This window comes from Pygocentrus nattereri, chromosome 12 (genome assembly GCF_015220715.1).
Source record: "Pygocentrus nattereri isolate fPygNat1 chromosome 12, fPygNat1.pri, whole genome shotgun sequence".
Lineage (NCBI taxonomy): Eukaryota > Metazoa > Chordata > Actinopteri > Characiformes > Serrasalmidae > Pygocentrus > Pygocentrus nattereri.
Window position 1 is genome coordinate 13,351,637 of NC_051222.1, and position 144,179 is coordinate 13,495,815.

Genomic DNA, 144,179 nt, shown 5'->3' on the forward strand with positions numbered 1-144,179 from the left:
CCAAACAGGTGTTTTTTGAGCATTCCTCAACTTTTCCAGTCTTTTGTTGCCCCTGTCCCAACTACTTTGGAACATGTTGCAGGCGTCAAATTTAAAATGAGTGAATATTTGCAAAAAAACAATAAAGTTTATTGTTAATAATTATTTATAATAATATAGGTTGAAAGGGATTTGCAAATCATTGTATTCTGTTTTTATTTATGTTTTACACAACATCCCTACTTCATTGGAATTGGGGTTGTAATTCATGACTTAATATTTTGCTCTTAACTGAGCAGAAAGTTAATAGGAAAAAATATAGAAAAAAGCATCTAAAATGGGGTTTTAGATATTCTTCACTTTTTAAAATAACAAAAAAAATCTAATAATCCTTCCCAAACTCCATAGATAAGCACGCCGAGATTTTGGGATCATTGAGCATATACAGCTGGCCCTAATAATTAACCCACTGCTAGTTCTCTTTATTCATTTAAACACTACAGACATCTTATATATAGGCAACAAATACTACAAAATATATAGCCAGCATGATAGCCAGGTAACTCTTTTCATTGTTACTACATTCTCCCCACTTTTTCCATCCCTTTTCTGCACTGTACATAGTGTATGTTTGTATTTCTTAACTAGGTCTTGGCCATATCTAAAAATAATAGCATCAGGATTATTGCTCATATTCCAACCCGCAAAGGCCTGGAAAATACATATACACACCTGGCCCGTTGCAACTAGACCTATGTATTTTTAGCATATGTGCTTTTCTAACATCATGAGATTGAATGAAAATTCAAATCACAATCTAAAAATCATGTTAAATTATATAACACTGAGAATTTCAGCTCTTGTGCAGTTGTTACTGCAAGCTTTCGTTTATCTCCTTAAATGATGCACACAAAAGTGGCTTGTGGCTAATACATTTCAGACTGCTACATGTGCTGAATTAATGAGCGAGCTCCAAAATCACGTCCACTTGCTTTGCATATTAAAAAAAGATAAGCTGGATTCTCGAAAAACCCTCAGCAGAGACAGTGAGGAATTTACTCTACTGTAGCCTAACAACTTATTAATGCCCAGTAATAATCCTTTCTTTTTACAGTACTAGACAATTAAAAATGAATGCGTATATTATTAATCAAGCTGTTCAAAACTAAACTACTTGTCTGTAGTTTCCTACAGTCAGTAAGACTCTATCCTATGTTACACCTACATGTTTTTGCAGTCTGTCAGTTTTTTGCCAAATGAGTTTTGTAAATATAGCCATCAGCCATAATGTTAAAACCACCTCTCTATTTTTACACTCCTGTCCATTTTATCAGCTCCACTTACCATATAGGTGCACTTTGTAGTTCTACAGTTACAGACTGTGGTCTGTCTGTTTCTCTGTATACTTTGTTAGCCCCATTTTAACTTTTTTTTAACAGTGCATTAACAATGATGTGGTGGTGATGTGGTGGTGGTGTGTTGCACTGGTGCGAGTGGATAAGACAAAGCAGTGCTGCTATAGTTTTAAAACACCTCAGTGTCTATGCTAGACTCAGAATAGTCCACCAACCAAAAATATCCAACCAACAGCATCCTGTGACCACTGATGAAGGACTAGAGGATGACAAAAAATATGAATAAATAAAAATAAGTTATCATCTCTGACTTCACCTCTGTAAGGTGGACCAACAAGATATGAGTTTCCACAACAATAGATGGACCACAATCTATAATCACTAATCAGAACTACATATTGCATAATACATAATGTTATATTGCATTACATAATGTTCCCTCCAGCAAATAATTGCAGAGATGTGGTGACATATAGCGAACAATGAGACTTACTCAATTTGCACTGAATGCAGGCATCTTTACAGAACTATCAAGACACAATTACATGCTGTTGAATTCCTTTTCTTGCACTTGGATATTTTGTACTGTTTTTCATTCTACATCAGGGTAGGGAACGCTGATCCTTGAGAGTGATTTTCCTGCACAATTTGGTGTTCCTCCTGCTCAAACATGCTTGATTTAACTCAGCATTTAATTACCACTTTTAATTGTTGTCTCAGTGCAGAAGAATCAGCAAACTGTACTAGGCTCTGGCCCTTAGCTCCTCATTATAGTTGCTTTGTGTGTGTGTGAGTGCATTATCGCAAAAGAGAGATATGCAAAGATACGCTGGTAGCAAAGCTTTTGAAATCTTATTCCTGTATTAAAGCACATCATAAAATACCTGCACATCTGTTTCAAATTCAAAGAAATACACAGAAAAGCTACGCCATAAACTATGCAGAAAAATGCCAAATAGAAATAAACCTAGACATAAGTTAAAGTACAAGAGAAATAAAATAAAGTACATCTACATATTCACATGGCAAATGAGACAGACTCACTGTATTTACAGACAGCAGGCACTGAGTGGTATGAGGTAGTCTAACAGCACATATTAAAAGAGATGACTATCTTTGAGTTGCATCAGCATTGTAGTGTAAAGTGCATAGTGAAAAGTGTCATTACAGTAATAGTTCTGATATATTGCACAGTGTGTATTAATCGAAGAGGGGATACAATGATGTGGTTCAGCACAGTTCAGACAGCAGATCAATACCTTTTCTGCAGTAAGGAGAATTGTTGTACAGCCTTATAGCAGTAGGTAAGAAAGATCTCACATGGCGCTCTTTAACGCAGCGCAGCGGCCAACAGACGACAGATTCAGTGGAATGTGCTTCTCCGTTCTAGGTCAATTTCTGTTCCTCATTAGTGATATGTCACATTTGACTTCACTTACATAAAAGGATCTTACAGGCTACTTTTACGCATGATACGGCTCAATTCTGATACATTACACATTAGTGAATGTACAGGACGAGACCCTTTATCAGAAACACCTGGCATGTAGGTGTGTCGTTGGAGATCCATCTGTTTCCATGCACAATTTGTATCAGTTTTCATGCAATCCTTCATCAAGTCAAGAGGCTTTTGTCATTCCATCTATGTACAAGTACACAGTGGAGTGAAATTACGTTCCTCCAGGAACAACACGTTGCAACAAGGAACACAAAGTACAAAGTATGAACATGCAGATATAGTGTGCAAACAAAAATTAAACTAGAAACAATAAATACAATAAATTAAACAGACATTAGCCTGACATTAGACATTAGTGTTACACAGTAAACAGACAGGACAGTGCAGCACTGACACAGCACTCATTCTGGACATGAGTCCTTGTGAGTTTAAAAACCTGATTGCTTGAGGAATAAAGCTGTTGCAGAGTCTGGCAGTGGTGGCATGGATGCTCCGGTACCTTCTGCCAGATGGCATCAGTGAAAAAAGTCTGTGTGAGGGATGGATGGGGTCGTCCACAATGCTAGTGGCTTTCCAGATACAACGTGTGGTGGTGACAGGGAGAGAGAATGGGAGGGGGGAAATGAGCCGCCTTCTGTCTCTGCAGGAAGTAGAGGTGCTGCTGGGCTCTCTTGGCTATGGAGTTGGTGTTGAGGGACCAGGTGAGGTTATCTGTGATGTGAGAACCAAGGAACTTGGTGCTCCTGACGATTTCCACAGCAGAGCCAGTGATGTTCAGTGGGGGGTGGTCACCTCGCACTCTTCGGAAGTCAACAACCATCTCCTTAGTTTTGTCTACATTCAGAGACAGGTTGTTGGCGCCGCACCAGCTCATTAGCCGCTGCACCTCCTCTCTTTATGCTGACTCATCATTCTTGCTGATCAGTCCCACCACAGTTGTGTCATCAGCTTGATGTGATTTAAGCTGTACTTTGCAGTACAGTTGTGAGTCAGTAGAGTGAACAGCAGTAGACTGAGCACACAGCCCTGAGGGGCACCAGTGCCGTGTGGTGGTGCTGAAGATGTTATTTCCTAGCCTGACTAACTGAGGTCTCTCAGATAGGAAATCCAGAATCCAGTTATAGAGGGAAGTGTTCAGGCCCAGCAGGCTCAGTTTTCGAATAACCTGCTGAGGAATGATGGTGTTGAACGCTGAACTGAAGTCTATGAACAGCATTCTGATGTAGGTGTCTTTATTGTCTAGGTGGGAAAGAGCAAGGTGGAGTGTGCTTAAGATGGCGTCGTCTGTTGAGCAGTTGGGGTGATATGCAAATTGCAGTGGGTCCAGTGAAGGAGGAAGCTGGTCTTCAACGTGCCTCATGACAAGCCTCTCAAAGCACTTCATGATGATGGGAGTGAGTGCAATGGGATGGTAGTCATTGAGGCAGTACACTGGAGACTTCTTCGGCACAGGGATGATGATGGTGGACTTGAAGCACGTTGGAATGACTGCAGTGCTCAGAGAGATGTTGAATATGTCCGTGAGAACATCAGCCAGTTGTTCGGTGCATTCTCTGAGCACTGTGCCTGGTACGCTGTCGGATCCTGGTGCTTTTTGTGGGTTGACTCTGTGTAGAGTTCTCTGCACATCAGCAGTGGACAGACACAGTACCTGTTCACTTGGAGGAGGTGTGGTTTTCCTCACCGTCGTGCCGTTCTGTGCCTCAAACCGAGCATAGAAGTTGTTAAGCATGTATGGAAGGGAGGCATCACTGTCACAAGCAGGTGTAGGTGACTTGTACTTGGTGATGGCCTGGATGCCCTGCCACATTCACCATGTTTCAGCAGTGTTTTGAAAATGATCATGGATTTTCTTTGAGTAGGCACGCTTAGCCTCTTTGATAGCCCGGGAGAGCTTGGCTCTTGCCACCCTGAGGCTTGCTTTGTCCCTTGACTTGAAAGCCTTGTTGCGGGTTCTCAGCAGCATGCGCACCTCTGCAGTCATCCATGGTTTCTGGTTGGGGTGAGTTGTGACGGGTTTGGAGACAGTTACATCATCAATGCACTTGCTGATGTAGCCAGTCACTGATTCCGTGTTCTCCTCCAGGTTGATGGAGTCACTGGTAGTTGCAGCTACTCTGAACATTTCCCAGTCAGTGTGCTCAAAACAGTGCTGAAGAGCAGAGATAGCTCCTGGCGGCCAGGCTCTCACTTGCTTCTGGTCTGGTTTGGCACGTCTGATGAGCGGTCTGTATGCTGGAATGAGCATCACAGAGATGTGGCCCGAGTAGCCGTAGTGGGGGCGGGGCTCAGCCCTGTATGCGCCGGGGATGTTTGTGTAAACAAGATCCAGCACGTTAGCTCCACGGGTTGCAAAGTGCACATCAGTGGTCAGTTCTTTGCAGGATATCCTGGGTGGATAAGGTTCAACTACCAGTTGCAATAATGTGTTAAAACGGGGGGGGGGTTGGAAAAATTATTTGGACCCATCGCAATTCTCCTTTGGCTACCTGTAGATTAACTCTTGTGTTTTGGTTGAGACATGAGAAGATGGGAGAGAATTTTTTTTTTAGTTTTGTTTACTGAAAAAATGACACATGATAAATCTAAAGTGCTTTAAAAGAAACCAAAAATGTTACAAAAAATGTTTTAAAAATTTTTATTTTACTATGGGGGAAATAAGTATTCCACATGTCAAAATATTTGGTTATTAAATATATTTTTGATGCAGTTATTTTCATGAAAGTAAACCTGACTTTGGGCCACATTCACCAATATCTTTCTAATTTTTTCTTAAATTTGTTCTTGAGACAGGTCCAAAGAAAGGATCTACGTCAGATTCATGTGTTCTTAAAGTGCAGAAGCGTTTGCTCTTTTGTGCTCTTAAGTGTGTGTGCATTCTGGTCTAACCTTACCAAATTCCAAACAAGAAAACACTGGAGAATGTCAGAAACACCAGGAAAACTATGTAAGTGGGTTGTAAGAAGAAATTAAGAAAAACATTTGATGAATGAGACCCAATGGTATTAACATAATAAACTATCTATGAAAATCTAATGCAACTGTTCATGGCCTATCGTAAAAGCAATCCATAATATAAAGTGCACTGATACAGTAAAAAAAAAATAAAAAATTTACACGGTAAAAGAAATCACTAAACCAGCTGATGAGCTACCAGTTGTTCATATTGTTAGGTTAGTACTTGAAAAAAATGTTTCCCACCTCTGAAAACAAATAAACAAATCATTTGTCATCAAACTATCACAAAAGATGCATCTCATGATGCGCTGAGTTATACAACCCTCTGTGGCATTTGGACTGACTATGGATTTTGGTCCACAACAAAATGTGTATTTGTTTTTACCAGTGCTTTAAACTGGGCTATTTAATATTTTCACATTTCATGTAAATAGTTGCCCTTGTAAAATGACTTATAAAGGACTTGTATCGTTTGGCTAAACAGAGAGATAGAGCTGGAAAGGATGTACAGCAGGTTAGGCTGATAAAGGATAGAGAGGGAAATGTACTAGTGAGTGAACAGAGAGTGTTGAGTAGATGGAAGGAGTACTTTGAAGAACTAATGAATGAGGAAAATGAGAGAGAGAGGAGGGCAAAGGGGGGAGAGATAGTGGATCAGGAAGTGCAGAGAATTGGTAAGGTGGAAGTGAGGGCAGCTTTAAAAAGGATGAAGAATGGAAAGCCAGTTGGTCCAGATGACATAGCTGTGGAGGTATGGAGATGTTTAGGAGAGAAGGCAGTGGACTTTTTAAAAAGGTTGTTTAACAAAATCCTGGAGAGTGAGAGGATGAGTGGAGAAGCAGTGTACTGGTCCCCATTTTTAAGAACAAGGGTGATATGCAGAGCTGCAGTAACAACAGAGGTATAAAGTTGATGAGCCACACCATGAAGGTATGGGAAAGAGTTGTTGAAGCAAGGCTAAGGCGAGAGGTTCAGATCAGTGAGCAGCAGTTTGGTTTCATGCCCAGAAAGAGCACCACAGATGCAATTTTAGTATTGAGAGTGTTGGTAGAGAAGTACAGAGAAGGTCAGAAGGAGCTACATTGTGTCTTTGTGGATCTAGAGAAGGCATATGATAGGGTGACAAGAGAGGAACTGTGGTACTGTATGAGGAAGTCAGGTGTAGCTGAAAAGTATGTTAGGGTGGTGCAGGACATGTATGAGGATAGTGAGACAGTGGTGAGGTGTGCAGTTGGAGTGACAAATGGTTTCAAGGTGAAGGTACGGTTACATCAGGGATCAGCTTTGAGCCACTTCTTGTTTGCAATGGTGATGGAAAGGTTGACAGATGAGGTCAGGCAGGAGGCACCTTGTAATCTGTGGTGAGAGTAGAGAGCAGGTGGAAGAGAATCTGGAGAGGTGGAGGTTTGCACTGGAGAGGAGAGGAATGCAGGTCAGTAGAGACAAGACGGAATACATGTGTGTGAATGAGAGGGAGGCAGGTGGAAAGGTGAAGATACAAGGAGTAGAGGTCGTAAAGGTTGATGACTTCAAATATCTTGGGTCAACCATCCAGAGCAATGGACAGTGTAGAAAAGAGGTGGAGAAGAGGGTGCAGGCAGGATGGAGTGGGTGGAGACGGGTGTCAGGGTTGAAATGGTTTGGACACGTCTTGAGGAGGAATAGTGGATATATTGGTCAAAGAATGTTGGAGATGGAGCTGCCGGGTAGAAGGAGAAGAGGTAGACCTCGGAGAAGGTTTATGGATGTAGTGAAGGTGCACATGGAGATGGTTGTGTAAAAGTAGAGGAGGCAGTGGATAGGGCAAGATGGAGGCAGATGATCCGCTGTGGCGACCCCTAAAGGGAGCAGCCGAAAGAAGTATAAGATGTAAATAGTAGCCCTAAACTAAAAGATCTCAATATTGGCAAACACGAGATTAAAGATTTGCAGTCCATCTGCAAATCTGATAATAGTAACGACAGACATGAGACCTGATAGATAGAAATTGCTCATTTACTACCAAAAGGTCATGCGTTTTTATTAAAATATATTGAGAGTTGCTCTTCATGTTTTGCGACCAAAAATAATGTTAATTGCATAATAATCACGTAGAAAGTAACTTGTAAGTTTATGCCACTTGTAATAGATTTAATGAGTATAACTTTTACTGTTTAATCTTTAATCTGGCTTCAAAACAAAAACAGTGGTCAGCGGCAACACTGCTGTAACTAGCAAAGTTAGCAAAGTTTAGTGGTTAGTGTTTGTCTATAATTCTGGCTTTAATCCTAGTTAGCTAGGAGTCCTTGAGTATGCTGCTCTTAGGGCATTGTACTAACATCAGTTAATCTGGCCAAAATGAAAATGTGCACAACAATCGGTCCTTACTGATATTACTGAACTTAAACGCAGCTTATTAATAGAACACTACATACTGTGAAAGCTTCATTTTTAAAATAATGGGGTTGGACAAATATCACTGCATGGTCAGAATGACCCACAAATGTGACATTTATAATTGAACTGTGGCACCAATAAATGGAAAAGATTTATTACATGAGAATAAAGGTAGCCACTTGATCAATATTCTGTTTTCCAAATGGTCAAAGGTCAGCTTAGAAACATGTCAGTACGGGAATAAGTAATGAGAAATAGCCTATTTAGTATATCAAATTGTGCTGGGAGAGACATAAACTCCATTTCTTACTATATGTACACACACACACACATAGATTTTATATATATTATTGGATGTGGCTGTGGTCAACATTAGAAGGGTTCTGTAATATATTATCTATTAAAATGATCTAGCATCTATCTATCTAGTGCTCGTTCCACTAGTACCAGCACAACACACACTAACACACCACCACCACGTTACTGTTACTGCAGTGCTGATCCACCACCCAAATGGTACCTGCTCTGTGAGGGTCCAAGGGGGTCGTGACCACTGAAGAACAGGGTAAAAGGGGGCTAACTAAGAATGCAGAGAAACAGATAGACTACACTCTGTAATCACAGAACTACAAAGTGCACCTAAGAGAATGTAGAAACAAGGGGGGTTGTCATAATGTTACGCCTGATCGGTGTATAACAAACACTAATTACTCATCTAAAATATATCAGATTTTAATTCTGTAAATATCACTACCCTGATGGGATCAAACATTGAGAAAGTCACAGAGTATAAATACCTTAGCATATGTCTGGATGATAAACTCACTTTTAAACCCCATATTAATAAATTGGTTAGCAAATGTAGGCAGAAGATAGTATGGTTGCCTCAACAATTCAATCTGACATGGACTACGGTGATGTAATTTACAAACACGCATCTGGCAGCTCCCTCAAACCACTGGATTCAGTCCAGTACTCTGCACTGAGGTTCATCACTGCAGACTGTATGGGAAAGTGGGTTGGCCCTCACTAGCAACACGACGGGAATCACACTGTTTTATTTACATTTATAAAACGGCCATTTCCCAGAATATATTACCTCCATGATATCTGTAAATAATGGAATTTATCAGACTCGATCCAGTGGATGGATCACATGCCAGGTACCAAGGGTTTTTACTGAACTGGGAAAATCTGCATTTGGTTACAGTGCACCAGCGAACTGGAACATAATACAGCAAAGTTTAGCTCACTGGTGTCACTTGGTCATTTTAAACTTCTACGCTCTAACCGCCTCCACTCTGCCTGTTTTACCTGACATTTTTAACCATTTGTTATTTTCATTATTTTATTAATATTTGTCATTTTAATACATTTTAGTATTTTTTTTATCTTATCTTCCTTGTTTTATTTTGACTTGATTTTATTAGCCTTTACATCTTATGTATGTTTTAATTTCTATTTTATTATTTTGTATTATAATATTACTATTGTTATTATTATTGTTATTAATGTTTCACTTTTTATACATACCTGATCTAAGCCTTCATTTATTAAATTTACTTTTATCGTTTGATATGTTCTTACACATTATCAATCCCTTACTCTGTATTAACTTGGCAACATTGTAAATGAGGGGCACTCTCAATGTTCTCCGAGACTAAATAAAGGTTCATTGATTGATAAAATCATTTCTTGTAAAATAACATGACAATATAAACAGGGTTCATACACATTTTTACCAATAAATTTCCATAACTTTTCCATGCCTTTGAGGCAAATTTTCATGACCATATATTTTCTGAAATGTGTATGCATGAAGAATAAAAACACGTCAAAATTTATCACAGTATATCTTAATTAATATTAATGACATGCTATGTGATACAAAAGTAAACATTAATTTAATGTATTTCTAACTATTTAGCCTGTAAATAGTGGTTCAGGCATTCATCAAATAACATGACATACCATCTTTGCTTTGATAATTTCGACAAGGTCAACTTCTTAAAATACGGAGCCAGACTAAAGATGAAATATATGAGCACTTGCATTCACCACACGCAAATCTGGCAGCTATCTGGCTGTCAGGGAACATGGCCTGAAAAGGCTGGCTTGTCTCTTCACATGACTTGTAGGAATAGTTAGAATTAGCTACCTTTAGCGCCCACAGTACCTCTGCAATTAGGGCTTCATTTCTGGATGCAGCACTCGAAATGGTGCCTTGTCTGATTGGGAACAAGAGGGAAGAACTACAGGTGGCAGAGGGTGTCACATTGGTCTCTGTGGTGAAAAAGCTGGTGATGGGGTTGAGAGTTGATTCGCGCACAGAAGCAGCAGTCTGGTGCTTAGCTCCTTTAGCATGGCTAGCTAGCACTGCTTCTCCCATGTTCGAAATGTTGAACGTTTTACTACACAGTGCACATTTTGCATGTCTTTCTCAAGCCGTGCCTTTTATTCGTCGAATGAAGCCAAACATTATTAAATCGGCATTTCCCCAGCATTGCATGGATTTACACCTCGTCAAAGCACAAGCTACAACTCAGGTTGGAGTCGAGTGACGTGACTGATCTATTCCAAAATTAAAGTATTGCTTAACCAATATATATTTTTCCAGTCAAGTAACAACTACACAGGTACTTGTGAAGCAAATTTCCATGACTTTTCCAAAACCTACTGGGTTTATTTATTTTTCCAAAACTTAACCAGGCCTGGAAATTGCTATTTTCAAATTACATGACTTTTCCAGGTTTTTCAAGACTATACGATCCCTGTATAAATTGTGTTTTATTTTTGTTTGCCAACAGAGCCTGACAGTGATGTGATGCCCTGCTCACAGCATGTCTTCTGCTATTCTGGAGAATCACCCGGTATGGAAATGACAATGGGATATTTTAAATGCTGAATGTTAAACTGCAAACATACTGTAATCAATAAATCTGTGAATAATAAATTCTAAGTATAAAATATTGCAATGCATAACATGCTACTATGCAGGTTACTGACATTGAATTTTATTTCAAATTTTATATAGAGCTATTATTTTGGATATTAAGTCTGTGGTCAGGTCTAGTTAGCAGGACAGAAATCATGCTACTTTTGTTTTCAGTCTTGTGTGTAATTGTGCTGGTCTATAAAGAGAATAAGATCAAAACAGAGGTTTCTGTATAGGGAAAAAAAAGCAGTGTGCTGCCTTTGTGTATCTGTAGATAACTTTTCCCATCTCATGTATGACTTATGGATATTGCCCGAACCCATTCTTCCCAAACATTCAGATGGCTATTTCCAACTCATTTTATTTTAATATTTTTTTATACATTGCATGTTCCATTACTCTACCCTCTCCTTGGATCACCACCTTACCGTGGTGGAGAGGTTTGCATGCCTACATGATCCTAGGAGCCATGTTGTCAGGGGCGAAAGCTCCTGGTAGGGTCTCCCAAGGCAAACAGGTCCTAGGTGATGGGCCAGGCAAAGGGTGATCCAAAAACCCCATATGAAGAACAATACCAGGACCCAGTTTCCATCGCCTGGATTAGGGTTACCGGGACCTCACCTCGGCGAGCGCCTGGTGGCCGGACCTTTACCCATGGGTCCTGGCCGGGCTCAGCCCGAAAGAGAAGGGGGTACTGGAAAGTGCCCCCTGTGGGGACTCCATTGTCTTGCTGGGTGACTTCAACGCTCACGTGGGCAATGACAGTGAGACCTGGAAGGGCGTGATTGGGAGGAACGGCCTCCCCGATCTGAACTTGAGTGGTGTTTTGTTATTGGTGTTCTGTGCTTGCCACAGTCTGTCCATAACAAACACCATGTTCCAACACAAAGGTGTGCATAAGTGCATATAGCATCAGGACACTTTAAGCCGCAGTTCGTTGATCGACTTTGTAGTTGTGTCATTGGATTTGCGACCATGTCTTTTGGACACCCGGGTGAAGAGAGGAGTGGAGCTGTCAACCGATCACCACCTAGTGGCGAGTTGGATCAGATGACGGGTGAAAATACCGGACAGACCTGGCAGACCCAAACGAGTTGTGAGGGTTTGTTGGGAACGTCTGGCAGAGGAACCTACCAGAAAGATCTTCAACTCCCACATCCAACAAAACTTCGACCACATACCGAGGGAGGCCAGTGACATTGAGTCAGAGTGGGCCCTGTCCCATGCCTCCGTTGTCGATGCAGCGGATCTGAGCTGTGGCTGCAAGGTTGTAGAGCGACGAGGGAGGGAGTCCCGAACCACACGAGTCGTCGCATGACGAGAACCACACGCAACAGAAAAGCACCAGGTCTGGCTTTGCTTCTTTCTTTCAAACAGTTTGAGGAGGTGCACCGTTCCCGGAGGTACTGCAATACCAGGTCGATGCGTGGAGCGGACGGAGCAAGCTCCTCTTCCGTCTCCCTGTTCTAAAAATCAATTTAATATGTAGTCCTCATATAGAGGACGTATCAGATATTAAACTGATAAGAACAGATTTTTTTTTATAAAATGTTTTATTGACACTTGAGGCATGTGTAATACCATTTACATTTTTTTCGTTTCACATGAACCTAAAATATTTTTCTGCGAATACAGTAACAGGGAAAACAATAGTGCATACTTGTTTTTAAAAGTCCATGTCCATGTAAAAGGTTTCTTAAAAGCTTCTGCCAAAAACACACCTCATTTGTTTAAAACAATAAATACACTTAAAATGTGACAACACAACAGTAACGGTCTCAATGGTCTCCGTTGTTCAGGGCCGAGATTGAGTTTCTATCTAAAAAAATCGCTCCACCCTGCTCCCCAGAAGTCACCAGGCTGCTGTGGTCTTCCCCAGCGGAGGTCCTCGCTCCTTGCCCGCTGCTCCGCCTTCGGTACTGTCACCATCTCTTTGGGGGGGCATCCACGGGAGCCAGAGGCCGTGGTGGTCTGGACCCCCCTACGTGTAGCCTCGGCCCCCTCCTCTGAATGGCGGCGCTTGGTGCCCCCTGCAGCGAAGATGTTACCAGCTGATATACCGCATGCAGTGGCACCATCACGCGCTTCCCCACCAGCAGGTTGCGGGCAGTCCACAAAGCGGCTTTTACGCTGTTTAGGGTGAGCCAGAGTGTGGCAAATTCTCCCGCTGGTAACTTTTCAATACCCTGGCCCACCCCATTTACCGCTAAGCGGTACGTCAGCGTGTGGGCCGCCCCTGCTGGCAGGCTCGGGCACTTCAGGGGGCCGATCATGCTCCACAGGTCCCTCGCCACACTGCACCCCCAGAGAACATGCCGCACGGTCTCGGGTTCACCACACCCGGGCCGCGGGCAGATCGGACTGGTTCCCATTCCCCGAGAGTGCATCACGGCCCTGACCGGGAGGATCTCTTGGGCAGCCAACCAAGACAGGTCTTTATGCTTGTTCTGGAGCGCAGGGTGGGCTGCGTTCCTCCAAACTTGTTTGGCCGCACCTATTGTGAGGCCAGGAACAGGACTCACTTCTTCCCGGTCCTGTACAAGGGAGACCATCGATTTTGCATTAGTTAAAACAGAAACGTCTTCATCCTCTAAAACATATTTTTTTAAGAACTTCTTAATAAAACCATATTCCCCAGGCTGGGTAAAAGCAACCGGTGTCCTTAAGTCCGGGGTTAAAATCCTCAGTCTTTGCAGATAAGACCCCAACCAGAACTTTGCCATGGCTGCCGTCTTATTGTCTCTGGATGGGGTCGTGGCGTACTGCACGTGCAGGGCGGTAAACTTGCTACCTAGAAACAAGTGGGGATCCGGGAGCCCCTTCCCTCCATTTTCTGGCCTCTTCTTCATGACCTCCCGCCGTAGTCGCTCCCACTTGGACCCCCACAGAAAGTAAAACATCGCCCTCTCCAGACCTACAAGGAAATTTCGGGGGGGACTAAAAACAGAGCAAGTTAATAAAAGCAAGGGTAAAATAACAGCTTTTATTATTAAAATCTTGCCTTCTAAAGTCAACTGTCTTAGTCCCCAAAAGCCCAATCTCTGCCTAACTTTCCCTAACAGGTCAGTCCAGTTACCCTGTCCACCACCCTCTTTGTCAAATTTAAGACCTAAAATTTTTAAATCAGTTTCTTTAAAAACCACGTCCAGGTGTGTCGAGTCATTACCCCATGACCCAAAGAGCTGGGCCTCGGACTTGCCCTTATTGAGCTTAGCGCCCGAGGCCTTTCCATACCAGTCCGTCAAGTCAAGTGCTCTTTGGGCCGTTAAAATGTCCGAACATAAAAGAGTGACGTCGTCCATATACAAAGTGCAGGTCGCCGTCAGTCCACCTGGCAAGTCCAGTCCTTTGATCCATTTATCCTTTCTCAAGATCTGTGCCAGTGGCTCAATACATGCAACAAACAGGAGGGGAGATAAGGGACACCCCTGACGAACACCAGAGCGAACAGTAATCGCTTTTGAAAGGTATCCATTTACTAGAATTCTGCTGTTGATATCTTTATACAGCAATCCCACCCATCCTAAAAACCTCCCTGGGAACCCCATCTTTTGCAGAACCTTGAACAGGAACTGGTGCGAGACCCGATCAAAAGCTTTCTCAAAATCTAAATTTAAGACTAATAATCGAATATTTCTGTCTCTCGCAAAACAGATGGCGTCTCGGATCAGCACTAGGCTGTCAGTGATCTTCCTTCCAGGAACAGCACAGACTTGATCCGGGTGGATCACATCTTCTAAAACCATTGACATGCGTCTGGATAAAACCTTACTAAAAAGTTTACAATCAAAGTTTAAAAGAGTTATTGGTCTCCAGTTCTTGAGGTCCTTCCGGTCCCCCTTTTTGTAGAGCAAAGAAACTATTCCTGTCCTAAAACTGTCTGGAAGGCGGTCCATGTCCTCAAATTCCTTAAAAACAGTCAACAAGTCCTGTCCCAAGATGTCGAAAAAGGTCTCATAAAACTCCCCGGGGAGCCCATCCTCTCCCGGAGCTTTCCCTTTTTTAAACCCCTTTAGACATTTTTGTAGTTCTAAAAGCGTAAACTCATTTGTTAAAACCTGCTGACTGTCTATCTTCCTATCTATAAAATCAACAACTTCCTGCATAAATGGTACTTCTTGGTTGCCTAAAAATAATTCCCCATAAAATTCCTCTACCATATTTAAAATTCCTCCCATGGTATTTTCCTCCCTTCCCTCCTTTTTTAATTCCGTGATTACCCTCCCACCTGAAATTATTTTTTTAAAAAAGTACCTTGTACATTTCTCTCCCTCCTCCAATTCCTTTTCTTTTGCTCTTAACATAATTCCTTTGCTTTTTATTTGTGTTAAAACCAACATTTCTTTTTTGACTCCCTCTATCTCTTCTTTAAAATCAAAACCTTGGTTAAAAAGTTTAAAATATCTTTGTAGTCTTTTTTGCAGCCCCACCATCTGTCTTTTTTCCCTCTCTTTTTTCTCTCTCCCTTTTCGTTTAAAAAAAACCTTCGTCCGTTGTTTCACCATTTCCCACCACCGTGCACGTGTACTATAACAGTCCTGGAGGGTCTGCCAGAGACTGTACTGCTCCCTGTAGCACCCAACTATCTCCTCATCTTGCAACAGGGAGCAGTTCAGCTTCCACAGCCCTCTCCCTACCGTCACACCGGTGGGAAAAGATAGGGTGCAGGACAGCATTGCGTGGTCTGAAAAAAAGACGGGGGTCAATGTAGCATCGGTGGGTGGGATATCCCTAGTAAACACATAGTCGATGCGGGAGGCCCGGGCACCATCACCACTGGACCAGGTGTAGCCCTCCTCCCCTGGATGCACTTTCTTAAAACAGTCTACTAAGTTAAAATCCTGTATTATACCCTTTAAAACCCCCGATGATTTGTCTAATTTAAAATCTTCCCCTACATTCTTCCTGTCCTGGTTACATAAAACACAATTAAAATCTCCCCCTACTACTAGAGGGGCCCTCCCTAAAAGGTGGGGTTGCAAGTCCTCTAAAAGCTCGCACCTGTCTTGTTTGTCGTTAAAACCGTACACATTTATAAGGTTAAAATCCCGTCCTAAAAAGGTCAAATTTACTACAAGAGCTCGCCCTTCCCTCACCACTGTGCTACCCTTCACCACAAGGTTTGGATTATTTATTAAAAGGGCCACTCCGTCCGCTCTGTTGTAGTGTGATCCGCTCCACAGCGAGGGACCCACAGCCCATCGCTGTTCCCACTCTCTGTACGCCTTGAGGAACGGCAAAGCACACTCCTGAAGTAAAATTAGATCTGACCTAATACTGCTTAAAAAGGACAGGATACTGTGTGCTCTAGTTGGTGCTCTCACACTTCTAACATTAATCGTCGAGATTGTGAGAGACATGAGCAGTATGGCTAAAAACCAGGCGCTTATATAACTGAGAAGCCTTACATTAAAACTACAAAGATTACATAAAACCAGACTATGTTAGCTCTTGTGACACTTGCTCCTCCTTTATCTCCATTGGTTTGAAGACAAGGGGGGTACCGGTGTCCATAGCCTTAGGCCCCACAGAGACATTCTCTTGTGGGGCTCTTGGCGTAGATGCTTTCAGCTCAATCGTTAGAAAGGATACCTCGCTAGGAGAACCCGCAGGCCACAGGCGGTTCAAGTCTTCCGATGAGGAACTTCTTGAACCCCGTTTCGCCCGCTGTTTCTTCTCTGCCTTCAAGGGCAGAGGGGACTCTGCGGGTCTTTTTGGTAGTTGAGCATTTGGGAGTGAGTCACTTTCCTCACTCTCCTTCGACGCCATCTCTAGCTCTGGGACCGTTTCCAGGGAGGAGAGAGTGGAGGCTTCCCCTTCCTCTTGAACCTTTTCCTGTGGGGGTGTGGCCTCCACTCTATCCATTTCCTGTTCCTCCCTTTCCACTGCCTCCTCCTCCACCACCTGGCCAATCCCTGAAGCTGGCGGGAAATTTGAATTTCCCTCCAAAACTTCAGGGGCCGCCCTTTTTTCTTCTTCCTGTCCTTTTTCTTGACACTGTGGTGTCAGTTTGGGCATTTTTAGCTTATTGGCAAATGAATTGGGGCAATCCCTGTACAGGTGGTTGGATGCCCCACAGAGATTGCACCGTCTGCCATTGGGACACTCTTCAAAAGTGTGCCCAACTTCTCTACACTTCCCGCAAAAAATTTCTTGGCATACCTCCGCCAGGTGTCCAAGCTTGCCGCATTTGCGACAAAGCTTCGGCATTCCCTGATAGAAAATGTGCCCTCGGTTTTGTCCTAACACTATCATAGAAGGTAGGTGTCTCAGGCCCAGGTAACTGCTCGGGTCTTCCCATTGTTGGATGGGAACTCGCCACGAACAGTTCCAAATGCCATCCTCATCCACCACCTTGACAGGTTGTCCCTTAACCGTGCAGAATCTTTTAAGCCAGGTGCAAATATCCTCTCCAGTTACTGTCTCATTGAACATTCTGACAATCACCACCCGGTGCGAATTGTCAGAAAGCTTTTCAACAGTAAACATAGAGAACTGGCTCTTCACATCTTCCAACTTTTGCCAGAAACTTCTTAACAGAACCGCAGTACAGAAACTAACATCAAAACCCTTCCTCCCAGGCAAACTCAAAATGCAATTGATTTCTTCCGGCTTGAAGTGCAAGGTATGTTGGATAAGCTTCCTGGAGAAGTCCAATCTGGACATCTCCAGGAGCTTCCCATCAACCTCCTTGAAAAGAAATCTAACGCTGTGGTGCCTCCCCACGCCGGCACGACCAGCCGACATGGCGGAGACACCAACAGCACACTAAACTAAAACTGAATAGAAGAAAAAAGTTAAAGGTTACTTACCTTTTAGAAGCGATGTCTGGTCAGCCAAGTATCCTCTTCTTTTAAATTACCGAAAAAAAAAACCGCAGTTGCAATCTCTCTCTGATAGGTGACGACAGAAGCCACTGAACAGGCTACTGTCTCCCCACAGAGAGTCGATCCCTGTCTCGTCCTCTTGATCTTAGCCAAAAGGCCGAGAAGCGATAACCAGAAAGCCAGTAAACCAGAGGCCGCCCCCTGGCACGCTCGAAACTACTGCACGGTAAGCTCAAAGGGTCATGTCCCAGGCCCACCCCAGGCCAGGCATACACCACAGACCGCCGGCGCTCGTCCCGTCAGCTCCGGACAACCGGTCCAGCCGCGCCTCCGCCTGTCTTTAGCCACACGGCCGACGCCAAACCCGTGCGCCGCTTCTGCACCGTTGACCGTGAAGGTACCCTTGCGAGAACATCTCCACCTGATTTTAAACACGTCAAACAGATTTAGCTCTGTCGTGGTGGCAATCCCTGAACCCATTGGTGGACACCTTGGGTAAAGGAAGAAAACTGGAGGAGTCCTATCTTGGGTGTGGGAGGAGTTTGGTGAGGCCATTGAGAAAGACTATCGACAGGCAATGAGAAGGTTCTGGCAAACCGTCAGGCACCTCAGGAGAGGAAAGTGGTTCCCGACCAACACTGTATACAATGTGGCTGGGGGGGCTGCTGACTTCGACTGGGGACGTCATTGGACGGTGGAAGGAATACTTCAAGGATCTTCTCAATCCTACCAACGATCCTTCCCTAGAGGAGGCAGAGCTTGGAGATCCGAGCGTGGGTCCGTCTATCACTCGGGCTGAGGGAGCCAAGGTGGTTAGAAAACTCTGGTGGCAGAGCACCGGGGGTGAATGAGATTCACCTGGAATTCCTGAGGGCTCTGGATGTTGTAGGGCTGTCTTGGCTGACATGCCTCTGCAACATCACGTGGACATCTGGGGCAGTCCCCCTGAAAATGGCAGACCGGGGTGGTGGTCCTGCTTTTTAAGACAGGGGACCAGAAGTTGTGTTCCAATTATCGGGGAATCACACTTCTCAGCCTACCCGGTAAGGTCTATGCAGGGGTACTGGAGAAGACAGTCCGACCAATAGTTGAATCTCAGCTACAAGAGGAACAATGCGGGTTTCACCCAGGTCGTGGAACACTGGACCAGCTTTTTATCCTCACCAGGGTCCTGGAGGGTGCGTGGGAGTTTGCCCAACCAGTCTACATGTGTTTTGTGGATTTGGAGAAGCCATTCAACAGTGTCCCACGGGGGATCCTGTGGGGAATGCTCCGGGAGTACAGGGTGAGGGGCTCGTTGTTACAGGCCATTCAAGTCCCTGTACAAACGGAGCAGGAGCTTGGTTCATATAGCCGGCATTAAGTCAGATTAGTTTCCAGTCAGGGTTGGACTCCGCCAGGGCTGTCCATTGTCACCAATTCTGTTCATAACTTTTATGGACAGAATTTCTCAGAACAGCCAAGTGGCGGAGGGTGTCGTGTGATCTGCTTTTTGCGGATGATGTGGTGCTGTTGGCTTCATCAGGCCGGGACTTCCAGCTCTCTCTGGACCAGTTTGCAGCCGAGTGTGAAGCAGCTGGGATGAAAATCAGCACCTCTAAATCTGAGACCATGGTCCTCAGTCAGAAAAGGGTGAAATGCTCTGTCTAGGTCGGGAGTGAATTCTAGCCCCAAGTGGAGGAGTTTAAATATCTTGAGATTTTGTTCATGAGTGAAGGAAGGATGGAGCGAGAGGTTGACAGGCGGATTGGTGCGGCGTCTGCAGTAATGTGGACCCTATACCAGTCCATCATGGTGAAGAGAGAGCTGAGCCAGAAGGCGAAGCTGTCAATTTACCGGTCAATCTACGTTCCGACTCTCACCTATAGTCACAAGCTTTGGGTAGTGACCAAAAGAACGAGATCGCGGATACAAGCGGCCGAAATGAGCTTTGTCTGCAGGGTCGCCGGGCTCTCCCTTAGAGATAGGGTGAGAAGCTCGGCAATTCAGGAGAGGCTTGGAGTAGACCCGCTGCTCCTCCACATTGACAGAAGCCAGTTCCTAGGCAGCTGTTCCACACATGTCAGACGGGGAGGAGACCACGTGGAAGACCCAGGACACGTTGGAGGGATTATATTGCTCAACTGTCTTGGGAACGCCTCGGGATCCCTCTGGAAGAGCTGGAGGAGGTGGCGGGAGAGAGGGAGGCCTGGGCCTCTTTGCTTAGACTGCTGCCCCCGCGACCAGGACTCGGATAAGCGGTTGAGGATGGATGGATGGATGGATGGATGTTCTACCAAGAGTGTCTGGGTGTGTGCTTGTGTTTTACTGCCATATATAACAGTCTGTGTTGTGTGCTTCCTGACTTTATGCGTGTTAGATTTACGAGTCTGCTAGGCTATCCCCATACAATTGAATTCCAAATTCTCAAATCAATAACATACATGTTTATAAATGCTGTTAATTACACAAATAGGAATTTATTTTACACAGAGCAAAGTGACATTAGCAGACAAGCACTTTCACATATTGTGTTTGATACTTCATCACAGGCTCAAAACGATTATTTAAATATGTTAAAAAGATATTTTGATGTCTTTGGTTTCTAGAATGATGCCTGATAATCTTATTATATTTACATTAATCAGACTGCTAAAATTCTCTTCAGATTATCAAGAGAGCAGGCGAGACTCTGCTGTTTTCTAAAAGAAGTGCACTGCCCTCTAGAGGGACCTTTTATATATTGCTAACAGAGCTACTTCCCATTGGTACACCATTACAACAGTGAGCTTACCTCTCTTAAAAATCTCTTCCTTACAAAGTATAAACATTTTTTGATAATACAATAGTAAAATACTATGTCTTCTTTCTGACTTCATCTATAATGAACGCAATTAAAACATCTCCATCTTGGTACATTCCAAAACTGTATTTTAATAGGTAAATCACCCAAATGACAAGCTACAGCACATGTTTATTATTGAAAGAAGCAATAATGAACATTTTGTGCTACATAAATGGTGTCTTAAACAGGATGTTGGCACTCTTGTGGCTGAAACGCATGTATCTGCAAAATATCTTGATGTCCAGTGATTAAGGGACTTCTATACAATGTCTTTACTGCATGGTATTCTGTCCACTCCTCCCACCATTATGTTGGGGCTGAATGGGAAAAATATTGATTGTGACTTTTCTGGTCAAGGTAATTGCGACTTAAATGCAACTTTTCTGTAAATTAAGCTCCAGGCTTTTTTCATCAAGAAGACTAACACACAAATCTAACATAAATAAAGGAAAAAGCAAACCTTTTTTATACTGCACTGGAGGGGGTACACACTCCTATTTCATATTCTTCGATATTAATACATATCGCGATAAATGTCTAATTATCATTTCCTGCCAGTTTGAAGGCTGATTTTTACTCCTGAGTGGTCAGTTGTTGTTTTAAACTACCCTTTATGGTCAGAACATGACAAACACTTGCCAAACAGTGGAACATTTCACAAACCGGTCATGGGATAGTGGGAGAAAGTTTCTGGTGAGCTGTTTTTACCAGCTGGAAAAGCACAGGCACAATTTTTTAACATTCATAATTCAAAAAAGAAAACTGATTATTTTAGCGATCTGGTGACGAGCGCTAGGCTATCTGGTCACAAGTTTTAAACTGTTTAGCTTCAACAACGTCAGCTTAGTACAAACAGCAAATAGCTGGTTTGGTGCGACGATGATGGATCACACCAGATGCATCTGACGCTCGCTGTGTAAAAGCATTAACTGCAGTGTGATTCTCTCATACCAGAAACACAAAATGATTCTTTTAGGTATGTTTAAACTGAAATCAGTGCTTTTTTGTCTTACCATGCTGTGCGAGGGACAGAGTGCTGCTTCAAATTAGCCAGCTGTTAAAAACAGCTAGCCTCAGAAGCTAGCTTTCTCTCACTCCTTCACACACAGCATCCTCAGTTTACTTTTGTTTAAATCAAGGCTGTATCTTGCATGAACCCACTTCTTTTTTTCACTTTTGTTGCTTGGCAATGCATTAATACTACAATATGACTGACTGACTACTTCTCCGATTTCTATAAACATACTATAAATTTTAAAACTTTTTTAAAAACATGTTTTGGTTTTCAAGATTTTAACTGACAGAAATTAGGCTCAGTGTGTTAACATCAAGTCAAGCTCAAAATGTGTTGTCTTTTATCTCTTTTAATCAACATCAAGTTAACATGATCTCAAACAATTAAAAAGTTCTACATGAACAGGTGGTGTTTAAGACAGTAATATTTTGGTAAACAACCTATGTTAAAACACATTCCAAAAACATTGCAAAAATGCTTATGGTAAAACTGTTCAGAACAGCAAATTCAACTCAAACACAGTGTTTGTGGGTGGACAGAGGTGCTCTAAATCCATTCCGTAGTATTGTACATTGGGCACTTCCTTTCAAACATTTCAAATGACACACTTTTGTAATGAGTGGCAGATTGAAGTTAATCAAAATGCTGTGTTCAATAAAATATTCAGATATAATATTTTTTGATTCTCTAAATCATTATGGACAATTCAAGACAGATTATTTTGACAATTAATTATTTATAATAAATAGTCATTTTTGTGAAAGCCAACAGAAATAAAACATAAATTTTACATTAATTTCTTTGGATATTCACGTGATTTAGTTTGACCACCATAACCATTACAAGTGTATATACATATATATATATACACACACACACACATATATACACATGTTTGCGATCAACTTTTGTGGTCCTAAACTTGGCATTACACTGCTTTTGACAATATATTGTTGGGTATTTTAACAAATTTATTTAAATTAAAAAACAAATGTACAAATAGTATTGATAACTCTAACACCAAATTGAAAAACAATACATATACTATAAATTTAAAACAAACACAAAATTAAAAAAAAAAAAATCCACACATGGGCATAAAATAAATACATATATTTTTTAATTTTTTATATATATTCTTTTTTTTTTTTTTTTAAGGCAGCCTTGAGTGGGCTATTGGATGGACTTGGAGTTAACTGAACATCCAAATAACCATAAAGCAAAATTCATAAAAAACGTAAAACTATAGCACAATCAAAAATAATGGTTACACAAGTGGCTTGTTTAAGAACTGATACATGGTGGAAATTTGTTTGTGACTTATTAGCAAAACTTGCATTTCATTGCAGAGGTTGAGTATCAAACCTGGACAAACCGCAGGGCCAAGAACTGTCTCTTGAAGACAGGAACAAAACAACAAAAAACCTTTAGGTGACCTCTTCTGTGGAGTTCTAACGTGCTACGGTCAGAGGTTTAAACACTGACACACTAAAACTAATGTCTTTCTGACATAAGATAACTTGTTTTACGATTAAATACACAAAAGGTAGATTTTGTAGCACATTAATATTCAAATAGAACATGTGAATACTATCTAGAAAAGATAGTAATTTAAAAATATAAACCTGAAAATAGCTACTATCAAAATCAGCTAGGCTAAGTAATTCCCAAAAAATCTAAGAAAAAAACAAAAACAGCATAACCAAACCTGCTTTGCTTCAAAAATATGGCTTCAGAAGAAGGATGACTGGCTTGGAATGTAGAGCCTCTGGCCACCGGCACCAGGAATGGGTAGGGGAGGTGAGATGGGCGCCATGGAGTATCCTGGATACGGCAGAGATCGACATGGAAATGACAGCAAACCAGGTGATGCAGGGGGAGTAAAATTCCCAGCCAAACCAGGACCCTGGAATGATGAATCTGTAGATTACAGAGCCACACACACACACACAGACAGACACACACATATTAATGCTTTTGAATAAATGAACTTTGTCATTGCACATTTTACCACAATCATGGCAAAACTCAACGTAATAATCAACAATTTGGAACATTCTAATCTATAAACTACAACTGACTACTGACAATTCAAAACAACCCATACTGACATAAAAGATCACATTATATTACAGTATTATGTCGTTAAAGCTGCAGAGTTTAAGTCTGTATGATTATAACTGCCAAAGTTGAATTTCACTGCATTTAAGAATATAGTACTGCTATACACCTATACAATTACTGTAATATATGTGAATTTCTCACATGCAGTAACTCAAAATTGCTTGTAAGTTTTTACAATGCCATATAATAACTGCAAATAGTGTCAAAAAAAATATGGCAGACTTTTTTCTGAATCTGAAGAGACAAACAGACAAACAGACTAACCAAGGTTCCAAAGTGTGTTCTGAGCAGCAAGTTCCTTGGCATCCTCCAAAATGGAACAAACTTTATCAGGCATATAGCTGCTTCTGGTGCTGCTGATTACAACTTTATAAATGAGCAGTGTTTTTCCTTCGTGCCCTGCTGCGGAGTAAAGGTAATACTCTGGCAGTGACCATCCATTCTTGTGGCAGTAATATTCCAGCAATGACACAGCAGAGCTCAGCTGGCTGGGTTTGAGAGTCTGCAGACTAACTGGTACCAGAGTGGATCCTGGCAGGAACGGATACACACAGCGTTCCAAGTCCACAGCATACGGATTGCTCCAGCGAGGTGGTAAGCTAAGGGGACGTGAACATAACCCTTCACTCATAATCCCCGTACCCAAGCTGATACCAGAGTCATCTTTGCTCTGTAAAAGAAAGTTGGAGTCACCATACAGCCCCCCTGCCATTCCATTATGGCTGGCCCGTGTTCCAAATCTTCGACTCCCATCTTTGCTGATTGGCTTAGCCAGAGTAACTTCAATGGGCGAGCCATCAATAAGTTTGCCGTTCATGGACTGTTGTGCAGCAAGTGCGTCTTCACGGTTGTGGAAGTGGATAAAGGCATAGTCTGTCAACTTCTTAACACGCTCCACAGAGCCAGGCTTTAAACGAGAGAATTCAGACCGAAGCGTCTCCTCTGTGGTGTGCAACATAAGATTGCGTACATACAGCACCCGTACACGCTGCATTGTCTCTTCATCTACATCCTTCTCTGGTTCAGCCCAGTCAACCTGAATAGTATGCCCCCACAACTGGAACGTTCCTGATAAAATAAACAAATACAAAATCTATATTGTTGCCAACCTAAAAAAGTCACAGATACTCAGTTCAGTCTTTTCAGTACAGGGTGAGTCAAAAGTCACAGGACAGGTTTTACTTTATTTTTTATTTTATTATTCATCTCTGAGGTCATCTCAAACAAATTGTGTATGCTGAGAAAATCCACAACAAACACCACCTTCAGCACTGCATTGTGGAGGCTTGTGACAGCAAAAAAAAATGAAATAAAATAAAATAGTGTCCTGTGCCTTTTGACTTACCCTGTATATAGTTTGTTACAAAAGTGCTTTCACCAATTAACAGGCTAACCTAACAAGCAAAATCAGATCTTTCCTGATTAATATCTGCAATGTAAGACCAAGCTGACTACACAACATAACTTTTTTTATTTATCTGACTTAAAAATACCTGGTATGAGTTTTCTGCGGGCCATGGCAGCAGCTTTGTGCGATTCATACTCCACAAAGGCAAAACCACGGTTCTTACTTTTGTCTGTGGCACTGGGGTACACAATGACATCCACCACCCCATCAGTCACCTAATTTTGACATTGAAGAAAAAGTTAGGAATTAAAATGGCACAAAAGCTGGGGAAAAAATTGGACTATAAAAGGAACAGTTGTCAAAGAGAAATCCCAGTAGCTTATACCAACAGTTTCAGTTTGATGAATAACATTTAGCAGTCGACTACACATACAAATGTGAAGTCTGTGAAAACACACAAATCATTCAATATCAGCTTAAGTTTTAATTGCAATACACTTGTGTGCAAATTCTTTAAACCCAGCATTTCCTAACAGGATACACAGATGACAGTATTCTTTTCAAAGTCACTTCAATTTAAAAATATACATATTGTATGGTGTAAAAACTATTTTCCTGTTTTTTTACTCAAAAACTTTTGTTTGACAGTAGTCATTTTCTGAACCCATTATATCAGTTTTAAGAATTTTTTCTTGCATCCAAGCCAGCCCGTTAGTGTTCTACTTAGTATTTTTATGTCAAGTTCAATGCTTAATACATTTTAAGACCTCAACAAAGGAAAGGTAATACCACAAAAAAACAGACAAACACATATATGACACATATTGATATCTATTTTAATCAGTCAGACTAGCTGAAAAGCAACTATGACACTCAATTTCTTCAAGATGGTATCTGCACATATTCAATGAATGTAGTTAATGCTTTCTCTTTATTAAAAGACTTACTTTTATCATCTCCTCTTGTATCTCCTCTTTCTTCCTGTCTTTTGGGATGGAGCCGATAAAGAGCCGACAGTTGTCTAGACTCACGCATACTCCTATAAACTTCCCTGGACGGATCTCATAGTTGTCAAGAAGATGGATGGCCCGCTGTGCAGATTCTCGAGTGGTATACATGACAAAAGCATAGCCACGATTTTCCCCACTAAACTCCATCATCAAACGGAACTCATAGATGCGGCCTGCACGTTCAAACACAGGCACCAGCTCATCCTCATACATATCCCGGGGAATTTTCCCCACAAACACCTCACAGCCTCTTGGTGGAGGGGGACCTTCCCAGCCTAGAACAAAGATTTATAGTTTAGTCATATTTACCATTTCTCATTTCTATAACATAATAAAATCATTTGCAATGAATGGAACGTTACATACACTACATTTCCAAAAGTTTTAGCTCCTCTGCCTTCATACGCACATAACCTTGAGTGACATCCCATTCTTAATCCATATGGTTTAATATGATGGCGGCCCACCCTTTGCAGCTATAGCAGCTTCAACTCTTCTGGGAAGGCTTTCCACAAGGTTTAGGAGTGTGTTGATGGGGATTTTTGACCATTCTTACAGAAACGTATTTGTGAGGTCAGACACTGATGTTGGACGAGAAGGATAGGCTCACAGTCTCCACTGTAATTCATCCCAAAGGCGTTGTATTGGGTTGAGTTCAGGACTCTGTGCAGGCAAGTTCTTCCACACCAAACACACTCATCCACGTCTTTATGGACCTTGCTTTGCGCACTGGTGCACAGTCATGTTGGAACAGGATGGGGTCATCCCCATACCGTTCCCACAAAGTTGGGAGCATGAAATTGTCCAAAATCTCTTGGTCTGCTAAAGCATTAAAAATTCTTTTCACTGCAACTAAGGGGCTGAGATGAATTCCTGAAAAACAACCCCACACCATAACCCCCACCCCCCCGCCAAACTTTACATTTGGCACAATGTAGTCAGATAAGTACTGTTCTTTTGGCGACCACCAAACCCACACTCATCCATTGGATTTGCCAGATGTAAAAAAAACGGGTTTCGTCACTCCAGAGAGCACATCTACACTGCTCTACAGTCCAGTGGCAGCACTTTACACCACTGAATGATGCGGCTGCTCGGCCATGGAAACCCATTCCATGAAGCTCTCTACGCTGTTCCTGAGCTAATCTGAAGGCCACATGAAGTTTGGAGGTCTGTAGTGATTGACTCTGCAGAAAGTTGGTGACCTCTGTGCACTATGCGCCTCCGCATCCGCTGATCCCACTCTGTCATTTTATGTGGCCTACTATTTCGTTGTTGTCGTTCTCAATTGCTTCCACTTTGTTATAATAACACTAACAGTCGACTGTGTAATATTTAGTAGCAAGGACCTTTCATGACTGGACTGCACAGGTGGCGTCCTGTCACGGTACCACACTGGATTTGAGCTCCTGAGAGCACCCATTCTTTCACAAATGTTTGCAGAAGCAGTCTGCATTAAATTATTTGGACGGGTGACTGAATACTTCTGGAAATTTGTACTTTTTAAAAAGTTTATATTACGTTGCTAACTCATTAAAAACCTGATATTAAAATATTTTTACTTTTGTATGATAATATGCTGTTACTCATTATAACAAAACTTTATATATTTTATATACTTTATAATCTATTTTCACCTATAGTAACCACATCGGCAAGCCCAACAATCACTGAATGTTCTTTAATGCAGCAAGTTTTTTTTTTTTTTTTAGGTTTTTGGGCTACTACATTCTATAGGACTTTTCTCTTACCTGGTGGTGGGCCACCAAATTTTCTTTGTCCATTTTCCTGAACCATACTGTATCCTGTCTTCTCCATTAGGGCCAAGAGCGCAGCTTCATTTGGGCTTTCCATCTTACTGTCCTGGCAAGACCAACTGTGTTCTTCCATTACCACCTTAGAAAACACAAAATACTTCTAATACTTCTCACATTCTCAAACACATGAAACTGTTGAAGAGTAATGTTGTGACAGCAAATCTGACTTTCCACTTTAAGACCATACAGCTTATTTCCTGTAGTGCTAGTCTCAACAGTGGACAAATCTTTTATCACTGTTTATTCATTATGTTTCATAAAGCTGTGGTTTTGAATTCCAACCATGCTGGCCCCCTGACCTGAAAAGTTTCAACTGTTTGCTGCCCCAACAGGACCCAGCTCATCAAGCTCTTCATAAGCTGGATCAGGTTTGTTGAGGGCAGAGAATATCTGATACTGTGCAGAGCAGTGGGTCACCAGGACTGGAGTTGAAATACAAGAAAATGTTATTTCTACAAAAAGATTTTTTTTTTCTTTCAATTATTTTACCTTGACTGGAGTTTAATATTTCTCTCACTGTTTCCTGACAACTTGTTAAAAAACAATGTGTTTTAAGGACCAATAAAAAACACAATCCTAGAAAAAAACACTTCTATAAACCAACCAGCAGCTTTGAACTACATTTACCGAACAACCACTTATTAAAACCACCTCCTTGTTTCCACACTTATTTGTTATCAGCACTACTTACCATATAGGTGCACTTTGTAGTTCTACAACTACAGACTCTGTTTCTCTGTATATTTTGTTAGCCACCTTTCAGCCTGTTCCTGAATGGTCAGGACCCACACAGCAAGTATTATTTGGGTGGTGGATCGTTCTCAGCACTGCAGTGACACTGACGTGGTGGTGGTTAGTGTGCATTGTGCTGGTACGAGTGGATCAGACACAGCAGTGCTGCTGGAGTTCTTAAACACGGTGTCCACTCACTGTCCACTCTATTAGACATTCCCACCTTGTTGGTCCACCTTGTAGATGTAAAGTCAGCGATGAAGGCCCATCTGTTTTTGTGCAGTTTGCGTTGATCATCCTGTAATCCTTCATCTGTGGTTACAGGACACTATTGGTTGGATATTTTTGGTGGATGGAATACACTCAGTCTAGCAGTGACACTGAGGTTCTGAGTGACACTGATCCACTTGTACCAGTGCAACACACAAACATGACACCAATTCAAAATTACAGCAGTCCCCAGAATTCTTCCACCACCTAAATAATGATCTGTGGTGGGGGTCCTATCACCGAAGAACAAGGTGAAAGGGGGCTAACAAAGTATACAGATGAACAGAGGGAGCAGACTGTAGAACCACAAAGAGCACCTTTATGGTCAGTGGAGCTGATTAAATGGACCATGTGTGTGTATAAACAAGAAAGTGGTTTTGCTGAAGTGGCCGGTAGGTTTTGTGAAGCAAAACGTTTCCTGTTTTAAAAAGCTGATTATGCCTGCATTGCTGATTTCCACTATACAAACTCTGCATTATAACAAGAATGCATTTCTTATTACATCCATTACATTCATCTAACACCAGCCCTGTGAACAGAAGCCGGTGTTTACATAAGTTAACAACTATGAGGTGACTCTCAAGAAGCACTCAATACTTATTGAACTAAAGTTAGCTTCCAAGTAAAACAATGACACCACTGCATCTCACAACCTGTCATTTAAAAAATATGACTACTTAAATACAACTGTTAATTGTTATGCATGCAGAAAAGTTCAGGCAGTAAGGTAGCCTCATCTACAGATCATTATTCCCGAAATAATACATATATATATATATATATATATATATATATATATATGAACTTGTCATTAATTATGTTTATGGCAAACATTTTAATTTTATTAGCTACATTATAGTCCCACTACCTTAAGTGAAATCTACAAGCAGAGGAAACTTGCTAAATATGTTAGCTAGATAGCTAGCTAACTACTGCTTCACATCATGAGCATGTAACGTTACAGCTAACTAGCAAAATAACAGCAGACCAGCGGGAACGTAGGCTAGCTGACTAGCGCTAGCTTTAAACATCAGTTGGAAACTTTGTGATAAGACAGTAACCAGTTAATAAGGTTACTAGTACATAAACACATCGAGCTAACCTTGTATGATGTTTGGCTTTCAATTCCTTACGGCGTCAGCGTATCTTAGTTGGGCTGTGCAATGTCGTTATTAGCAGCTAAGCACCGCTGCATGCTAAACTGAGGTGATTTGCGTTAGGGAGTAGTTCGCTAATAACTAGCTAGCCTGCCCAACTAACTTAAGTCTCTAGCTAACTAGAAATGAATATACATTAAAATAACTCCATTGCAGGTTCGCTGGCTCGAGGAAATAGTCAATTGGGTTTCTGCAGCCAAGGACTGCCGCTTGCGAAACTAAGGCAATATTCGTTAGCAAGAGCAGCTAACTAGCTAAACTTGCAAGCTCCGCTCGCTAACTAGCTATAAGCAATGTAACTAGTGGGTTAAGCTACCTCCAGCGTGGGCCCGTTGACTCGTCAAGGAACCAAAATTTAAAAACGATTAAAACTATACTTAAATTGCTAATAAAGTGTCAAACATGTGACGCCTTATTACAAATTGAACCAAGAATCAGCCTTCACCTCGTGAAGTCTTGATTAACGCGACTCGTTTGGCTAAGTTAACTACGTTTAATGTTTTGTAAATGTTGCGCTGGTCAGTTTCCCAGGGATTTTTACTACATACTTTCGATAAAGTAGGGAAGCACCAGTTTTCCCGTCTGCGGAGTGGAGGTTAAAACCGCCTACTGAGTCCCAGTAGAGGCCGCCGTAGCTACTTTTGGGGCTTTTGCGCTGGATATCGATCGACCAGCGAAGTACATATGAACCAGTGGCGTGTGTGATGATTTACTCAGCAACAGCCACTATACGGTAAGCTACCACTTTGTGTGAACAGGGCCAACTGTGCAGATAACCTTATTTCAGTCAAAGACACAGTTAAGTAACTTGGCATTTTCATAAATAAATAAATAAGAAAGTAAATAAATAAAAATTACAGCCAGACATTTGAACTTACTTAGCAGCCTGAAAAACCCCTGAGCATGTTTCAGCAACTTTAGGTTGCTTTAGAGAGATTTATCCTTAGCTATGTGAGGTATTTTATGCAATGCTGAAGGACTGTCTCGTTTTATATATCCTTCTGTCTATATATCCTTCTACCTAGTCACATGCTCATGAAATCAATACAATATTTCTGGACTATATAAACTGATTGGAATAGAAGAGCAGAAGGTGGTCTGGGAGTACTGGACTGCATTAATATTATCAAAACACTTAGTATTACTTGGCTCAGAAGGTGTCTCACAAACCCAGATTTCATTATATAGCTTTCATGTTTTGTGCTGTCTGATGATATTTTCCACTGATGTTGATTTTATATTTGTAGGACTCACTTTGCACTTTTGCACTCACTCTTTTTTTCTCTTTTACAGTATATTACCTCAAGAGAGGAGAGTCTATTAGTGAGGAAAGAAGACTGAAGCATCTGGAAAAATTTTGCATGGAGGAATCAGCTTAAATGCTTTTCTGTATGCTCTCCAGTCGCTCATCTAGTATTATAAGAGAAGATGCAGAGCTGTTATCTTCACAGAACGGTTAGATTTCTTATATATATTTTAGCGTATACTATTTTTTTCCATTGAATTTTTCTTATCTCTTCAGATGGTGTCAATAATTCTGGCACTATATTAAAAATTAAGAAACTCCACTTCATTTCACCATGCACTATCATGAATTTTGAGAGGTACTTAGAAATCACCGTTCTATAGAGATGGATTTTTATTAGTTCAAACGTTGGCCTTTTTATTATTTATTCACAGACTGGTATAGGTCTCTCAGCATAATCCAAATTTGAAATATAAGTGGTTCATAAACAGTGTAGAGAAAAAGATTGTACATTTGTGTTCGGTGAGAGGAGACAAGAGTCATCAAAACAAACCCTAACCAAAAAAAATGTATTTAGCATTGACCACTTGATGTTTAATTATTGTACAATATTAAAATAAATGACTTCACATAATGCATGAATAGTCACATAATGGTAAAAAGGTTCAATCAAGAACTTTCCATCATCCTTAACAAACATAAAATTTTATCCCCTTCGCAATTAGATTAGACCAGCAATAGTGCCGTTATAATAGTTATGAACCATAGTGTGTACCTCATTGATTGAGACCACATAATATGCAGTTAATAATGTTATGCAATAAATTACTTTAATATCACTAAATCTTGCCCTCTCTTGACCTGTGGGGGATCATGATGCCATCCATATGGTGAAGGGGATGACCGCTGTAAGTAAGATGCCATAAACAGACACACAGCCCAGATAAACTATAGTGAACAGGCACAGCAGAAGGGTCAGGAACGAGCTTGTCTTGCTGAACACAATCTTCCGGACGATTTTGCAGAACTATAAAAAAAAATATGAAAGAAAAAATGTTGAAGTTCAGGTGAGTGTTTTTACACAGATTAAACACCAGGTGGTGATCATGTGCTTTCATGATGGTAGACTCTTTTGAACAGACAGTTATCTTGTGCAAACTGCAGTGATTTGTATCGTGTAATTTACTGATTGATAGTGGTTGGAGGGAAAACTGGAGATTAATGTTTCATTAAAGGTGTAAATCAACGTTTTGCAGCTTAGCAAAGGAATTAAACTAAGATCAAAGTGTGAAATTCCAGCACTGCATGGAGTAAATGTAATGTGTGTTCATGTATTCATTTCTAGAAAGCTGGTTATGTATTTTGCTTTTAGATTTTTACTATATTTCTGACAACATATGAACAACTAAGTGTTATTAGGCTACATTCTATAACGGAAGACTCTAACTTATGTAGATTTGACAGCACTCACAAAGGGGCTTTGTCCAGTCTTTAGTGAGCTTACCTCAGTTCTACAAGGCAAATATGGCCCAGTTATATTTTTCTGCTAATTCTTAAACTCGAATTCTTTAAATGTTATACAGTAATGCTATACTTACTCTATTTCCTTTAATTACTACCAAGTTAAACACCACTTTTATTCCATGGTCCTTGCCCAAGTATTTGTATTCTTTGTGCAAGATTTTTTGCAATAACCAAAGTTGCATGAGTGTTTTAATGCTGTGATTTACATTTTGTGGGTGATTGATTTTGGGCATTAGCATTTTTGGCTTGATATTGATCTGAAACAGTTTTCTGATCCAGGTCTTGGAGTACCCATGCACATGAACATGTTAATGTTTTCTTTGTTCTAACACACCCACTTCAACTCAGGAAGGGTGTGCTAATGAGCTGATGAGTTCAGTAACACTAAAATGTACAGAGCAGGAGGACACTAGGATTAGGGAGGGACCCACAGTAAAAGAAGATATGGTATGTCTAAGATCACTTTGAATGAGGAGGAGTTTTGAGCTGTTAATATAGCTTAGTCTTCTGTGCTGGGAAAGTCTCCCATGTTTCTACAACTAAACTGTAGTAGGTGTGCTCCCCAGCAAGATGAGACAGGAGTCAACAAAGAAGTTTCATTAGTTTCTCCTACATTCACCTCTTTTTTTTTTTTTTAGGACACTATACCTTACATTTCTTAAATGGTGTAAATTATTATTTTTGGTGGCATTTCAGAGCCATTATGCATGATTTAACTATTGAATAGCAGACTTAGATTATAGAAAAACTTCCAAAAAAGAGTGTCTGTGGTGTCAAAATACGAGTCTATAGAGATTGCAGCAGATTCCAAGTGGCATCTTACCTGATAGGTTTGAAAGCTCATGCTAGTGCCATATCTGCAGTACATGACATAATGTTCACAGTTGTACCACAGCAGACTGTACTCCACTGAGCCCAGCAACTTCTCTGCTCTCCTGGCCACCTCTTCACCATCCAGCGGCAGCCGACTACACACCTTGTCCATGTGGTTCACTAGAATCTCTGCTCCATACGCAAAGTCATCCACACAGTCCACACGGACACTGGCCTGCTTTGTTATGACTCCGAGAAGAAGCCGGTTGTTGGTCACCATCTTGGCGATGGCACTCTTGTCAGCCGAGATAACTGGCAAGATGTCAGGAATGAGGTGCGCTACGCGGTTGTTCCCCAGATAGATCCCAAAATGGGTGAAGAGGGTTCGAGGAACCTCCAGGAGATCACCCCTTTTAAACACAGAGATGTCATGCTTGCCCTGTTTTGGTTTCTTTTTTTCTTCATTTTTGTCTGTGGTCAGGGCAATGAAAAAGCAACTGAGGAACTGCAGAGGAAACATCCTCCAAGGGTGGACGTAGTAGTTTTCTAGAAGGCTTGGCACTTAACAGTTTTATCCCTCAAGACAGGCTGGGGAGGGGCAAGAGGATTATGATGCTGTAGCTATTTTTTACACACTAATCAATAAGAATGTCACATGCTCAGTGCAACAATACATAGTTGATTACTCAATGCCAGTGTGGCCCCACTCCTCTATTGTGCAGGGGTGAAGAAATCATCTAGTAGCAGTAATCAGCTACTAATCCTGGACCACTTTACCCCTTAGGAAAGGTCATTCATAAACAGATGAAGTGAATTATATAAAGCAGAAATAGGTGATGCAACTGTGAGAACATAATTCTCTCAAATTCTTTCTTCTTTGTGCAATTCACTTTTTACCCAACAAAACAAAAAAAACTAACCAAAAAAATGTTCTGTAAGGGCAATGAAGAAATTCATTAATTACAGAAAACTGCAATTTTCTATGTACCATGTGTATTAATTTCTTTCCTGTGCAAGCCAGTAATTTTTGTTAATACACTGGATGATACAGTAATTTAAACATGGATACTGAATGAAAGGATAAGAAGCAGCAAGGGCATTTTAAAGATCTAGTCTTTTTTCTCCTGGCTTGTTTGTAGAGCACAGTAGCAGGTCATGAGAAAAGCAGTTATATGGAGAAACAATTTTTGTACTGCTTGTTTCAACATTTATTAATTTGACTGAATATGGTACAAAAAATAAGCAGTTAGCTTTAACATAATACTGTTAAACTGGGCTAAACATATCCAACTATCAAACTGACACAATGATATTTCAATGTCTTAGTGAAAGCAGACAGTTGAATCGGTAAACGGTACTCAGATCCAGTTTAGCTGGGTATGAGCACGGCAAGAACAGTCTCTTATCCAACCATCCACAAGATGAAGAGGATGAGGAGTGTTGGAAGTACTGTGGAGGGTGATAATCCCAGGAAAAGCATGCAACACACTCCAAGTACTGTTGCCACAAGCACACTCCTCTGATCCCGGATGATGGATTTCATGCACTCGCAGAACTGTTGAGGGGAAACAGGGGAACAAAGTTAGTCGTGTTGCACTTATTTCCTGAATCCACGAGACTTGGCGGCAGTAATGTGCTGGAACTAAACCTGCTCCTCTACACTCAAAGAAGCTGTTGTTCAGCCCTGCACTCCAAAATGACCCAGATTTCCTGAGGAACATATTGCCATTGACTTGAAAATAGGACTTTTCTTTGGAAATGGCTTCTAATGTGAGAAATACACACACAAAGTCCTTTGACTGAAATGAATACACTGGTTCCACATTGTTAAACAGATCACAATTATTATTGCGATTATATCAGTTGTACTTATTGCTAGAAGTAGCCCAAGCCAACTGAAACATGTTGATGTACACATTTCAAGCAACTCATCAAATAAATTCAAGGCCCAATTTCCATTTTAAGTTGATGTACCCTTTTGAATCAAATAAATGCAGAGCACATTTCCTCCCAAAGTACATTAAGGTGATATGTAATGATGTTTAGTCTTGTTTCAGTAGCCTAATCTTTCTTGAAACAATTGACCTTCAGGAGCCTCATTACTAACCCATCAGGCTAGCCTGCTGGGATGGAAATGGCTATTGTGATTTCTTGTCATGGTTACACTCTTGGCAAAGTGTTCTATATAGTACCAAAAGTTCTTTTGACAACAGAGGAACCATTTTGTTGCTAGATAGATCCCTTTTTAAAAGATGAATAATCCTATACAGCAGGTTTTCCGCCATGGAAAAGAATCAATTAACTATGCCAAGAACTGTTTGTGCATTTAGATGGTTCTTTGAGTGTTCACGGTTCTAGACACATTGTCTTTACCATGAATCCCTAATGAAGGATGCATAAGTCCCTTTGGTGAGTACCAAGGAGACTTAACTAGATCATGCTAAGAGCGGAAGCATCCAGTAAGGGTTAGAGTGCACTACATGGCTCAACACTCATTTCGCTGTAAAACATAACAGTTGCACTAACTTAATTTCTTTTGGTTTAATCATCTGTTACTAATGTAAATATAGTAACACTTATTAATTCTTATATTATCCATATTTATTTAGGTAAATCTAGATAGTATCAATTAATTTGGATAAGTCCTATGGACCAAAGAGTCTTTCACCCAAAAAGTTTCCCAGCACTCTAAGCGGCGTTGTTGGTTTCTGGTAACTTTTTTTTCCAGTAGCACTCTCTGTATAATGTCTTTTTTGTGTAGTAGCTTATTCTCATGGTAAAAGGTCTGGGTGCATGCCTTTATTACTCTCACTATTCTGGTGTTTCAGGTTTACCAGATCAGCCTGTGAGCTGTTTCAGATGGTGAATACCAGTATTCAAGCACTTTCTGAACGGAATGGTGAAGATGCTTGAAGCCATTTTAGTCCTCAGAAATCGATCACTCTTGCTTTATCCATTGCTTCATTACTATATGAAGCAATGGATAAGACCGCTTGTATCTGTTCAACACGCAGGCATTTGTTAATTACTGTATGACCTAGTGCATTTAAAATTATGAAAGTTGATACCAATGCATTACATACAGATGAGTATTTGCAACGAGAGGATCGCCTAACTGTAAACAACTAGAAAATGTGGAGTACTGCCTGCTCAACTTAAACTCTTTAGAATGACTGAGCTACTTGAGTGAATCTTACACGCTGAAAAAGTGTGGATCACTGATAGTAAGAAGTACTTATAACCAAAACAGATATTCAAGCTTGAACCTTTCACTTTCCTTAACTGTTTCGAGGCAGTGAGTCTGCATGATTCTTTCCATTCATTTAAGTTTACATTGTGGACAAAATGCAGACTTAGCTACCTTGTCTGTCTGCAGGCTGACAGCGGTGCCGTAGCGGCAGTAGGTGACGAAGTGCTCGCAGTTGTTCCACAGTAGGCTGTACGGGATCCTGCCTATGAGCTTCTCGGCCCGGAGCGCCACCTCCTCGTTGGCCAGCGGCCGCGTCCTGAGCGCGTCGTCCATGGTGTTGAGGAGCACCGGCGAGCCGTACGCGAAGTCCTCCAGCGTGTCCACGCGGATGGTGGCGCACTTGTAGAGCACGCCGAGCAGCAGCCGCTTGTTGCTCACCACCCTCCCGATGCGGCGCTCATCGCTCGTCAGCGCCGGCAGGATGTCGGGAATCAGGTGGGCCACCTTGCCGTCACCCAGATAGATGCCGAAGTGGATAAAGAGGGTGCGAGGCACCTCCAGGAGGTCGCCGCGCCGGAGCCGCTGCTGCTGAAGGTGCCTTTCCCTCTCTACCTCCGCCGCATTCTCCACCTTCCTGTCCTTCTCACCGGAGAGTAGCACACTGAAAATGTCGAAATGGGCGAGGAGGAAGGCTTTCTCCAGCAACAGCGCCAGCGAGTCCAGCATCGTACCGAGGGGGCCGATGTGCCGGTGGGTCGGCGAGTTTTCTCGATAGCTAGCCAGAGCCCGCACTCCTTCTCGCCGCGTGACGTCAGAACACACACAAACTCATACTCGGTGAAACGAGACAAGACCGCAGGCCATGACCACTGATGATGTTTTGGAAAGTCTTGGTAAGTAGAAAGAAGAGATATGGTCTACCTCATGAAAGTACCCTGAGAAAAGTAGCTGTGGAAGTCTGGATGATTTACAATACTGTCAAAACTTTTTGACTCAATTCTGAGTTGACTTTAATTGAAGTGAAAGTCTAAACACAAAATGAAGTCTAACAAAATAACGACCTGGTTCATTTACCTTCTCCAAATTACAGTGCAGCTGCCAAACCCCAGTCTGTTTTAAGACTACAACAGAAAAGTAGGCTAACAACAATGGAAGTCTGACTTATTTAGGATAATACTGCCTCCAAACCAAAGTACATTTAAAGTCTCATGTTTGAAGATAGATCAGCTCAGAAGCAGTGTACCTTGAAAAATCAGCTCAACACACCATGTGGAAGTCTAGCTGACATACCATACACTGCCTCCAAACTGAAGATTTAGAAGCAGTATTACTTTACAGTCTTGTCTCTGAAGGCAAGTCAGCAGTGAAACAGCCTACACCAGAGAAGAAGCCAAATACATTTTGGCCCATACATTTCCTCCAAACTACAATAATGCCTCCAAACCAAAGAACATTTAAAGTCAAAAGTCTTATGTTTTAAGACAAATCAGCTCAGAGAGTGTAGCTCAAGACACATTGTGGATTATTTGAAGTATTCTGAAGAAGTATTTTAAAGTCTGATTTGGTTGATACACGATACATTCAGTCAACCTACAACACACCAAAGTCATAATTTGTTTATTAATTCAAAGTCATATCTGAAGTCAAAACCAGATTCTACATCATAATAGTAATTAAACATCATTTAAAATTCAAGTTGATTTACTAAACATGTGGGAATCTGACTTACGTTACTGCCTCTGTATGACAATACTACGTCCAAACTCAAGTCAGAATGTCAGTCTCTGAAAGGTGTCAGTAGACAAGTCAGCTTGGAAACAAAAATGAGAATTGTATCATAAACTCAGCATTAAACTTGCCTACGGGTTTGCTTCAGTAAATGGGCTTTAATAAGAGCACAGACATCTTTAAGTTTTACTTCTAAACTCAGGGTTTCCTCTAGTGATGTGGAGGAAAAAAACAAAGTACATCTGTGTGAGACTAAATAAAAATTTTATGAATGTGCTTTTTGAAATGATTTCCTTTGCAACCATGTGAATAAAGGAATCTACTTTGTATTCATTTCTGTTTTAGACATTCACATTGAGATGCTGAATGTAAGGTCCACTCGAGTTCCACGGGGAATCCAATACTAGGGGTATTTTAAAATTTATTTTACCTAATAGTTTACGAATTTAAAGCAGCATTTTAACTGAAGTAACAAGGCATTTACTTGAGGATTTTCTACTCATCTCTGGTCTGCCCGAGCTAGCTTGCCATACTTTGCTTCCAGTGTAATAGAGTTAGTTCTCCATATGGTTCTAATTATTCCCCATCCCTTCCAGTGGAAAGGCGGCTTCTAAAGAAGTATGAAACAGACAAAAATGTGGTCAGAATGAAACGAACTAAAAATGTAATCTTGCAGCATAAACATACGAATGGCATTTGACGAAGTAAATAAGCACCTATTGCAGTAGAAGCCTAAAGCTTGTCAGTTGTTAAGTTCTCCTTGTGTTTATATTCTGCCAAAAAATAAATAAAAGAAAGTGTAAAATAATATTTCTTCTAAGTAGTAAGTTTGAGTGTTAAGAAAAATGCTTTTCTCACGCACGCGTGTGCATGAGCATTCTCCCCACCCCCATGCCTCTTTGGACTGGTGGGAGAGTGAAGACTGACAAGATGAGAAATCAGTTTGTCTTGGTGGCAACAAAGGGCTCCCATTGAGGAGTAAAGTCTGAATATTTAGTGGGGATTACTCTGGACCCTTGGGGTTGAGCACCATGCAGAGTTCTAAAAAGACAGTGGGTGATAAATGACAAGATATTTGTCCTCGCTGCTTTTCGTCTGTCACCATCCCAGTGTTTGCATGGGTCAGCTGAACAAGGCTGTGTGATAAATGTGTGAATTTTGAAGAGTGAATCCATTCTGCATCAGTGTGTGTGTGCTGTGCTGTGCTTACTCCTGATGCATTGAAATGAGGCCAAGACACTCTCCACATAATGACAAAATGCTGAATCTGTCGGTGGTCAGTTGATAAATGAGTTAGCCACATTTCTTTCATGAAACCAACACAGCAATAAGGTTGACTTAGGCACGCACAGCCACACACACACACACACACTCCCCCACCCTACTGCTCCTTCACTTCCTGTGTCAACAGGAGCCGTAAGTAACAAGAGTAGGTAGCGACTCCAGACTTCAAAGGTTTATGGCTCCAGTGTCACCTCTGGAGCATGTGGACAACTTAAGAGAACTCAGCAGAGGTACAAAAGCAATTCTGTCAATAGGCTTTCTATTATTCTCAAAAGCCTGTTAACAACCACTGCGGCGACAACACCTCTCAAAACATAAAACAGACAATCAAACCATCCTAAATACAGCATTTGCATCATCATAATGGCAGTTTAAGCTTCTGATTTAAAATAACCTTTAGCCATGACTATTTTAGTGGTCCAATTGCACTAGCTGTAAGTACAAGTCATTTCCTTACAACTAGGTAGCGTGTGGATATGTCTGAAAATGGACAGTGCAGGGGTTTTCAGCTCCAGTCCTGGTGAACCACTGCCCTTAACCATTTCTTGCTTTAACATACCTGATCTGATTTAACCTGGTTCATAAAGAGAGAATCAGGGGTTTGAAAACCATCAAACTGTGTGTCAAGTAGCAGGCCTTTAGAACTGGAGCTGAAAATGCTTTCGACACAAGTTCTTATATCCTCAGTAAGAAATATCCATGTTCATAGTAATTATAATAATAAAACATTTTAATTCGATTTTAAAAATCATTTATTTACATTTTAATTAGTTCACAATTTTCTTTTGAAAAGAAAATGCCTGTATAACAGCTCATTAAGGCACAAACTTAAGGCATGTTGAATTATTATAATTGTTTTAACCTACAATTAATGGGGCAGAAGGCTGGGTCTCAAAATACTTTTATGGTACTGATTCGTATGCTCCAATACTACCAAGTCGCAAAAAATTAAATGCAAAAAATTCCATTTAATACAAAATTTCAGTACAAAAGTAGCCAATATGTCCAAATAAGCTTGCTTGTCCAAAATCTAGACTGCTGATTGCTTGTCTAAACCACATGCTGTGAATCTCTTGAATTATATTAATTATATGTAGCCACAATTAGTGCTGGAGTCAGTATTTATCATGTTCACTGTATACTCTTTTGCATACACATAATATATACACACTAGCCTTAAATACAGATTATCTTATTGACTCGAGTTCAGTTAACAGTCAGACAGTGCCTTGCACGAAAAGTGAATCACTGAGAGAAAACATGTCCTTTTTGTCTGAATGTTTATGGTATTTATTACATTTCCTCACAGCACCCTCTTTCCTCAGTCTACCAGTGATGTGAGATGGGGCAGGCCAGTCAAACTGTAGTCCAGCAACATCTGTCCATAAGCCTTTCCCTGACAGGAAGAGAAATATAACATTGTTTCAAAAGAAATTAGCAGTGCACTCTGAAGTCATGTTAATTACGTTAATTATGTGTATGCTGTTTTCATTTTATAGTTACATGCAATGTGTCACTATATCGTTTTAGATACACAGAATTCCAAAACAATGTAATTTTCACGTTGAAGGGAGAAACAACTATAGAACCAAATCTGAAGTAATTATTAATTTTAAATTAGAGTGTGGCTAGTCTTGACAGGCCATAAATAATCTAGCAACATAGACTTTCACAAGGACCAAAAAGTTATCTTAGCTACCAAAAGCATCTCACAAGCTAGCTTGTTTTGCTTGTGTTATCAATTGTATTCAGGACTTGAAAAGATTAGAGGGCTAGAGGAATTTTGAGGTGGGGTTTAGAGGGGCATACCATTTCACCAGATGTTTAACAAGTTGTCCCCAGATGTGCATTCTTGTTACGAGAGCATGTCTGGCCCAGCGAGACTAGAGTCTGGCCAGCTATTTGCTTTCTTTGTCATAAAAATGGGCCCTTTTGAATGTTTGTGTTTTTATATTTATTTTGCATTAAAAAGTTGCAAGGACAATTACATAAAATGTGTCTATATATCAAATTGATTGATAAAATTAACCATTTGATCAACCCATTTGTTACATGCCTGAAATAGTTGGTTTTATAGTGTTTGTCTTTCTCCACAGGTGGACTAAATGCGTTCTTGTTTAGCTGTTCGTTTTGTGAGTATGTCTGCTAATGGCTGTGTGTTTGTGTGCACAGTACCTGAGGGTCACTCCTTAGAGAGGCCACCCCTCCCCCTCCAAGAGAGTTGTGTAACACGAAGTTCAAACCACAAATACCAGGCAACTCATACCTATGAGCAAATCACACATACTTGAGAAATGTATTTTACAGTAATACAGTCAACAGTCTCTCTCTTGCTTGTCTTCTCACTCACATGGACATGCAAACATGCACACACAGTTTGTGGAGAGCAGATGGATAAAAACTCAGCATGAGAAAGCCCTTACAAAGCATTTAATCACAGTTCGAGCACCACCATCACTGCCCATAAAACATGCAGACACAGACATTCTTTCAGATGTACATTCATGCACAAAAAGACTGCCTTAAATATATGTTAAATATATGCCTGCTTTAATATTTGTAACATTTGTTTTCACTATTGTTATTAACACTGTATATGGTATATTATATTTAGGCAATTAGGCAACATTTTATATATGAATATGTACATGTATATTTAAGGTCTGGTATATATCAGCCTGTTCTCATAGTCAATGTGTTGGCGTGAAGACCTGAGCGACTCTGACAAGGGCCAAACTGTTACGGTCAAATGACTAGGTTGAAGCATCTCCGAAATGACAAGGTGATTGTGGTGTGCTTCCGGTCAATAATGTATCACAATACACAGTACATCATGCAATGTGTATGAGGCTGCGTAGCCACAGATCAGTCAGCATGCCCATGTTGACCCCTGTCCACTGTCAAAAGCTCCTAAAATGGACACGAGAGCATTGTAAACCGGACCTTGGAGCAATGGAAAAAGGTCACCTGGTCCAAAGGATCCCATTGTTATTACGTGGACTTGCTAAGTACATGTGCACTATTTACCTGGAGGTTTGACAGCACGGGGATGTACTATGAGAAGACGACAAGCTGGTTGAGGGATTGTGAAGCTGTGGGCAATGCTCTGCTGTGAAACCCTCGGTCCAGGCATTCATGTGGACTTCAGTTTGACACATGCCACCTACCTAGACTAGGTACACTCTTTCATGTCAATGGTATACCCAGATGGCAGCGGCCTCTTCCAGCTAGATAATAATATACCTTGACACACTGCAGATCTTGTTTGGGAATGGTTTGAGAAACATGACAAAGAGTGCAAGGTGGTGTCCTGGGCTCCAAATTGTCCAAATCTCAATCCAGTTAAGCATCTGCGGGATGTACTGGAGAAACTCCAACTTGCAACTTAGTGGACCAACCAACTGTAGTCCATCTGTTTCTCTGAATACTTTGTTAGCCCCCTTTTACCCTGTTCTTCAGTGTTCAGGACCCCCATGGACCCACACAAAGCACGTATTATTTGGGTAGTCGATCATTCTCAGCATTGCAGCACTGTACCTTAATCTGAGATAAAAAAATTTCTCAGCACTGCTTGTTAATCTATGATAAAGAAATTGTATCATATACAGTGGCTGTGATCAAGCTAAATGCAGCTTTCAACAACACTTACCGTGTCACAGAGGGAAACCCCATTTCATTCTTTTTAATCAGATGCTGAAAGTATTTCTCCACGACATCAGCAGTCAAAAATTTCTTCAGGTAGGGAAAATAAAGTGGATGTCTTGCAATTACCCCTGAAATGAATTGCACACTTTAAATACAATATTTCGCACAAGCTCTTTTGTATGGAAGCATATTCAGACTTTGTTCAAATTCAAATACAATATGGAAAAGGCTAATTAAATAGTCTATTTACAACTGCATTTCCATTGTGAGTGTGAATCTTTGTGCAAATGTGCATTAGCATTTCTGGTAATTTGGCTGTAAAACATAATACAAGTCATTTTGACATTTTACTTTCATTGGCTTAATGGTTTTACTGTTACCTATTAAAAACTAAATATCACTCATTTGCAATTTTCGCACTCCAGCTCTGCCAAAATGATATGTATTTGCAACAATATTAGCAATTGCGTTTTCACTTTAAAGACGCACTCTTGTTAAAGTGGGACTTAAGAGTGTGACATGTTTTAAAAGGAAAGCAAGCATTATAGTAACCTTAACAATGAGACAAAATACTTTGCCCAGCTTGTGCCAAACCAACCTCTGAATATTTGTAATGGGTGTGTTAAAACAGAGAAAGCCCTAAAAGTAAGGGCATTTTTAACGCAGGATTCCTCCGACAGTCCTGTGAGCCTCTGCCCAAAACCAGTCACAATGTCACCAACACTGGAGCTTGTGAGAGCCACAAACTCTCGTAGTTGGTCAAGAATCACACGAGACAACAAAATCTCAATCACACAACAGTGGTTGGCAAGTATTTAAATGTCAGCAAAGCTTGCTGTTGCTATCTCCATATCATAATAAAGTGTCTAGCTATTCGACAGTACCACCAAATTTTAGACTTTTTTCGTCACTTTCTTTTAAAATACATCCATGCAAGTCCCTCCCAACGTCCCATTCACAGTGGTTGACTGACAAGAGTGTCTTATAGACAATGAAAATGCAGTTCCAAAGAGGGTTGCAAACACATTTTCTTTTTGGCAGAGCTGGAGCACAGCAATGATGAAAAATGCAATTGCAAATGGGACATTGTTATTCCGTTTTTAACAGATCAGATAATAAAATGTCAAAAAGATTTTGCATTTCTATATAAAATTGCCAGTTATTATACACAGAAATGCAAATGCAAGAACATGTTTTGCATTTGAATTATGTCTTAAATGATGTACAGTCACACAGGAAATGCAACTGTAAAAACAATTTAATTACCAATTTAAAATCTGGAATATGCGGCCATGTTGTTTGCATAACTTTAGATTATGAAAACTGAAAAACAGTTTTACCTGAGAGTAATTTTTAAGCAGTACTACAAACCTAAACCATTTCTAAGCACATACTGTATGTAAGATTGTGATATGTACATGCAGATGGTCAATGTTCTACAAGTAATGATGCATATGTTCATGAAAAGCATATTGTATTGTGACATAATTCATCATGATATATATACCGTCCTATTTTCCAGCCCTAATGTATGCATTTTCATACAGTATCACATACTGTATATGTTTAGGCATACAGAAACTTGCATGTTTGGGTTTAATATAACATTTTTTCAACAAAAGACACGTAAACAAAGCATGTCCAAACACAGAACTCAGTCCATTTATAAAACATGTGAATGAACAGGGCTTCCATAAATCTCCTGTAAATAAGGCTGATAAATTTATGAATTGAGAAAGTTACAGAGGAGTTTGAGTAATAAAGTTTGTAATATATGGGCAAAAAGGCACATCTCACCAATATTTGCAGAGTCTCCTTTGTCTCCACTTCGTGTATAAGCCAAATCCTCAAGTCTGTAACTGTGAGGGCCAGTGGGCAGGTCTGGGGGAAAAAAAACCTTCAAAAATGTAATTTAAATTAGGTGCATGCAGTAAAATGAATGCACATGTTAACATTTATTAATTAAATAAGATGAAAATTAAAACACTGCTTGAATTATTCATTATTATTCACTATTTATGCTAAATAGTATGGAATCTGGTAAGATTTGACATACACTAATGTTGAAAAGTATGGACTATTTTCAATAATATAAACCTAATTTAGTTCCAGATACATAATTAAAATGATTCTAATATGATGCTACCACCCTACAACTTAACTGATGTAAAATAATTGGAAAAAAGTTGTATGAAAATTAAGATATATTAAAAGTGTCCATAATGATGAAAAGAGCTGTAATTTGTAAGTTGAATTGTATTCAACCAGGAGACTTTGGACAAGGCAACAGTTTAAAAAACCCCACAATACTCCAATGTAAACAAGGAAAGGAAACGTCATGGTAAAATACTTCCCCGAGGACTTAGGGCTCCATAGGCTTGTGTAAAAGTGTCTGGAAAAGGGGGTGAATGACTGTATTTCATTGCTGTCTTGACAACCAAACTAGCAATTCTACAAAAAAGAGGAAACAATAGAAGGAACCTAGTGCTTAGAACTGCTTCCTTTTCTCTCAAGATATAAGTATAAGATACGCCTTTCTGCAACAAAATGAACAAAATAAGTAAATACACATATATTGTACTCTCTTTTCCCATGACAAAGGTGATTTATGAATGTGTGTGTGTGTGCACAAGAAAAGTGTGTTGCATACTTGCACGTGTTGTACTGCTAACCTCTAATGAAAGGATGAACCTGATTACTTGGAAGGTCTTGCTGCTTGTTAAGCTCAACCACAAAGTGGCTGAAGGATAAAGCAGCCAAGGCCGATCCTGCCAAGACACTGAAAAGAGTTTTGCACTTTTCAGTGGCCTACTCACAAAGCCCCCTGGGAACACAAGCACTGTAGAACAAGCAATACAGAACAACAGGACCAGCGTTCTTATATAACCCTCTTTATGTAGCTGATCCCTTGGGTCAGACTCCCAATACTATGTGTGATGGAAGGCCTGATTTAAGCCTACTTTTTGTTTAGTCTGCCTGCTTATAAAACATTCCACCCTTATTCAAGATCAATGTGTCAGTGCTGATGATAAAAGAGCTGTTATAGGCTAAAATGTCTTGCTTTGATAATTTTAGAAATTTGAAAATGTGAAACAATTATTACAGTGACTCTAGCATTGCTGTATACATGAATATTTCACATCAACTGGGAATGAACTAGAATATTTACTGCAAAAGTCACCTGTACTGCATGATACTAGAATGATACATGAATACTAGATGCTGCTAGTATTTTCGAAAAGCCATTGTTAATTAGAAGCAGAGCATATGGCATAAATGGGCCTGGCATCCATGTTCCTGATGTGGTGGGGGAAAGAACACTAATCAGATGTCACAAAGAGATAGATAGATAGGTAGATAGGTAGATAGATAGATAGATAGATAGACAGATAGATAGATAGATAGATAGATAGATAGATAGATAGATAGATAGATAGATAGATAGATAGATAGACTAACTCATGATTTTCATTAACTTAAAATTTTAAACCAACTCTAAAAGCAAGTGACTACTAAACAAACCTGTGGGCTTGTAAACATTTTCTTCGGGAAGGCGGGAGGGGGCACGCCACTCAGCTAAAGAAGAGTCAGCCTCTCTCAACGTCTCCACCAACTCTCCATTGAGATAGATGTTCACCTAAAATCAGGTATTCAGACATAGTGTATAGTTCTGGAGACAATTACAAAGTTTTAAAAAGTTAAGACAGTATGTAAAATCAAAGTGGGGATAGCCCAGTCTTTCATGACCAAAGATGGGTCGCAGCTCACCACTTTGCCAAAAAGTGCATCAAGAAATAATCTAACAGTTTGAGAACAATGTTTCTCAACAATCAATTGCAAGGATTTTAAGTATTTCACCGTCAATGGTGCATATCATCAAAAGACTCAAAGAAACCAGTGAGATCCCTACATTAAAACCTGACGTGCTTCTGTGATAGATATCACCACATGTGCTTGTGAATATTTTGACAAACCATTTTCAATAAACAATCCGTTGCTGCGCCCACAAATGTAAGTTAAGACTGTACTATGCACAGTGGAAGCCAACATACGTCAACAACATCCAAAAACACCACCAGCTTCTCTGAGCTTGAGCTCATCTGAAAAAGACAGCTGCACAGTACAGACATATTGTGGTATGACAAGTCAACTTTTCAGATTTTGTTATTTAATGTTCCAGGCAAAAGTAGAAAGGCACCATTCAGATTACTAGATTACTTTTTCAAGGACGTCCATGCTTATTTCAGCACGACAACACAAAGCCACATTCTGCCTGCAGTCTAGTCCTGCCTACCGTTGAAAATGTGTGATGCATTGTTAAGCACAAAATACAATAACAAAAGGTGTGGTTGCAAGAATGGGCAAAAATTCTACTTTTAGGTGTTGTTTTCAGTCCACAAATGGTTATTAAGTGTTGTTAAAAGGCAAGATGATGTAGTGGAAACCATGTTTGGAACTTTTTGCAGGCATCAAATTTGTACTACTGTGCTTTTGTTTTCAATTTAATACAGGGTCAAACCTCTAATCACTGCTTTCTGTTTTTATCATCATTTCACATACGTTTACAACCTTTCTGGAATTTGGGTTTGTAAATAATCCATCCAATCATTTATTAATAATTCTGTGAAGATCCACTGCCCTGTTAGCTTCAACTGTAATACTCAGCGAATTCTGGTAATGTTGGTTAGCTAGATGTGTGGCATATCAAGGCTGAAACTAAACTCTGCTGCAAAGTCCACAATCTGGTTGGGGCATAGCTGTTGTAATGCTCAACACATTTATTCTAATAAGCATCAAATTTACTTGAACAAAAATGTGTATGCTGTTTTAGCACTTTAGTAAGTTTAGTGGCTTTTAATTATTCAATTAATGTGACACACATGAATAAGTGCTGTACCTTAAGTTCTGTTTTAGGATACAGGAAGAAAAAAGGCTTCAGTACTGGTGATCTGGACATGGAGAAACACAAAACAATTTTTCAAAACATTAAAATCAATACTACCACTAAAGTGGCCTTCACTTGTATGTTTACTCCCAAAGGAAAAAAAAATGCCTCATGTAAAATACTCACACTCTAGGTCGGCCTCCTACAATGCCTGTAAGTCCAGGAGCTGTGGGTTTAAGAATAAGAAAAATTAAATCTGACAATGCCGATATCCAATGTTTTCCACATATATACCTGTCAGTCTAAAAGCTAATGCAGATATAGTTACATTTACATATACAATGTAGAAAATGGAACTTAATCAACCTGGCTTAGCATAGCAGATAAATGTAATAGTTATTTCTACAGGGTTAACATCTGTCTTATACTGCTACATATTTGCTATCTATTACTTAACTGCCAATCTGCCAATCCTGCATGTATCTCTAATTTTCACATTTCTAAATGATGGATATGCCTCAGACTACAGTAGTAGTCATAGCAGTTTTAAACAACTTTGTTTTAAACTGTGAAACTGTACAGATTAAACTGTAAAACTGTACCATAATGTCACTTACCCATGCCAGTTCCTGCTGGAGCCACTTCTCTAGAGAAAAACTCCAGAGCTTTCTTCTGCTTGTGATGGACAGCCATCCAAAGAACTGCTTCCCGAAGGCCCTACACAATGGATCAATATAACATTTATGAGTAGCATTCTTCAGACCAATCACCTGGTTCAACACTGACAGAGTGAGTGACATCAGTTTTCATTAATGCAAACCCAAATTTCAAAAAGGTTGTGACAATATTAAAAATTGCTAATAAAAGGGCTTTGGTTGATCTGTATTAAAGTGGAAATGGTAAAAGCTGTGTTTTTGGTAAATATATGCTCATTCCAAATTTTTTTGTCTGCACCATGATTAAAAAAATAGGGCTCAACACTTCAAAATCAATTGGGTACATAAGACTGATCCAGGTTTGAAAGCAGAATTTTTGGCATTCTTGTTATACATGTCTTCAGGCTAGCACCCACACGTAGCCATGGTGTTGTAACCTGCAGAATGTGGCTTGTCATTGTTATGTTGAAATAAGCATGGATATTACTTAAAAAAAAACACTGTCTAAAAAGTAACACATGTTGCAAGTTACCCATGTCATGGGAACTACTACACCCATTTAACATGACAGGCACTGGCTTCTGAGCTTTATGCTGGTAGCAATCTCTTTTGCCCAGAGAACATTTGCATAAATAATCTGAAAGGCTGACTTGTCAGACCACAATATCCATTGCCACTATGCATCAGTCTTCAAAATTCAAGAGTTTTATTGTCATATGCACAACAGAAACAGGCAGTTACACTGTACAATGAAATTCTTGCATTGCTTTTCCTCCATTCACCAAATATAATCTTAGAGAAAAAAAGTATATAAGAATATATTAAATACACTGAATATTTTGCAGATGAGCTTGAGCCCAGAGAAGTCGGCAGTGTTTCTGGAGGTTGTTGACTTATGGCTTAGACTGTGGAAAATACAGTCTTAACTTACATTTGTGGACAGAACAAGGAACAGTGTTTATTCACTGGTATTCCCAAGCCCATATAATAATACACAATTTAGAACATTGTCGGGTTTTAATACAGTGTATGAATTAGCATACATATTTACAAAAATTTATTCATTTATTCATTCATCACTTATCCTCCTAGGTTGTGGGGGCGGGTGGGCAGAAAGCAATAATGAAGTTGATTAAGTAAAACATTAAACATCTTACCTCTGTAATATTTCCATATAAATGCAGGAGGGAAGGTTTGCACATTATTTTATTTATTTATTTATTTATTTTTGCTCATTCCACCTACTTTTTTTGAAAGGAGGTTTGTATTTTGGTAATGAACTTTACCCTGTAGACAGTTATGACACTATCTCACAGGCCCACGCGGAGAAAAATAAAATCTAGGTGGTTCAAAGTGGTTTTCTTAAACAAATACAAAACCCCCTGTTCTGACCTTTGCAAGACTTAGGGTTAGTGGTTATAAATAAATTCAATGTGTTCTGATGTGGATACTGAATATATGGTATTTTCATATCACATATTAATATATTGCTTACACTGTTACTTGCATGTGGTCCATATGTATCCTCAACACCCAGCACCTGGATGTTGACACCACTGTAATCATCCAGCCCCATCTGTCTGAAAATGCACCTGGTCCTAAAGAGAATATAAGACAATTCTGAACTTTAATTTCATGCAGCTCAGGAACTGTATAAATAACTATAAATGTAAACAAAAAGTATGTATTCATAAGCATAAACAAAGATACATTTAAAAATAAAACTGATAGAAAAATGTAGACACCCAAAATAATAACATTAGTCCTTTTTGCAAAGCTACAGTTACCAATCACAGCTATAAGACATCTCCAGTAAGAAGGAATTAGCATTTTGCCATGTGCAGTTTTTGGCCCATTCCTGTGGTTAAACTGTTTACAGTTATCCAAGTTTACAAGGATCACCCTGACAAGACTCCAGACTCACACTTTAAAAAACTTCTATAAATTTTCAGTCAGATTCAAGTCAAGAGAATGGCTAGGCCATGCAAGCACCTCCACCTTCATTTTCAGAGACGAGTAGAGTTATTTTGGCTGTATGTTTGGGGTCACTGTCTTGTTAAAACACTTATTTCCCACCCAGATTGAGTTTTTTTGGCTGATGAGATCAAATCCTCCTCCAATATGTCCCAGTACCCTACTTCATTTATGCTTCTTTCAATGATGTGTAACACCCCAGTTCTATTTGCACAGAGGCAACCATGTGTCATGATGCTCCCACCTTCGTACTTCTTTAGATCATATGTGGAAACCTTCTTTCTCCAAATATGACACACAGAATTATTGCCCAGGAGTTTTACTTTTGTTTTGTTAGACCAGAGTACATTGTTTCAAAACAGAATAAGGACTTGTATTAACGCTTGTGTGAAAAGTTTTAATGCACAGCTTATTCTATTTTTAGCAAAGGAATTTGCAAGGGGTGTAGGAACGGGTGCAGGAACTCACTGCAGTGCAGTTTATTGCTTATTGCTTGTCCCCTGTGTAACTGTTGTTTTTACTGCTTCAGGTCATCCTGCAACTCTTTAACTACTGGCTTCTTTCTTACTTTCCTTATCACTAGTATGAGGCTGTATTATCAAGCCTTGCATTGCGTACCTGTCCAGGGACATTAAATGTGGTTCCATGAATTTTCCACTTTATGAAACCAGTTGTACTGACAGAGATATTTAAAGTCTCTTCTATACCTTTATAGCTTCTGCCAGTAAGTGTTGTTTAACTGTGTTATTCCAGACAAAGTTCCTTCATCACAACTGCAAGGTGCTGAATGAATTTTCCCAACCAATGGCAATGGCTTTTATAATGACACCAGGTTCCATTTACATAAAGAACACTTTTCCTTGCAGCAATAATAATCAGAAACTGTTTTTTGCATACTGATGAGGCAAAGCAATATTACCACTCACAGATGAAAAGAAAAAAAAATCTAAATCACATTTGTCACATCATATTTACACAGGTGGATATATATATATATATATGTGTGTGTGTGTATGTGTGTGTGTGTGTGTGTATACACTGACAGAATATACACATATACACAATAAACACTAGAATTGCACTATTCCAATGTACAGTTGTACAGTAATAAGTTATGAAATAAAACTATGAAATGTGCTGTTGTACCCATGTGTGTCCATATGTGCAGATAGTTTGAGGTAGATAATAAATGAGATGCAGGTAAACAGGGATAGGATACTGATATAGAAATCTTCCAGATTGTACAGGATATGGATAGAAGATGTACAAGATGTCAATCTATATGTGTAATTATATATTATATATGTATAATGATTATCTGGTAACAATTGTGCATATCACGGTCTAGGGTATATTTGACAGTAAGTGAAAGTCACAGACCTGAGCTACTTTGACAAGGCTCAAATCACTATGGCTAAACAACTGGATCGACGCATCTCTGAAATGTCAAGGCTTGTGGGTTCCTCTTGGTTAGTGGTGATGTGACTTACTGACAGTGGGGTCACACCACTGTAGGGACCATCAAGGCTATCCATTCTGAGGAAGTGATGGCACCGAGCTGGTGGATGAACTGTGGCAATGTTATTCTGGCTCCGGGCATTGTGGGCAGTGTGGGCGTTAATTTAACACATGCCACAAACCTAAACATTGTTGCGGACCAGGTATGACCATCATGGCAATGGTATTGCACAATGGCAGGGCCCTCTATCAGCCGTACAATGCTCCCTGCCACACTGCACACATTGTTCAGGATTGGTTTAAGGAACATGACCAAGACATCAAGGTGTTGCCCTTGCCTCCAAATTCCCAGATCTCAATCTGATCGATCATTTGTGGGATGGCCTAGAACAGCCCCACCTTGCAACTTTCAGGACCTTCAAAATCTGCTGCTAATGTCTTGGTGCCAGATACCTTGGCAGGTTGGAGCTGGTTTGGCGGCTCATGGAGGACCAACAGCATATTAGGCAGGTAGCAATGTTTTGGTTCATTGGTGTTTATGTTTTTAATGTGTTTAGTGTCTAGGACTTCAGTATCTATAATGGCTAGGAATGCACTGATATGGAATTTTGTGGGCAATGCTGATACCCAATATTTTATGTGTATATATGCCTATGCAGATGCAAAAACATTTAGAAAATGTAGAAATTGAGACTAGATCAAACTGTATTTCTTTTTAAGGCTATTTCAATCATTGCCTGTTGAGAGTTACAAATGCAATAAAAATCATTTTAAAAAAAAGAGAAAAGGATGCAGTCATTTCAGCACAGTTGCCCAGTGGGCCTAAACATTCTGCTCTTTCAGAGCACAATAAATACATCAAATATCAGTTTAAAAAAGTCAAGTGTAGAGAACGGTCTGATGCTGACATTTTTAAGCAAATATCTGCCAGTACTGAGAAATTATTGTGCATCCATAGTGTCTGAATACTTTTTTCTCTGTCGATTTCACATATCTTTGTTTATAAATACATTTACTCTTTTGTTCACATTTAAAGCAAAAGTTTGTGACATTTTTCTTTAATTTTTAAGTGGATATATGGAAGTATATTAAGTAACAAAAAAAAATGTCAGAATACTTAATTCCTCTCAGTGTAAAAACTATGCATCAGCTTGACAAGTTCAGAGTTCTGTTTTATTTATTTATTTTTTTTAAATAAATACTGTATCAAAGACAAATTCAATAATATGTGAAGGCAATCAATTAACCTTTTGATAATGCTCTCTGCTGTTCTTCTGGCTTTTTCTGCAGCTCTAGGACCACCCACTGGACAAACTGCTGTAGCCCTGAAGCCATCCATATATGTGGCACAGACCTTGGGAAAAATAATGGTTTAATGTAGAGACATGCCTTTGATCATGAGCTACAGATTGCTGTAGGAAGCTTAAAATCCAAAAAAAGCATCGTTAAGTGGGCTTTCATTTATGAGATTATTGACGTGTTTCACTGCTGACCACTGCTGACTCACTCACCAAACATTCATGTGAAAAGTGGTTTGTCTGAGATGAGGATTATGGTCCATAGGGCAACTCTATCTTTTATTCAGAAATGAATAGTTAAAGCCCCAGTCAGGAATTGCCAAGTTAGAGTCACTAATAACTCTTGAGTTTACTATCACAGAGGATGGTAAACATTCCATGGTGGTTTTAACAATCAGAAAATTGCTCCATAAAACCTTCCATAAAATTCACTACATAACCACAAGGCAACATGGTGTTGTTTACAATGTAGATCACTAATCTACATAAGCCCTTTTATTCCACTATGTGTGATGTCACATGAAATTCCAAAAGGATTGGTCTGGGTGTTATTTACTGTTAATGGCTTGGAATCTGAATGACCCTAAACTGTCGATTGTGTGTACCTGGTCTTTTTAAATCCGGTCCAACAGGTACTTCCAAGTCAAATCAAATAAGAACTGTGTCAAGTATTACGCTACAGTCACATATCTGACACTGTGAGTGAAAAAAACGATTTAAGGTTTTTTTTCTGCCTTCTTGTCCCCTGAAAATTTATTGTAATGTCCGTAGTAGCTTTCACAATGTATTGAAATATTAATAATAAGGCACACATTTGTTATGGCTCTCAATAAGTAAGTGTGTCATCACTCTTAAAATTGCTGGTTGTCACTGTCATGACTAAATGTTATTCAGTAAATTAATTCATAGTTTAACTGTAAACTAACTGTGCATATACAGCACTGCTGCCACTGTCAAGTGAAAGGAAATATTGCAACATACAGACGAGAGGGACGATTTATAGCAATATGCAGGTTGCATTTGGCCCTGGGGCCATACTTTGGACATCTCTGAGCTAAAATAACTAGTTGTATTTACTGTTTCAACAGTTACAGAGTTTGGCTCTGTCAATAGGTCCCCAGATCAAATCCCAGCACTGTCACTTGCCTTCCACAAAAATCCACCAGCCATGTTGTCACTGAGTAGGAAGGTTCCCCTCAACCCTTCGATGACTGACTGTATACCAAACTGAGCGCAGTTTACCATTAAAACTCATTTATAGGACTCAAATTAACCCTAAAGATCATTGTTGTACTTTTGTGTGTACATATACATTGGTATTTTTGATGAACAAAAATGTTCCATACAGCCCCATACAGCAGAAGTGGAGGGGCCCGGAGAGTCTGCTGCAGTTTACATTTTTAAATGGGACTATGTGTTTGTGTTTCAGTAAATGTTTTGTTTCAAAGAGTTACCTTGTAGTCACGTGATGGAGGTGATCCCTTTGCTCCACCTACTCTGACAGCTCCTCCATCCACACCTTTAATTTGAGGCATAAATTTAGCTTATGTCCAACAGCTGGCTGACCTTATTTCAGCAAGTAAACTACACAGTTAAAGAACATTACCTGAGCATTCCTAAAGAAGCATTCCTTTTAAACCATAAACCAAGCTAAATATGTGTCTTGATTGTATGATCTCCATTTTTTGATTGAGGTTTCACAATAATTACTTGATTGTGTAAACAAGCTTTTAAATCATTAAGGTATGAAAAAATTACCATTATCTTAATGTTTATTAGTATTTCATGTAGAAAGTAAGTCACTCGTCCCACCTGGTATCTCAGTGATGGTGACCTGTGAGAAGTCACAAGAGACATCAGGTAGGAGGTAACGCTGTGGGTCCGCAATTTCATAAACTAGCTGCTCTGCTACTGTACCAAATGAGACTAGCCCGCCGGTTTTGGGAGGCTTGGACAGTGTAAATGAGCCGTCTGCCAAACATTCAACCACTGGAAAGCCCATGTTATCCCTACAGTGGAAAGAAAACATTTTGGAAGTTTTAAAATTAATCAAAAGGATCAACTTTTCTAAAACACTCAAGAACAGGAACAAGGCACTTACCAGTCTGGAACTTTATGCCAATCTGTAAAAATCCCACCAGTGACTTGAGCACCACATTCTATCAGGTGTCCTGCGAGGCTAAAGGAGAGGGAGAAATGTGTTACTTGATAACAATGCATTCAGCTGATGTATTTTAAATGTGATAAACAGTGTGATAAATAGTATTTACTTATTCACTAAATCTTTATTTAATTATCAGAGAGACTAATGCTGAAAGTTAGGTGTGTAATTAGCAAGCTGCTAAGTATCCAAAAGGCTACACAGAAAGCAAGTCAAAACTGAAAGGCTGGAATCTGTTTAGTATACGAGGGATGATCTTATAAGGCCTACAAAGATGGGCACTGTATAGGTAAAAATATATAACAAGACTAAAAACAAAATAAATGAGACTCTTTATAGTTTAACTGTTGAATTACATTCCAAGTTTGCTAGCTCATAAAGTCTAGCCAATACATATGTTATTTTTAGGGATACACCAATGTTGAAATTGTGTTATTAGCCTGCTCAATACAGATACAATCATCCAAATCATTACTGCAGTTTATGTAAGAAAAAACGAACTGCTCATTTAGCCTTACAAAATACCTCGACATGTAGTTCTACTTGATCCTTTGCTAAGTGGCTTTCACATATGCCACTCAACAAATATAATACATTGTATTTTACAGTTACACTACCTTCCAGCAGCCAGGAGGTCAAAGGCACTCTGCTCCCAACCAAACTGTCAAAATATACAACACTATTGAACAAAGATAATGCACCCAATTTCAATGCCATGTTGACCTGCATTTGCTGCTTACAGAATAAGACATTTCTAATTTTGTACAGTGACAAGAAATATTCTAACATGCAGAAAAACAACTAAATGAACAAATAAAATCTGGCTCAAATTCTACAGTGTATACAATTATGTTTAATTTCCTGTGATCACAAGCTGATTTTGGAAATCAATCATAATGACAAAACGTACCGAATGCATCAGCGGTCCAAGCACTACTGCACTGTCGACACAGCGTCCGGTCACTACGATATCAGCCCCAAGGTCCAAACATCGCTTTATAGGGACAGCGCTGCAGAAAGCAGAGAACACCACCAGAATTTCACACAATATTAGATTTACTATCCAGGCTGGACAGTATTTTGATAATTTTATAATTGCCATTTTTGTCAGTGATTACAGTACTGCGCAAAAGTCAGAGACCACTTTTCATGCGTATAATTTTTAGTCAACACAACCAGTACAGTTTTTTAGCATCAGGAAAAAAGGCAGAAAAGAATATATTTAACAGAAAAAAGTCTAAAAATAAATATTTTTTTAATAATTTACTTTTAATCATTTCATTATGAAACTCCCATGTCGGAAGATCCCATTTTCTCCACTTATTTTATCATTTGTGCAAGTGGATTATCTTACATCTAATCTTTTTAGAAACTGCTCTTGAAAAAGAATAACTTGTACTTAATGGCTGTTTGGACTGGAACTTAAATAAATAAAGGGTGGTTTCTGACTTTAGCACAGTACTGCATATTGCACTGTGAAATACTCAAGAACTCAAACATTTTTGGCCTTCATGCTAGAGAGTGTATTTGCATTTTCCAGAATGGGTATCTTTATGGTTTGGTCGGTCAACTAATCATGACACAGTAAAGACCAAATCAATAGATGATCCATTGATTTCAATGTGCAATGGATTTGATACTTTCCCTTTCCCTTAAAGGTTTCCTTTAAGAAGACAAAAAGTAGACAAAGAAGAAGAAACAGAATAAGAAGTAAAACAACCATTACAACAAGAACACCAACATCGTCATGTGACAGCTTACAAAAACACCCCAAAAACAACACTGAATCATAAGTAAGAGAAAAGGAAACAGAGGAAGAAAAATCTGGAGCGCTGAGAGGGAGGGGTTCAAGGAAGGCTTGGTTTAAAGGACAGCTTTGAATGTGGACTATATAAAGCAGAGACATGGTGGGGGAAGGGCACTGCAGAGCAGCTACTTAAAACATGAGTGTAGCACAGCTTTTGGGGGATGGAGAAGAGCGAGTGTATATAAAAGCAGCATTGCACTGTGAATTTCTGTTTAAATGCTTAAAACCGTTTCACATAAATAATCTACAATAAAACAACGTTTTTGGTTTGTATTAACATGACATTGGAGTGATGTAATTTTTGTGTGCATCTGATTAGGGAACAATAGGAATAGGAAAATGGTATTGACTGCAAGTCAACATCAATCACATTGCCACTTTCCTCTTACCCCAGATACGCATTCATACTGTGTACAGTTTTGGGAAGTGTTTTCTTTTCTTCTACATCAGCCATCCTCAGCATATTCAGAGAGTCTTTCTAAAGAGAGAGAAACAATTAAGATTCTTTTTTTTTCTTATGTTAACAGTAGCTTATGGAAAAAACTGTGTTGCTCATGTTTTCTAATTGAAACACACTTCTAAGTGAACACACTTCTCACAAAGTAATGCACAATAACTGACTATTTACTGAATATAACATAAAAAATATCTGTGCAAAATTCATGGCACATTTTATTTTTTATGTTTTACATCTTAAACTCAGCAAATAAATACAAACCCAATTCCAAAAAAGTTGAGACAATATATGTAATGCTAATAAGAACAGAAAGCAGTCAATAGTAAGTTCTGCTTGACCTAGATTAAATTGGAAATGGATAAAAAACACTAAATTTGATATTTTACCCTATAAACCTAATTGCATTTTGTAAATATATGCTCATTCCTGCTCCAAACAAGTTGGGAGGGGAGCATTTTACCACTGTGTTACATCATCTTACCTAACACTTAATAAACATTTGAGGACTAAAGACACAAATAGATCCTAAGCTGGCAAATGTTTTTGCCATTCTTCTGGTATACAAGTGTTTTGAGCTTAATATAACATGGATTTTAACATAACCCTGCTTAAGATGTTTTTTAAACATTTCACAAATGTTCCTAGTCTAAAATTGCCCTGTCCTGACTTTTGCCAGCATCAATTAAAGAATTAACATATATTTACAAACAAACAATAGAGTTGATAAGATGAAACATTGTATATCTTGTCTTTGTACTGTTTTTGCTCAAAGACAGGTCAAAGTAGATTCATTCATCACTGCTTTATGTTTCATTTGCGTTTTACCTGTTGTCCCAACAGTTTTGGAACTGAGTTTGTAGAAACTGTGGACTGAAATGTAAGGAAAAAATGCCACATTTAAGTTCCTTGATGGATGTGTTAACTTATTTTCAGTTAGAAAATCCACAAAACTTAATTTGTCTGAGGGTGTTTTGCATACGAGTAGCTCTTTTAATTAGCTTTAATGTCATATTGCTCCTTCTATTTTGATGCAGTTCAAAGTGCTGGATACTAGAATTTTTCCAAGGATACTAGAATAGTTCCAAGGTACTATAATTTCTGTGGATCTACTAAAAGTATGCCTTAACTAGTCTGTACTATAAGTCATTCTTATTCTCTGATTTCTGACATATTACACATCTTCCATGCTGAATTTGTTGTTTTGTGGACTGTATCTGTAATCAGAATTATAAATGACAATGAATTAATATTACTTAATTATTTAATGATTAAGTAATAAGAGTTAATGCATTTATTTGCATGAATTTGACCTTAAACAAAGATTGTTTCAGTTTAAAAGCAGTCTATTCTGTTACAGCTATATGCGTAGACAAATAAAGCTTCATCACAATGTATTTATTATTTTCATTGTGAGAATGTGGTGTTCACATGAACCTAAACAAGAGTACAATCACAGATTCTATCATAGCAACATGAAGGGCAGGAGCAGCTGGGGTTCAGCCAGGACTACTACACATGGTTTAAAGGTTCAAACTAGTCAAAGACCTTTAATGAAATTAGGTTTTAAAAAAATAATACGTTATATTTGAAAGCACTAAAAATGAGAACACAATTGGTGTTATTATGTGTGAAAAAGTCTTAAGGATAATTAAGGTTAACTGTTAGTAAACTGTTTATGATTTTTATTTAATATTTAAAGAAAACAACTGACTTGATCCTGATATTTAGAGATCTGCCAAGCTGTGCGAATTTTCTAATGGCAAGTAATTTAATTAAGGGTGCCTTGCTTGAGGTTCTGTCCAATTTGCCAATACTGAAAGAAGCATAAATGATAAACAAACATAGGAGATATGAGTAAGACCTCAGAAACAGCTGAGCCATGCAGCAAGACAACAGAAGTCCAATGAGAGAGGGGAAAAGTTTCAGAGTATCTACTTAAAGTGCAATCAGCAGGTCAACTACTACATCAGCTACCATGAATAGTTTTGTTCCCATTTGTATAGACTCAGATAGGTAATATTCAGCATGATTACAAGCAAAAATCATAGCAGATTTTTTTTATATGGGTAGAAGATGACCGCACTCTCCTAACCTGTGGCATTAGGTCATCACCAGTTACCACTGCAACTTTCAGGTCTAGACCTGCTTTCTGCACCACTTCTTGTATAGCAGAGGCACAGGCGAGAGGATTCACCCCACCAGCATTGCTAACCACACGAATACCTGCAAGAAACACAACAAAATCTTATCACTGCCCTGTACATATTCAGTGTATAACTGTATAAAAATCTAAAACACATTAGAAAACTCATTTCCAATTTTTTTTTACTCTTTCTTCCTTGATGGCTCATAAGTGTCTTATATGTACCATTAATGTGGCCAAATGACCAACACGCACACATCCAACTGAATAACGTCACATGAATAAACGTGTGCATCATTAACAACTAACTTACAAAGAAGCAAAAGCAGTCATGGGCTGGAGGTTAGGGAACCAGCCTTGTGACTGGAAGGTCACCGGTTAGATCCCCAGAGCCGACAGTACATGACTGAGGTGTCCTTGAGCAAGACACCTAACCCCCAACTGCTCCCCGGGCGCTGCGGATTGGGCTGCCCACCGCTCTGGGCAAGTGTGCTCACTGCCCCCTAGTGTGTGTGTGCTCACTAGAGTGTATGTGGTGTTTCACTTCACGGATGGGTTAAATGCAGAGGTGGAATTTCCCCGTTGTGGGACTAATAAGGGTCTCTTAATCAATTAAAAACAATTTTTTTGCAAAGATAATTTGCTCTGAACAACTCTCAGTTATTCATTATTACAGCAAGACGAAGGCAGGAAAAGATCAAAAGCATTGCTTCTTAAGTATTTACTAGGATGTACTTCATGTTCAGTGCTGCTCCCATATTAACACCTAAAATTCCACAGGAAGTCTGATCCGGCTTTTCTCAATTAAAGTCGCATGGCCACGAATCGTATATGTATCCAATTTAGAACCATTCATTCATCTGACATTAATTAGGGTGTGCACAAGTGGGTTGTTTCAGGACACAGGTTCCTTCACATTTTGAAAGTTGCCATTTAGGTTAAAAAAAAAAAAAACTGGACAGCCTAAAAGAGTAAATCCATAACACATGATACATTCCAACTAGGCCTGGGAAATGTCTAAAAGTAATTAGCACAGTAATTTGTTAGAAAATCATGATTCTGTATCATCTTAAAGATTTGACCTACTTTTTTTATTCTGTTTTTGTTCTTATGCTCTTTCGAACATCATCTGTCATTTTAATCATTGTTACTGCAACATGTGTTCATGATCGTCCTCTGATGTAGGTTTATGGTGACTTGGGTGCTCCCTGTTGGAGAAACTTCAGACTGCAAGTGATTTTCAAAACCATGCCCACATGCTATTCACAAAACAAGGTATTTTCTATCATTACAGTGGAGTCACTCTGGAATTCAGCTGTAAGTGTTGCTGGAAAGACATGCAGTTTTATATTTTTTAATTGTTATATTTTAACTGATGATCCACACAGCTAGGACACTTAAGCTGTATGGACAATACCGCAATTTTTCTTAGACAGTAAATGACACTCTGGGAAACCACAGCAGAGACAGTGGGTAATTTATTGTACTGTAGCCTAACATCTTTTAAAGGCCCTATAATAACCCAATGTTTTAACAATAAAAGTAAATAAAACATCATTTGTAGTTAACTCCAAGCAGGCTTATTTAGTCTTAAAATAATTGTTTGAAGTTGCAGTCAATAACTTTGCTTGTTTTTAATTTAAAGAAATCATTTTAGATTTCTTTTCCTTTTTTAAACCAGCCATTAGGGGTGTACTTTGTGTACTTCTGGTGCCGGTCCCAAGCCCGGATAAATGGTGAGGGTTGCATCAGGAAAGGCAGCCGGCGTAAAACTTGTGCCAAAACTATCATGCGGATCACAAATATGATTGCCATACCAGATCGGTTGAGGCCCGGGTTAACAACGACCGCCTCCGGTGCTGTTGACCAGCAGGGTGCCGGTGGAAATTGGACTACTGTAGGTCAAAGACCATCAAAGAGGAGAGGAGGAAGGCAGGTTAGAAGGCAGCGAGAGAGAAGGAAAGGCAGGAGTGTGGAGGTTAGAGTAGGGACTCTGAACATAGGGACAATGACTGGTAAAGGCAGAGAGCTTGCAGACATGATGGAGAGAAGGAAGGTAGATATTCTGTGTGTACAGGAGACCAGATGGAAAGGAAGCAAGGCCAGGAACATTGGAGGTGGATTCAAACTGTTCTATCATGGTGTAGAGAGGAAGAGAAATGGAGTAGGGATAATCCTAAAGGAACAGCTTGTGAAAAGTGTTCTGGATGTAAAGAGAGTGTCAGACAGGATCATGAGCCTGAAGTTGGAGGTTGATGGTGTAATTTTGAATGTGGTCAGTTCATATGCACCACAGGTTGGTTGTCAGTTAGAGGAGAAAGAGGAATTTTGGAGTAAGATGGATGAAGTGGTAGATGGTGTCCCTAGAGAGGAGAGATTAGTGATTAGTGCAGACTTCAATGGACATGTTGGTGAAGGGAACAGAGGGGATGAAGAGGTGCTGGGTATGTATGGTGTGAAAGACAGAAATGCGGAAGGTCAGATGGTTGTAGATTTTGCAAAGAGAATGGAAATGGCTGTGGTGAACACGTATTTTCAGAAGAGGGAAGAACACAGGGTGACATACAAGAGTGGAGGGAGATGCACACAGGTGGATTATATCCTTAGCAGGAGATGCCACATAAAGGAGACTGGAGATTGTAAAGTGGTGCCAGGGGAAAGTGTAGCAAGGCAGCATAGGGTGGTTGTCTGTAGAATGAGATTAGAAACAAAGAAGAGGAAGAGAGTGAAGACAGAGCCAAAGATTAGATGGTGGAAGCTGAAGGAGGAGGATGCAGGCATCCATCCATCCATCCATCCATTTTCTAAGCCGCTTCTCCGTCAGGGTCGTGGGGGGTGGGGGGTGCTGGAGCCTATCCCAGCAGTCTTTGGGCGAAAGGCAGGATACACCCTGGACAGGTCGCCAGTCCATCGCAGGGCTGGTTGCAGGCAGTTCAGGGAAAAATTGCAACAGGCCCTTGGGGGCATTGTGGAGCTACCTGAGGACTGGGAAACTACATCTAAGGTGGTGAGAGAAACTGGCAAGAATGTGTTGGGTGTTTCGTCTGGTCAGAGGAAAGAAGACAAGGAAAGTTGGTGGTGGAATGAGGAAGTCCAGGAGAGTATTCAGAAGAAGAAGGCAGCTAAGAAAAAGTGGGATAACCAGAGAGATGAAGGAAGTAGGCAGGAGTACTGTGAGGCTAGTCGCATAGTGAAAAGAATGGTGGCAAAGGCAAAGGCTCAGGCCTATGATGAGCTGTATGAGAGGCTGGACAGTAAAGAAAGAGTAAAGGACTTGTATCGTTTGGCTAAACAGAGAGATAGAGCTGGAAAGGATGTACAGCAGGTTAGGCTGATAAAGGATAGAGAGGGAAATGTACTAGTGAGTGAACCGAGAGTGTTGAGTAGATGGAAGGAGTACTTTGAAGAACTAATGAATGAGGAAAACGAGAGAGAGAGGAGGACAACGGGGGGAGAGATAGTGGATCAGGAAGTGCAGAGAATTGGTAAGGTGTAAGTGAGCGCAGCTTTAAAAAGGATGAAGAATGGAAAGGCAATTGGTCCAGATGACATAGCTGTGGAGGTATATAGATGTTTAGGAGAGAAGGCTGTGGACTTTTTAACCAGGTTGTTTAACAAAATCCTGGAGAGTGAGAGGATGCCTGATGAGTGGAGAAGTAGTGTACTGGTCCCCATTTTTAAGAACAAGGGTGATATGCAGAGCTGCAGTAACTACAGAGGTATAAAGTTGATGAGCCACACCATGAAGGTATGGGAAAGAGTTGTTGAAGTAAGGCTAAGGCGAGAGATCCAGATCAGTGAGCAGCAGTTTGGTTTCATGCCCAGAAAGAGTACCACAGATGCAATTTTTGCATTGAGAGTGTTGGTAGAGAAATACAGAGAAGGTCAGAAGGAGCTACATTGTGTCTTTGTAGATCTAGAGAAGGCATATGATAGGGTGACAAGACAGGAACTGTGGCAGTGTATGAGGAAGTCAGGTGTAGCTGAAAAGTATGTTAGGGTGGTGCAGGACATGTATGAGGATAGTGAGACAGTGGTGAGGTGTGCAGTTGGAGTGACAAATGGTTTCAAGGTGAAGGTAGGGTTACATCAGGGATAAGCTTTGAGCCCCTTATTGTTTGCAATGGTGATGGAAAGGTTGACAGATGAGGTCAGGCAGGAGGCTCCATGGACCATGATGTTTGCAGATGACATTGTAATCTGTGGTGAGAGTAGAGAGCAGGTGGACGAGAATCTGGAGAGGTGGAGGTTTGCTCTGGAGAGGAGAGGAATGAAGGTCAGTAGAGACAAGACAGAATACATGTGTGTGAATGAGAGGGAGGCAGGTGGAAAGGTGAAGATGCAAGGAGTAGAGGTCGTAAAGGTGGATGACTTCAAATATCTTGGGTCAACCATCCAGAGCAATGGACAGTGTAGAAAAGAGGTGAAGAAGAGGGTGCAGGCAGGATGGAGTGGGTGGAGACGGGTGTCAGGGCTGAAGTGTGACAGAAGGATAGCAGCAAGAGTGAAAGGGAAGGTTTATAAGACAGTAGTGCATCCTGCTATACTGTATGCTTTGGAGACTGTGGATCTGTCTAAAAGACAGGAGGCTGAGCTGGAGGTGGCGGAGATGAAGATGCTGAGATTTTCGTTGGGAGTGACAAGGATGGACAAAATTAAAAATAAGCAAATCAGAGGGACAGTGAAGGTGGAGCAGTTTGGAGATAAAGCCAGAGAGGCCAGGTTGAGATGGTTTGGACATGTGTTGAGGAGGAATAGTGGATATATTGGTCAAAGAATGTTGGAGATGGAGCTGCCGGGTAGAAGGAGAAGAGGTAGACCTCAGAGAAGGTTTATGGATGTAGTGAAGGTGGAAATGGAGATGGTTGGTGTAAAAGTAGAGGAGGCAGTGGATAGGGCAAGGTGGAGGCAGATGATCCGCTGTGGCGACCCCTAAAGGGAGCAGCCAAAAGAAGATTTTAGATTCTTTTCCTGCCTTCCGCCCAATGACTGCTGGGATGGGCATCAGCTCCCCCTGTGACTCAGTAAGATAACGGTTTATAAGAAAAAAAAAGATGCTGACATTTACATTATTTTTATTGTTTTTATAAAACCTAGTACTTTTTCCTCTATTTGGATTATAAATATAGAAAGCTGGCCAATACACAACAAAAGTCTAACACTTTAAGAACAGGCTGTCAAAGACACTGAACTTTTTCAACTACAGTTCTATTTGAATTATTGGCACTTTTGTTATAGATGTCGTTTTGTGTATTAGCTTGAGCTCAAAGCTTGACATTGGCATATAATTTAAAGTTAAATCATAAAATTTAAACATTACTTTCCTCTAACCTCTTCCAGCCTAGACCAATAATAGCATGTGAAAATGTAGTGAAAACTTCGTTAATTAGAGAAGCAAAGTCAGAATCTATTAAAGAGGAATTCCGCCAATTTTTACAATGTCTGCATGATTAAGTGTATAAAATATAAACAGTCATTCATAGTGGCCTGAAATGTTCTGTTATAGAGGAACTTACAGAGATAGAATTTTTCACAGTGGTGGTGATGGGAACCAAACATCTAATATGTTTTAACACCTGTAAAAGCCACTTCACAATTCCCTCGTGGAAAGATTATTATATATTATACTTAATAATAATAATAATAATAATAATAATATATTATTTTACTATTATCAGCATCACAAATAAGATAAGTTGGTTTTGGATAGTAAATAAAATAGCTATATTTGTGTTGTAGACATTGTGAGCCCTGGCTCCTCTCACCACCTTTGTAAAGAAATCTGAGTCTGCAAGCTTCTCTAAAGAGTGACAGACACTAAAAAATCCCTCAAAATAATTTTGTTCATACTTTAATGATTGAATTTTTAAGACATTTTCAAAAATCTGTGGAACTGCCCTTAAACGTCTAATCACGAAAGCATCACATTCTTCCTTATGTGAACTCATATTAATTTCCAGGTCACAGTATGACATTTGAACATACAGTCATGTAGAATTTGAACACATGAAACTGTCATGTCATGTGTTGAAGTCTCTTTCTGACATTATTCATTTACATGTGGCAGTTTCCCAAAATCTCAGGCTAAGGAAAAGATGAACATGAAAATTATGAACATGTTTATTGATATTCACCTATGCGATTCTTTTTTTTCCCCCCTCAACTTTTAAACAACTTCAAATCTCATTGCTCTTGTCAATCTTACCTTTTTGACTTATATGCTTAATAAATGGAGAAATGGCAGCAAGAACAAAGTCAGGAGCATAGCCCATATTCTGGAAGAGATTAAATCAAGAACAAAGTCAGAGGTACAGCAACTGAATAAATGTGTTCTTTCAACATACAAGTTAATTAACATTTAAAATATTGTTGTGGTTGTGTCACCTTTGTTCATAAACAATGACTAGCCTAAGTGCTTCAACAAATCAAATCCTATGACAAACATCAATTAGCAATTGGCAATTAAAACACCACAACATTATTTAGAAAAAGCTGAGAAACTGGCAAGATCCTTGGGTACTGTAAATGCACTGAAATACTTGACATAACTTTGTGCTGTATCTTGTTATTCTATGCTTTAACAGGGCTGGTAGAAGGGCAGTCATGATACTAGAAGTTTGACTTTAATATCCTGTATAGCATCATAATGCTCGTCAAATTAGTCTAATGAATGTTCCATAGTGTTACGCTATTTACACAAAGAACAAAAGTATTCAAAGTTAGATTATTCACTTGCTGGCTATATTGTAGTATGAAAAGAAGCACTGAACCTTCTATGCATTGTACAACACTAATTGGAGGTCCAGCATTTTAAAACTGAATGATCCTTAGTGGTTTTGACAGGCCTATAAGAAAATCTGATAACAAGTAGGCAATTCAATGATAGAACCTTCATCTGAAAAGAGGCTATAACATTGCTGATCTTCTCTTAAGACAGCTTCAGAGTGCCCCTCAGCTCACCAATTCTAGAAAATCACCCAGTAACACACTAACTAAAGGTTTGCTTCATTCCTGACTTCCATTACAAACACATATGCTAGCAGACAGAACTCTAAAGAAGTGAAAATTTAATGCAACAAAATCATCAAGTCTAAATCAGAGTAGCTGGGCATGCATGGTAGGTGTAGAAGATACACAGCTTCCCTTTAAGAGAAGAATTTATAATTTCCCAAAGGAATTCTTTGATGTCTTTAAGCATTGCAGATGCAGATGTGCCATCATTAAGCAGTGATAGAAACTGAAATATCTGCTGGAACCTGATAGGACATGACTGTTCATAATTATATGATTGTTTCTATACAAGAATTTGTCCTGAATGTACATCTGCTTTAGTTTTTCCTCACAAACTGAAGTAATTTGTATTGATGGTAGCAGGAATTATTATGTAATGTTTATTCAAATGACTCTGTTGGCCAAAGGCACTGACTAATGAATAAATGAATTCAGGTGGATTCAAGCTACTTTTCATTGATTATTCTTTAAAAATTAGATTCATTAATGATCATATGAACTTAACAAGTACCCTCATTTGTTTATTTGATCTTTGATTAGTAGCAGTCAGGTTTTATCAGAGTATTGCTGGGCTGTAGTTGGGTTCAAAGCTTGGTGGTGTGAATTTGGTCAGACTCATGTCAGGCAGAATATTCCTATGCTATATGCAGGTTTAAATAAATTGCAGGCCTACTTAAAGCTCTAACCAGCACCTGCAGGATGGACAGGCAACCCACAGTGACCCTTATTAGTATCACAATGGAGAAATTTCACCTCTGCATTTAAACACCACACACACACACACACACACACACACACACACACACACACACACACACACTAGGGGGCAGCGAGCACACTTGCCCGGAGCGGTGGGCAGCCCAATCCGCAGCGCCCGTGAAGCAGTTGGGGGTTAGTTGCCTTGCTCAAGGACACCTCAGTCATGTACTGTTGGCTCTGGGGTTTGAACCAGTGACCTTCTGGTCACAAGTCTGGTTCCCTAACCTCTGTTTTTTTTTTTTTCAATCTGTTGGAACCCTGAACACATGTAGAAGTAACTCAGAATACTTTATGGAGGGTCCATGTCCACACACTGTTTTTCACTTGAGACAGCAGGACACTCTCTACAGGCAGCTTCTATGAACAAAAGGTTAAGAAGGGCAAAGCTCCATTTGGCAGGGCTCTTAAAGAACTGAACTTGCTAACAATTCTACTGCTGTACTGGCTCAGCATTACCTGGTCTAGATAGCAGTGACCCTCAAAGGAAACCTTGTACCCCAAGTTGGTAGTGAACATTGGGGAAAATACATCATCCTTAAACCAGTTTGGCTAATGCTCACTTCAGCAGGTGGTAAGCCATGAGATAAAAGATAACACCTGTGGCACTTTAAGCTAGCCACGGAGGTAACCCCAAACCCAGCAAGAAAGCATTGGTGCCCTCCATTTCCCAACAAAGTGCAGAGCAACGTCCACTATTAGAAATGCCTACACATTTTCCAAGCCACTTCTTCCCCAGGGTCGCAGGGGTAAAAAAAACAACATTCATTTTCAAATGATATCGAAAACTGAAAAACGTAAAAAATGGAGATACAAGGTTTTGTGTCCGGCAGCAGCGATATACAAACTGAATGACATTTATCAAATCATATAACTCAAAAGCATTTGATTGAGAACACTTACAGGCATCTTAGTTTTGGCTGCTGTCAGCAGGGACATGGTGATTTCGGACAGATAGTCAAATACAAGGAAGTCCAGTTTACCACCATGTATGAGCTGGGGGACTGTGGAAGAGAATTACAGAAAACAATATTAGAAAATAAAAAGAAAGAAAGAGATAATCAATGACAAGTGAGTGTATTTCTTTCATAACATCAATATGGTTGAAAAGTGTATGGATTATTTTATTTATAAGAGAAACACTAGATAGTGCCAGCTTGACAATAATGACTGGAGGTAGCGAGCCGATGTGGCATCTACCACTGTCACATGTTAAATATTGGACCAAGAAATGTCATTTCAAACAGTCAGGTCAAAAATTCTCTAATATACATCAATAAAAAGTAGAGCGTGATTTATTTTAAACTAAATAAATACATTTATTTTAATTTATCCACAATCTATAACTACTTTTTTATAGAACTTAATGGGGAAAGGTGTTTTTTTTCCATTCTTATGATATGTCACAGATTTCATTGGTGCCACTGATTTTAGAGATGCCATTTTTAGCTAGCAAACTGCTAACATCTGCACCAAATTAACCTTGCACAGATTTCATACAGCCTGGGGCTGTTCCTAAAAAAGCCAAAAGCAAAAAGGGACTTAACAGTACTAAACCATGCATAGACCTTTAACAATTCCAAAGTATTTTAAAAGAAGTAATTGACTAGGACGCTTTAACCAGATCACATTAAAAAAGAAATACAGTCGTATGTGAAAGTTGGCAAATGTTTCATTGACTTTCTAATAAAAATAAGTACTAATCCTCCACAGAGAAAACACTTCTGCAAACCTTAATGCACAATTAATTTTTATTTGCTGAATCTGACATTTTGGAAAAAAAATTAAAACATAAAATATGGCCTATGCGAAAGTTATGGCACATTTTAAAATTCATGTTTTTTTTCCTTAAATATGTTACACTAGGCAAATAAATAAAAATTGCATGCTAAAATATGCATAATTTATTGTGTTTCCTGTACAGGACATGTTACCTTATTTTCATACTTCAAAATCAACAAAACATATTATATGTAATTTGTGGTAAAACTTTTGCATATAACTGCAAATGGGTGTGTCCATCAGAATCTGTCTTACTGTAAGAGAGACCAGAGAGAGAATTTAAAATATGCATTTTGTCATGCAAGCTTCCAATTAACTATTGTTGACGTCCAAATGTTTATGGCCTCTGAAAGCTACTTCACTGAAAGTTACCACATGAAATTGTTGAGAATAGACAAATGTACTAGAAATTGTTTTACAATACTTTTGAGATATAGTTTTGGCCTAAACAAATTTTAATATACATTTGTCATGGAGTTGAAGGGCATGAAGTCTGTTGCAAGGCAAAATTTTTAAGTTTATCAATTTTACATATAAAAACTCAAAAAGTATGTGTAGGTTTACTGTTTGTTTTGGATAGTAAATAAATTGGCCATATTTCTTGAGGGTATTCCACAAAGCAGAAAAATCTCAGTTAGCCAGATAAGCCCAAAATTGAGGACTGTTCGATATGAATATCTCTCATATTTTTTTCCTTTTTGACAGGTTTTATTTTGGCCTTAAGTTATTGGGCTAAACTTTGCTTGTAATCCTGCTTTGTAAAACACCTCTTTCCAGGCTCCTATCTATGGAAAAGAATTTGTGGCATATTGAAAAGCACCCCTTTTCTGGAAAACAATACATGCAGATTTGCATTTAAAACAAGAAATGCTAGTGTGTGTCAAAATTGAACACAACCCACCTTGAAACGTACTTAAGGCACAGCTATTGCTTTCTACTGTGCAGTACTTCAAACAAGGTGAAAGCAATGTAACTGATTTTTTTTTAAAAACACTTTGTACATGTAGCTGCTTAAAAGCAGTCTCTCATATGCATTTCTTTTTTGTTTTGGTTGCAATTGAATGAGACATTTGAAATACAAAAAAGTGTGAAAACATTTTAGAAGTTGTTCTTTTTATAATAGTACGTCACTATGGAAAAGTATCATCACATGTACATTGCATTTCACTGTTATGATTGCAGTTCATTGAGGTCAACAAGGCAAATCTGATGAAAGTCCTGCACAGTGGAAAGTCTTCATTACACTACAACGTGGCGTGAATTCAGTTCAGACACAGAATCTGTCATTCATTTTTTTTAATGCAAATCCTCATGTATCGTGTTTTAGTGAAGGGGTCAAGCAACGCAAAAACAATGTAACGGATGTTTTCCTTTTCATTTGAGCGCGTACACAAATTCCTCTCCATAACTTTCACCATTATAAAGAAACCCGAGTCTTTAAGTTTCTCTACAATGCTCATCGAACCAAGGAATAACTTTGAACTTTGTTTGTCTCAACCACTGAATTACGAAGGAATTAAAAAATTCCCTTGAGAGGTTTTTTTTCTATACTTTGGGACTTCTGTGTGCCTGAATGAATAAATGAATGCATGAATAACGTCAAGAGCAAACGGGGAACAAAGAATAGGAAAAACAAAGGATGAACAGAAAGCAGGCGGGGAAGGTGTTGTGTTTACCTGCTGTCGCAGTGTCACCCCAAAACCCTGAAGCGCAGCCGATACGGACCGGTTTATGGCGAGTGGAGTAAAGTCTGATCTTCACTGAGTGGCTGAAGCTGTGCTTATAAACAAGTCGAATATTCGAGTAAGCCCGCTTTGTCCACCGCTGCAAAGCACACGCTTTGGCGCTGCGGGTTAAATTTTTCACGCTGCATAAATACATATTTTTTGAAAAGTTATTATTCTTTGTTTAGCAACGGTTTCGTTTATGTAAGTCAGCTGGCAAGTCGACTGAGCGCTCGGGTCAAAATAATATCATTTGTGTTGCACACAATGCAGCCCGAGTAGAACGAACCACGGCACTAGAGTTCCTAACCGTCCTGTATAAAAGCAGCAAAAAGAAGACTTGAACCGCTTGTTAAATAAAAAATTAAAAAGTGAAAAAAAATATGCACAATTAACATGTAAACGTGAATGTAAACACACCCATTCAGAAGGGTTTGATTTAAAATATTCAGTTCCTGAGAAACTTCTTGAAATGCGTTTATTTTAAATGGTTAAGAGTATGTTTACATCTCAGTGGTTGAATAGGTTTGCCAGCAGTTCTCAATAACCCATTGTATTCCATTGTCGGTAGCTTGTTCCTATTGTAACTATAGTACACTATTTTGAAATACAACGTTTGATGATAGTAATCAATACTAGAGGCCATAGTAGACAAATGTTTACTCAAAAAAAACCTGGCGCGTTAGATGAGTAAGTTAACCACGTAAAGCAGAATTCCACCGATTTTTAAAATGTCTGTATCATTACATAGTTCATGTGTCAACAGAGTCATTCAGAGTGCTTTGGTGTGAAATGCTTCGTTCTAAAGATGTTTATAGAGGCAGAATTGTCTGAAATACAGTATATTTCCAAAAGTATTCGCTCGTCTGCCTTCAAAAACATAGGAACTTGAGTGAGATCCCAGTCTTAATCCATAGGGTTTAATATGATGTCGGCCCACCATTTGCAGCTATAACAGCTTTTACTATTCTGGGAAGGCTTTCCACAAGGTTTAGGAGTGTGTTTATGGGAATTTTTGACCATTCTTCCAGAAGCGCGTTTGTGAGGTCAGACACTGATGTTGGACGAGAAGGCCTGGCTCGCAGTCTCCACTCTAATTCATCCCAAAAGTGATGTATCAGGTTGAGGTCAGGACTCTGTGCAGGCCAGTCAAGTTCTTCCGCACCAAACTGTCTCATCCATGTCTTTATGGACCTTGCTTTGTGCACGGGTGCACAGTCATGTTGGAACAGGAAGGGACCATCCCCAGACTGTTCTCGCAAATTTAGGAGCATGAAATTGTCCAAAACCTCTTGGTCTGCTGAAGCATTACTGGAACTAAGGGGCCATGCCCAACTCCTGAAAAACCAGCCCACACTGTAACCCCCCCTCCACCAAACTTTACACTTGGCACAGTGCAGTCAGACAAATACCGTACTCCTGGCAACCGTCAAACCCAGACTAGCCCATCATATTGCCAGTCGGAGAAGTGTGATTCTTCATTCCAGAGAACACACCTCCACTGCTCTAGTCCAGTGGCGGCACTTTACACCACTGCATTTGACACTTTGCATGGCATCCTTGGTGATGTAAGGCTTGGATGCAGCTGCTCGGCCATAGAAACCCATTCCATGAAGCTCTCTATGCTGTTTTTGAGCCAATCTGAAGGTCAAATGAAGTTTGGAGGGCTGTAGTGATTGACTCTGCAGAAAGTTGGTAACCTCTGCGCACTATGTGCCTCAGCATCCACTGACCCTGCTCTGTAATTTTACTTGGCCTACCATTTCGTGGCTGAGTTGCTGTCGCTTCCAATTACTTCAACTTTGTTATAATACCACTGACAGTTGACTGTGAAATATTTTTAGCAAGGAAATTTTGCGACTGGACTGCACAGGTGGTATCCTATCACGGTACCCTGCTGGAATCCACTGAGCTCCTGAGAGGATAGATAAACTTTGAGGTCTAACCTAATGCCATGATCCTGAGACAGAGTTCAAAAAACAGATTAGTCATTTGACAGAGGCAAATCTACAGTAATCTTGAATAAAAACTATGGACAATACAGTGACATTTTATAGTCCCTCTCTATAATCTCTCAGAATGTAGATGTCATTTCAGACACTCCAAAAGATATAGAGTAGGTGGTAGCCACATAACCATCCAAACCATCCATTTTAATGTTATTATAATAACCACCACCATGGATGTAAGGAATGGAAGGGGCCTGTTTTCAGGGGCAGAGTACTGGGTAAATGTTTCTGGGGATTTGACCACTGAACTGAAGGTAAAGGGATGGAAGGGGTCTGGTTGCAGGAGTGTAGCTCTGGGTGAAGATTGACTCCTGTAGTAGAGGCTGTAGAGGCAGTCTGCTGGGCCTTAGCCTTCAAATTGATAAGGATGTTGTCCATGTGAATTTATGACACCTGTAACATGAAGCCTTATTTACCAAAAGGTATCACAGGGAAATAGAACACACCTGTTTCAAATGTGTAAATTGTTATGCTTAATTTGTTACAATGTGCCAAACTGTCACTCAAAGCAGTGATTGCCTTTTAGCTATAGCTAATGGTCTTTAGTCTACACAAATTGAACACATTTCAATTAACAGTGTTGCCATTGTGTCCCATTTAGGTCCTAAGTGTTGTGTATAAAACTGCAGTTTGTAAGTCTGTATATTCATAAATGATCAGTAACAGTGATAGCATTAGTGTGATTAAATTATTGGGGAATAAAACTAACCTATTATAACTAACCACATAATATGCAATACTGGAGGTTATTTTATAGATGCATTGTGTAACAGTACTTCAGTAGGCAGACCAATAAGGGATGTGCCCAATATGAGTCACTAATTAACAATGGGGATCATTTCTATGTTGTATGATTGTGTAGAAGTCTGTGCCTCTTCAGGCACAGACAAAGTAATTATTCATGCGTTGAAGATGAATAGTTGCTATGGTAAATTGAAGATGAATTTCTAAACACAATCATCTTTTGAACACTGCATTAGTTTGTTGTTATATTCCAGAACAGCTTACTTTCTGGCATTGTTTTCATGTAAAGAAACATAACACCATGCTCATACACACAGCTTTATGTGCTTATCATATTTTAAAACATTTACCGAGTAGAAAGAAAAATAAATCAAAGTGCAATAGTAATGTAGTGCTTTTTAAAAAATAGTTCAATTATACATCACAAAAGCATTTCAGAGTGCTTCATAAAAATAAAACAAGAAGGTAAAGACCATTCAAAAATAACAAGATAAAAAGAAATGTCACGCACTCTAGTCTTTTCACCACATGAAATGTCAATTATGACATTAAATACATTGAATAATGCACAGAAATAAACTGATAGTATTGGCGTCTTTATATAGGATCTTTAAGAGCCAGAGCAGAGATTCACATTTTAGAAAAAAAAGTTTCATTTTAGAACGAAGGACAGAAACGTCACGAGTGTCAGCGGAGCTTCTAGCCAATGAGGATTAAGCTCTGTCGTCATCAAGCCAGCTCTCAGCTTGCGCAGCTCGTGGGAAGCAACGGGTTAAGTAGAACATGCCTATTATGATTGGTTGGCAGCAAAGTTAACCCTTCACTTGCCAGAAGGTGTAAACTATGTTAACCACATGAAATGCGTGTTACATCTGCATAACACAAACATGAGCGTGTTTCATAATGTAATCAGGCTTTCTTATTGGAATATTCTTGAAATAGTATAATTTTGGACAATATTTTCCTCATCCTGCCGCTCTGTAATGGTACTGAGTGCGGTCCAATAGCGATGTTGGCGCCAACACGTCATAGGGAGGTATCTCTATGGTTACTCACTGCCGACTTTTATTTTGATAAAGAAGTCTTGGCCCTTTTTCGGCCGCTATTGCGTGTTTCGCGGAGCTTCAGCAGTAACGTGGTAGTGCTCAGCTTGTTCACGTCTTTGTAGAACGAGTCTACACAACGCAGCAGCTTTTCGAAATGTAGTTTTTTGTCACATGATCAGGAGCAGCAGTGTCATTTAAAGGTAGCCTCACTAGTCTGTAGACTACTACGGAATATATGTTTCACATACAACGCTCTCCGCTAAGAAGACGATTCACTAAACACTTGTAAGTTGCTCTGTACAGATGTAAGTTATGTGAAAGCCGTTTTAGCTAAATCGATACCAGCGATACAATCCGTAACCCTGTAGTAAAACCTGGACTTATTTAGGCTAAAACGTCTTGCCATGCACTCAGGTTCTTTTCCTAGTACCTCAATTTGGAATTGACATAGTTGGTATTCCCCTTTTGTTTTTCAGGCCTTTCTCCCAGCATTGAGCTCCCTGTTAGCTGCGCAAACATATGACAGCTGCACACACCATTTGTGTGGATAACAAGTCCATGCTGTGATGAAAAGTGGCTAAATTGTAGGTTAAAGTACATTTTCAGAGCTTAGCATTTGTTGTGAGAACAGACCAGACAAGTTTAATGCATAGACTTAGGTCAAATATGCTTGTGAGTTGCTTCGGATCTTGTATGTGGTGGAGGTAGTTAGCATAGATAATCACGTGTGGCCAGACATGATTCATAACGCTAATATACGTCTGGGGTAGTAGCTGTTTTCAGCATGCTGTATACTGCATATGCGCTAAAATGCTTCTGTTTGTAGTAAGTGTAGATATGGGTGCCAACACTTTGGGCGGGGGTTCAAAAACGATTTTTGAATAGACAGGTAGTTAATATATAGCCTTGGGCAGTTGTGAGATTCATGGTTGTATTAGAAGTGGTAAAAAACAAAATAGTGTCAGACTATCAATATTCCATCGTTAAAATTATATATCAAATTATATATCAAATTATAAAAAAGACATCTGTGTTGTAGCTGACAAATTTCAAGCAACAGGCCTGTATATGAGCATTGGGAGCATTGAATGTACCTTGTAGTGTGACCTGATCAAAGAAAGGTAATGTAGCATATAACCATTAACCAGTTATTTCTATGATTATGCAACCTTAAATTTGCGGTTTAACAAATTAAAAGCTATTCAAATTGTTGGGTTGCTCTTTTTGCCTCTCAGGGAAAACCTGCAGTTCATTCTTTAAACCATTACACATATGTTGGCTAAATTTGTGAGGATGCTTATTTAAGCTGCTTTAGCCTTTCAGTTCTTGCCACTTCCTCTGTAAACCTATGTGCAACCACCTTCTGGCTGGAGGTTTGGCAGATATAATCGTTTCGGGGATTGTTTTGCTGCACCCTAGTTTGTGTGCACATGAAAGGGCCGAGAGGTGCCACAACAGAGCCATACTGCCAAATATAACTTGCTGCAAATGGAAACAAAATGTTTTCTTTGACATGGTGCTGACTAAAATTGAGTGTAGTGTCAGTTCAGGCAGGCCACAAAGTCAATTTCAAATCACTAGCTGTTACCAGCTGATCTCAATCAGCTGATGGTTCACCTTACAAGTGACTTTTGTGAGCAGTCAAATATGTCTTGAAATCTCTGAAGTTTGCTCCTGATAGTCTGTTCCTGAAGCACAAATAAAGTGAAGTTGTTTTGCGATCGCTTGCTAGCAAGCATACAGCTTGAACTTGGACTATTTATTATTTCTTTGTACACTGGCATATTTGTATGTTTGTTGTCATTTTATTGTGCAAAGTGTGTCAGCGTAATTTCTGTCAGAATTGCATGGTTTCTCAGCCACTGTCATGGACGGCTTTTTCTACATTGCACTTCAAAATAAAAGGCTCAATCCGCATTAGTAACAGTAAATTATGATGATTTATATGATTGAATGCTAGATAGGTCTAATTTAGTAGAGAATTACATTATTTATATCTCATATATTCACTGGTCAGGCATAACATTATGACCAACTCCTTGCTTCTGTGCTTATTGTCCATTTTATCAGCTCCAGGTAACAGATGGACTTCAGTCTGTAATTGTAGAACTGCAACTTGCACCTATATAGTAAGTGGAGCTGATCAAATGGACAGTGAGTGTAGAAACAAGGAGGTGGTCATAATGCTATGTTTCCTGGTTGGTGTATATTATTGTCTTTGTTATTTTGAGATAAAGAGCTAGGGAGCAGCCTGCTGATGCCCGTGACTTTGAGTTTTTATCCACTATCTACATCACATGTATTACATATGTGACAAATTATTTCTGTAACACCATGCAGGGGAAAACAACAATCTTTTATACCTAACTTCTTGGGTTTGCTATCAATAATCTTAAGCTAGAAACTTTCATAATAGCTGTTGTAGTCTCTAATAAGACAAGTAGATAAACATGAGGTGGAGAAGTGAAATAATGCAAATGACAAAGTTGACCTATGAATATTTCAGAACTGACAACTATAATAATACAATAACACACTAACTGTGAGTACTGAGTAGGTTTTCAACATGCTACAGTATTCCACTCCTTGTGTTACTGAAACAATAAAAACAAAGAACAAATCCACAGACATTAATATCAGATGACATATGGCAGACAAGAAGTCTGAAGTTGTTTATTTTATTGCATATAATTTTTTTTGCAGCAGCAGATTCATGCTGATCAGCTTTTAATGATCTTAATAATGAGAGAGTTAAAAAAAATTGTAATATATATACAGTGCCTTGCAAAAGTATTTGGCCCCCTTGAACTTTTCAACCTTTTGCCACATTTCAGGCTTCAAACATAAATATATGAAATTGTAATTGTTTGTGAAGAATCAACAACAAGTGGGACACAATCGTGAAGTGGAATGAATTTTATTGGATATTTTAAACTTTTTTTAGAAATAAAAAGCTGAAAAGTGGGGCATGCAACATTATTCGGCCCCCTTGCGTTAATACTTTGTAGCGCCACCTTTTGCTGCAATTACAGCTGCAAGTCGCTTGGGGTATGTCTCTATCAGTTTTGCACATTGAGAGACTGAAATTTTTGCCCATTCTTCCTTGCAAAACAGCTCGAGCTCAGTGAAGTTGGATGGAGAGCGTTTGTGAACAGCAGTTTTCAGCTCTTTCCACAGATTCTTGATTGGATTCAGGTCTGGACTTTGACTTGGCCATTCTAACACCTGGATATGTTTATTTGTGAACCATTCAATTGTAGATTTTGCTTTATGTTTTGGACCATTGTCTTGTTGGAAGATAAATCTCCATCCCAGTCTCAGCTCTTTTGCAGACTCCAACAGGTTTTCTTCCAGAATGGTCCTGTATTTGGCTCCATCCATCTTCCCATCAATTTTAACCATCTTCCCTGTCCCTGCTGAAGAAAAGCAGGCCCAAACCATGATGCTGCCACCACCATGTTTGACAGTGGGGATGGTGTGTTCAGGGTGATGAGCTGTATTGCTTTTACGCCAAACATAACGTTTTGCATTGTGGCCAAAAAGTTCGATTTTGGTTTCATCTGACCAGAGCACCTTCTTCCACATGTTTGGTGTGTCTCCCAGGTGGCTCCAGAGTGATCATGGGCCTCTTGGTTGCATCTCTGATCAGTCTTCTCCTTGTTTGAGCTGAAAGTTTAGAGGGACGGCCGGGTCTTGGTAGATTTGCAGTGGTCTGATACTCCTTCCATTTCAATATGATCGCTTGCACAGTGCTCCTTGAGATGTTTAAAGCTTGGGAAATCTTTTTGTATCCAAATCCAGCTTTAAACTTCTCCAAAACAGTATCTCGGACCTGCCTGGTGTGTTCCTTGGTCTTCATGATGCTCTCTGCGCTTTAAACAGAACTCTGAGACTCTCACATAGCAGGTGCATTTATACAGAGACTTAATTACACACAGGTGGATTCTATTTGGATCATTCAGAGATCCTCACTGAACTTCTGGAGTGAGTTTGCTGCACTGAAAGTAAAGGGGCCGAATAATATTGCACGGCCCACTTTTCAGTTTTTTATTTCTAAAAAAAAGTTTAAAATATCCAATACATTTTGTTCCACTTCACGATTGTGTCCCACTTGTTGTTGATTCTTCGCAAAAAAATTACAATTTCATATCTTTATGTTTGAAGCCTGAAATGTGGCAAAAGGTTGAAAAGTTCAAGGGGGCCAAATACTTTTGCAAGGCACTATATATATATATATATATATATAATTTTTTTTTTTTTTTTGTGGGCTGAGCACCCCTATTCGTTAAAAGTCTAGAATTGTGCATGGAACTGCTCTGTTTTGATCTTCTCATATACCTGTTTGTCTGCATTTTGATTTTTTCACTAATCATCTCAGTAATGAGAATATTATTTTGATGTATGTCTTTTTTAAAATCAATAAGTTGTCACATCTGAGTAAGTGGTGTTTGTCTTTCCTTCCCAGTTACTCGCCAGTTTTGTATATTTTTTTCTCTATGCCATGGAGAGCGACTGCTTATCCCTACTGCCTTCCGTCTGTAAAGTCCTAGCTAATCCTAAACTTCTGCTACCTGACGATACCTCTTTGGAGAAGCTTCTGGACTGGTTCAGAGAGTCGATGAGTCAGAGTGAGTAGCCTACATTTCCTAATTGAGAGCCACCCTAAGGTTATATTTCATGATCTGTAATTGTTGGGGTTACGAGTATTCCATTCCTTTGCATGTCCTTCTGAAACCTAATTAATTTTACACAAGGAAATATAGTATTTCTGCACTGTATAAATAAACTAACAAAGCATCACTTATTCTGAACCGGCCATAACAAACAAGAACGGCAATACAAACTAGAAATAAACACCGTTTTGAATTAACTTAAGAAATAAAGTCTGTTTGAATGCATAACTGATCATAATTGAAAACACATTAAAACAAAGCTGTTATTGCCACCTTCTACTTGTTAAAAAAAAAGTAGTATCTGACTACTAATAGCTTACTTAACAGAGAAAATAATCAACTAAGTAGCATACAAGTAAGTTTTGCTAGCAACTTTTCTCTAAAGTCTGGTCATTTTTATCTTGGCATTCAGTCATCTTATTTATTTGCTGTAGTGCGATGACCACACTGGCTGGGTAGTGATAAAATTAAAACTGACAAAAGATTTTAGTTAATATGTTACAAGTTGAGAACGTGATCATCAGTTTGGCTGATTTAGTTCTTTTATTTGTATTTTGTGAAAAATGTGTGTTGTTATTGTATGATGTGGTTATTGTGTTCTAGTTCAGTATATGTACATTACATTTGTGTGCTTTTGCCATACCTGGCCAAACATGTATGTTGTCTTCCTATTTATTTTTTATATTCTGACATGATATATCAGTGATATTTTTTTCTGATAAATGAAAAAAGCATTCTTCTTCTTTTTTTCTTCTTCTTCTTCTTATTATTATTATTGTTTACAGCAGTATGCAAATTTCATGATACATTTTTGCATTACAATCCGTTTCAGGTCTAGAAGTAGAAAACACAGTTTTTGTAATTAAGAAAATGTAACACAGTTAAAATATTTAACAATTTTAATAACAGAGCAGTAGGTTAAAAGGGAAAAGCATTTTCTGACAACATGGAACACCTCAAGGAGACCTCCATCTTAGGGTGGATATGACATGGGGAGTGTCCAATTCTTTATTGCACCTGGTCCTCAATATAGATTAGTTCTCCTTCTAGGTGGGGAGGTGTTTGGGTGATAACACCACTCCCACCAGACTTGTCCTGTGATGACTGGATACAAAGATCATACCATGTTGGTTTTTTTTTTTTTTTGTTGTTGTTTTTAGATGCCTCACAGCATGTTATGTATTTTTATTTGTATGCAATCCGCAACAAATGAAGTAAACATTCTTACAACATTAAGGCATTACATAAGCAACTTGTGTCTCATTTCTATGTTGTCAATAGATTTTTTTTCTGCTGTTGTTTTGTCAGTCAAAGTTTTCTAAATATGAATGTCATTATATTTAATATGCCTTTGACAGATAATGAGGTCTGTTTGCTGTTGGTGACGTCTGGTAAATAATTGTAGGCCACTTGCTATATTTATGCATTTGCCAAGTGTAATAGCCTTTTTTTTGTTTGTCTGTTTTTACTTTTCAGGTTATGGCAAGCATATTATCCCGCATCAGCCATCTCTCTTGCAGTTCTTACTTAGTGTGACAACATCTCAAGAAATGGATCCCACTGTCTTTTCATTTGCCCTTAAACTCACTGGGCTTCTGGCATCTAAAGAGGACAGTTTCAACTTACTAGAGGTAAGACTGTTAAATAGTCAATGTCTGCATTAGAAGGGTGATATAATGGTTCATCCAGTTTATTGGTGGAAATTCTTTCTCCGGTATGAGTTTTGACATAACCAGAATACCGGAATGACACAAGTATGTGCAAGATAATGTGATGTACAAACATTGCAAACCACTGTAACATGTTTAGTCAGGGCTTCAGGGATGTTTCAGCTGTGGTGGACGAAGTACACAAATCTTGTACTTGAGTTAAAGTAGAAATAGCCCAGGTAAAATATTAGAAGTCCTCCACCTGAGTAAGAGTACAAAAGTATTTACCTTCAAATGTATTTAAGTATCAAAAGTAAAAGTATTAAAAAATTTATTATGACTTTATTATGACGCTGCTTCACTGATGTTGAACTGCACGACAGCATTTTATTGCCATTGCTAATAAAAATAAAAATAGTAGACTTTGATAATTAAGTTGTAATATTTTGAGAAAAAAGGTCATAGAATTGCGACATTTAAATGGCATTAAAAACCAGGAAAGGTCACAATATTGTGGCCAAAAGCTTTGCAAAGGGCCGGCAGCACCTGCTTTTGTTAAAATGAGGGGCATTGAGGAATTGATGGAGTTACATTTTCATATTGTTTTCACCTGTAAAGAAATACTCAGTCTCTTTGTCTCTCCTGGCACATCAGCACCAGAATGTAATTAGTGTAAGAAATGGCTAAACCGTTGAGCAGGAAACTGTTTATTTAGAATTAAGAACCAGATGGACTTGGAAGAAACTGCTTTGTTGAAGGATAATTGCATGTAGTGTCGTCTGCTTGGCTATCAGTGGCTACATCTCCATGCCATTCATGAACATGTACTTGCTATTCAATCTAATGGCTTCATTACATACACTCACCTAGCACTTAATTAGGAGCACCCCCTTGTTTTTACACTCATTGTCCATATCAGCTCCACTTACCATATAGGGCACTTTGTAACTCTACGATTACAGACTATAGTCAGTCTGTTTCTCCACATTCTTTAACTGCCTTTCACCTTGTTCTTCAGTGGACAGGACCAGAGTGTGGGTAGAGTAGCCTAAATCGATACTCAAAAAAAAATTAAATACTGTTACTTGGGTGAAAAAAATGGCACAAAGTAAAAGTGCCTTTAAATAAAACAACTTGAGTAAAAGTATAAAAGTGTATGGTCAAATGAAACATCTTCAGTATCTAAGTAACACATAGAATGGCAGTGGTGTATCCGGCATCTATCAGCACAGAGTCTGAATTTTGTATTGCTCTTTTTTGGATGACCTTGTTCTAAAATAAAATGCTAAACTGAATAAGCTAAATAGTGTTTAAGCTTATCTATAAGCTCTAAATGCACATACCGCTGCGTTTGAATCAGGAAACATGGATGATTAAAAAAACACACAAAAAAACAGCTATGCTGTCTGTTAGACTATAAGAGCAGCCAAACATGAATACAGAGCTAAAGTGGAATTGCAGTTAAACTTCACCAACATGAGAAGCCTGTGGGAGGGGTTAAGCACAATAAGGCACTTTAAGGGGGAAACTCGTTCTGTGAATAACATCAGTGCTGCGCTGCTAGATGAGCTGAATACTAGATAGATAGAACTTTATTGATCCTGGAGTGAAATACTACGCTTATTTTGAGGTAGATGCTGCTTGTGAACGCTATATTAAGCTTCAGGATCTGGGTCTGAACACTTCTCTATGCAACCTCCTCTGTGGATCATGAACGTCCTGCCGGGCCAACGCCAGGTGGTAAGGATGGGCAACATCTCCTCCTTACTGACCCTTAATGCCGGAACTCCTCAGGCCTGTATGCTCAGCCCTCCATTGTACTCTTGGGTGGTGAAGCAACCACAACTGTACCTCCTCTACCTCAGGTTGCTGAGGAGGTTTGGCATGAACCCTCGTATCCTCAAAACATTTTACACATGCAATGTGGACAGGCTCCATCACTATCTGGTTTGCTACTGCACCTCCATCGAGCATGAAGCTCTGCAGAGGGTGGTGCGGACAGGCCAGCACATCACTGGGGATGCAGCTTCCAGACCTCCTGGATTTAAACACCAGCCGCTGCCTGAGGAAGACCAGAAGCATACAGAAGCGGAAAGTCCAAAACCAGCTGGCTTCAAGACATTTTCTTCCCCTGGGCCGTTATGCTGGTGAAAAGCCAGTAGTGCTGGTGTATCGGTTGGTGTGCCTCTCACTACACCTCAAAAATTTTGTCTAGGCAATGAGTTCATTAAGTGTATCAGAATACACTTGTAGTCACAATGCCTGCTCCTGGAGATCTACCTTTCTGCTGACTTTAGCTCCAACATCTTACCTAATGTAATTACTATTTCCTTCATAAGTCTTTGGGTGTTTCTCAATGCCAAGAACGTGAAAAACAGAATTGTGTTTTTGGGACAGGTAACATAAGTACAGGAGTTTGAGATGTGCTGTGTACTTGCTATTGTGCAAATCTCGCTCTGAGCCCAGCTGATTTCAGCAGTATTAAGGCACTGTTTAGTAGCCAATAAATTAGATTTAAATATAGACTCCCAAATGCTTTTTGTACAGTACAAATGACAAAACAGAATCTCATATGAGTGCTTCTATTTTTCTTTACTAGAACATAGCCAGAGTTCAGCATTTACAACCGTGATGGCAGCAGTAATTTAGTTCAAATGTTCATGAGCCAGCAGTGCAGAGAAACAGATGGACTACAGTCTATAATTGTCGGACTACAAAGTGCACCTTCAAAGTAAATGGAGCTGATGAAATGGACAATCAGCATAGAAACAAGGTGGTGCTCATAACGTTATACCTGATTTGTGTATGTACAGACATTCACATTCAGAGTCTTTATTAAACTTCAGCCACATTTTAGCATCAGAATTCTCTTCAGTGACTTTGGCTCTGCTTTTGGGTGAGAATCAGGCCTGAATAATCTCTCCACTCTCTTTCAGATTTTTGGAGTTAACACATAACTGCTAATTCACCAACCTTTAACGCTGAAGACTGACGCGCAGACTGTTGATCAAACAGCAATGCAAAGAACGAAATGAATCAATTTGGAGATGAATGGAATTTACATTAATTTACATTTATAAAATCACTTATTTCCTGATACGCTTAATGTGAACTTGGGGAAAATGAAGTCAGCTTCTCATTCCTTGGCTTCTCACCTGAATTCTCCCGTTCCACCTTAAATGGCACAGCAGTGCGGTCTGGTGCCTCATGCACCATTTATGATGGAACGGGACAATTCGAAAGAGATGCTGGAGGATGAGATTTAACTTCAACCTCGTAAAAAGTTGAACATTGAGAGACATTTTACAAGGTTAAAGCACAGCATAGTAAATCTGTGTTTGCGTTTATATTTTCAGCCTGTATTAGCATATCAGCACAAAGTGAGATGGCAGCCAAAGATGGCAGCCAAAGATGGCAAACGGGCATAAAATGTGGATCCCAAGGTGGTTTCATTATTGCTGAAAGGGCAAAATGGTTCTTCTTAACATTTCGGTTGTGACCCCTGAGTTAAGCCTGCTCATAAGGGGCGATCAGCGCGTGGCTGTCTGCTCAAGCTGTCCACAGCTCAGACAGGATTGCACAATGTCCACCAGTCCAGTGAAGGACCGCTCTCTATGGTTCAGGTTTTGCTCAGATTGCCTGAAGCCTATAGCGAAAATTTTCACTATAGTTACACAAAAATCTGTAGGCAGTACAGCTATTAGCTATCTTTCTTAAAACTTTAGCGGCTACTAGCTACTAATATTTGTAGCTAACTACCAAGCGCACTACTTCGCTACTCCCCCGTCCATTTGTACAATATGCATGTATCCTAGATCACATATATTTGTTTCTTTTGTTTTCGTTCAGGAGAAAGGAATGTTACAGTATATGTTTGAGCCAGATAACTGGCATAAACTAGACCTTTGGAAAAATGCCTCCGTACGTTGTGGGTGGCTGCAAGGACTGTGGAACATGCTGCAACACCAACAAGCCATGGACTTTTTCTGTAAGAGAGGTAAATTTGAGTTTGTCTTGTATGAAGAGTGCATGCTCTTATTAAATGGTAAATGGTACTCCTTTTGTCAGATGATTCTGCAATATGAACATCAACTGAGTTGAAAGCTTCAGAAAGAAACTTACCTGTTGCATTAAAAAAAAAAAAAAAAAACAAAAAGACCCCACAGCATCCAAAGGTAGGTCACAATAGATATTCAGTATATGGTAAAACATCAAGGTTGGCCATGCTTTCTTACCTGGTCACAACAGTGCAACAAAATGTTGCTGTTAAAATGTTAACTGTATTTAGGCCTTATTGTCAGCCTCCTTAATTAATCAGTCACACGGATAATCAAATACACAATACCAGAATTACTGACAAAAGAAATTACAAAGAAGAATTTCATTTATAAAGTGAAAGTGGTTGAATCCAATATTTGATTCAGAACAATGCAAACTCTTTGGTTAGCGTGAAACTTATTGACGTGTAAATGAAAGCAACTAGTCATAAGTGTATTACATCTAAATGGCCATTTCATTAAATGTGTGTTTGTGATTGTAATGCAAGAGGAGAAAGTCTTTTTTTTTGTTTGTTTGTTTGTTTGTTTTACTGAACTGAAACTTTTACAGAACTGAAATTGAAACTCAAGCCAGTAAATGTACAGTCATGTGAAGAAGTGAGTATACCCCATGAAATATTTATAAATTTTTTTGACAAAAAGCTGTGAAATATTTGAGGGGTTTCTTGTATGTACAGCTTGGTTCATATCCATCCACAGAACTTCAGTGGTAATAAGATCCGGGCTTTAAATAGGCAATTCTATAACCCTCTGCTTCTTCTTATGTTTGGGATCATTATCCTGTCGTAAGTACCACTTCTTCAGTTTCAACTTTTTATAGACAATCACATTCTCCTCAAGCACTCTCTGGTGTGAAAGACTATTTACAGTCGATTCTGAGATTGCAATTTGGCCAGACCTGAGGCAGCAAAGCAGCTCCAAGCAATAACATTTCCACCACCATGCTTTGCCAATCATATCCAATTCTTCTGATCAAATGCTGTCTTTGGTTTTGCCAAACATGGCTTCTGGTACTGTGGCCAAACAACTTTAACTTTGATTCCTCTGTCTATAACACATTGTTCCAAAAGTCCTGGTCCTCACCTAGATGATCATTAGCGAACTTTAGCCTTGCCCTGATGTTCCTCTTGGTGCACGTCTCATGTAGGTCAAATTTGGGCAATCTTTTTCTAATGGGTGCATGCACTTTTGCATCAACAGTGAGAAGGGCTACCTTCAGATCCTGTGATGAAATTTAGACATCTTTTAGTTTCTTACTGTCTGCTCTCGGGTAAAATTTGCTGGGGTGGCCTGGCCTGGACAAGTTGGCAGTGGTTTTAAATGTTCTTCACTTGTAGGTGATCCTCTGGAAACTGAAATAATTCATTTCCAGTATTTTTCATATCTTCACAAATGCCCTCCCAGGCATCTACAACTAAAGAAACTTTTTCTCCTGTGGTGTTCTAATCATTGGCACCTGATTTCAATTAACACATTTGAAGTAGTGATATTTGTGAGGGTGTACATGGCTTTTCAACATAAAATTGTAATACTGTTTGTTTCAATTGTATGAAAGAAAAAAAAAATTAACTTGGTCACATATTAAATTATAACACCTTTATCTGTCAGCAGTGTTTAAATGAAGACCTGATATCTGTATGTCCAGATATGTTGAAAGTCCCATCTCATGGGGTGTACTTACTTCTTCACATGATTGTATGCATGTTAGAGAAAAGAGATTACAGGCAAACAGGTTGTATGTTTGAGTTAGATTATTTAGATTTAAAGAGTCTAGTTAATTACAAAGGGTTTGCCCAAATTCCTTGAATTCCTGTTACATTTTTTCAGATTCAGATATATGTATTTAAGTTTTTGGAAACCCATTGTAGTAATTTGATTTACAAGTGTTCTAATGAGATGCTATTTATACTACTAATTTTTTCGCTGTTAGGTTGATTTGCCTGCAAAAATGCAGTGAGCAGTAGAGACCATGAGGCACAAGCAAAAGACTTGACGTTGATTGGCCTTATTGTATAGTTTGGCACAGTGGTTTATATTTTCGTGCATGACTGCTGAACCCTGTGTTTTTGGGCTTATTTACTAACCATGCATTCCAGATTGGGACAGCAGCATTTAAGTATTACCACTATATTTATATGTAATACAGTAGTATTGCATAAGTATTTGGACAGTGATGCAATATTTGTAATTTTGCCTCTCTACACCATAGTGCATTTGAAATGAAGTGGTCAAGATATGATTGAAATGCAGACTTTCGGCTTTAATTCAACAGGTTTAACAAAAATTGAACTGTCTAGAACTGTATAGAAATGATGGTCATTATTTACGTAGTCCCTCTGTTTTTGTGTTACCTGGAGGCAAATTCTTTGCAGTCTATGACTGCCTGAAGTCTGGAACCTATGGACTGAATGACATAAATGTCTTTTCTGCAGCCACCTTCTGTTGCTGCTTGTTTGTGAGTGTTTCAGTCCTCAGTTTTGTCTTTAAAGTAGGTAAAAAGCATTCTCAATTGGGTTGAGTATGATGACTGACTCGGCCATTTAAGAACATTTCTTAAACTCCTGGGGTTGGTTTCATGATGTTATTAATCTGTACTGTGAAGTGCTGTTCAATCAGGTTTGACGCATTTGACTGAATCAGAAATGATAGATTTACACACTTTAGAATTCATCCTGCTACTTCTGGTCAGAATTCATGTAATCAATAAACACCAGTGACCGTTCTATTTGCAGCCATACATGCCCTTGCCATAATACTGTCTACTTTTGTTCCAGAACTTGGCATTCTTTTTTGAGATGTTTTCTAGCAAAGTCTGATGTGTCCTTTCTTTTCTTGTGTGTTACCAGTGGTTTGCATACTCAGGTTAACTTTACAATCGTGAAGCCATCTCTTGATTGTAGCCTTTGACAGTGATACCACAACCTCCTCTAGAATGTCCTTGACGATGTTGCAAAGGGGTTTTTTCTGTGTTCATCCATTTTAAGTGTCTTCTGTGGTCTTCCAGGCCTTTGGTGCTGTTGAGATCAGCAAAATTCACCAAATTATCACCAAATTATTGGCTTGGCCAAATGCATATTCAACACCAAATTACCAAGAATCTTGCCAAGAATCAACTCCAGATTTTTCATCTCCTTAATTTGTCATGCAGTAATGAGGAAATGGGTACATCTGGCCATGAAACCCCTTTGCAATCTACTGTGCAAATATATTTGAGCCTGTGGAAGTGGATGGACTGTACAAAATGGCTGTAATTCCTAATGCAATATTTTTGTTAACCACTTAAATTAGCAGAAAAGTCTACACTTCAATCATACACAGACTACTTCATTTAAAATCTAGTGTGGTGGTAAACAATGCGAAAAATTGTCACTGTCCTGTATACTAATATGAAAACATTTACTTTTCCCTTCCTGGTATTTGCAGTGTGCTTTACATGGGATAGACCAAAATCAGGTTTCAAAGCATCATTTGGTGTTGCAGAGCAAAGTTGCAGAAACTATATAAGCACAACGTGCAGTGCAATATATTTATGCATACAAGTATAGGAACAAGGATAAAAGCTACAGCTGTTATCTAAACTTTGCATTTTTCCTAAATAATCCTTAGGGAGTTGTGGCTTTAGCTGGTATTATCTCATTATATTACATTCAAAAAGGTCTAATCGCACTAAGTAGTGTATTAGATTATTTTGTTGCTTTGTTGTCATGTTGTTTTTCTTTTTGGAAATGTACAACATTTTCCTCAGTTAATATGCTTTCCTGTGTTTTACTTGCAGATCTTGTTAAGCTGGTCTTGTATCTACAGAATGACAAAAGCCTCTTCATTGCCTCTTTGACCAATCAAGTTTTAGCACACTTTTTAAATTCCACTATGTTAAGCAACGATTTTGAGAGTGTGGCACAAAACTCTCCTGCCAGCACTGACTGGGCATCAGTTACAACAAAAGTAATGATCCATATGGCAAAGTCATTAGCTTCAGAGGAACAGGCTGTTGTCCTCTCAGGCTTAAGGCAGCTTGCTGTAGTTCTTACCCAGTGCAGAGAACCTCTGAAGGAAATGCTGTGGACACATGTTCTGGAACCTCTGGAGCTGCTAGCAAACCTGCATGACGGCTCTTTAACTCAGCATATCATGGCAGTTCTTCAAGTTTCTGCAAGGTGAGTCTTTTAATACTGTTTGAAAGAGCAGACAGATAATAGGCTGCTGTAGTACCTAAAGGGAAATTTGTCAATGCTTCTTTGTAATGAAATCATGGAGATGTATATTATCTAAATATTATGTATTTCATGAAATATTATGATGCATTTATATGAAGTAGTTTTTAGAGGCATACATGATTTTACATGTACATTTTACATGATTTGAGTGTCTGGTTCACTGTATGCTTCAGTTCATTGCACTGCATCTGCACTGTGAAGCAGTGTCCAATGAGTTGTGAAGCATTTGGTTGAATTTGAATGGATCCATTCTCCCTTCTCTTCTCATCATTCTGGTACAAGTTGATCTTTGACTCATCTGTCCATAAGATGTTCCAGTCTTATACAGGCTCTTTTTTTATGATTTTGCTAAATCTAATCTGAGCTTCATGTTTTTGAGTTTTAGCTCACCAGTGGTTACCAATAGTTTACATCATGCATTTACCTCTGTATTTATTGTGGTGAAGTCTTTAACACAGATACGCCCAACTCCTGGGATTCCTGAGGATTTTTTATTTATAATTTTTTTAAACTTAGTTTTTATTTATTTTCTTAACAGTATTACAATGTTTCCATGAAAGAAAAAAAACTAAAAGAATACAAGTTATATCTATACACTCTTCAATCTTTATTATTACATAAATTAGCAACAAAGGGGATCTGCTCCAAAATAAAAGTAGTAAAAGTAGGCAATAACATAATAAAAAAAAAAAATAATGAAAATGAAGTGAGAACAAAACCCGATTGTCTAAAAAGTAAACAAATAAATAGACAAATCATTTAAGGGAAAAAAAAACAGGATTTCTCACTGCATTAGTAGATCTATAACAGGGCTCCATCTCTTTGTAAATATATCTTTTTAAATTCTTAAGTATGTTATTTGCTCTATTTGGTAGACATCCCACACCTTTTGGATCCATAAATTATATGTGCGAGGGATTGGATTCGTCCAGTTAATACATTTCAGAGCTACTGTTAGTAATATTTCTAGAAGGTATTTCTTAGATCTTCCCTCCAAGTTATCCGGTATTACTCTCAGTATTGCTACTCTAGGATCTTGTGGAATATTCTGCTGAAGCACTTCCTTAAGAGCATCAAGTGCTTCGTTCCAGAACATCTGTAACTTGGGGCACAGCCAAAATATGTGAGCATGGATTCCAATTTGAGAGCCACAATGTCTACAACATGAACTGTTGTGTTAGACCTATTTTTGACACCATTTCTGGTATTCATGTGATGACTTTCCATTTGAATTCTCTCCAGATGTTTGAATTGGTCACTAGACTTGCTTCGGTGCATATTTCATTTCAAGTACTCTGTGTTATGTCCACATTTAGTTCTGATTCCCATCTCTGCTTTATATTTAAGGAATTATATATACTTTGTGGTAATTTCCCATTAATATCCATAGCTTCTGTTTTTTCCACATTAATTTTATATCCTCAATAGTATCCATACTGAGAAATATATTTCTTTAATTGTGGTATTGCTACTATTGGTTGTGTTAAGTACAATAGTAGATCATATGCATAAAGGGATAATTTGTTCTTTATTTTGATTCCTTTTATATTATTATCATCTCTGATGAGCTGTGCTAGTGGTTCAATACAAATTGAAAACAAAAGAGGCGAGAGAACAGCCCTGTCTACATCCGCGTTCTAATGGAAATTTCTCTGACCTACACCCATTAACTCTGTGGGTCTGAATAGTATGTCTGTATCCAATGTATGAAGTTGGGGCCAAATTTAAACCGTTTTATTGTTTGAAACAAATATTGCAATTATACACGATCAAAGGCCTTTTCTTGATCCAATGATATAATTATTGCTTCTTTTTCTTTATCTTTTTGATGTGACATTATATTAAGTAATCTTCTGATGTTATCTACCTAGTGTCTTCTGGTGATAAAACCAGTCTGATCAGGATGGATAATTTGGGTAATAATCTTACTGACACATCTAGCCAAGATTGCTGTTAAAATACTGCATTAATGCAAATCTGCATTCAGTAGTGATATAGGTCTATAAGATTGGCATTCAGTAGGGTCTTCTTTATGTATTACTACTATGGTTGCTTCTTTCCAGGAGGGGGCTAAAACTTGAAACTCAAGCGCATGATGGTATGCATTTAATAACAGGGGAGATAAAATATCAAATCAATATCAAATATAAAATTCAAAGATTTTGTAAAATTAATTAATAATTGCCCTGCGATGGACTGGCGACCTGTCCAGGGTGTATCCTGCCTTCCGCCCGAAGACTGCTGGGATAGGCTCCAGCACCCCCCCGTGACCCTGACGGAGAAGCGGCTTAGAAAATGGATGGATGGATAATTAATAAATCCATCTGTTCCTGGGCTTTTATTATTTTTCAGGTTCAGGATCAGGATTTTCTTTTCTAGGAAAATAATTGATCTGTCATCTCACAGTTGTTTTCTGTGGTTTTCTGGGCATTTTGGTGTTTCTGAACTATTTATTTTATGATGACATTTGGCCACTCTTGATGTTGTTGCTTTGTCTCTGATGGGTTTGTTTTGATTTCTTAGCCTAAAGATGGCTTTTTTTTCACTGGCAGTGGTAACTGTAATAAGGAATACTGCCCATGCTGAAAAAAATACAGGGTCCATGTTTCTGCCCACATACAACGCTGTTGCATTCCAAGCTACAATAGGTGTAAATTGGCAAAACTATGAACTACGACATGAACAGGCACATTATAAGTAATTAACAAATCATGTTGCCAGCTTGCCATGCCACTCACTAACCATGCCAAAAGTGAGTCCCTGCTGACTGAAACTTTTGCCAAATCTTTATTGTTCCTCATTGTGCAATAGTTGTTCATACTCAAGACACATGCTCTGCTTTAAAATGCCTTTTAAGGGTACTCTTTAAGTGATACTAAAAGTTGTGAAAAAAGCCATGCAGCCTGTAAGAGTTAGCTGCACACTCTACAGCACCTTCCCTGCAGTTAAACCATTTTAAACACATTTTCAATGTTTGTATTGAGTCTTCTCTCAGTAAAAGTAATAAATGGCAGATTAGATTGAATATGTAGCATTTATGAGTGAATTTCCAAAAAAGTTGGGACTGTGAAAAATGTAAACAAAATACAATGATGTGCAAATCATTTAAACCCATGTTTCATTTAAAGTACTTCAATGACAACATATCAAATGTTGAAACAGAGAAATGCTGCCACCTTCTCATTTGAAATGGACTGAGGGGAAGTGTAAAAGTGTTCTGTGAGTTTATCAGTGCACAGTTCAAAATCCAGTATTCATCATGGTATAGAGGTGCATTGGTGCACATTGGCATGGGTGGCTGGCACATCTGTGAAGGCACCATTAATGTTGAATTTTATATATATATATTTTGGCAACATATGCTGCCATCCAGGTGACATCTTTTTCAGGGAAGATGTATATCGGCAGGAGAATTCAGATCCGTCACTGGCACATTTATAAAATGAAAAACAAGTCAAAGAGACCCTGAACTGTTGAGCAGCTGAAATCCTATGTTAAGCAAAATGGGAACACATGTCACTTTCAAAACTACAGCAGTTCTCGGTCCTCAGTTCCGAAATGCTTACAGATTGTTGTTAAAAGAGATGGGGATGCAGCACAATGGTAAAAATGCCCCAGTCCCAACTTTTTTGGAAGATATTGCTAGCATCAAATTCAATGTGGGTATACATTTTAAACAAAAATACAATTTCTCAGTTTCAACATTTGTCTTTGTACTATTTTCAGTGAAATAGAGGATTTAAATGATGATTTGCACATTGTTGAGTTTTATTTTTATTTACATTTTGCACAGCACCGAACTTTTTTGGAAATGGGATTGTATTTTCTATACTACTTTTTGATTATAAATGATTTAACTATAAATGTACAAGTGGTTCATTCATAGTTGTGCTTTCTCTGTTTAAAAGGAGTCCACTTTTCATCAAACCAGAGTGTAGAGTGGAGGCACTGATGGAAGCCATGTTGTGTTCAAGAAATGCAAACACATCTGTGCAATGTGCGGCGCTGATCCTACAACTAGAGAACTGGTGATTAAAAAAGAGGAGCATTTGCATTACTTTATCTTAAAAACACCATGTTACCACTGCTGCTATTGACATATTTCTTTCTTTGTTTCTTTTGTTCGGTCTTTCTTTCGTTTTCTTTCTTTTTGTTTATTATTTTCTTTCTGTCTTGCTTTTATTCTTTTGTTCTTTTAGCCCTGAGACTTTAGAAAGGAAAGCAACAAATGTCCTCCTCCATCCTCTACTTTTTGTCACATCATGCTCTCTTCAGCCTCATGGACCAGGTTTGGGAACACCCTTTCTCCACTTCTTACATGTACATATCTTAGAAGAAAGCATTCCATGATCAGTGCAATTAAGGAGAAAGATGCAGATCCTTTTATACTTTTAGGGCTGTATTGGACATTAACGGAGTTTGACACTTTGCACACAAAGTTTGCAAACCAACTGTGATGAAAGCTTACCTATACAGTTTTATGGAGCTATCCTGAACCTAGTTTGTAAGTAATTGCAAGAGGAGAAAAAAAAACTTAAAAGTTAAGTTTATGAAAAAATATTAAGACTCATTGTAAGAAGCATATGTTAGACTTGACATTTAAGTCTGTGCCCAAAAACTAGAAATGACCAGACATTCTCAAAATACATTTACTTGAGCATCCAATGATGTATTTCCTTCCATTGAGGGTGGCTGATGTAGCAGGTTGTCTACTAAGATGTTCCAAATTAGCATTAGCATTAATAGCCGTTTTGGCTAGATGGATTCTTTGTACATGATTGGAGTCTGAGTAGATTTGAAGCTAAAGGCTGATACTCATGGCTTGGGATAAAGAGCACAAAATTGTGATAAGTAATGATTTTCATTTTCGGCTGTAAATCCTTCAAATATGATGGATTATATATATATTTTAATAAATTGCACCCTTGAATATGCTCCATCATATATGTATGTACTGTGTTAAAAAACAAATCATTAAGAGTTTTGCTGACAAACTTTTTTATATTTTTGATAGATTATGATTCACTCTTTGAGGAACAATTAACCCAGAGAATATCCTGTGTCCCCCTGATTACTCAAAGTCTGTCCAGCATAGCTGATCTTGTATGCAAGGTAGGTTACCCTACGGAATAGCGCTGATCTGTCTCATTGCTAATGTCTTGTGCGAAGGTCAAATCATGGATGCATCCTGTTTTATTATAACAATGAATCATTACAACTAAAAGAAATGGTAAAAGATTTTTTTTTTTTGTGAATAGTTATCTGTGCAGTGACTACTACCTCTACCTATGCTATACTGCATTGGATCCATACTGTAGGGGCTATATTGGTGTGTAGTTTATTATTGAAGATGTATTGCAATGATTTAATTTTGACACTGGGTGGCAAGGGTGAGCACAGGTGCATATATGGTGGTACTATATACCACTGTAGTCCTGTCATCATTTTGTAGCCTGTGCCATGTTGTTATGCCCATATTAGGAATGTCGGGTCTAAACCTCATATCTCTATGGGCAGAATAAATAGGGTTTTCAAAAAATCATCTCTATCGCACCCTGTCTTAAATAAAAATCTTCAGAACCTGATGCATTTTGTTCTGTGAACATTCTTCTCTCAAATACCACTGGATCCTCCGAATTACAAGGTCGTTAAAGAGTTAAAATATGAATATTACTACATGTGAGCTAAAGCTACTGCCAAGCAGCCATAACTTGTGCCTGTCTGCCTCAGATTGGGTTAACTCCTCGAAGCACTGGTCGACCTTTGCACGAGCTGCACAATTATACTGCTGACTCAGTGGCAGAAGAGACTGGAAGCCAAAAATGACATGATGCTCCCTGCTTCTACCAAAAGCAACAGTGTAATTGTAAAGTTTTTCAGAGATGTTCATGGCATTGTTACAGTTATGAACTGTACTGAACAGGCTATAAACCTGGCCCATGTTCTTACACTGTTGCATGAAGTCCGTTAAGTCCTGGTCAGGGCCAGATAAAAATTGATGCTTCTTATGTTCTGTTAGTTTCTTTGGGCCAGTTTCCTATATGCAAGGAGATGGTGATAAAAGATAATTCCAGATACTTTGTCTGTTGGCACAGGTGGTCCAGACAAGATGCCTGGCAACATATCGACTCTCAAGGTCTGGCTAGGTCTAGAATATTTCTCCCAGCTCTGCAAGGCACACGTTTTTGTCCGCTCAGACAGTCGATCTGCAGTTTATCACAATGACACCTGTTGGCTCCAGGTTAGCCACTGGAAATTTAATTCAGATATGGACTTGTGTTCTCCTGAGGTTAGAAACACAATTTTGAATGTGAGAGCCCCCTCTACTTGCGCTCTACATGAAGGTAGATGGAAGGCATTGCAGATTGGTGTTTAAAGAACCTGATAGATCCGCTCTTGTTCACCGTCAAAGTAGTCCTTTCTTTTTGCAGTCCCTGCTTGACAAAGGAAGGACCCCCTTTTTGATTAGCGTTTACGTGGCAGCCCTGGTAAGCTGCCTGGACTTGCCTGAAGGTTCCTCTTTGGGCTCCCATATAGTGACTGCTGCTTTCACACACTGATCATGAACAGAACCAACTGTGCCCAGTTCTGGCTTTGCAGGATGTCACTGCTGCAGTTGGGCTTCCCAGAATGGATCAGTTTTTTTTGTATGCTTCTCTGAGGTGAGACTGGGTTGGTGCTCTCCAAGTAGCAGCCCTGTCCTCACTTGCTGCTAGACACTCCGTTAGGGCCATAACAGCCTCCTGGGTTGCCCTCTAAGGTTCCTCTCTGGTAGACATCTGTGCAGCGGTTATATAGTCGTCGCCAGAGCCAGTCAGCCCCATGTGGTCACTATGCGTGTTGCGTAAGGCCCTGCAAATTACGCAAGGACTCCACCATGATTTTGTGTCAAAGCTGCATATTTGCTGCTCTGATGAGAGGATGGAGCAGAACTATCCAGTTGATCATGGGTCAGGTAGGAGGGCCCTTGTTCATTTTTACATTTTTTTTTAGTTAGGGTATCACAAGGTGACTGTTGGGCATACTTTATCAGACTGCAGGTAGCACATCTACTATCCACTTGGTAAGAACCACCCCTGATGGTCATCCACTACTCACATAACCACACTTACATGTACCTAGCGTTTCTATCATTTTAGGCAGTGACATGCCGCTATCACTAGCATAATGATGTTACATTTATCTATGTTCAAAATCTTAGTCTCAGTTGTGGATTTCTTTTAACTTTGCATTTTAAAATCCCAGACACTGCAGACAAGATCTTTACTGTCCCCTCTTATGACCTCTTATTACGTTTGCTTTTAAACATTTTTAACATTATTTATTTTACGATTACATTTCAACTGTGCATGTGTTGTTGGCTTCTTGGTAACAGACATGACATGAAAGTTGATTGTTGACTTTGATCAAGTAGTTTAGGAATTTGAGAAGATGAGGTAAGATAAAAAAAAATTTACTTCTGTGGGACAAATTTTTGAAAAGATCTCGTCAGATTTTAATTTATGATAAAAGATAAGATTTTGTGTGATACGGCCCCAGAGATCTTGTTTTGCTCATTCAGGGAATTAATTGGTAAGAGATACTGTTAAAAAGATTGTCAGGACTTTCTGATATGTATATATATATTTATGTTTTTTTTCCCTTTTTTATTTGGCAAGAGTCCCTTGGATGACATTCCTGTTCGACTGATCACTTTGTCTGTGATATCACTTCTAAGGATATGCCTTGGTCATCACTCCACCACTTTACAAAAAGCTGGGACCTATTCTCATCTTATTGGCTGCTGCAAGGTACAGAGGTGCAGCCTGGATGTGTTGGGAAGCCTTGCTGCCTGTAAAGGTAAATGTCTTCCATGTTATTGTTTAAAATGAACACTTGCAAGTAAGAACGATGACTTCAGCTGTTTGACCTCAGTGTGGGTTAAATATCCTAAACTATGAAAATGTGTTCATACACAAAATATTTTATTTACTACAAAAATACATGGATAGTGGAGAGCATTTGCCAGTCCGCAGTTCTGTGCTTTTTGCAGTGAATGAGTAAATGTAATGTATAAATGTGAGTTACCAGTTGTGAGTGATATGACCATGTTTTAGTAGTTTAAGGTATTCATTCTGTATTAAGGTCAAGACATCTTTCTAGCTGGGGCTCCTTTTAAAGTGTAGCTGTATGAAATATAGTTGTGCTGCTGGAAAAAAAATCAGCTGTGGGCTGTCCTCAGTGCTCAACATGCAGCAACAGAGGTACCAATGTAAACTTCAGTTTCTGAATGTTACTCAGAGTTAGAACCAGGATGTGTAGTGAGATGACAGTGGCTGCCATAGAGCTTGTCTGTTCCCTGACAACACAACATTAATTTATTTTGCCTTATGACATGACAGAAATTTTGTCCTGTGGAAAATTTTTTCTTAAAGATTTCAAAGGTTTTTTTTTTTTTTTGTTATACAAAACGATTTTCCTCTATTTTATTTATTTGGGCATACAATTTTAAACTGCGCATTGGATTCATCCATTTAAAATAAAAGTTTTTAGTATATGTTTTAGGTTTTATTTTAGTAGTTGCCTGGACTAATCATTAATGGTTAAGCATGTAAAGATAATTGTTGTCAGCATTCACTTCGTCATACACAAGTCAGAAAACGATGGCTAAAGCCCATTTCGTACCAGATGTGGTAAGTGTGGTGATTGTATTTTTGATGCATGTCGTGCAGGCATAGAGCAGTTTCTAGGCAGAAACAGCAAAGAAATGTAGTGTTATAATATGTAATCTAGGCTAATAAACAAGACAACAAATGTGGTTTTAACTCTTTGACAGATTGACAGAAATCCCATAATATTGTGGACCCACATGTATCTCCCCCTCCTCATATAGCTGTACATCACATGGTAAGAAAGCTAGCAACAGTCAAGGCAACAAGTCACATTATTTGCTGTGATGTCTACATAAAGTTTATTAAAGCTAACAGTACAGACATTTGTATTACACAAAAGTGCAAAGCAAACAGAAACTACATTTGCCTCGCAACGCATGTAACATTCCACTGTGAAATAACAAGTGTCTCGGAGTGGTTTGGATTACTATATGTGCTGTATTGCATCTATGTAAAATCAGCTTAACACAAATTGTGCTGTAATGAGCTTTCGTCTCTAACTTTACATTTACAATGTGCACCAGGTTAGAGAATGATCCACTACCCAAATAAAATAATCAGTAGCGTTCCTATTGAGGTGCAAACCACCAACAGGCTAAAAATTATACAAAGAAACAGAAGGCCTGCAATCTGTATTTGTAGAACTACTGAGTGGTTTTAAGTACTTGCCCTACGTGGGTAAGTGGACTTGATAAAATGGAAAGTGTGTAGAATGACATTTATATGTATTGTATAGTGCAGGGTTTTTCAACCTGTGGGCCGTGAAGCACCCTCCTGGGACTAAAAGGAGGCAGTGGATTTGTCATAAAACATAAGTGGAAAAAAGATTAACTTACTAATTTAAATTCTAAGGATGAAACGTTTTCACATTATAATTGATATTAATACAGACATACGAATAAAAACATCTCAGTTGTGGGCTAATTAAACGTCATCTGTTTTAGACACCGTAGCTGCGGGCCTGGGATGCAAGCCGCAGATGGAGAACTTTCTCAGCGATCTTTGTTTGGTGTGGACTTACCAGACCTTTTTCTTTAGTTAGCTTGGTTTTGACCTTTGTGAACTAGAGCTGGGTAATATGGCCAAAAATATTACAATGATGAACAAAATTCATATCGTTAGATATCGATACATATCGCAATAAATGTCATCATTATTTCATTTAACATTTCACAAATCTGTTGTGGGACAGTGGAAGAAAGTGTCTGAGATGGTTTTTATTAGCTGGAAAAGCACGGCCGCAGTTTTTATAATATTCATATGTAAGAAGGAAAATTTATTTTTAGCTGTTTGGTGACGAGTTCTCAGCTATCCTGTTACAGCTGCTAAACAAGTGGTAAACAGTGATAAACTGTTTAGTTTCTCAACAGTGTCAATATACTATGAACAGCAAACATTAGTTGGCTCAGTAGGTCAGTGATGGATCACACCACCTTACTCCCATCACTCCTACCACATCCATGTCAGAGCATATCACAGTATTCAAACACAAGCTAGCCAGACGTCTGCATTTCTCTATAGTAATTTGAGGGGTGAACCACAACATATCTAACAACAGACAGTTGTTTAAACTAAAAGCTTTTGTATCTTGTTTGATTTACAGTAACATCAATTTACCCTGTTGTGTGAGTGACTGAGCGCTGCTTCAAGTTAATCAGCTGTAAAAAAAAAAAAAAAAAGCTAGCCTGGAAAGTTGGCGCTCTCCCACTCTGAAATGCCTCACAGCTTCCTCAGTTTACTTTTGTTTAAAGCAGGGCTGTATGAACCCACTTCTTTCTTTCACTTTCATTGCTTGGGAAATATGACTGTCCCAGCACTGTAACAGTGCTTTAGTTTTGAGGAGCAGAAGTGATTTAATGCTGCTAAAGTTTGTTAGGATGTACAGAAATATGTGAGTTGACTTTGCTACAGTACAGTTATGCCACTGATCTCGTCACTTACGCTTGGTCACAGGAGAACAGATTGCTGATCGCTCCACTCAAATGGAATATATAACTCCATGTTTCAGATGTTGCTAAAGTATATGTGGCGACTCAGTTGTACTTGTCGCCCCTCCCTCTCTAATCAGTCTTCTGTAGTGTGTCTTCTCCTGCCGACAGCAGAGTAGTGCCGTTTCCTTGCAGTAGAAAACACTGCCAGGGCTGTTGCTAGAATGTGGAGGTGTGAGAATGGTGTATTTTATCGAGGAAAATCATATCACTTAATTATCAGTATAATTTTAAATTGGAAAAGTTTGAGAAGCCCTGATATGGTGCCTTCTCCAAGAGCTTTACACATATCCATTAAATTACTTACAATGTAGAAACAAAGTTGAGTGCGAGACAGATAAGAAGAGCACTACAGTTATTGAGACATGAAGATGTGACAGAATATGTTCCTTAAATGAAAGAATGTTTTGAAAGAATTTCAAACATTCATGTGAATGAAACAAAAGTGTTGTGTGCAACAGAAGATATTTAACCAGTACAGATGGACCTGCCCTAAAATTGTCAGCAGGTAATATGTTGATGTTTAATATCCTACAAGCAGTTAAATCTATTCAAAGTAATTAGCTACAACCATGTAGTGGTGTAGCACGTTTGGCCTGCTAACTAAGCAATCTCCAAAACACCAATGAATCAGGCTCTGTGCAGATGTAAGTTGTAGTGAAGCATATAAATACAAACAAAAAATGGTCCCAGTATTGACTGCTGCGGAACATTGTAGGTGGCAGTAGTTGGGGCTGACTGCATCCCGTCACAAACTGTTTGTCCAAAAAACAACTTTTCTGTTTTCTGAAGTGTTCCTGAGCCCATGTGGTAATATCCATTACAGAATGATGTCAGTTTTTAATGCAGTGCCGTCTGAGGGATCGAAGGTCACGGGCGTTCAATGTTGGTTTTCTGCCTTGCCGCTTACTTGCAGAGATTTCTCCAGATTCTCTGAATCTGATATTATGGACTGTAGATGATAAAATCCCTAAATTCCTTGCAATTTCACATTGAGAAACGTTCTTAAACTGTTGGACTATTTGCTCATGCAGTTGTTCACAGAGTGGTGAACCTCGCCCCATCCTTGCATTTTAATGCCCTGTAAGCCATCTTTTTGTCCCAGGTGTGCAGTTATTTAGTTATGTAATAATGGTATGTTACCATAGTGAATCCTAATGTCTTCTAAAGCACCTTGCAGAAGAAAAGATGTCACTCAGGTGTTTATTTTGGTCTCACCCCCCATAAGCCAGCACTGAACAATGCAATGAGCTATGGGCCTATAAAGTCATGAGCATGAATCAAGAAAATTTCTCGAACATTTCTACAAGCTATGGACATTATTTTGATTCAGAAGTGATGCCACCAGTGGGGTCAGAATCAAAGTTTAATTCATGAACTGATCAGATTCAGTTCAAAGCTGTTTATCCTTGATTTTTTTTAAGCCCCAGGAAAACAGGATCTAGAGCTTTTTGTATTAAAAACTAATTTATTTTAACATCATTGGAATTAGGTAGTTGACAGTAATGTAGTGTACCATGGTAGTCAAAGTCAGATTTATTTATATGGATGTTTTACTTTTTTACAACAGGCATGTTTTATAACAGGTGTCTGAGCTCCCATGAGCAAGCCAAGGTTAACAGTGTTCAAGGAGAACCTACTTAAGAGCAAGAGTCAAGTCAAATATTTCATATACCACTTTTTACAACAGGTGTTGTAAAAAAAAAAAAAAAATCCAGGTTCAAGCCTGTTTCATCAACATTCATTTGAAAGATTGATTTATTGATCTATGGCTTGAAATCATGCACTGTACTCACTTGGTAACCATGTTATGTAAACTACTTTTGTACATTTTTAAATAACGTGAGACAAGATGGCTACAGACGTCCTATCGCCAGCAGCTCAGCTTTTTTTTTTTTTTTTTCCTCCCCACAAATATTGTCATATATCGTGTACCCTGGTGAAGTAGCAGGAATGTATGAAAACATAAATACTGCCTAAGTTTTAGACTTGAGAGACATTTAATACGTTAAAGAGGTGAATAACATTGTCTAAAATACACATAAAGTAAAAATCATACAAATTTTTTTTATTTTTGTTGTATTAATATTGGAATGGCAATTTTGAATGTTTGTCATTTTGTAGAGAATGCGGACACAGTTCATGAGGCGCTTGCAGTTCTTCTGCTATATCTGCAGTGTCCTGATGTGCATGCCACAGTAAGTCTGCCTTGAGTAAAGAAAATATTTATTTCCTAATAATTCCATTCTATTTCTGTGTAGCATTCATTATTTTACAGGTCATTGCCAAGTTTTTTGTTTCCTAGGTCTTGAAGAAAACACATCAAGCCATTCTTAAATGGTTTAGCATATGTTCACCCTCCACTGATTTATGGAAGACTGTCCATCATGGTAAGCACCCCCTGAGTTTTGTTGCACAGTGGCTGTAAGACTGTAGGGTTAGGGTTAAAAGCTGGATGCACTCATGTTTTGGCTCATTGGTTTGTACTCATTATTGTAAATTTGCCATGAAGTTACAAGCATCAGGGAACAGCAAAGGAGAAAACATATTTAACAAACAATTACAAAGAAGAGCACAAAATATGACATTTTTCAATACTTGGTGAAATAAGTTGAAAATTTTCTGAACACATTCAGTGATGGTGAGATCTGGGCTGTCGGGTGCCAGTCTATTATTTTGAGAACTGTGCTCCTTGGTTTAATTTTCAAATGTTGTTGACTTTGACGTTGTTGTTGTTGTTGTTGTTGTTGTTGACATAGTTGTTGACGTTGTAGTGGTTGTTGACGTTTATTCAGTAACAGTTTGTTGATGGCCAAGTATCCTTTCAGACCCATAGCATGTGTCTTTTTTGAAAACTCCTGTTTTTTTCATTTTCCTTTTTATTTTCCTTTCATATAAATGAATTTTTACATGTGCTCTGGTTTCCTTTAGCACTCAGTGGGATTTCCATTAAATGTTGTAAAATATTAAGCTAACATCCAGTTTCCCACTGTGAGTTTATTACTGCTTATGGCAACTCTAGCATGTTTAGAATAGCTTTGGGTATTTTATTTCATACACACACTTTAGGACGGCAAACTTGTGCATTTATGCACTCTGCTGTTCTGTGGTGCAAGTTTAATAAAATGAAAAAAGCTAGTAGACTGTTTATTTCAATTTTATTTCGAACCACCACGCATGCATTATTCCAATATTTGATGTACAGGAGTAAAAAGCAGTCAGTTACTCTTATAACTTTAAATTTTATAATCACTTAAGTATGAATCTGATATTATAATGTAGTATATTGTCTAATAAGTCTAATATAATGTATTATATATGTCTAGTAAGTTTTTTTTTTTTTAATGTAAGATCTACACATCCTGTATGTTTTTGCATTTTACCTGCAATATGCACGGATGCCAGAACCACAGGAGTGAGCAGGGATTTGATTCATGACTTTTCAAAGAATTGGGACTTTTTTTTTCTTTGATTGAGTTTAGGACACTTACCTAAAGAAACCCTTGCGGTTTCATGTTTGGTGAGAGGACCGCTGCGGTTTACTAATGTAGAAGAAATGTGTTTACTGCAATGCACAAAAACAGTTTAATATTTTAATACTGCTACTTTGTTAAACTAAGACATGAGATGTTAGCTTGCAAAGTTAATCTGCTTATCTGAGCAGAACCATAGACATTATAAAGGTTGTAGTGCTATAGTTTGTAGTGTTTTTCAATTGTTCTACTGTGCATATGCCGAGCTCCACAACAGGGTGCATATGGCAGGGGTTGGTTGTTTGTGGCAATAAACTTTGCCCCATCACTTTTTGAGGTGTGGCACCACCCCTGGCCATGCATGTTGCTAAAGCAAATTATTTGTATGCCTGTTGTACTTGCCTGCAAAGTGTTTCTGGTTCTCATTTGATTCTGACATGCATTGATGGGCAAACAATTCCAGGCAGTACTAAGGTCAGGCAAACAGCTCAACAGAGGCAAAATGTATCATTTTAGAGCTTGAAGTTCTCAGCACAAGGCGCATATGATCAGGTATGGCAGGCCTTATTCATAAAACAGCTGCCATCTCTTCCTATGATTCATGTATTCATAATGCATTAGAAATGGTCATACAAATACAAAGATTTTGTAGTGGTACCAGGAAATTGTACCAAGTCTTTTATGCACCCATGAAAATAAGGTTCTTTATTACTTGTGCCAAATCCAATTATGTAAATCTGCTTTCTTTCCTGAATATTGTAAGTAAACAAAACAAGTTTCTTTGGGTTTATAATTACTTGCGTACTGGTTTAATACAGACATTGAGCAACTGTTTGTATGTGTTTCAGACCTCTTCCCTTTATTGAAAAAGCATGTGTGTGATGGACGATGGGAAGTGAGAGATTCCACTCTTGAATTTATTATGCAGCTCACCGCTACACTTAAAGGTACCACAGTGATAAGAATCATTCCCCAACCTTTGTCAGCCCTGAATCATGTAATCTTGTAACGTTGTCATAGGAAGTGGATCTTTATTGGCAACATAAACAGTCTTTTTTTTTTTTTTTCTTCTCCCCCCAGGCAATAGTAAATATGTTGAAGCTCTCCATGATTGTGGCATGGTCTCAGTGCTGTTCACATCATTGTCAGATGTAGAGGGCTATGTCCGAGCAAGTGCAGTGGCTGCTCTTGGGGAGACGTTAACTACAACTGACCTGCAACTCTCTACTAGCCTTCAGGTGAAGCCATTTTAAATCTCTCCATTTTAAATACATATTGTAAAGGGGCGCTAGTGAGCAAGCAATGGAGTAGGTGGCGTTTTGTAGCGCTCTTCAGAACATTTTGTCATTTAAGTGTTATTTTTCATATCTAATTCATGTATTTACTGGATAGAAAAAGAAACAATGGCCAGCAGGAGCACTGAAGGTCGTAATATTAACATTGCAATGACCGGGCCTGCTAAAGCTTGTGAGCTGATTTTGCTACCATTTTCAAGGATGAAGTATGGGTGGTGCTTAAAAGTGAAATGTCTGCCATCAAACTAGAGATACAGTCCGGCAACTTTCTAACTTTAAGACCGCAGATAACGGGGTAGCAGCGATGGGTAACAAAATGAACGAGATGGAGAAGGGGCTTTCTGAATGTTTAGATGACGTGGTTTTGCAGCGTACGGTACAGCAACCTTCAAACCAGGTGGCTGTCTTAGAGGACAAATGTGAAAACTTGGAAGGAAGATCCAGGCATAATGATATGTGGATAATAGGTTTACCAGAACGTAGACATTGCTTTCCTTCAGGAAAATATATCTGATCATACATGTTTACGTAATAGATGAGTGGGCGAAGTTTATCATTCAAAGTTTCACTTTAAATCAAAGGGGGCAACACTTCTTATTAGTAAATATGTACCTTTTATTTCTTCCCAAATTGATGCAGGCCCCTAGCCAGCACTTTATGGGAAAATTATGACACCCTAGTTACTTTAGCCAGTTTTTATGCCCCCAAATGGGACGATGCTGCGTTCTTTACTAATTTAATTTCCTCATTACCAGATTCCAAATGAACCATTTGTTAATTGGCAGAGACATGAACTGTGTGTTGGACCCTAGACTGAACCATAGCTCTGATAACCGTGGGAGTTTCTAAAGCTGCTCTCGCAATTCAGCTGTTTCTTAATACTTAAGGTATCGCTGATGTTTGACAGACTTAACCTTACTGCTCATAAGTACGACTTCTATTTAGCTGTTCACAAAAGGTTCTCACGTATTGATTATATTTTAATGGATAAGCATCTTCTTCAATGGGTTCAGGAATGTGACAGTTGTAGTCTCTGATCAAGCTCCTCATAAACTGAAAAATCTACCAACCACAAAACTTACACACTCTCAGAAATCAAATCAAATCAAATTTATTTGTATAGCGCTTTTTACAACGGATGTTGTCACAAAGCAGCTTTACAGAATTTCGGAAAAGACAAAGTTTCAACAGGACTGTAAGAATGTACAGAAACCCCCCGGTGGGCAAGCCAGGGGCAACAGTGGCAAGGAAAAACTCCCTCAGAACTGAGGAAGAAACCTTGAGAGGAACCAGGCTCACCAGGGGGGACCCATCCTCCTCTGGTCAAACTACCTACAAATGATTATATTACTAATATTAACAGCAGTAATATTGGCATTAGGAATAACTAGGAGTCTATGAGAACATCAGTGTAGGGTGGGCAGCTCGTCCAAGGCAGGTGGTGGTAGCTGGGGCATGGGCAGCTGGTCTGAAGCGGGTAGCAGGAGGGCTCAACAGTCGGTCGTCCTTCAGTGTCCAGGCGGACATATGGGTGATTGTATACTCGGAAAGAAAGCAGGTAGATGGAATTAGTTTTATTCTATCCGTTTGTACATAAACAGGGAATGTAAAGATTTACAGAGTGTGGCTAACGACTCCGGCAGATCTGACTATGACAGCTTAACTAACAGGAGAGAACCAGAAGGACACACAGACACGGCAGCACTCTGAAACAGTTTGGCATCCCTCCGCTCCACCGTCCACAAACTTGAGTGACCGCATGCGAGCAGCGGGACGACAGCACCAGCGTCTCAGTTTACTATAATTCCCTGTGTTTATGGACCCCTGGATCTGCTGCCTTTATCTAAGGGGGAACATTAGCTACCAAAAGCTAAACTGAACAAGTGAGTTTTCAGCCTAGTCTTAAAGATTGAGACTGTGTCTGAGTCCCGAACAGTTTCTGGAAGATCATTCCAGAGTTTGGGGACTTTATAAGAAAAAGCTCTTCCCCAGCTGAAACCTTCTGAATTCTGGGGACTATTAATAAGCCAGCACTCTGTGATCTGAGTGGTCGTGATGGCTCATAATGAGAAACAAGGTCTGTAAGTACTCGGGAGCGAGACCATGTAGGGCTTTATACGTCAATAAAAGGATTTTATAATCAATATGGAATTTAATAGGCAGCCAATGAAGTGATGATAGCACTGGACTAATATGCTCAAATTTTCTAGTTTTAGTGAGGACCCTGGCTGCGGCGTTTTGGACTAGTTGGAGTTACAGTAGTCTAGCCTAGAAGTAATAAAAGCGTGTACTAGTGTTTCTGCATCACGCAGAGACAGGGCATTTCTGATCTTGGCAATGTTGCGAAGATGTAGTAAAGCTGTCCTAGTGATGCTGCCTATGTGTTGATCAAATGATAAATCTGAATCAATTATAACGCCAAGATTTTTTGCTGCTGATCCAGGTGTAACTGGAAAGTCGGCGAGATTTAAGATTAAATCTGGTAATTTACTTCTTGCTAATTTTGGACCCAGAAGGAGATCCTCTGTTTTGTTACTGTTTAATAGGAGGAAGTTACATGACATCCAGCCTTTCACGTCTTTTACACAGTCCTCCATTTTCTTTAACCTGTATTTGTCATCAGGCTTGGCTGATATGTACAGCTGAGTATCGTCTGCATAACAATGAAAGTTTACGCCATGGTTACTTATAACTGTGCCTAACGGTAACATGTATAGTGTAAATAATAATGGTCCTAATATAGACCCCTGCGGAATTCCAAATCTCACTTTTGAATAATTGGAAGATAAATTGTTTACCTAACAAACTGATAACATTCTGATAGGTAAGATCTGGACCATGATAGGGCCGTCCCTGTGATTCCAACCATGTCTTCTAACCTTTCTAAGAGAATATTGTGGTCTATTGTATCGAAAGCTGCGCTAATGTCAAGTAGCACTAAGAGAGATATGTAGCCTTGATCAGAGGCAAGAAGAAGATCATTACTTATCTTAACTAGAGCCGTCTCAGTGCTGTGGTGTGGCCTGAATCCAGATTGAAATTTTTCATATATGTGTAGATATGAACTAAGTTGTTGGGCCACAGCTTTTTCTAAGATCTTTGATATAAACGGTAAGTTAGAAACAGGCCTGTAATTAGACCAAACGGTAACATCAAGATTTGGTTTCTTGATCAGAGGTTTGATAACTGCTAGTTTAAAAGCTTTGGGTACATGGCCCAGACTAAGGGATGAGTTTTCAATAGTTGAAATAGGGTTTATAATGACTGGCAGGACTTCTTTGAGTAATTTTGATGGAATTGCATCGAGTATGCAATTTGCAGAAGAGATAATCTTCTCTAGCTCTAGCTGTGGGAGTGGGTAAAAAGTTTCCAGGCTCTTTTCTACAGCTGTGTTTTGTTCTATATCAGCCAAGTCAGATGACAGCCAAGCTGGATTTGAATTTGATACTGTGGGTTGAATTTGTTGTCTAATATTTTCAATTTTATTATTAAAGAAGTCCATAAAAACTTCATTAGTGAGAGTTGCTGGAATTTCTGGTTCAGTACCTGCCTGATTTTTTGTGATTTGGGAAATCACACTAAACAGAACTCTAGGATTATATTTATTATTCTTGATCAGCGAGGCCAGATATGCTGAGCGAGCTTTAGTGAGAGCATTTCTATACTCTATAAGGCTGTCCTTCCAGGCAGTGTGGAACACTTCCAGTTTGGTTTTTCCGCTCTAATTTCTGAGCTGTTTGTTTTAAGGTCCGGGTTTTATCGTTGTACCACGGGGCTTTTTCTGCCTTCTTTTTATTTTATGTGGGGCCACATTTTCTAAAGTGGATCGTAAGGTATTTTCTAAATAATCGGTTAGTAAATCTAGTTCCATTGGGTCTGATGCAGCAGAGACTGGGGTTGATGACTCGAATATTTTCTATAAATTGTAGGGCGGTAAAAGGTTTTATTGAGCGCTTTGTTGAATAACGAGGGGACGTATATATATTATGGCTAAGTCGTAGCTCATATGAAATTAAGAAATGGTCGGAGATTGCTGTGGTTTGTGGTAGGATATTAAGCTTGTCTATGTTATGACCTAGTGTCAACTAAATCTAACATGTCACTGCAGTAGTGTGTAGGCCCTGTTACATTTTGGGTAAAACCAACAGAGTCTAGGATTGAGGTAAATGCCTTTTTTAGTGGGTCGTCTACCTTCTCAAAGTGAATATTAAAATCCCCTACAAAAAAAAAGGTATGACATCGTCACTGGGGCAGTACCCATTTTGTCACTGTGGTGGGACCCTCAGGGGTACATCTCAGTACCTTTAGTCAGGGAACATAACTGTACCAAAATTAATTGAAATTATATTTTCTACTGATTGTACTGATTCCACATACCCCAACTTGTCTCCAGGCTTTATATTTAATGTTCTGTTTTAAAATATTAGTTTATAAAAACATACAAATGTCTACTTTCCGCTAGGAAAAACTTGCTTAAGGTAAGCACTGTTGCACCTTTGAGGGTACACTTACATTGTTTGCACCTTGATGAACGAATCATGTACCTGCACACCTGTGGTGTGTGTGTGTGTGTGTGTGTGTATGTGTGTGCATATATATGCATATATATACATACACACACACACACACACACACACTGCTCAAAAAAATAAAGGGAACACTTAAACAACACAATATAACTCCAAGTAAATCAAACTTCTGTGAAATCAAACTGTCCACTTAGGAAGCAACACTGATTGACAATTAATTTCACAGCTGTTGTGCAAATGGAACAGACAACAGGTGCAAATCATTGGCAATTAGCAATAAACTCAATAAAGGAGTGGTTCTGCAGGTGGGGACCACAGACCACTTCTCAGTACCTTTCTGCTTTCTGGCTGATGTTTTGGTTACTTTTGAATGTTGGTGGTGCTTTCACACTCGTGGTAGCATGAGACGGACTCTACAACCCTCAAAAGTGCAGCTCATCCAGGATGGCACGTCAATGCGAGCTGTGGCAAGAAGGTTAGCATAGTGTCCAGAGGCTGGAGGCGCTACGAGGAGACAGGCCAGTACACCAGGAGACGTGGAGGAGGCCGTAGGAGGGCAACAACCCAGCAGCAGGACCGCTACCTCTGCCTTGTGCAAGGAGGAACAGGAGGAGCACTGCCAGAGCCCTGCAAAATGACCTCCAGCAGGCCATAAATGTGCATATGTCTGCACAAACGGTTAGAAACCGACTCCATGAGGATGGTATGAGGGCCCGATGCCCGAGCGATCTGCTGCCTGCAACATCCTTCAGCATGACCGGTTTGGCAGTGGGTCAGTAATGGTGTGGGGTGGCATTTCTTTAGAGGGCCGCACAGCCCTCCATGTGCTCGCCAGAGGTAGCCTGACTGCCATTAGGTACCGAGATGAGATCCTAAGACCCCTTGTGAGACCATATGCTGGTGCGGTTGGCCCTGGGTTCCTCCTAGTGCAGGACAATTCTAGACCTCATGTGGCTGGAGTGTGTCAGCAGTTCCTGCAAGATGAAGTACAGAACAAATTATTCAATGAGAATATTTAGATCATTCAGATCTAGGATGTGTTATTTGAGTGTTCCCTTTATTTTTTTTGAGCAGTGTATATAAATAGTTTGTGTGTATGTGTATATATATGTGTAGCCACGACCCTGAGGGAGAAGCGGCTAAGAAAATGTGGTTGTGTGTGTTTATTTATGTGGGTGTGTATATGATGCAGTTTTTAGGTTTTTGTTTTTAGTTTTTTTTTGTTTGTTTGGTTTTTTTTTTTTTTTTTTTGTTTTTTTTTTTTAATGTGCTAGGATTTTTTCTTTGTGGTTAGTAATTTTCATGCAGGTCATAGTTAATTTTTTGTTAAGTAATCGATTACTCATTTAATTAGTGTAAGTATACTTCATCACAACATTACTGTAAATGACCATCACTAATTATTACCAGGCCTGCATTGCCAATTGTTTAACATTGCTCCTGAGCTACAACGGCAAGCCTAGCTTTCATCTCTGTGTTGTTTTCTTTCATATTTTTTCAGGAGGAAGCAGTTAAACATCTGCTGACCATTCTAACCGAAGACACTGACAGCTTCCCCCGTCGTGCTGTAATGAAGGTCTTCACATCATGGCTGAAAAGCACCCTTGTTTTTACAGCATTAGACCACACTCTGAGTTCAGTGTTGTCACTGGGTAGCAGTGACTTTGACTGGGAGGTGAAAGTTCACACGCTGGAGTTAGCAGATGTGTTGATGGATTCCTTATTAAATTGCTGTCCATATTCCATCCATACCTTCCAGTCTTCTGATAGGACAGGCATAAAGCAAGCACTTAATGAGCTGATGGTTTTAGGGCTGTTTGATTTGCTGTTGAAATGCTTATTTGAATGTGACAGACCTGTCTCTGAGAAAGCCTGTGCACTCTTGCTGAAGCTCCAAACATTTATGAGGGAGACCTTCAGTGCTGGCCACAGTGATCTTACCCTTGAAATAAGCGGGTGCAGTTGGAGTGAAGAAATGCTTCAAAGATGCTACAAGAAACAACAGGGTAATGAGTCTAATTGTATGAAAAATGGAGATCAAGTTCCTGACTTGCCAAAAAAGGTGGGTCTGTTTGAGTTATTAGAATTATTAGATCTTGAAGACATGCAGTATATTTCATCACTTAGTAGTGATCATGTGATCAATTCACCTCAATCTATAATGGAAGACATTCTGTTTGCAGCACAGCAGAGTGAAGAAAATGTGGTAGACTGCTATTAAGGATGTGCCATTTAATATTGATATTGGCTAGCAAAGGACATTGGACAGGTCAGCTAATGGGGCATGTCGTTGATTAATATGCATGTGGCATGCTTGAAGCTGTTTGCCCAGGGCATTTCAAAGGTTTTATAAAAGCAAAAGATGGAAGAGAGGATACACAAAGACTTGCATGTCATGTTGGTAATAGTATTAATATTGCTCTTTTGAAGTGCAACAGCTATGGTGAAGTGTACAGTTATTCCCTGATCTGATGTTCATACTACATCATGACTATTACTAATTGTCAAAACTAGGTAACATAAGATACTTTTTTTTATTATCATTAAATTAGAAATTTTTGCCTCATTTGTGCTTGATGTTGCTCATTCTGCGTGAAATTGGCCCCACAATGTAGTCCTTTTTTATAACACTTCTGAGAACAGAACTGAACATTTCCTTGGATTTCTGTTATTTTGCTCTGCAATTCTTTGTAATTTGGTGTTTTTGTAGTGTGTGTGTGTGTGTGTGTGTGTGTGTGTGTGTGAGAGAGCGAGAATGAAACGGATGTATTGGCACATTGGAACAATTTTACTGGGATATTAACTATTATACAAGTGTCAAGCATAAAAATGAGAAAATAAATGGCAATGAAGGAACATTGGTGTCAGTAACCTGTCATTCATTATGTGCCATAAGGTGAACGAAAAAACATAAAATAATGTCATTATACACCATTACACCAAAGGAAAAGTCAAATTTTTCTTTAATAAAAAGTTGCCAAGCTAAAATATATTTGTAATGAAGCAGGCAGTTTCAGGTAATGTTATAAACATCCAGTGATTAGTAGTTCTGCAGACAAATTGTTGATGGAGGACAAATGAGAATCGCCAGACAGGTTCAAGCTGACAGAAAGCCTGCAGTAACTTAGATAACCACTCTGTGCACATGTGGTGATGAGAAAAGTATCTTTGATTGCGAAACATGTCAAACCATGAGTGGGATACAACAGCAGAAGACCACTTCGGGTTCCAATTCTATCAGCCATAAACACAAACCTGAGGTTGCGGAGGGCACAGGCTCACCAAAACTGGATAAATGATTAATTTTGATTTCTGCTGAGGCACATGAATCCATGGACACAACAGGCCTTGTCCAGGCTGGTTGAGGTGGTATAATGGTTTGGGGAATGTTTTCTTGGCATAATTTGGGCCTGTGGTCTAAATTGACCTCAAGGGGGCACTGCAATGCATAATCATGTATAAATGATATAAAATCAGCATATCTCTTGCTCAGTTTAAATGAAAGAATATGCCCAGCTCAGGGTTAGGTAGAGTGTGTTTGTGTTTGTGTTTGGTGACCATCAGAAGAAAGAGTAGGGCTAGGAGTGACCACCTCAATTTTCTGTTGCTTTTCAAGTGGCATTGTTTTCCCTTCCTCTCAATAAAAGAGCATTTCTCAAACAGAAATGATGGCCTCATCTGACTCTTCTTCTGCACCATGTCAAATTATGTACATATTGAAGCTCTTTCATCTGTGGCTTCACCTCATATGTCAGCCACTCTCAGATTACTCTGTCCAAGGGATCACTGTGTATATAGACATATCTATGTGTATCACTGTGTGTGTATGTATATATATATGTATGTATATATGTGTATATATATATACATACATACATACATACATACATACATACATACATACATACATACATTTCTTTTGTCAGAAGAAAACCTCATATCTCCGTTTTTTGATGTTTTTCAGTTTTTGCCATAATGTGAAAATGCCTGTTACTCTTTACATTGAGTGTAAATTTCATGATGAATGGACCAAAAGAAATGACTTGGAAAGATGTCTGGTTCTGCTGACTTACATTAAAAGTAAAGTAGGTTTTTTCTTTCTCCTGTAAAGTTACCATTTAGTTACCAAGGTTTTCTTCTGACAGCAGCGATATGTATGTATGTATGTATGTATATATGAAACTACATATTTCTGGTTTGGCTTGCCTATATATATATCCTATCCCAGCAGTCTTCAGGCAGAAGGCAGGATACACCCTGGACAGTTCCTCAAGGCTCTGGGTATTGTGGGGCTGTCTTGGCTGACATGCCTTTTCAACATTGCGTGGACATCGGGGGCGGTGCCACTGGATTGGCAAACTGGGCTGGTGGTGCCTCTTTTTTAAAAAGGGGACCAGAGGGTGTGTTCCAACTACAGTGGAATCACACTCCTCAGCCTCCCTGGTAAGGTCTACGCAGGGGTACTGGAGAAGAGAGTCCGGCTTATAGTCGAACCTCGGATCAGGAGGAGCAGTGCGGGTTCTGCCCTGGTCGTGGAACACTGGACCAACTCTTCACCCTTCTGGAGGGTTCATGGGAGTTTGCCCAACCAGTTCACATGTGCTTTTGTGGATCTGGAGAAGGCAGTCGACTGTGTTCCCCGGGGTATTCTGTGGGAGGTGCTCCGGGAGTACGGGGTACATGGCTCTTTGCTATGAGCCATTCAGTACAAACAAAGCTGGAGTTTGGTTCGTATAGCCGGCAGTAAGTCAGACTCGTTCCCAGTGAGAGTTGGACTCCGTCAGGGCTGCCCTTTGTCACTGATTCTATTCATAATTTTTATGGATAGAATTTCTAGGCGCAGTCAGGGGATGGAGGGTGTCCGGTTTGGTGACCTCAGGGTCACATCCCTGCTGTTTGCAGATGATGTGGTCCTATTGGGGACATCAGGCCACGAACTTCAGCTTTCGCTGGATCGGTTTGCAGCCGAGTGTGAAGCGGCTGGGATGAGAATCAGTACCTCTAAATCCGAGACCATGGTTCTCAGGCGGAAAAGGGTGGAGAGCCCTCTCTGGGTCGGGGATAGGCTCTTGCCTCAAGTGGAGGAGTTTAAGTATCTCGGGGTCTTGTTCACGAGTGATGGTACAAGGGAGCGGGAGATTGACAGGCGGATTGGTGCTGGGTCAGCAGTGATGCGGGCTCTTTACCGGTCTGTTGTGGTAAAGAAAGAGCTGAGCCATAAGGCAAGGCTCTCGATTTACCGGTCGATCTACGTTCCAACCCTCACCTATGGTCATGAGCTTTGGGTAATGACTGAAAGAAGAAGATCGCGAATACAAGCGGCCGAAATGAGTTTCCTCCGCAGGGTGTCTGGACTCTCCCTTAGAGATAGGGTGAGAAGTTCGGTCATCCGGGAGGGACTCGGAGTAGAGCCACTGCTTCTTCACGTTGAGAGGAGCCAGCTGAGGTGGTTCGGGCATCTGGTTGGGATGCCTCCTGCCTCCCTCGGGAGGTGTCACAGGCAAGTCCACCTGGGAGGAGACCCCGGGGAAGACCCAGGACAGGCTGGCGTGAGTATATCACCCAGCTGGCCTGGGAGCGCCTCGGAATCCCCCTTGGAGAGCTAGTGTAAGTGGTTGGGGAAAGGGAGGTCTGGGCCTCCTTGCTTAGGATGCTGCCCCCGCGACCCGAACCCCAGAGAAGCGGAAGATGGATGGATATATGGATATATACACATACATATATATATATATATATATATATATATATATATATATATATATATATATATATATACACACTGATTAAAAAAATAAAGGGAACATTCAAATAACACATCCTAGATCTGAATGAATGAAATATTCTCATTGAATACTTTGTTCTGTACAAAGTTATATGTGCTGACAACAAAATCACACAAAAATCATCAATGGAAATCAAATTTATTAACCAATGGAGGCCTGGATTTGGAGTCACACACAAAATTAAAGTGGAAAAACACACTACAGGCTGATCCAACTTTGATGTAATGTCCTTAAAACAAGTCAAAATGAGGCTCAGTATTGTGTGTGGCCTCCACGTGCCTGTATGACCTCCCTACAACGCCTGGGCATGCTCCTGATAAGGTGGCAGATGGTCTCCTGAGGGATGTCCTCCCAGATCTGGACTACAGCATCCGCAAACTCCTGTACAGTCTGTGGTGCAATGTGGCGTTGGTGGATGGAGCGAGACATGATGTCCCCGATGTGCTCAATTGGATTCAGGTCTGAGGATCGGGCGGGCTAGTCCATAGCTTCAATGCCTTCATCTTGCAGTATATGCTGACACACTCCAGTCACATGAGATCTAGCATTGTCCTGCATTAGGAGGAACCCAGGGCCAAACGCACCAGCATATGGTCTCACAAGGGGTCTGAGGATCTCGTCTCGGTACCTAATGGCAGTCAGGCTACCTCTGGCGAGCACATAGAGGGCTGTGCGGCCCTCCAAAGAAATGCCACCCCATACCATGCAAACCGGTCATGCTGAAGGATGTTGCAGGCAGCAGATCGCTCTCCACGGCATCTCCAGACTATGTCACGTCTGTCACATGTGCTCAGTGTGAACATGCTTTCATCTGTGAAGAGCACAGGGCACCAGTGGCGAATTTGCCAAACCTGGTGTTCTCTGGCAAATGCCAAGCGTCCTGCACGGTGTTGGGCTGTGAGCACAACCCCCATCTGTGGACGTCGGGCCCTCATACCATCCTCATGGAGTCGGTTTCTAACCGTTTGTGCAGACATATGCACATTTGTGGCCTGCTGGAGGTCATTTTTCAGGGCTCTGGCAGTACTCCTCCTGTTCCTCCTTGCACAAAGGTGGAGGTAGCGGTCCTGCTGCTGGGTTGTTGCCCTCCTATGGCCTCCTCCACGTCTCCTGGTAGCGCCTCCAGCCTCTGGACACTACGCTGACAGACACTTCAAACCTTCTTGCCACAGCTCGCATTGATGTGCCATCCTGGATGAGCTGCACTACCTGAGCCACTTGTGTGGGTTGTAGAGTCCGTCTCATGCTACCACGAGTGTGAAAGCACCACCAACATTCAAAAGTGACCAAAACATCAGCCAGAAAGCAGAAAGGTACTGAGAAGTGGTCTGTGGTCCCCACCTGCAGAACCACTCCTTTATTGAGTGTGGCTTGCTAATTGCCAATAATTTCCACCTGTTGTCTGTTCCATTTGCACAACAGAATGTGAAATTGATTGTCAATCAGTGTTGCTTCCTAAGTGGACAGTTTGATTTCACAGAAGTTTGATTTACTTAGTTATATTGTGTTGTTTAAGTGTTCCCTTTATTTTTTTGAGCAGTGTACATGCATAAACACACACACACTATATATACACATACACATATCACTCAAAATGTGCTATATGTGCTATAACTCGCTGCTCTACCATCTAGGTTTTAACTTTTATAATGTGCTTGAAGTCAGAGCTAAAGTTAAAGCTGCAACCAGACAAAGCTACTTTGACACTAGTGGAAATGTGTTTTGAGTACTAAGATGATTAAGTGGATTGTGACACATTAGACTTCACACTGAGTAACACCACCCAGTCAACATTCAACTTCAGGTTCAACACATTTTTCAAGATGGATCCATGGCCAGGTTTTTGATTTGGATGCTTCAGAAAGCCAATGTGGATTAAATAAAAACAATATGCACCATCAGTGGTGGACGAAGTACACAAACCATGTACTTGAGTTAAAGTAGAGATACCCAAAGTAAAATATTACTCCAGTAAAAGTAGAAGTCCTCCCTTTAGACCTCCACTTGAGTAAAAGTACAAAAGTGTTTTACCTTAGATACTTAAGTACATTTGAAGGCAAAGTACTAAAAGATTATGACTCTAATGTCCTATTCTCATTTTTGTAACAAGACTCTTGCTTTTAGGTGTTAATACTCCAGTGTCAGTCTTGGTAAATCAATAGAATGTCATTAATTAGATGCTGATGTCAATTAAAATGATCATAAGCACAAAACACTGAAGGCAAACAATTTCCATTAGGTAGAATCGAGTGGCTCTGAAATAACTTTTTGCAAAAAAAAAGTTTGTTTAAGATTTATTTAAAAGTTTAATAAAAACTTTCTTAAAACAGGTTCACAAATGAGTTTTCCTTTACTATATTGAATCTACAGGTCTCTACTTCATTTTCCTAGTTTGTGTATGAACAGTGTTTGTATAAATTTAGAAAAAACACAGATGCCAATCATGGCATATGTGTACATATTTCTATATTGTTTTCTGTTTACACAAAGTTAGGTTAGTTCATTTATGTTGAATAGACTATCAAAATTTCACACTGCTGCACTGACATTTGAACTGTTGGACATACCGACCCAGTGCAAGCACACAGTTCAAACACCTGATTGGTGTTCTTGCTTCGCATTTGACTTTGAAATGTAGTGGAGTGAAAGGAAAAAAGAAAAAAAAATCACCCAAAATGTAAATACTTCAGTATAGATACACAGAAAACTACTTAAGTACAGTAACAAATTACATTTACTTAGTTACTGTCTGCCATTATGCACCATAGGTTTTATATTATATATATATATATATATATATATATATATATATATATATATATATATATATATATATACACACATATATAAAATCAATATTCTGTACAAAGGGAACCTCAAGGGGCCTTTCTGCCACAACCAGGTAGCGTTTCCACTGTGCCCTTTAACTTGAACTTGCGAATGATACGTCCGATAGTGTCTCTTGGAATATTTAACAACTTCGCAATCTTCTTATATCCATTGCCATTCTTGTGAAGAGAAATAACCTCTTCTCGTGTCTTCTGGGACCATTCTCTTGCCTTCACCATGCTTGTAAACACACCAGTAGATGTCTAGAAGGAGCTAAGTATCTTTTAATATCTTCTAAAACAGTCCTTTTAAATCTGCCTAATTGGTGCTTATTATGCTTGATTGCTGCTCATTGACATCCACAGGTGGTTTTAATACCTGACTGAAAACATTGGAATGAACCTGTTCTTAAGAGTAGTATTCATAAAGGGGTTGAATAATTGTGTCAATGAAGAAATCACAAAAAGGCCATTTAATACTTTATGACAAAAACAATTGATGCTATTTCAGTTGCATTTAGTTCTTTAACAAGTCCTTGTAAGATTTAATTATGAACGCAATTACAAATGTGCACTGAATTCCATAAAACCCTTCACAGCATTGGGGGTTGAATAAATTTGATCACAACTGTAGGCACTGGTCTATAGTAATTTTGAGATCAGAGGGAAGTAATATCAGAGGGGTCATCCATCATCATGTGGTACACAAATGGGTAAAAGTGTATATTACAGTTTGGTACTTATGCTACTCACAGAAATACATACTAAACCAGGCAATTAACACATAAAAGTCATTGCAAATGAATATATTTTTTTTTTGATGTGCTGGAACATTTAAATCTTGATGAGTGCCCTCCTCCAAGATTACAATACCCTCATCCATTGGACCCACAAGGGGTCCCTGAATTGTTTCATGGAGCATGAAACTGATGCCTTCAAAAGGCTATAGACTCATCACTGTTTGCACCAGCATGATTCTGGGCCTGTTTCCAATTTTTAATATTGCCACAATTGTATTGGTGTTGCATTACGCCAGTACAGACTTGTCCAAACAGCTTCACTGCAGCTCGGCAAAGATTATACATGTCATGGTGGCCCAATACCTTACCAAGACACTAAGGTATTTTAAAGGAAAAAAGTGTTGATGTTTCATCATTTGTCTCATTTTTAAATACGAATTTGTTCTAATAGCAGTTAAAAATGTACAATGTTATTTACCATACTGTCTCCATATGGAAATTAATCCACAAAAACTATGGGAGGCAAATCCAGCCAAAAAAAACAAACCTAAAATTACAACAAAATGTAAAAAAAAAAAAAAAGCAAATTTTTTTGCCATTAATTTTCCCCCCAACCATTAGCACAAATATCCTGCCAAAATTGAAAATCAAATACCCATTTGCTATTTAATTTTTTTTTTTTTTTTACATGAGCACGAGTCGTCATTTGTGACTAAAATAAAACACATTTGTATATTGGTTAACTTGAAAATGAAAAGCAATGTGGGAAACGAAAAGTAAAAATCACCAGCAGGTGGCACTTGCGTTCTTTGTCATTTTATTTAATTCATTGTTCTAAAATGGAAAACAGCAGTTTTATTTTTTTATTTATTTTTATTAACTTTCAAATTTGGCAGGATATTTGCACAGAAGTTCGGAAAAATAAACAACAAAAAGAGGTTTGCATTAACATGTTTTAATTTTGAGCCGGATATGCCTCCCATACAAAAACAGTCTTGTTCATGAGGTTAAGAAAAACCAATACTTCTGTATGGAGCCCAGCTACCCTTTACATGTCCCGTCTGTGTGATGGCCCAATTTTACTTATTCATCAATAATCCACATAAATTTAAACTACCCAGAGTCCTAATTATACAATTTCGTCATGGAACGCTTTTTTTTTTTTTTTTTTTTTAAACAAAACAGCTTTTTGAACGAAGGCTGGCTACGGTCATTTACATGTCTTAAAAGCACAATAACTAACAGCTAGTTCATTATGAGAAATAAAGAATTAATAAAAAAAAGTCACAAAAATTTACATTAGTACATGACCAGCGTCTAAAACTGGAATTATTTTAACCACACACACTCTTTTGCATTAACTTGCCACACTAAAAGTCATGTCTGTAACTTCTGATTATATTGTAGGTAACTAGAAAAAAAAGCTGCATTATTGGATCAATTTGATGTGGTGTATAAATCAGAAAAAGTCAATGTTATATTCATATATAGGGTTATGGGCAAAATTTTATAGTGATCAGGTTCTGTGAAATGCTTATGTTGAAGGCTGAATTAGTGCATATTAGACTTGAAAATAAAAATCACTTTACAATCATGCCTTATCTATAATGTTTTATTTTTATACCATGGAGTGAGTGGACTAGTGACAGGACATATTGTTAGGACACATCTGCATAGTGGAGCAAACAGATGCCACCCCTCACTTCTATCCATTGCAATCCATATTAAAGAAAATTGAACAACAAAAAGGGGGAAAAAAAAAAAATTAAAAAAAAAAAAAAAAAAACAAAAAAAAACACAAAAACAACACTACTGTCATTGACTATTGAGTCACCCAGGTGCAACAAGCAAGCTTGTTTCAGAGAGAGATATCAAATAATCTCTGTATTAGATTAACAGACATTAGGCTGTGATAACATGACTGAGCTACCTCAAACAGAGAACTATAGTTCCTATATTGGAAATAACATCTAATGGCAACGACTGCTGACCTCACTTTTCCCATGTTCTCTCAGATGAGCCGAAGGATTCCTCTTTGAAGATTTTTTTTTCGGAAGCTGGACAATAGGCCCATAGGCGTGGGTGGGGGAAGGGTCTGAACCCAGTTCTATAATCAAGTCATGCTACAGTTCTTCAAGCAAAGTGGTATGGGGTAGGGTTCTAAACAGGACTTCCAAATGAGAGTTCTTTCATAAGATGGTTGAGTAGACAGGTTTCAAGGGATAAAGCTTCACTCATGCTGCATTGAGGAGATCCTGAATGGCCTTTTGGTGAATTTCATTAAGGGCTGATACACACTGCGTCCAAAGACCTCCAGAAACCTAAGGGTTAAACACAGAGTTAAACTTCAACATCAAGGAATTAGTCAACAGTATCTCATCTCTACACAGACACTTGAACGAAGCAGGTGGACCGAGGACACTCACTTGTACTTGGCGGATGACGTTCGCCAGTCTCTTGCTGCAATCATCGTCACTTTTGATTGATTCATTAGCAACCCCCTCAGCAATGATGACAAAAATCTTAGGAAGGTTTGTATTGTCAGGTCCGAGAACGACAGGATTGTTGCTTTTGAGAAAAGACAATATGGCAACAAATTGATTAGGGTTGAACAAGCATAAAATAAAAAGCACACCAAAACGCTAGACATAGGATCATGAGGAAGGACTCACCTTTCAATAAGGTCACACAGATAATTAAATGTGTGTACGGCCTCTTCTTTGTCTTCATTGAGTGGTAACCATGAGACCCAATGAGGAAGGACCTCGTTGACGTTAATGCATTCTGGTCGATATCTCATGATCTTGCCAACAGCAGAGATGCAGTTCTCGGTTGCATTAACATTCTCTTTTGCTCTGGAATCTGCAGCTTGGATCACACTAATCAGGAGGGGAATTGCTTCTGGATGAAGGAATACAAACAAACAAATAAATAAATAAAAATCAGTACAGCACACCCAAACCATGACAACAGTCTTACTGAAGACCCCTGGACCCAAGTTTTAAAAATGGGTCAATTTCTTGCCATTACACAGCAGGCTACACAAAACATGCTACAACAATACTATGGCTAATGCCATTCCAATTTCTAAACAACTTATGCATGGTAACTATTCAACCATTGGCTTTTTATGGATCTGAGAAAAGAACAAGACTTACCCGTACAGAATGGCCTGTAGTTCTCTCCTCCAAACTGGGCCATGACTCCGATGCCATATGCAGCTGCCTGCCGCACCTCGGGGCTGGTGTCACAAAGAGACTGAATCATCGGTCTCAAGAAGTACTCTGCATACTTGAATGAAGAGGGACTGCAGTGCTCAATCACATCATCAAAAATGCACAAACCCCATTGCCTGTCTGCCCAGGGTCTGTGTGGGCACTACAGTGGAGGTTGAAGGGGGAGTATGCAGGAGAAGAGGAGAAAAAAAAAAAGGGGGGGGGGGGGGGGTAACAGCAAGGTAATGAAGTCAACAATGGTACCTGTATGCTCAAGCTGTTTAAAGATTTTTGAAAGAAGATGTATTAGGATCAAACACCCGCAAGAAAATATCCTTTTACATCTTGCCAAATAAAACTGATTCAAAATGCTACGCCAAAAATACAGAAATAAATATGATTATGTTTAATCTTATTTGCGAGCTGCCCTGCATAATTCCATGACTAGCCATAAGATTGTGAATTATGCTCACTCATTTTCAGTTGTGGGACTGAAACCAGAGACTGCAGCATTATGTCAAAAGGTTCACTGTGCAACGTGCACAACATTAACCAAAAACAAACCACTATACCAACTAAGGATTTTGAGGCTGCCCAATATTTGTGTAGGCCTACTGGCTTCAAGAGCATACCCTCTAAATGAACATAAACACATACTTGAGATTAGCTGCTGTTGGCCAAGTGAGATTAAACTTTATCACATGAGTAAATAAGTAAGCTATACTTACTATAAGATTGACTATAAGTTGCAGAAGCTGCTCAAACCATGGAAGAATCTTCTCCTTGTAACTGCTGAATACTGCATGTAAAATGTCTGACACCTTGGTAAGAATGTACACATCATTCTCATCCTGGAAAAGACCAGTTATGATCAATATCAAGACATTGCACCTTGGAAATAAATAGAATTTAAAACAGGTAAACAGCTGAACTTGCCTCATCTTGTAACGTTTCTTCAACTTGCTCATCATAATCTTCATCCTGTCTTTTGGCTGCACATGATGGTCAAGAAAGCGCATTACTTATGTCTCGCACAGAATATGTAACTGGTTTATAGAATATTTCTAACAATCCTCACCTTGCCTGAGTTCCTGATTTTTAAAGTGCTCCTCCAGCTTCCCTTTCAGAATGCCTCCCAACTCCTCAAAGTGCTCATTGTTTAGACAGCCATCTCCCATTAACTCAATGCACTGTGAATGTGAAATTTTACACACACACACACACACACACACGAAATGAGAAAACATTTAACTCTGTTTTCATGACTAATCCAATCTTGCAAATCCTGCTTAGAACAGACTATGGAGTTACATTTCAATCATTTCTTGGCATCTCAAAGGCAAGAAAATAATTTAAAAATTAAAACATGCAGTAAATATTTTAAGACAAAAGTGCATATAAGGCATGAATAGTAACCTTAGCAAAGGAGTGCATGATTTCTGACAGCACGTCTGAGTCAGGTTCAGTGCCAATAGCCTTAATGAGAGCATCACACATGAAATGCCACATCTGAGTGAGGTACTCTGGGCCTCTCACACGAGCACATTCCAACAACAGAGGCATGGACTCAGCAGCAGCAACTCGAACACGTGAGGAATAAGTAAAGGAACATACGAAAACAGTGAAAACAGCTGCAAGACAAAAAGCTTGTGACTCCTTTGGAAATATTTGGTGAAAATCAGGTCACATTTAAGAGCCATTCAAGCAGAAAACCAAAGTCACAACAAATGTATCAAGTTTATTTCAACCATCTAAGCTTGACAGTGGCCTCTGTCATCTGCAGTGTTCTGAGGTAAATTCTGATTGGAATCAAAAAGCACTAATTCTACCAGTTATTTGTTTTTTTTTAATCTTGTACAGGATCAATAACTTGTAAAGGCATGTAAAGGATATCATCATGGAAGTAAAATTTCAGCAAAGGGACCATCAGCTTAACGACCTGCTCTGTATACTCCACAAAACCTTCCTTCAGCTCCTTAGCATAACAGACCTAGGAAACAAAAACGGTAAATGAACCTTGTAAATCATGAAAAGCAAGTTGTACACTTTGTGGAGTTTTTTCCACCTCAGCATATTTGTCACACACTCCAAAATTCAATAAATCAGTCTTGATTAAAAACACACACACACCAGCATCTGACAAGCTGTAGCCTTTTCTTCTAATCCAGCAGTCTTTATTCCAAAGCTTTGTTGGTCTCCCAGATTCACAAACTCCCAACCATCATCTTCAGACATATTTTCCATGTCCTGAGCTAAAAGAAGAAACATCCATTAAGATAAATCTAAAATACAATTCCCTGAAATATATAAATCTGACAAAGACAAAAAAAAAAAAAAAAAAAAGTAAGTAAGAAAAGTAAAAACTCGCACACAGTAGGTCATTGAGCATAGTGAAGATTGTGCCTTACTGTCCAAAAGGGCTACTTCAGGCTTGATTGATGCTGTTTTCATAAGTGGGCCCATAACCACAGGCAGGTACTGCTGGAACTCTTTCCCCAAGATCTTACACATCCTGGCCCATGCTGAGATCATGTAAGAGATCTAAAGAAATACAGACAAAAATTTTCACAACTGGTCTAAATCAGTTGCCAGTGTGTAGGTGCAATTTTGAAATAAAATCAACATTAACCCACATTAACAAATAAAACATTTATTTTAATCAACCCAGATAAACAATTCTAAATGAACTGTTTTGGGTTTAGCATCCCTAAATCTTCATAGTACCAATACCATTTAAACTATCAGATCACAGGTTCCCAATCCTGTCCTACACATTTCATCATTTTCCTGTACCAACACAATTTTAGCTTAAGTACAGCTTGATAATATGATGCATTGGATCAGGTGTGTAAGAAACAGGGGAAACAAAAACATACAGAGCAGTCCAGAGTTCCTCCAGGACCATAACTGGGAAATATAGTTGCCTTGCTGTCACTTAATCATTTGGTCTCAACACACAGATGGACATACTTTTTTCCCCATAAGCAATCAAATATATAAAACTGCTGAGAATTTGAAGAACAAAAGCTCAATAAATAAATTGGGATCTAAGGGAAGTCACTGCAGATCAGAGTGCTATTCTGACCAGCTTGACCCTGAATAAACATTTCAATCATGATGGCAGTGGTCTTAGAGGATGGCAATGCCCCCTCCAAAGGGCATAAGGAGTTACTAAAATGTTTCAGGAGTAGGGCTAGGCGATAAAACGATAATTATTGCAACAGAACTTCAAATCGACAGAACAATAAGAAATCTTCAATAATTTTTCAATGTAATATACCATTCTCACAAAGGAGTTCATGCAAGTTACAGGCCTGATTTAAACAAAAGTAAACTGAGGAAGCGGTGAGGCATTGGAAAGTAGGAGAATGCCACTTTCCAGGCTAGCTGTTTTTAGCAGCTGGCTAACTTGAAGCAGCGCTCTGTCACTCGCACAACATGGCAAATCGATACTGTAGATCAAACAAGACAAAAGCACCGTTTTCAGTTCAAACATACCTAAAAGGAGGACCCCGTTTGGTGTTAGACATATTGCGGTAGAGAAACCCAGATGTCTGCTAGCTAGTGTTTGAATACTGCAACATTCTCCGACATAGATGCAGTAAGAGTGATGGCAGTAACGCAGTGGCGGTGTGATCCATCACTGACTTGTATTAAGCCAGCTAATGTTTGTTCATACCAAGTTGTCATTGAGAAACTAAACAGTTTTTCACTGTTTTTGGCCACTTGTTTAGCATTTGCAACGACACAGCCGAGCACTCAGACAGCTAAAAATAATAATTTTCTTTCTTAAATGACTATTACAAAAACTGTGGCCATGCTTTTCCAGCTGATAAGAACAGCTGACCACGCACTTTCTCCCACTGTCCCATGATAGATTTGTGAAAACTTTTTGGTGAGTGTTTGTCATACTCTGGCCATAAAGCATAGTTTAAAATTAACCACTCAGGTGCAAAAAAAAAAAAAGCCTTCAACCTTGAAATAATGATTTGACATTTATTGCGATATGTATCAATATCGAACTATGAATTTTGTTTATCATGATCGCATTTTTGGCCATATCACTCATCTCAATTCAGAAGTATGAAAATTATGTAAATCATATGCTATAACAGAAGCTTTGGACCAGTAACCATCCCCAATAAAACGACTAAAAGAATAGTTCATTACAGTTCAAGAGACCTGCAAAATCTATGTTGAGGCTCACTGAAGCTGTTCTAATTGCTCATGATGGCCTTTGTCTAATCATCTGTATATTTGAAAAGAATCTGAATTATGTTAGCAACATCTACAGGGTATGTGAAATTCTAAACCAGCACTCACCTGTGGGTCATCATCCTCCAGGTCATTGAAGTCAGTCTGTGTTTTGAGAAGCAACTGCATTACTGCTGAGGCGTCAGGTATGAACTACAGTAGACAAAAAAGGAAGAAGAAATGACCCACAAGTACCATTTTCACTGCTGTTTGCGGTTTCTCAACTCTGTTAACGCACATAATTCACTAATTATGAAATCACTTCACTTGGTAAAGTTAATTTAAAACCATAATTCCTCATTCTACACATTCAAAAACATTCCTGAATATCAAAACAGAGTAATTCTGGAAAAATAATGCTCCATATAAATTTGAGGCAGACTGTCAAATCAAGATTTGAGACTGGGACAAATTCAAAACCAATAGGAAGGGTGCAAGGAGAGGGGGGCCACCCTCAACAACAGACAGTACATGTACCTTCTCTTTGCCCACAGCCAGCCCAATCAGGCTGATGCACTCTATGGTCTTCCCTCTGAGCAGACGAAGCTCCTTCTGTACAGCATTCTCTACAATGTGTTTAAGGGAGGGCATGAAAAGGTCATAGTAAGGAACAAATTTCTCCTCTGCTGTGTCGGCCACAGATGCAATAGAGGTCACGACCTGCTCCAGCACCAGCTTGGTGCCCTTCTGAATCAGCTGAGGAAATAAAGCAGAAGTGAGGACATTATTTTAAATTATATTTAACAATAATAAAAAATTGACACACACACACACACACACACACACACACACACACACACACACACACACGACTGTGCCTCATTTTACAACTGCATAGATCACTGGAAGGGTCCATTGGCCACAGTAGTCTGAGCACTTACATAAAATCTGATCTTAATGCCACTACACAACCTACATGTGAGGATATAAACAAATATGCCAGTTATTGGTCTAAGTGCCTTTGCACAGGGTATACCTCCATGTTTCAGGTATATTATAATACGTCAGCACAGATTAAGCTACGGCATTTGGGGGGGAAGAAAAAAAAAAAAAAAAAAAAAGTCAACAGCAGACACCCAACATAAGATGTTAAAAAGCCACAGAAAACCACAAGTTAAGAGTATGTAAAAAACAAAATTGCAAGGTACTATGTAGCCATGTAAAGCCAGGAGTAAGCACATTCTTACAAACTTCATATAAAGGATTCTGAGAACCCATAACAGACCTCCTGGAGTTTGGCAACCATAATAACATGGAGGTGCTGAACCAGATTGTCCAAGTATGGAATGAGGAGAGCTTTGGGGCAGTCCTCTGTGAAGTTAATTAGAGCTGCAGCAGCATGGGCCTGAACACGTGGGTTAGACTGATCTTCCATGGTCTGTAGCAGGGCAGAAATAACCTACAGAAACACAGGAAGCAGACAAATCATGCTCAGAATAGAAATTAGTTAAATGTTCATTGGACAATTCCACAATCTTTCAGAAAGAAAGAAAAACGCCACACACACACACACACACACACACACACACACACACACACACACCATGTTATGTCTACATAATTACAATGGAGCAAAACTATACCTTGTCATGGAATTTTTTTTGAAAGGTAGGAGCAAAATCTGTGGCCATCTGACCAATAGCATTGCAGGCAGCATATCGAACTCTGGGATGCTAAAACAAGAGAAATTGCAAATTAATGTTTACTTCACATCACTAGCATCTAAAACCATACAACAACTTATCTGCTCAATGGAGCCAATGAATAATACTCACAGGATCCTGGCAGAAAAGCAGAACAAAACTGACAATTTCATTCAAAATGGTCTCCATCTGCTGATGGCAGCCCTCACCAATGGCAGACAATGCCATTAGACCAGCATGTCTGTATCTCCAATCAGCTGTGGAATTAAAAGAATGAATTACGTACAGCTCTAAAGGACATAAAGCAGGGTCTCTCAAAGTGATTAAACTTGATGTTACTGATAATGTCAGATTTATATATTTGTCGTCATGTGGACAGATGTTTTTTAAAAAAACGCTAACATCACATGCATGGTTATTACGTTGAATTACATGACTACCTAGAACTAATTTATCTTTGCTTTATAAATACACATGAAGTCATTTGAATAGCAAAATGAAGTTCTTGTGGAATCAAACAATGTATTAAACTATTAAACAATTAAAGCCATAAATAACTAAGTCATTGATTATGGGAATCGCTGTTAGTTGCAGCCCCAATGTTTAATATAAAAAAAAAAAAAGCCTCTGTGGAAATTGTCATTTGTGTAAAATAAACACTCACAGTTTTGTAGCATCTGCATGATGTGCTGTTTAATCATGGGGAGCACAATTTTTCCTCCAAGGCCACAGGCAATTCTGTCCAAAGCACTCTCACCTGCCACTGCATTACTGGAAAGAGAATATTCAGCAATACTTGTAAACAACAAGATCTAGATAAACCCTGATGTAACTTTAACAAAGGTTTTCTGCCATTTTAAAGACAAACAATTAGATTTTGGCCAGTTCAACCTCATCAGCTATGCATGAAGAGAGGGATAGTTGGTAAACTATTAGTGTGCACACAAAACTTAAACTGCAGGAAGATTTAGAGAGATTTTTAACTAGAGGTTTGAAAACTAAAGTTGACCAACATTGCCACGGTCCTCTCAACAGTACCAAAACTTTGGGCTTAAATACTTTTTTTGTATAAATGCATGACAGATGTAAAGACTATGTAACCAGAACAGAAATGAATTCACCTGTCAAAATCATCATCCTCCAGTTCATCTGCCAATGCCCAATCCTCATCTTCTTCCAAGTCCACCATCATGGACAACATCTGAGGAACTGGAAAGGAAAGAGGAAGGAAATGTTCCAAAATGTATAGAAAAGGGGGTTGTTTTCATTTAATTTAAGTGAATCATATATACCACTTAACTATGTTTAAAAAAAGATTAAGGATTTCTTTCTTTCCACAAGGTTTAGGAGTGTGTCTATGGGACATTTTGACCATTCTTCCAGAAGCGCATTTGTGAGCTCGTCCAACATCAGTATCTGACGAGAAGGCCTGGCTCACAGTCTCTACTCTAATTCATCCCAAAGGTGTTCTATCAGGTTGAGGTCAGGCCTCTGCACAGACCAGAGAAGTTCTTTCACACCAATGTCACTTATCCATGTCTTTATGGACCTTGCTTTGTGCACTGGTGCGCAGTCATGTTGGAACAGCAAGGGGCCATCCCAAACTGTTCCCACAAAGTTGGGAGCATGTAATTGTCCAAAATCTCTTGGTCTGCGGAAGCATCGAGTTCCTTTCACTGGAACCAAGAGGCTGAGCCCAACTCCAGAAAAACAACCCCACACCATAATCCCACCTCCACCAAACTTTACATTTGGCACAATGCAAAGAGACAACAACCATTCTCATGGCAACCGCCAAACCCGGACTCATCCATCGGATTGCAAGACAGAGAAGCGTGATTCATCACTCCGGAGAACACTGCTCTAGAGTCCAGTGGCGGCGCTTTACACCACTGCATTGCGATTGATGTAAGGCTTGGATGCAGCTGCTCGGCCATGGAAACTCATTCCATGAAGTTCTCTATGCACTGCTCCTGAGCTTATCTGAAGGCCAAAGTTTGGGAGGTCTGTAGCGATTGACTCTGCAGAAAGTTGGCGGCCTCAGCGCACTATGCCCCTCAGCATCTGCTGAAACCGATCTGTCGTTTTAAGTGGCCTACCACTCTGTGGCAGAGTTGCTGTCGTTCCCAATCGCTTCCACCTTATAATACCACTGACAGTTGACTGGAATATTTAGAAGCGAGGAAATCTCATGACTGGACTTGTTGCACAAGTGGCATCTTATCACAGTGCCATGCTGGAATTCACTGAGCTCCTGAGAGCAACACACTCTCACAAATATTTGTAGAAGCAGTCCGCACGCCTAGGTGCTCTTTTATACACCTGTGGCTATGAAAGCGGTTGGAACATCTGAATTCAATGATTCAGATGGGTGAATGAATACCTTTGGCAATACAGTGTATACACCCAAGAGATGAAACTTGCTTTTTTGACAACCACCACTAGATGGTGCTGAGGTAGCACTGCTACCATTTTCAACTGAAAAGTTTAAAGGGAACAGCACAGAGCCTACACGTTTCATGTTTCATCAAGGTACAAAATGTAAGATGTACCTTCACAGATTTTAAAGTCCAATTGTGTACCTTAGGTTTTTTCCTGGTGAAAAGTAAATACAGCATGTGAAATAAGTATAAGTCACCAATTGTCCAAGTAAATATATTTCTAGATTAAGTTTGTATCTAGAAAGGCTTCTGTAAAGTTCCATAGAACTTGTAATCCGTTCATTGCATATTTTAAGAAGCTGAAAAGTCTCCCCACTAACTAGCATACACCCCCTCTTCTATGTAAAGAATATTCTTTGGCTTAAATAACTATGATCTCAGTATCTGTATGCATAGTCATATGACCCTGAATACATATGGGTTTTCTTTCTAAGTAGTAGTCAAATTTTGAAAAAGATACAAGCTTTTCATGACCCAGTCAATACTATGAAGATATGTATAAGATATATATGTATAATTATATATAAGATATATATAATTTTTTTTTTTATAAAGCCACAGGTTGTCAATCCATGAGCTACCGTATGGAAGCACTCTGGCTTCTGGCTTTTATGGAGTTATAAAGAGCTATAAAGAGGAAAACCATATTACATTTCCACCTATTTTCCACTCAGTTGTAGTTGCTGCCAACCAGAGGACCATCAAAGAAGCAAATGTCAGAGCTTCCACCCAACTCGGAAAAAGACTAAGAGAATTAAAAACTATTGCAACTTTTACTGCCAAGGATTTGCGTCTGTTCTTAGTTGTTGAAAACCAGGGCTTTTGCACCATGTTGCACACTTTAGAGCAGAGATAGTGTCCTGTCTCGATTAACGTTTTACTGATGCAGCGACCCCCCCCACTCTCTACAAGCCCAAAGCCAAAGTTATGGAAACACTACAGAAAACGAGTGGTATGGCTATAACATGATACAGGGACAACCATTGCCACAGGATCTTTTTTCACCGTAACTGCAGTTAATCGCAGATGAATGGCAGTCTGTGTTTCACGTGCTCCAAACAAGAGCAGTGAAGAGCCTTCAGTTTACTTGCCAAATCACTTCCATTTGGTTTATTTATAAATTATATTGAAAGTAAATGCATTATGGATCATTACAAATATTTCACTTTAATAGTTCGAAGTTGTCACATAGTAAAAAAAAAAAATTCTATATTAAAAAAAAAAAAAAAAAAAGCATCAATATTCATTGATACGATAATTGCAGCCCACTTAATCGCAATCAAATCGAATTGTGAGGTGCCTAGAGATACCAACAACCCTGCACCGAAAGACCAAAAAAACAAACAAAGTATTAGTTTATAACTAGCAATTCTACTACATCAAATACAGTAGAGTCAATATATATGGACTTTGGTAGCAAACTAACTAAACAGGTGAAAAAAAGTCAATCTAGCCTATGTGTCTCCATCTGTACTGGGAAAGCAGCTATGATGTGTTTTAAACTGACTAAAAACCAAACTGATTAATGTGAAGGCAGAATGTCTACAGTGACCGACGACTTTGTGCCTGATCATCACTGCATGACTCACTTCTGTTTTAGCAGAACCTCCTCCATTGCGTTTGATCATTAACAAGGCAGTGTACACGCAGCTTACATCACATGGTATCAGATGTTGGTATTGGTGAACTTGTGTTCGAGTACAAGTAACTGTATCGGTCCAATATCAATGCTGGTACTGTACAACTCAACTAATAATAATAAAATATAAATAAAATACAACAATTATTTTTGGTTTAGTTTTTCAAACTGTCTGATAATACTTATCTGTATACACATTACACAAGAGCTTTAATGGAAAGAATACGCAAATGGTTCCTGAACGATCCTGACCCATCTCATACGTCTACATTGAGACTTCTGTGAAAGTTATGATAAACCAACTTCACATTATATTATTTATATAGCAACATTTTATAGCATAAGACCATTGAGCATATGTAAAGTCAGTGCCCTTACCACTTTGAGCCACAATGGCAGTGTGTTTCCTCAGCATGGCAGCAGCAGTCTCAGACAGAGTGACAATAACTTCCAGAGCCAGCTGCCTCTGCATATTTGTCAAATTGGTATCTGCACACAGCTGAAAGCACACAATGAAAGTCAGATATTTGCTCATACTGAAATCACTCAGAATCCAAAGTTAACTCAGTAACTCCAAAGTTACAATTCCCATCAAACCATAACACCGATTAAAAAAAAAGGAACTACCCATTCAGATAGCAGTGCTTTTTTTTTAATATATGGCATGGTATAAGCAACTAAGATCAGCAAGTACAACTTCATGAACTACAAGAACCCTTCAGGGTCAGACAACACAGTAGATGTGATGGGAAGTGGAACCATTTATGCTAGCCAAAATTAACATGGTATGACCACAGAAAACAAAAATAAGAAACGACAAACTATACGACAACTGAAGTGTCATTTAAAATAGGTGAACAACTACTTTACACCTTGACTGCTAAATAAAATCTTTGCAAAGTTGACACATGCCGAAATAAATAAATAAAAATAAAAACACGCAATAAGTGAACAATTACAAGGCCAAGTGTCAAAGTCATGTACACATGTACATGCTACATTGTCTACTGATACATCTTACACTCCATCAATTCTCAATAATGCACTATGATCTGGAAGAATTTCAGTAAAACAATATCAAAAGGGTCTAAGTAACATTCCAAGCTCCTAGCAAAACTGTACAACCAAAAAGAACCCTCTTAAAAGGATGGTGAATGATTCTGCAATCAGGCTTTGAAAGCAGACAGAAGTAAGCAGGCCCCAAGCATCAGAATACAGACATCAATATCTGCCCTTGAAATACCTTTAATGAGCAGCTGTCTCAAAGAACCACCAGGCACAAAACTCATAGTTCGATGGTTTTGTTACTTTCAGTGTACAAATGTACAAACAGCATTGTAAGGGTAATGAACTGAAATCAGCTGCAAGATCCCCCCCCCCCCTTTTGTGTACACACACACACACACACACACACACACACACACACACACACACACACACATTATATATACACATACACACACAAATCATGTGGCCTTCCAAACGATATGTAGATAACTACCATTTTACTTACATATTTAAGACTACTGATCAAACTTGTCTTAAGGGTATACCAACCTCTTATTGCAAAGTCTTTTGCACCCTAAAGTGAGAAGACATGGATGTCTGGCCCAAATTTGAGTAATTTCATATAAAATTTCAACCAACTATAATTTACTAACATTTTTCATATTTTAATATTAGTCTTAGTTGTTAAAACACCTTACTAAACAAGGAATCAGACACTAAGATAAGTAATGAACACTACAAGACTAGCCTTACAATTAAGATGCATTATACAGAATTATGGAATTCATTACAGGGTCTTCGGGGAGTGCAAACAAACCTAAGTCAAAAGGACAAATGTGTATACATACTTTCAGACAGAGTTGAAGGGTGGCCTCCAGATTTGGCCTCAAGTATTTAGGGGCAGTGTCAGCGATTTCTACAAGAGACTTCAACACAGCATCATCTCCTTGGTAACAGGATTCATTAACAGCCTGTGTTAAAACAAAAAGCATGTGTTTACAAAATGCATTATTTTACATAACTAAACATAAGGAAATGGCTCAATACAATAAAACAGTTCAAGGTCAATAAAATAAGTAATGATTGAACTTTTACATTAAGAAATGCACTTTTAAATTTAAAAAGAAAAATGTTTTGGACATTATGTGGATGTCAAACTGAAAAAAAGTGACTAATAAACAAGGAAAAACAATTAAAATAGTTCACCTGTAGTATGCCAGGCAGAAGGTCAGAGAAATGTTTAAGTAGCGCAGTGTTGCTCTCATTAGACAGAATAAAGGAGGCAGTTGCACGTGCTGCCAGGGTGCGAATCTAAAAGAAAGAGGATTTAAAATGAACGCAATGTCTGAGGCAACCCTTCCCCCAATCAATTCAAAATTTCCTGAAAACCTGTAGAACATGTAGCAGTTTCTGTCCACCTCTACAAAGCTCAGATTTGCTTGCTGTCATGTGGGCAGTGAATAATTACTACTACTACTACTACTACTACTACAACAACAACAACATTACTGATAATTTAGCAACATATACTATCAAAAGCAGAGGTGTCCAATCCTATCTTCAACGGGGAAGCATGGCCTCAAGTGTGTACTCTAAGTGAACGGTGTTAGTCCTTAACAATTGAGCATGTGTCCCTGCTTTAAATAGGTGCAGCGCATGGGGTCTCCACTGATGCGGGGACACTGCTCCACTGTGACCTACACTCCTACTTAAATGAGCACATGAGCCGTTTTCTGCAGTAACTACCTGATGAATCCATGTGCTGAACTGACCTGTGGGTTCTCCTGATCTTGCATACACTGCACCAACATGCGCTTAATAACCTCCATATAATGTTGCTGCTGGTTGCCAAATATACCAGGAAAATTCCTGTGCACAAGTTTTTGGGTAAAATGTTAAACATTTTACAGATGAAAAAAATCTAACAAAATGATTTTATTTTGCAGTAAAAAAAAGAAAGAAAAAGAAAAAGGACACCTCACCAGAAAATATGCAGTGCAGCTTCTCGTAGAGCAACATTCTGTGAGTTAACAGATTCAAACAGGAACTTGAGAATTTCTGGCCACTGGTTGTTTCCATCATCATCTTGAGCAACAAGGACAAGACAGTTACTTCTAATTACTGAGGCACATGTGTCTAATGTAATAAAAAGCATTATGGGTCATGGTTCACTAAAACAATTAGTACATGCAATACTTCTTCTGGAAGTGTGCGGCTGGCTCTGATATTTCACATGCTACAACAAGAGGTTACCTAAACAAACTTGTAGAGACTGAAGTTCTAAAGCTTTGGAAAAATAGCAAGAGAGGGATAGGCATTATAAGACACTAACCAAGTAGGTTGCGGGCCAGCTCAGCAGCTACGTCGCAGACCTTCTTACGAATACTGGAAGAACTATCCATTTGGATGCTGGCAAGCAGCTCTGTTTTGATGGCCATCTGAACATCTATAGTCAAGCCTGGGTAGACCTCTTCAAATGCTGAGGACAGCAATCGTCGCAGCAGGACAGCTGCCATCTGCCTAACCTTTAGAAAATGATGGGAAGGGAGAAGCACAATTAACACCCACAGGCTGGAGAACAAGCAACGGAGCACAGAAGATCAGGACTTCAGGCAAACCCTCAGGGAAGGCATTACCAAACATTTCAAATGCTCCAAATATTTGTCTACTAAACATAGTACTCTAATGTTTACATAATGTATCTAGACAAATGAAATTTCACATACATCTTCAGCAGCTGAAGCATCACGGATGGCCTGCAGCAAGAACGTGATTTTTGTTGATCCAGGAATGGCATCATATGTTTCCTATATAAAAGAATTATTATTTAACAACAACAACAACAACAACAACAACAACAACAAAACCACACACTTGTAAAGAATCAACATCATTTTAAACTGAGTGCTTTATCAGCATAAACAAACCACACAAGCATGACTTCTCTAAAATGGATTTTATCATTTAGATCCCAGTCTACAGGGAAAACAAAACAATTACTGAAGCAGCAATCAACTGACTGCTGTTTTTCACTTGTGACCCCTTAGCAACAGTTATAAGTTGTGAGGAAATTTTGAAATATTCTTTTGTAATTTGATCAACCCAACACTGCTGTATAACTGAGGGAAGAAGTCGCATGCCCAGAGTTTGAAAAGACAGGATTCTCATGTTGTTACGAACGCACTCATTCGGTTGGTCTGATTATAGCGTGGGAGAGGAGCACGCGTGGGAGAGGAGCACGCGTGGGAGAGGAGCACGCGTGGGAGAGGAGCACGCGTGGGAGAGGAGCACGCGTGGGAGAGGAGCACGCGTGGGAGAGGAGCACGCGTGGGAGAGGAATCCGGAGAACGCAGAGATAAATCCAACATGGCGGTGTCCTGCAGCTAGACAGTAAGAAGTTTGCAGCAGCCCCTCCTCCAACTCAAGAACAGAAAAAAAAAAAAATTCTCAAGAACAGATAAACGACCTCCAACGAAATGAACTCAAAACTCCATGATGTTGCCTCAAGCCAAGCTCATCAAAAAAGGAAAACAAAGAAACGAAAAACTATTCTTGACATTCAGACTAGAAAAACAGACACTCATATTTTCCTACCTGAAAATGATAACCCAGAATTATTAATTAAAGGCTTTATGCAGAAGAAAATGAAACTGCTAACTGAAACCGTGAAAAATATCTCGCTCGCAAAATCGACCCAGACCAATAATCGCCAAATTCGAATAATACAAACAGAAAGAGCTTGTAAAAAGCAAAGGAAGTGAAATGACCCATTTCCTCAGGAGATAAATGAGGTGTTATATCCTCTTATGAAGGAACACGGACGCTCTAGCAAACGCATCTCACTAGTTGTGGACAAATTACACATCAATGGCCAGCTTTTCAGAGTCTCATAGATCACACCGGTGGCTTCTCTGAAAAAAGAAGGATCATGGAAAAGAAGGAGGAAAACCTGATTTGATCCAGCAACCAACATATATGAAATGCACCTCTATGTGTTTGTTCCACCTTTTTTCTGCCCCGCTAATACATCATGCTAATCCAAGCCTACAGCCCATTTAAACCCACACACTTGCACATGCTCAAACACACACACACACACGTCCAACCTATAGTTTGTTTGTTTCTGAATGTAGTCTCTGTTGCTTGTTGTAAATAACCTCCCCATCTATATGTATTGTTATAACATGCCAGTTCATCATTATATGGCACAATCATTGTACTATCCTAAAAATTAATCTTATGGAATATAAGAGGAATCATCTCCCCTGTTAAAAGAACAAAAGTGTTAAACCATCTCAATAGTTCAAAATCTGACATGTTTTATTTGTCAAGAAACCCACCTTACAGAGGCAGTCTCTGAAATTAACGGATAAATGGATTGGCCAGGCTTATCACTCTATACATAATTTTTTTAAAAACCTGGTTTTTCCATCTTAATCAGGAAGAACATACCATTCATAAATAAGTCTATACTGAACGACCCAGAAGGCCATTACATTATTATTAATGGCACTATTGGGAAATAATTTAAATAGTAAATATTAGCAAATATTTATGGACCAAAACAGATTCTGCTGCTTTCTTTCATTCACTCTTCTCAGAAATACCTAAATTGTCTGACCCATTTTTTTTAAATTGTTGGTGACTTCAATATAGTTCTGAACCCATGCATGGATCGTTTCTCTTTAGCACAATGTAACAAAATCATTCAACAACTTCGCTTAAATAATACATCTCAGATTCTGGACTGGTGGATATCTAGAGATTGCAGAACCCCAGTAGTAAAGAATATTCATATTACCTCCCTTACCACAAGTCATACTCCCACAAAGACTACTTTTTGTCTGATAATTGTATTACACATAGAATAATTCATTCATACATACTAACAGAATTATTTCTGATCATGCCCCAATTAGTATCACCTTTCTAGCAGACCATCAATCCCTCCCTCCACCCAGATGGCGCTTTAACACTACTTTACTCAATGATAAAGAATTTCTAGATTATTTTAACAAGGAATGGGCAACCTTTATTGAAACTAATGAACATCCTGACATTACAGCATGCACACTTTGGGAAAAGGCAAAAGCTGTGATGAGAGGAAAAATAATTTCATACTGTTCTAAAAAGAAGAAGGAAGACCTAGTAAAAGAACAAAGTGCTGCAGGATGAGGTGAAGAGATTGGACCTTCTGGCCTCTCAAGACACCTTATGACCCAATTACTAAAGAACTAATGAAAACTTAATAAGAACTTAATATTCTACAAAAGAAAACCGAATAGGCTATGCTTAAACTTGGACAACAGCAATTTGGGAGAAAAAAAAAGGAAATTTTTCAGCAAATCAATTAAAACAGGAAACCGAGAATCAGGATCATTCAGGACCCCCTAGCTATCAATGAAGTCTTTTTACTCTGATCTCTATACTTCTGATAAGAAAGCCTCAACGGAAGAAACTGAAGCATTCCTGAGCAGTGTCGCCCTTCCTACATTAACTACATCTGTATCAGAATCAATAGACAGACCTCTTTCCTCTTTAGAAAATCACTAAAGACCTCTTTCAGGACCTGATGGCTACCCAGCGGAATACATCCAAAATACATCCATACCCCATCATATGAATACTGCTCTTATCACACTTAGTCTTAAAACCAAATAAAAAAAACAAAAAAAATCTACAGATTGCTCCAGCTACAGTCCCATTTCACTGATCAATTCAGATATAAAAATCATAAGTAAAGCTTTATCAATCAGATTGGAATCAGACATACCCACTCATTAGCGCAGTTCAAACCAAGTTCATCATAGGGAGACAGTCTTCAGAGAACACAGATTATTCAATCTAATTCATATAAGGGCGAAAAAAAAATCCACATAGATCATGTAAAGCAGCATCTATAGATGCTGAAAAGGCGGTTGATAGGACAGAGAGGTCCTTTCTCTTTGCTTCTATTAAACACTTTGGATTTGGCCCAAACTTTATCAACTGGATAAAGACATTATACAGCCCACCTTCTGCCACATCCAGACCCTTTCCGCTACAAAGAGAAAGTCGACAAGGATGTGCTTTATCACCTTTATTGTTTTGTCTTTTTATTGAACCCTTGGCTGCTTCCATCACACAGTGTGATAAAATCTCATGTATACAGTAAATCATACCACCATAAAATCTGTCTATATGCAGATAACGTAACATACATATATATATATATATACACACATACACACACACACACACATATATACTAACCCTTCACTGTTCCTTGCATCAGTTCATGATATGATAAGTATAGCCCGGTGTCTGGCTAGTCCATTAATTGCCCCAAATCAGAGTTTCTGTCTCCAAGTAAATTCAACTGGGATGACGAGGTCTATGATTTACCATCTGAACATATTGCAATCTATTAAATATCTTGGTATTCATCTCTTCCAACATAAGCGATTTATATAAACTTAACTACATACCTTTAATGCAAGAAATAAAGGATAATCGACAAAGGTGGAATAAACTACCATTAAACCCAATTGGTTGAATATCAGCAGTTAAAATTAATATTCTCCCTAAAATCAATTATCTGTTTTCTATGACCCGTTACCCCACCGTCAGGCTGGTTCTCCCATCTTGACAACACAGTTACTAAGTTCTATCGCAAGCATCAAAAGCACTGAATTAAGTTAGCTACCATCCAGAAACCTAAACATCTTGGAGGACTTGGAGCCCCAAATTTCTACTACTACTTTCTATCACATCAATTGCTTTACATTAGACAATAGACAATAGACAATAGACAAGTAGCTCAAACCAACCCTTGCAAGACACTTAGGAAAGTTTTATTCAAGAACTGGACATTAATAGTATTCAATTCAAAGACAAAGCTATAAAAAAAATACTATTTTATAAATACAGTACAATAAGTACCACCCAGAATGCATGATGGAATTTAAACAACATTTTTAAATAGACACTCTCCCTCCAGTCAAACTCCTCTGTGGAACAATCCCATGTTTTTAATAAATAACAAACCTTGTATATTCTCAGTCTGGAAACAGAGAGGAATAACCAGCATGGCACAGTTGTTCTCTGATGGCTAGAACTGTCCCGACCCAGCAGTTTCAGTCAGAGGTCATGGACAGGCCATCAGAGATTTTGGGCTTTGGCATCCCTTTATCTCACATTGTAGTACAACCTAATGACCTTTCCTCACTTTCAGCACCCAATCACCTAAAATCCTTTATATTCATATCACCATTGCCAAAAAGTTATACTGCTGAACCCGGAAATACAGAAGCAAAATTAGCATTGGCTTAACGTCATGGACCAACTTAGAAAGATTCATAGCAAAATTTAAAAATACACAAAAACATTCAAGAAAACCAGGTCACAATTTTTACAATATATTGAGAGCTGATTTCTCTCTCCAAACTCATCAAATTCTATGTAGGGGTTTTAACCTTTCTGATAACTACCCACGTAAAAAGGGGGTAGGTGGGTGGGCATTACTGCATATATTGTTTGTATAAGTGTTTGTCTTGTTTGTTGTTTTTTTCACTCATCCTTTCCCTTCTGTTTTGTGTTACTTCTGTTTTTTATTTCACTCAAAGCAGGGGGTGGGTGAGGGGGGTGGGGGTGGTGTTTGGAGGGGTGTTGGGTGGTTGTGGTGCCACATCACCTTATATCTGATGATCATCAATAAACGATGAGCTCTGACATTAAAAGCGAAGTGAAAAGAAGACAAAAAAAAAGGAGTACATGTAGGTTATGGCAATTCATGGAAAAAACTAGAAGCGCAAGTTCAGTCGGTTCACGTTTGGGTCAGGTCTTGTGCAGTGGGAAAACTTTCAGAATGTGAATATTTATTATTTTATTAAAACTTGTAATGAAATATGTGGCTGGTGCAGGTTCATTATAATGTACCAACTGAGTATTTTGTCTTGTGTGTTCCGATTTTATGTGGCATTTTCAAAGTTGGATCCCCGTTTGTAGTTACTATATTTCTACAATATCATATGGTGTGTTTAATTTAATGCTTCAAATAATACATTGGCAACCAGTGTTATGGGGAAGCGTTTTCTTTTGCTCCAGGACCTCCTCCCACCCCACCGACCAAACGAGTCCATCACTCCTCAGCCTTCCGAAGCCTCAGCGTTTAGATTTCATCCCGGTATTGAACACAAAAGGAAAAAATCGCTATTGTCTAACTATTTGTTGAAACCACAGTAATAAGCTAAGCGTAAACTGGACATACAATCAAACTAGGCCGTAAACTAAATAGATGCTACTAACATCAACCTACATAACATCATCATTAGCAAAAAGCAAAGAGGAGTAACGTGGCTAACTAATCTTGTGGCAGCCAGACTAGGATTCCAACTGAGTAGTGAAAGTAACGGCACGTCGGCCTTGCATTGTCCTTAAATAAAAGAAAGTGCTGACTGCTGAGAGGGACGGGGCAGGATCAGGCAGATGCTCACATCAACAGAGAAAAGATACGCAGCTAAGCTTTAGCGGGGATTCGCGCTTAATCGCCAAGAGAACAAAAGACTTACCCTGACTAAATCGCCATGGCAAATTACCAAGTTTAGCTCATGAGCATCGAGAAAAGTGCAAGTTCAGATGCAAACGTAGAAGAAGGGCCGGACGAAGCCAACAAGTTGTAAGGTTAGCTTATAGAAAGAAATCCAGTCCTTGTGTAACTTGCCCAATTGTAACAAATGCAAACCACAAACATAACCGTATGGTATGTGTGCTGTTCTTCACTTCTTTAACCAACTAGCTAGCAAGCTAATGAGGTACTTATTAGATAAACACAGCGAATAAGGCCTGCCGAAATGTAAGTCAACACCAGCCAGCACAACTGAATCATCCCACTCGTGCGTGGAGTTTCGAAGTTTGCCGCTTGGAGAATTCAGTCACTTCCCGCTTTCCACGGCGCTTTTTCAGAGCTGAGTTTTGGACAACGGTTATGCTCACCGTGCCAATTTGCAACAAGTAACGTTCATATCATTACTGAAACCCATCTAACTCCGTCCAACATTAGCCAGCTCAGTTGTGGTTAGCTTAATGTTAGCTTTAACAGCTGTGGTATGAGTGCAAAATAGCTAGCTAACTAGTTAGCGTGTAGCCTTTACCAGTCCCTTCAGTGGAAAGGGTCGGGGCTCTTCTCCAACACATTTAGCTACATGGCAGTTTCACAGTGTGGAAAGAACGATGGTGAAGACGCTGCGATGCACATTAGCCGGCTAAGTTAGCTTAGCTGGCTAGCTGTTGAATCTTGACATGGTCAGCTAGCTAACGTTTCATAGTGGAACCAGCAAATTAGCCTAGCTTGCAATCTGACCAACTTGCATAGTGTTAGACATCAAGAAACGTAACTAGTTAGCTAACGCTAAATTTGACGTGTGGTGGCAATATTTGCCACTCGTACATCCATGATTAATGAAAAATAGGTAACGGTAAAGACGGCTATCTAGCGTATCTAGGCATGTATCTGGCTAGTTAGCTAGATCACTATAGTTTAGCAGACTACCCGAAAACTTGCGCCTTCACACGTGGGCTGGGCCACACCGAGATATGAAACACATCAAGTAGGTTAGGCGCCTGTAATACAAACGTTGTAATTAGAAGCATATGTCGTTTTAGCAGTTGTGAATTATCCATACCTCTGACTGCTTCCTGACATTGTTATCAGGGCTCATCAGGTTCCCCAGTAAGAGGTAGAACTGCTGCTGCTCCGCCATTGCAGTTGAATCCAGAAAGAAACCAGCCGACGCGGGAGGAGCGAAAATAAACCGGTCGGAAACGGGACCGCTTACTCTGGCAGAAGGAGGAGTAAGCATAAAAAACACTGCCCGGAAATAAGATATCGCGCCAGTACGGCAACAATACAGGACCAGAAAAGTTGTGTAAAAATAACGGAAAAAAACTAATGGCCTCACTTGGCACTTGTAAAGTTGTGGCGATACTAATTAGTGCTTTAGGCTAACGTCAGTTCAGAAAATGATCAACAAAATGACGCGTTTCTTAGACAACACTTTTAGCACAGCATCAGACTGAGGGTAGACTGCTTTACATGGAGTGGAATTTCAACCAGACTGCACTAAAGGAAAATCAGGGACAATGTTTTTTCATATTTTTGCTCTGTCCCTATGTGTTTGGATCGGGCAAAATTGTGGACTGGCTGTAGGTCATTTGAGATCATTTGCATCTTTATTTTCCTGCTACACCAAGTAAGGAGGAGATGTTTGAGAAGCAAACTTATCTAAACGATCACACTTGGAGAATTACACCAGTTTCACCTTGCAGCCAAGATACCAATTAATTATGTAAAAAATAAAGACGTTACAGGTTTGTTATTTTGGCAAAGGAAGCATTTTTAAACCCAAATTAGGGTGCTTATAATGACACATATGTAAAATGTGTTTTTACATAAAGCTGAAATGAAATACTGTTGTTAATATCCCACGGGGCAAAGCATAGAAACAACAATGTGAATTATATCCAGCAATTTTATTATCTAGAAGCTATATGTCAGCGGTTATTATCTAGAAGCTATATGTCATTTCTTC

At 39.2% G+C, this 144,179-nt stretch overlaps 6 protein-coding genes and 1 pseudogene across 12 annotated transcripts; 1 reads left to right on the top strand and 6 right to left on the bottom strand.

Moving 5' to 3' along the window:
• Positions 1 to 12,443: 12,443 nt before the first annotated feature.
• On the bottom strand, positions 12,444 to 12,617 carry LOC119264882 (annotated as a pseudogene).
• A 10,356-nt stretch (positions 12,618 to 22,973) lies between these two features.
• On the bottom strand, positions 22,974 to 30,760 carry rbm46 (RNA binding motif protein 46). 3 transcript variants are annotated; one of them, XM_017717761.2, is made up of 6 exons: positions 30,735 to 30,760; positions 27,962 to 28,106; positions 26,148 to 26,485; positions 25,346 to 25,475; positions 24,117 to 24,920; positions 22,974 to 23,648 (listed from the first exon to the last, which is right to left on the bottom strand). In XM_017717761.2, exons 2-6 carry the CDS (start codon positions 28,098 to 28,100, stop codon positions 23,461 to 23,463), a joined length of 1,599 nt encoding a protein of 532 aa, XP_017573250.1. In that variant the 5' UTR covers positions 28,101 to 28,106; positions 30,735 to 30,760; the 3' UTR covers positions 22,974 to 23,460. The 3 variants fall into 3 exon arrangements, with proteins under 3 accessions (XP_017573250.1, XP_017573249.1, XP_037399768.1); XM_017717760.2 differs by lacking the exon at positions 30,735 to 30,760 and adding an exon at positions 30,503 to 30,568; XM_037543871.1 differs by lacking the exons at positions 22,974 to 23,648; positions 30,735 to 30,760 and adding an exon at positions 30,503 to 30,568 and having other exon boundaries at positions 24,112 to 24,920.
• A 1,227-nt stretch (positions 30,761 to 31,987) lies between these two features.
• On the bottom strand, positions 31,988 to 34,739 carry lratb.2 (lecithin retinol acyltransferase b, tandem duplicate 2). Its single transcript, XM_017717762.2, has 2 exons — positions 33,780 to 34,739; positions 31,988 to 32,459 (listed from the first exon to the last, which is right to left on the bottom strand). The coding sequence occupies exons 1-2, from the start codon at positions 34,287 to 34,289 to the stop codon at positions 32,304 to 32,306; spliced, it is 666 nt and encodes a 221-aa protein (XP_017573251.1). The 5' UTR covers positions 34,290 to 34,739; the 3' UTR covers positions 31,988 to 32,303.
• A 125-nt stretch (positions 34,740 to 34,864) lies between these two features.
• LOC108439371 (lecithin retinol acyltransferase-like) lies at positions 34,865 to 37,798 on the bottom strand. Its single transcript, XM_017717747.2, has 2 exons — positions 37,131 to 37,798; positions 34,865 to 35,324 (listed from the first exon to the last, which is right to left on the bottom strand). Exons 1-2 carry the CDS (start codon positions 37,683 to 37,685, stop codon positions 35,172 to 35,174), a joined length of 708 nt encoding a protein of 235 aa, XP_017573236.1. The 5' UTR covers positions 37,686 to 37,798; the 3' UTR covers positions 34,865 to 35,171.
• Positions 37,799 to 41,269: 3,471 nt separating this feature from the next.
• LOC108439370 lies at positions 41,270 to 71,989 on the bottom strand. 4 transcript variants are annotated; one of them, XM_017717745.2, is made up of 21 exons: positions 71,681 to 71,989; positions 69,126 to 69,226; positions 66,661 to 66,730; positions 60,405 to 60,535; positions 58,245 to 58,333; positions 56,959 to 57,058; positions 56,666 to 56,709; positions 55,989 to 56,066; positions 55,700 to 55,896; positions 55,342 to 55,406; positions 53,837 to 53,943; positions 50,653 to 50,755; positions 49,119 to 49,218; positions 48,688 to 48,727; positions 48,514 to 48,565; positions 47,139 to 47,253; positions 45,414 to 45,497; positions 43,621 to 43,744; positions 43,509 to 43,514; positions 42,147 to 42,237; positions 41,270 to 41,367 (listed from the first exon to the last, which is right to left on the bottom strand). In XM_017717745.2, exons 1-21 carry the CDS (start codon positions 71,883 to 71,885, stop codon positions 41,293 to 41,295), a joined length of 1,977 nt encoding a protein of 658 aa, XP_017573234.1. In that variant the 5' UTR covers positions 71,886 to 71,989; the 3' UTR covers positions 41,270 to 41,292. The 4 variants fall into 4 exon arrangements, 3 of the variants coding, with proteins under 3 accessions (XP_017573234.1, XP_017573235.1, XP_037399766.1); XM_017717746.2 differs by lacking the exon at positions 43,509 to 43,514; XM_037543869.1 differs by lacking the exon at positions 66,661 to 66,730 and having other exon boundaries at positions 71,681 to 71,698.
• A 3,596-nt stretch (positions 71,990 to 75,585) lies between these two features.
• brat1 (BRCA1-associated ATM activator 1) lies at positions 75,586 to 112,916 on the top strand. Of its 2 annotated transcripts, none has more exons than XM_017717748.1 (14): positions 75,586 to 75,812; positions 79,993 to 80,155; positions 81,677 to 81,831; positions 85,699 to 85,846; positions 89,683 to 90,064; positions 94,033 to 94,152; positions 94,324 to 94,412; positions 95,139 to 95,236; positions 97,783 to 97,963; positions 102,888 to 102,961; positions 103,069 to 103,153; positions 105,085 to 105,183; positions 105,317 to 105,474; positions 111,562 to 112,916. In XM_017717748.1, the coding sequence occupies exons 2-14, from the start codon at positions 80,029 to 80,031 to the stop codon at positions 112,279 to 112,281; spliced, it is 2,436 nt and encodes an 811-aa protein (XP_017573237.1). In that variant the 5' UTR covers positions 75,586 to 75,812; positions 79,993 to 80,028; the 3' UTR covers positions 112,282 to 112,916. The 2 variants fall into 2 exon arrangements, with proteins under 2 accessions (XP_017573237.1, XP_017573238.1); XM_017717749.1 differs by having other exon boundaries at positions 75,586 to 75,727.
• Positions 112,917 to 119,129: 6,213 nt separating this feature from the next.
• kpnb3 (karyopherin (importin) beta 3) lies at positions 119,130 to 143,436 on the bottom strand. Its single transcript, XM_017717750.2, has 26 exons — positions 143,274 to 143,436; positions 136,338 to 136,418; positions 135,944 to 136,136; positions 135,594 to 135,696; positions 135,384 to 135,480; positions 134,818 to 134,922; positions 134,460 to 134,582; positions 132,982 to 133,102; positions 129,645 to 129,732; positions 129,188 to 129,294; positions 128,656 to 128,780; positions 128,464 to 128,553; positions 128,106 to 128,279; positions 127,358 to 127,576; positions 126,950 to 127,033; positions 125,035 to 125,167; positions 124,757 to 124,878; positions 124,520 to 124,616; positions 124,043 to 124,215; positions 123,705 to 123,816; positions 123,563 to 123,618; positions 123,355 to 123,477; positions 122,570 to 122,789; positions 122,084 to 122,312; positions 121,838 to 121,979; positions 119,130 to 121,732 (listed from the first exon to the last, which is right to left on the bottom strand). Exons 1-26 carry the CDS (start codon positions 143,349 to 143,351, stop codon positions 121,646 to 121,648), a joined length of 3,282 nt encoding a protein of 1,093 aa, XP_017573239.1. The 5' UTR covers positions 143,352 to 143,436; the 3' UTR covers positions 119,130 to 121,645.
• Between the last annotated feature and the right edge of the window lie 743 nt (positions 143,437 to 144,179).

What these genes read in the sequence shown, in the direction of transcription:
- LOC108439371 (XM_017717747.2), bottom strand. Translation starts at nt 37,685, where the DNA reads ATGCTGGACTCGCTGGCGCTGTTGCTGGAGAAAGCCTTCCTCCTCGCC. An exon ending in TCAGCCTGCAGACAGACAAG is followed by an intron (nt 35,325 to 37,130) that starts GTAGCTAAGTCT and finishes TCCCCTCAACAG; the next exon opens with TTCTGCGAGTGCATGAAATC.
- brat1 (XM_017717748.1), top strand. Translation starts at nt 80,029, where the DNA reads ATGGAGAGCGACTGCTTATCCCTACTGCCTTCCGTCTGTAAAGTCCTA. An exon ending in GCTCACCGCTACACTTAAAG is followed by an intron (nt 105,184 to 105,316) that starts GTACCACAGTGA and finishes TTCTCCCCCCAG; the next exon opens with GCAATAGTAAATATGTTGAA. An exon ending in AACTCTCTACTAGCCTTCAG is followed by an intron (nt 105,475 to 111,561) that starts GTGAAGCCATTT and finishes ATATTTTTTCAG; the next exon opens with GAGGAAGCAGTTAAACATCT.
- rbm46 (XM_017717761.2), bottom strand. Translation starts at nt 28,100, where the DNA reads ATGGAAGAACACAGTTGGTCTTGCCAGGACAGTAAGATGGAAAGCCCA. An exon ending in ATTTGGTGGCCCACCACCAG is followed by an intron (nt 26,486 to 27,961) that starts GTAAGAGAAAAG and finishes TCTTTGTTCTAG; the next exon opens with GCTGGGAAGGTCCCCCTCCA. An exon ending in TACAAGAGGAGATGATAAAA is followed by an intron (nt 25,476 to 26,147) that starts GTAAGTCTTTTA and finishes TGTCAAAATTAG; the next exon opens with GTGACTGATGGGGTGGTGGA.
- kpnb3 (XM_017717750.2), bottom strand. Translation starts at nt 143,351, where the DNA reads ATGGCGGAGCAGCAGCAGTTCTACCTCTTACTGGGGAACCTGATGAGC. An exon ending in TTCTGCCTGGCATACTACAG is followed by an intron (nt 134,583 to 134,817) that starts GTGAACTATTTT and finishes GTTTTAACACAG; the next exon opens with GCTGTTAATGAATCCTGTTA. An exon ending in CTACAGCTTGTCAGATGCTG is followed by an intron (nt 124,617 to 124,756) that starts GTGTGTGTGTGT and finishes TTTGTTTCCTAG; the next exon opens with GTCTGTTATGCTAAGGAGCT.
- LOC108439370 (XM_017717745.2), bottom strand. Translation starts at nt 71,885, where the DNA reads ATGTATTTATGCAGCGTGAAAAATTTAACCCGCAGCGCCAAAGCGTGT. An exon ending in GTAGGAGGCCGACCTAGAGT is followed by an intron (nt 48,566 to 48,687) that starts GTGAGTATTTTA and finishes CTCCATGTCCAG; the next exon opens with ATCACCAGTACTGAAGCCTT. An exon ending in AAATGTTTACAAGCCCACAG is followed by an intron (nt 45,498 to 47,138) that starts GTTTGTTTAGTA and finishes TTTTTCCCCCAG; the next exon opens with ACCTGCCCACTGGCCCTCAC.
- lratb.2 (XM_017717762.2), bottom strand. Translation starts at nt 34,289, where the DNA reads ATGTTTCCTCTGCAGTTCCTCAGTTGCTTTTTCATTGCCCTGACCACA. An exon ending in TGAGCTTTCAAACCTATCAG is followed by an intron (nt 32,460 to 33,779) that starts GTAAGATGCCAC and finishes TTTTTTTTATAG; the next exon opens with TTCTGCAAAATCGTCCGGAA.